This window comes from Melopsittacus undulatus, chromosome 9 (assembly GCF_012275295.1).
Source record: "Melopsittacus undulatus isolate bMelUnd1 chromosome 9, bMelUnd1.mat.Z, whole genome shotgun sequence".
NCBI lineage: Eukaryota > Metazoa > Chordata > Aves > Psittaciformes > Psittaculidae > Melopsittacus > Melopsittacus undulatus.
Window position 1 is genome coordinate 16,700,393 of NC_047535.1, and position 144,179 is coordinate 16,844,571.

At 40.4% G+C, this 144,179-nt stretch overlaps 2 protein-coding genes across 2 annotated transcripts; one reads left to right on the top strand and one right to left on the bottom strand.

The window, feature by feature from the left end:
• The first annotated feature begins 21,213 nt into the window (after nucleotides 1-21,213).
• Nucleotides 21,214-65,965, top strand: OTUD7A (OTU deubiquitinase 7A). The gene is given in 11 exon segments (XM_013128194.2): nucleotides 21,214-21,361; nucleotides 36,369-36,551; nucleotides 37,313-37,531; nucleotides 45,266-45,367; nucleotides 46,880-47,007; nucleotides 48,085-48,197; nucleotides 55,075-55,202; nucleotides 57,019-57,168; nucleotides 62,158-62,272; nucleotides 62,519-62,603; nucleotides 64,532-65,965. Coding segments are annotated over 11 exon segments (2,805 nt in total).
• An 18,915-nt stretch (nucleotides 65,966-84,880) lies between these two features.
• On the bottom strand, nucleotides 84,881-113,704 carry KLF13 (KLF transcription factor 13). The gene is made up of 3 exons (XM_005145677.3): nucleotides 112,758-113,704; nucleotides 88,908-90,410; nucleotides 84,881-86,640 (listed from the first exon to the last, which is right to left on the bottom strand). Exons 1-2 carry the CDS (start codon nucleotides 113,296-113,298, stop codon nucleotides 90,118-90,120), a joined length of 834 nt encoding a protein of 277 aa, XP_005145734.2. The 5' UTR covers nucleotides 113,299-113,704; the 3' UTR covers nucleotides 84,881-86,640; nucleotides 88,908-90,117.
• Nucleotides 113,705-144,179: the final 30,475 nt, after the last annotated feature.

Sequence of the window (144,179 nt, forward strand, 5' to 3'; positions counted from 1 at the left end):
TATAAATTATGGTTTTCACCACTGAAAGAATCCATGTCTGTAAGACAGTAACTTTACATGGCTTTTCATGCCAGTGTATCCAAGGAAAAATTTAATGTCTTGATCATTTCTGTCGAAGGTAAGTTAGGGAATTCCAGGAAGTTTTTGCTTGTCTTGAAGATTCCTTGAAGCTTTCTCAGTAAAGCTTTGTTTTCCCAAGGCAGGTACTTCTGCACCTGCATGAAAAGAATTCTATGAATACTTCAAAAAAAAAGCTGTGTTCTCACTGGACAGTCCAGTCATGAGGATGTGTTTTTAAGAAAAAAATAATGGTTTCGTTTAAAGCAACAGCCTGTCATTCTAAGGAAATACATCTGAATCTAAGGAGGTCTTAATACAGTGTGACATGAAAATAATCAATATAGAGCAGTAGAAGGATACAGCTTAAACATTTCATGCAGTAGAAAGAGTTTTATAGTACTGAAACACTCCTTTTATCATTATTTAGCATAAAACCCATGAGAATTTTGACTCTGTTGTTTTTACTATTAATTGTATGGTGTTCATATTAGCCTAGTGTCTGCAAACTAAGCTAGCTGACAATGCCTACATGAGGAAAATATGAGCTCTGTCTCTCTCGAAGTATTACTATTTTAGATACTTTTCTAATGTACTAGACCTTTAAAATCAGGTAAAATCAAAATAAATGTTATCTGTTCTGCATGCTCCTTGGGCTCTGTAATAAATTCTTACTTTGCAGAACCAAGCTATAGACTAATCTAAGTCCGTTCAGAGTCACAATTAATGTTGTTTTGAGTTACCCCTCTTGTGAAGAAAAAAAGAATTTCAGTAAAATTGGACAAAAACTATCCATGCCTGATCTCTGTTTTATTAATGCATCAAAGGGCAGAGAGCATATGGATGGAGAAGCTGGTACTGTTTGTTTAGCTAAAAGGAGACAGTTGATAAATTGATAGAGAAGACAGGGAATAACTCCTTTTCAGGTAAATTATCCCCTCTCAGTTCCTCTTGAGCTACCTTCATCACTTATTTCCTGGTCACATTTTGATAAATTTTGATAAATTTGGAACTGAGTCAAAGCCTTTGTGTACTTCATGTAATTATGAATGTGGTCAAGGCCAGTCTGGATGGGGCTTTGGGCAGCCTGGTCTAGTGGAAGGTGTCCCTGTCCATGGCAGGGCATTGGAACTACATGGTCTTTAAGGCTCCTTCCAGCCTAAGCAGTCTGTAATTATATGTTGCCTGTATTGTTTCACTGAAGACTTTGAGATTTGGTGGTTTCATTTGTGTTCTTAAGTTAATTATTGATGCTGTATCATAAAAATATACTGTGCACTGGTATGTAGTAAACTAACAAATGCCCTATTTGTCTTACTAAACAAGCAGGGATTCAAAGGATTTCTTGATAAAATATCTTAGTTGAGCAGTTGCACAAGTAATTGGATAAATTTTTCTGGTGAGACATTTTATTTTGTGAGGGAATGATCTTTATGCAGAAATTAGGAAAGACTTGCAGTCTTTTAAGTGATTGTTAACAGAGATTTTAATCCATACAAAAATCATTGCAATACATTTTTTCATTGATTCTGAGAGCATTCTTGTAGTGGTGTGAAGGACCGATTGGACAGGAAGACTCCCAAGGTCATCTTTCTGTGATGATATTCTATAAAGGGTCTGACTTTCAGGAGGTAAAATATTATGGGGAAGTTTACTGCTTATCTGTAAGTAGCAATGTTAGTTCTAATGTAGATGTTCTGAATGTCTTTCTGTTGGGGGCATGTTACCTGGAGCTTTTAATTCTGTCATTTGAATTATAAGGAAATACAGAGCCAGAGTATCAACCTCCTGCTGGAGGTTGTTTACATAATTTTGGGCCTTTTGGCTATGGCTTTTCTTTAGGAGACTGACAGGCTAATTTAATCAAGCAGATGTGGATTTGTATATGCAGTCGCATAAACTCTGTAAAAAATCACAGGTCAGATTCAGGACTGTTTGAAGTTGCCCAAGAAGTTCTTTGCAGCTGAATCTCTTTTGGATTAAATCTGTTTGTGAAATTGGTGGCTTTTCGTTTTGTTTTTTTTTTTTTTGTTTCCCTTTTTAGTTCAAGCCTCTAGTCTTTAGAGATCATCATAATAAAAACATTAATGTTATATGTAAGAAAATAGTAGGTGCTGTGTAGTTTCTGAGTTACATATATTATGTTGCACATAACCAGGTCAATTTCTGTATTAATCTAAACACAAATACTCATGCCACAGTATTAGTTCAGGTCTACTTATGGTAGTAAGCTTCTTGTCCTGGCACCCCCACATTTACTTTAAGGCTAGTGCTTAAAAAAGCAAATTATTATCAATGAGATAAAGTTCAGCTTGTACCTTTTTACATTTTAAAGTATTATGAACTCCCCAGAAATGGTTTGATTTTCAGCACCTACTGGCTGCAGCTTCAAGAAATGAGCTCATGCCGTCTGTCATGAAATGGAGAACACTGCTGGTTAATTGAGTGGTTCAACAAACTGAAAAGCAAAATGTTTCTCCAAAACATTTGTAAGGAAGAGAAAGCTGACTCAGACAAGCGAATGTTGCACGTATTCACTGTCTGGCAAACTGACTGATTTAGTGGAAAGTGACTGATACAAAATAAAATCATAATTTTTCAAATAGGTTTCTGCAAAGCTCAACAGGGAAATGAGAAAACCTTGTTTTTCTGCTTCTTCACTATGGTTGATCACTCATAAGCCACTGTTTTGATCAGCTCATTGTGTTGGTTTCTTGCAGGCGATGGAAGAACATGAAAGGGGTTGGTTGGTTGGTGCTTTTTTTTTCCTTTTTTGTGGTGTAAAACTTGCCTATCTGTTGAATATCTGTGTTAACACTGCTCATCGGTTGTCTGGGGACCAGCTCCCCATGGAAATATATTTTTCTCTCTTTCCCTCCTCCCAGCCATTTGTGTTTCAGATAACACCTAACTGAAATTGCAGATCACCACTGGAATAATTTCTGCTCCATCTCCACATCCTTTTATTTTGTACCAACAGTAACAGGATTGATTCTTTCTTCTTTGCTATCTGGCTAGCAAGCAGGCCTGCCTGTCAGGCAGAGCCCTTTTCTGCTATGCTGCTTGGAAAAACTTCTGACAAATTGGCAGTGTGTATTGTTCAGAGTGATGATATTTTGTTTCTAAAAATAATCCCCAGCAAAATCTTCCAATCAGCTCTGTGCTGCCTAGATCTGTGCTCTGCATAGATCAGCTGGGAAGCTGGAGTTTGCTCAATGTGTCTTTAAAATAGACAGAAAAATTAAATGCGTGAAAGAGGATGTCACTTTGGATAGCTTCAAGGAAATTTTGTTTTATAAATCTGTCTACTTCCCAAGGCTTTTTTGTTATAAAAAGCAGAGAACAGTGCAGGTATTTCTGAACTCCCTCTGTCAGAGATGTTTAGAAATCTGTATAAATAATTCCTCCTGCAGTCGATGAAACTGAAAGATACTTGTGTGCTGAAGCTTGCAGTAAGCTCCGCAAAACATGTTCTAATTCTGTAGAGTGATGTTGTCATCACGTTTGTCAACTGATGCTCAAGGAGAATACAAATTCTGCTGTATTTCCCCCTCTTTTTTCTGTCTATTAGTCTGTGATGAGCAGTTTGCTTCAGAAGAGATTGTTCTTCATTTAGTTCACAGGTGCTGTTTCCATGTGTGAATTTGGTACAGAAGTTAAAAAAACCCAGGCACTGTCATTATTTTCTTTAGCTGTTGTCTGTAGACATTAATATTCAGTGTGGTGCAGGTTTTTGTTCCCCACAGGCTTATATTGCAGTCAGTGGTAATTTAATTTATTTTTCTTTTCCCTGACTTTTAAATGGTCTGTTCCACACTGATATTTAACTCCATGTCCTGCTTTTCATACAATGTAGTAATAGATTACAATGACAGTGGCAATTAGAACTAATGGTCTGCTTCTTATACTGTTGAATATACATGAATCCTGCTGAAGTTGGTCAGAACTGATCAGAAGCTCTCAATAATCAGTGTGTGCCATTTTAACACCAAACTTTGAATATCTGTTTGTTAATGCCTTTTTTTGTGTACAATTCTGCGTGTTTCTTGTGACACTTTCGTTGATTCATCAGCTTCCTGTTTTCCTTATTGAACCTCAGTATTTCCTCTTGCTATTATTTTGTTAATATTACCTGAATTACAGGGAAAACCGATAAATGCACAGAGATTGTCCATTTTTGTAACCACAGAGGTAGCTATACTTATTTGTGGGGAGAACAAACTTGCAGAATGTTACTAAATTGATCTGACAAAATGAAAGAGTGGTTTTCTTGCTGCTTAGGGCATCTTCTATTTTTTTTTCTGTTTTGATGAACAGCCATTCTTAATACTACAGAAGTTCACACTAGGCACTAGATGTTTTGATGAAAATGAAGTGAGGTTTGTAGCTTGCCAATATGTATAAGCACAAGTCTGAAGAGGAGTTGCAACAGAAAAGGAACTGATTCCAAGAAAACTGCAGAGAATTATAATAGCACAGTACTAGTTTAGCCATTATCTTTTAAAAAAAGATCTGTATGGTGTATGCTGTCGTTTGGCAAAAAAAAACCCAAACCGCCCCAAAGAACCAAACCAAAGCTTTAATAAACCAGGACAGAGGCCCAGATGACCAGCCCTGCTGTTTTGTTAGTCCACAGAAAACAAACTTTTAATCTCTTCCTACTGGCCCCCAGGAAATCTCTAACTGGGGTGCAAGAGGTTTTGAAAACTATTTAGCATAAATCTTGTCTTTAATACTTTTTGTCCTGATACTTCACAGACACATAGAAATTAATGCGTGCTCCTCATATGAACTGGGCAGATTCTTCCGATATTCTCAGAGGCTACCAAACACCACTTGGGTCAGTTTCAGTCAGGTTTAGAACAGCAGTCTTCAGTGTACTTAAAGCAGATTAGTAGACAGTATAAATGATTATAGTCATGTTTCAGTTCTTTCTGGTTAGAAAATGTGATGCATGACCTTCACTGCACAGCTTTCCTACAGCCTGACACCCTGAGCTGAGGAAGGGTTCAGGACTGAGGTTTTCATCAGCTACGTGACAGTCTGTGACCGCTCAGTCACTAGTGTAGTTACTGAGTTATTTAATGGCCTTTAATACTGCATCTGTGCTGTATTGTTCTGCACTATTCAAATGGGAGCAGGATTGCTTTCCCTGGATTTGTCTGATGCATGGTTTTCAGTTTTCCTGATGGGTTCTTCACAGACTGTCAATTATTTATATAGTTTGAGTGAAACACGCAGTTGCTGTACTTAAGTTATGCACCTTCAAAATGTTGTGATATGAATCATTCCTGATTCCATGTCTCATATCTTTATTTTCTCCTTTATATCTGTACTGGTTCTAAAAATCTTGGAGATGGTATTAAAGCATAGCTCTTAGTAGGATCTTAATTTAGTTTTCCGAACAAAATGCAATAACTGAGGAACTAGATGTTACACAAAATTGAGGATGGGAGTCATAGAATCATAGAATAGTTAGGGTTGGAAAAGACCTTAAGATCATCAAGTTCCAACCCCCCTGCCATGGGCAGGGACACCTCACACTAAACCATATCGCCCAAGGCTTCATCCAACCTGGTCTTCAACACTGCCAGGGATGGCGCATTCACAACCTCCCTGGGCAACCCATTCCAGTACCTCACCACACTCACAGTAAAGAATTTCTTCCTTATAGCCAGTCTAAACTTCCCCTGATTAAGTTTTAACCCATTACCCCTTGTCCTGTCACTACAGTCCCTAAAGAATAGTCCCACCCCAGCATCCCTTTACGCCCCCTTCAGACACTGGAAGGCTGCTATGAGGTCTCCACGCAGCCTTCTCTTCTCCAGGCTGAACAGCCCCAATGTTCTCAGCCTGTCTTCATATGGGAGGTGCTTCAGTCCCCTGATCATCCTCGTGGCCCTCCTCTGGACTTGTTCTAACAGTACCATGTCCTTTTTATGTTGAGGACACCAGAACTGAACACAGTACTGCAAGTGAGGTCTCACGAGAGCAGAGCAGAGGGGCAGGATCACCTCCTTCAACCTGCTGGTCACGCTCCTTTTGATGCAGCCCAGGATAGGGTTGGCTTTCTGGGCTGTAAGCGCACACTGCTGGCTCATGTTCTTTTTCTCATCAACCAATACCCCCAAGTCCTTCTCCTCAGGGCTGCACTGAATTTCCTTTTTGCCCAGCCTGTAGCTGTGCCTGGGATTGCTCCCACCCAGGTGTAGGACCTTGCACTTGTCATGGTTAAACTTCATAAGGCAGTTACCGATTCTGGTTTGCTGCATAATGTGTCTGTGTGAGCTCTTTCTTGCTATGGCGTGTTTGGTCACTGTGTGCACTGAGCTGATGTGCTTAGTGTTGAATTTCAGCGCATTGTGTGAAACCATGACACCTGGCAAGCTAGCAGCTTGCTATTCTTTCTACATTATATGCACCTAAGGACTTACAAGGACTTGCTCTCTGTATGTAATGTAAATCTCAGAAGTTCAATTCTGTGTTGTTTTTAGGGTTTTTGTAAGAGAGGAAACTTTCCCATCAGTCTGTTACTGAACCTGTGGGATGAACCACTTGGTGGGATCTGTATTTTTATGGGTGTTGTGGTTTAAGGCCAGCTGATAAGCCAGAACCTTGCAGCTGCTCGCTCACTCACCTCTCTTCCCCCCCCCGCTCCTGGAGGGATGGGGGGAGAATCGAAATAATGTAACTCCCATGGGTTGAGATAAGAGCAGTCCAGTAACTAAGGTATAACACAAACCACTACTGCTACCACCAATAATAATAATGATAAGGGAAATAACAAGGGGAGGGAACAGGAAACTAAAAGGGGAAAAGGAAAAGAAACCAACAAACACAAGTGATGCACAATACAATTGCTCACCACTCACCAGCTGCTACCCAGCCCTACCCAAGCAGTGATCAGGGTCTTCTGGGTAACTCCCCCCAGTTTATATACTCAGCATGATGTGCTGTGGTATGGAATACCTCTTTGGCTAGTTTGGGTCAGGTGTCCTGTCTCTGCTTCCTTCTGGCTTCCCGTGCCCCTCCTCAGTGGCAGAGCATGAAGCAGAAAAGTCATTGACCCAGAGATTACTTAGCAGCAACTAAAAACATCAGTGTTATCAGCACTGTTCTCAGGCTAAATTTGAAAGCACAGCACTGCACCATCTACTGAGAAGGAGAAAAATAACTGTTACAACTGAACCCAGGATAATGGGGAATGTGGAAAAATCAACATTATGTTTTGTCTTGATGTGAGGAACAATGCAAAGTGAAGAGTAGCAGTCAAGCCTTGTGTTTAAAATAGCAGCTGAATTGTCTACATCAAGGCATGAGTATGCTGAAGACTCCATTTTAAAAGACTATACTGAACTCTTCATGTGTTGACTGTGCATTTGACATACAATTAAACACCTGAGCCTTTCTCTAATCTCTGTGTACAAGGAGATAAAGGATGCTTGGAGAGTTGCATCAATAAGACTCATTCTACAGAGCTCATAATGCAAACACTTTGGATGTCCTTTAAGCTTCTTGCCTTCATATCCCTGTCAGCTCAATCCACTGCACGCATTTCAGAGTCAAACTAGTATAAGCTAAGGAGGGAAGAAATGTATTCCATTTCTCACGCGGAAGGACCACTTGTCAGAGTAAAGAAGAAATTTTGCTTTTCCTTTTTTTCTTTTTCCTCTTTTTCTTTATTTTTTTTCCCCCTAGCTAGAGGAGAAATCATCAGTAACTTGTGACAGGTTGTACTGACTTGGGACATAGATAAAGTGGTAGATGTTTCTTGTGCAGTGGTTACAAAGAGATGTCAAGTGATGAAGGTTCAGTACAGAAAGAAAATCTGTTTGTGCTAGTGTGAAGTGCCAGTCAGATTATCGAAAGTGCTTTACTCTGGGGAGTAACATAACTGTCAGAGGTCTCTGCAAGAACATGAAGTATTAGCCAGCCATAGATGTTTTGTAGATGAGCTGTAGACATGCTGTGTGTTGAATTTTGTACTTTGCCATCACAGTTTTCAACATGGACACTTGCAGGACATGGAATAGTAATTTCTTTGGTGCTTGTCATTTCTCTATAAGAGGGCCTATGTATTAACAGTTGCCATTTTTTAACATAAATCCTCTTCCTTCAGGTGTTCTTGTTACTAGCAAAACAGACCTGACTTGGGGAAATGAGTGTAATTTTACTACCAATGAAATCAGAGTAGGGTAATGAGAAATAAAAACAAATCTTAAAACATCTTCCTCCACCCGTCCTTCTGCCCAGGTTTAGATGTTGTGATTGGCTAAAAAACCCCAACATTAAGTCCTCTTTTGACTGAAAGCAGTAGGTCATGTCTTGGATGGAAAGGGTTTATTTTTTCTGTGCAGCTCATGTATTGAACAAAACTGTGAAGATGTTTTAATCATTGTTTGCTAATACATAGCTGAACTATGGAATATACTTGACTGCTTGATTTTCTCCGGGACAGTGTCAGAAGCTAACACCTCCTTAGCAAAAACATCACTACATACAGTTTTTAGTTATTTCCCCGCAGCTAATAGGAGTTTCACAGTATAGCTGTTTCAGTTTGCTAATGTGGTATTCACACTTGATGGTTATTTCTGTCTTTTGCAGTCAAAGTATCTATAAAGGTGTCACAGCTATGAAAAGTTACCTCTGTAACTTGGTGAGGGTTTTCCAGTTGTTGGGATTTTGTTAGGTTCCATGAGGGTTATAAAGATGAGGGTCATAGGCACATTTGGTTTGTCTGATACTTACATTTCCTCTGCAGTGTACAAGATGGTTATTTTTATGATATACTGAACTTTAAACTGATTTATTTCTGAATGAGTGCATCTGTAATGTATAATATTAATGAAGAAGTTCCAACAAAGAATTAAAAATAATTCTTTGGTAAGAAGAATTCACGATTTTGTCATGAAAATATATCACAGTAAAGCAAAAACCAGCTAAGAATCTTAGTAAGTGCTATGTGTTAGCTTGCAAACGCTTCATGTTTGAGTTGCTAAACAGGCAACTGGGATTTTTTGCATCAGGACTATTATCTACTGAGATTTGGTTATTTTCATGTGTATCCTAGGAAACAATGAGGAAAAATGCAATGTTCTGTTTTCATATTCTAATTATCACATTATCAATGAATTATCAATTCATATCTAATTATCTTATTCAGAAAAGTTGTGGACTTCGTTATATTTCTGCCTGTTTTAAAAGCATTTTTAGAAGGAATATTTTCCATTAGGAAAGGGTTTGGACAAACACCTATTGAATCCTGAGTTTGGTACAGCTGGGCTCAGTTACAAGAGTGTGAGTTCTGTGACTGGATTAAAATCCAGGAATAGTGAAACTGACTGGAGGTGTCTTTTAAAATGGAGAGATGAATCTTACAGTGATTGGATTAGGTATTTGCAAGGAGCAAGATTTATGCTTAACAGATAGGAGTAGATGCTATGCAAAGGGGAAATGTTCTTTCTTTTTAAAATATACAGAAATAGTGTTCTTCCTTTCTTCATGTGTTTGTCCCTTTTTTTCCATGAAAGACAATGGCTGTCCTGATTGAATCTTCTGGATAACTCTTCACTAGTTAATTACCTTGGATTTTGATAGCTTATGAGAAGAAAAACCTTGAAAGCTCTGTTTGAATCTTGAGAAAGAACTGTTAGAAGAGTTTTAAAGTGTGAATTACCATTCTCATGTAGAATAGCCATAAGGATATTTTTGCACATTCATAATTATAGTTTTTTTCCCTTAATTTATCTGGGCTGTGCCCAAGTAATCTTGTAAATGCAAATTATTGTGCATGTTAATTTATCTGTGTTGAGAATATCTGTTAGACTCCTAAGGTCAAAGGGAAAGTTGGTTTTTGCTCGTTGGTGTTATTGGGACAGTATGGAGGAAGTCCAGTGATTAATAAACTACTTCTTTTTTTTTTTTTTTTTTTCAGATTTCTCAGGGGACAAAATTTTGCTTATTCATACCTTCTACTGTGGCAAAACCAGATTATTTTTCTCACCAAAAACCAGCAGCTTAATGTCCATCTGACACATGCCTCCAGGAACTCTTCTTTAAAGTCTTGTAAGTAAGTCGAATTAAAAACCTGCTTAAATATACCTTTGATCAGCTGTGTGTCTATCTACAACTCAAGAACAAGCAGCATTAACAGCAGAACTGGTCTTAGCAGTCTGGCTTGTCAGCAGCTGCTTGTTCTTGAATAAAAACACAGGAGGAAGTAACTTGCTGTAAAGCATGGGCTGAGCTTGAAGTGCTTCCTGACCACTGCATGCCAGTGTGTCATACCTGTGTGTTCTGTTCCTCTCCTGCATTCCCTGATAAAAGGTGACTGTGGCACATTGCGAATCAGAGGCTATGGAGTTATGCATGAATAACATGAACAAAAAGATTATCTGCATTGCAAATGAAGACTCAGACTCCTGTTGCTATGACAATTAATTTTACAGTTCACAATGTAAAAATAGTGGGCTAAATAACTCAAAATATTAGAAACAACAAGTGGTTAAGCTTGTCTTCACTGTGTTGATTGTTGAGCTGCATGCATTTCCTGGTGCCTGTGTGCCCAAGTGTTTCATTTTTAATGCAATACAGACTTGAAAAAAATAATGAAACTCCACATTATATACATCTAATAATGGTTACTGAGACATCTTGCTTTTTAGGGACTGAATTTTATGTGTGCAATATATATGGTATGTATTTTTGTGAGGGAAAACTGTGTTAAGATTAGAGTTTTGGTCAGCATACCTTCTTTTTTTGAAAGAAGGTTGCCACTTGGATGAATATGTTCAGTGTCTGGAAATGTTATCTTCTTGTAGTGTCAGGAAGAGTTTACAAATGAGGGGGAAAATAAGGAAAAAATTCTGAATGAGGCAAAAATTGAGCTTGTTGATATTGCTTGTGTTATATTCTAGTGGAAGAGATGTGTGTTACTTAATGAAACTATGCATTTAGGAGGCCTTATAAGATTCAAAAGCCTTATTGTTATATTCCCAGTATAGTACAATACTGCCTACTTTATCACTCTTCCAGATAAAAGAATAATTGATACTTGAATTTGATTTAAAATTGAGGTCTTTGTTTTAGGGAAACTTCAATTTTATCAGTGTGTTACATTTAGCTCTTGCATTGCTTTCTGTCACACTACAAGGGCCCTTGTGAGTTAAATAAGGGAAACACTGTAGTTGCCTTATCTGTTGTCCTGTATGAAATCAAAAACCTTATAGCAATGGTGGGGTTTTATCCTGAGAAACATATACAGATAAAGGGATATAGAGGATCCTTACTTGGAAAGGCTTTTTCATGCTTGTTATTTATTGCATTTCTCAGCCCTATTTCTGTGGAGTTCTCATTTATCTGTGACATTTTCGTTCTCTGAGAATGTAGCCATTCCTGAGTAGGAACAATAGTGTAATGAAAACCCTCTGAAGCTCCATAAAAACACAGTTGTAAACAGGACATCTGAGCAGTGAATGAATTCTCCTGGATGTGCACCTGCTGTAGGACTGGTGCTGTGCCTTTTGCCAGGCTGCCCTCAGTGGTGGAGTGTAAGTAAAGGACTTAGTTCATAGCAGTGACTGTAGGTGTTTTGGAACATATTCTGGATATTTTCATGTACTGAATAGAGTCTATAGCTTTCCATAATGTTCCTTCAGTGGGTGTGTGCCATAGCTCTGAAAGACAGCATGATTTTTTCAATTTCTCTTTTCCACTTTCTTTCATCTTAGCCTCAAGTAATAGGTTATAACCTCTAAATGTTAAATAAATTGCTTCAAAAGATGATGTAGTGGTGTACTTTATTGATAGTTCTAGCTTCAAATAATCCAAATGGTATACATTTTAAATAGCATTTCTGGAAACTGAACTGTAGATGGGTTTTTAAAATACTTCCCAGTGGGTCTCTGCACCTGGGCAGTATTCTTCCTAGAATTGACCTTAAAATAGTTGAACAATTATCTTTTCTTGGGTAATGGCTCTTCAATGGTTCCCACAGGGATTTAGCGTGTTGACTGAGGGTTCTTCAGCATAGCTTTTTCACTTCTGAGTCAAATGCATAAGTTCAGGACTTGTCTACACAAGATATTGAGGAAATTGGGGCAGATCAACTAAATGGAGGAATTTAGAGGGCAGCTTAAATGCCACTAAGTCTCTGTGGGCGCTTTCTTATTCATAATTAAAGTGGCCTCCAGTGAATTTGGTTTAATTTGCTCTGAAGGCAAGATGAGCCAGGCCAAGACCACATTTTATTGCCAGATGAAAGTGTTTGCAAATAAATCTAATGGACATGGACAAATCCAGTTAAATTAATTTGGGTTAATTTTCCTGAATTCCACTGTGCAGGCAAAACCTTAGTAATAATGCCTGATAGGAGCTTTTATTTGTCTTCTTTCTTGGTCTTCACCTTTCCTTTAGCTCTGATGTTTTATACTTGAGAAGATAGATGGCCCATAATTGTACAAGTGACTGCATATTGTCTTTTTATCTTACATGTTATGAAAGTCCACGTTTTATGATTAACATATAAATGCCCCACTTTGCCATTAAGGTCCTTTTCAACCCGAACTATTCTATGATTCTCTGTTACCTGGCGTTTAGGTAGTTATGATCACTTTGGCTGCTTCAACTAATGCCTTCTAATCCATCACTTAACTACATCTGCTCTCAAGATCTTATCCACCCAGCAGCTTAAAGCATTTTGTAGAGGTTTTGCAGAACAGGGTGATGATTATTGCATACATTTTGTGACCCCATATCCCTTCACTAATGCAATTATAGGTGCCTCTTAATGGAGTGGTTTGCCATTCTGATGGGAGAACTCAGTCAAGTGCAGCTAATTTGAATGCAGTGAGATTAAAGGTGCTTGTGCTACTTCCTAGCTCAGTGCAGAGGCTGGTGAAGTGTACAATAGCTTAAATGGTACAGTTTGTACAGATATATTTCCTGAATAATATTTTATTTCTTTCATGGGAGTTCTGTGAGCAGCATGGGCTTAGTCATACAAACCAGATTGCAAAACTTAAGGCCACTTAATCTGTAGTTAAAGTGTATAATACATATTTAGTTCTATGTGAGACATTCTTCTGACTGCGAGGTTAAAAACTGGTTTTCATCTTTATATTTTTGGCACCTATATCTGCAAGCTATCTGAAGATAGTGTGTTTAGAACAAAAGTGGTGTGAAGCTGGCAAAGTAATGTCTGATTTGCATGGGATGAATACAGAGTATTAAAGTAAAATACTTAAAAGAGATGCTCTCTTTTAAGTGGCCTTTAAAATACTGTGATATATGAGTCTGAGCATAAGTATCTACTGTTAACTCCACTATGATCTGAGAGATCTCCTCTGAGAGTGTTTGGCTTAAGCAGCCTTAGGCATTGTGTGAAAAAGCTGCCTTGTATCCAGTGATTTACAGTCAAATTTTAATTTCTGGTGGACTGTTCTGCTAATGGGCAGCATCAATGCCATGCAAGGTAGGACAAAACTGGAAAGGTTTTGTACAAGTTGAAGGTCTGGAATCTCTAGGAAAAGTGAGATCAGTGCAGAGGAAGCTATGATGTCCTGAGTGTAGGAAAGGTGTGGAATATTTCTTTGTACCCAGTTTTTTATTTGTCACTCAGTCACCTGAAAGCTATTTTTATTAGGAAACAGAGTAAGCTTCTATTTGAATGGGTTTATTGAGACACTGTTTGTCTTTCCAACTGAAATCATTGTGTCTAGGAAAAAAGTATTTTGAGAACTTTAAAAACGTTCTGGAAAAACTGAATGTCAGCATTCCTGTGCACAGTTGTATGTATTTAGTTATGTCTTCTGCATCCCCAGGTGTATTTCAAGTAATCAGTATTTCAGGTGTGATTCAGGTGTCTAAGTAAGTATTACACATGGAAATAGGTAATTTGGGCACCTTCCTCACACAGAGGTGTGTATTGTTGCTTTGAAAGCTCTGTGTGCTCTGGGATAGCCTCATGGGACTTGTAGACCTATACACTTCTGAAGCAGTGGCTGAAACCCAGCAGGTGCTGTGTGCTATCTAGTGCAGCACTAGCTACGTAGCTTTATGTGCCTGAATTGATTTCTGTGTTGTTTATTAGACTGTGCAGTTGTGCTTTATCTCTGCTTTCTCTTCTGTGACACAAGTTTTCTCTGAATCCCATGTGTTTCTTTTCCTCCCTCTGATTACTGGATCATGGTAAATAAATACAACTGAATTGCAAGTTCTCTACACCTTCCTTCTCCAGCAGCAGAGCAGGAGCAGAGATGCTGCTGAGGAATTTGTCAGAAAAGCTCTCCTTTTAAATTCTGAGAGTTGCACCATGCCATACAGTCTGGAATTTTAGGCTTCTGTAGTTTCTGCTTTGGAACATCCTTGTGCAGTTTATCGAGGCACTCGTTTAAGACTGTGGACTGGTTTTTGATTTGTGTTTGGCTTTGGCTTTTTCTGGGTGTTTGGAGTATTTTTATTTGCATTTCTATATGGGGCATTGGTATTACGAGTAGACTGGCCTTCTGCCACCTTACTAATCAAAATAAAATATCCTTCTTAGCTTCAACTGTCATTCTCTGAGCATAATCTAAGAGGAAAAAGAATTGATGTAAGCTTTTCCTTGTGAATCTGAGATAATTTCAGACAAGTGAGCAAATTTTACAGTTAGGTAATCTTGTATCTTTGTGGATACACTAGGTTATATCCTCAGTATTTCCACACAAAGATGAACATTTACAGTATAGTCTGTTTTTTTTTCTGCTACCCATATTTATTTACTAGAAAATCAGAAACTAGGGAGGAAGAAGTGGTCTTATTGAAGGCATTGGTTGAATTTCATATTATTGTCAAGATGATAGAATAATGACATTCTCCATCAAATATGATATGTCAGAGTTACTTTCAAAGCCCGGAGCTGTGCACAAACAGGATCTTTCTGCCTTTATAACCAAGAATGCAAGCAGCTGGAATATTGAACAGAAGAGTGGTCTGCATTTAGTCTGTGTATTGCCAAACCATCTGAGATGTTTGTAGTGCCAGTGGCATCAGAGATGCCGGTAATGTTAGTGGGCAGTTAGCCTTGTCACAATGCAGGGAAATTAAAAACAGCACATGGAGAAACCAGTTGAATCCAGCCAGTGAGTGTTTGTCTAACCCTAATGGCTTCCCAGAGCTCAGAGCCTTGGCACATTACTGATAGTGCTTATTTCATCCTCTTTGCGAAAGTGATGAAAGATCCTAGTTGCACTTCAGTCATTACATCTTCCTGAGGCTTTGCCCACTGCACCTTTTGTGTGCTGGTTTCTTTCTGTTCCTCACTTCTGCTTTGTTTGCTATTTGTATTTCTGGACATATAGGATTTGTTTTAATATATTTGCATTTGCTTCATTAGTTGCCCCTGGGCATCTCTTCCCATTTGGAAAAAAAAGTATCTTCATATTGTTTAACTGGGAGAAGCTATTTGATTTTGAAGAAGTCAAATTTAGATTCAGATGAAGACAGTTTACTTCTACGCATGGCTCAGTTTTGAGAGGGTTACTTAAAGAAGAAAAGATCAAATATAATGGAGATTGTGTTAAATTGATTTCAACTCCTATGAACGCACCTTTACATTTAGAAGCTATCAGTATCTCTTCTTTAAATACTTTTAAAATGCTTTTTCTTGGAATATACAACAAATCCTTCTGCCTCTTGTATTTGCATTATATAAATAAATTATTTAGGGAAGAAATCTAGCTAGAAAGTGAGTGAAAACCAAGGTCTTTGTGTTTGAGGGTCAAGATGTTTCCATTTACATTCAGTTCAAAGTGCCTTTTGTGTGTTATGTGTGACACATTTAAAAGGAGAGCTGCAAGTATAAATGTGTGCCTGTGCTGCTAACCACAGGAGGAGTGATGCTTACTGGCAGGTTAGGATAATATGGGTGACTGTGTTTGATCTCCTCAACTTTGTGTATTTCAGGTGTGAGTTGTGTTAATGCTTTGACCAGTCACGTGGAGCAAAGGTAGTGGGGATGGTTTTGTAGGTGAAGAGAGGCTGTGTTCATGTGGTGAGAGCAGTATGTCTGGGAACCATGAGGCTTCTGAGTCACTACCTTCTTCTTTACAATTTATTTTCTCCTTTTGCTCAGTAGTTCTCACTATTCCATCTGGGTGGGTTTTCATGGCTAACAGTCATTTTCTGGCAAAGAGGATATTTTTTTATAGGCTTTTTCTGTAGCTGAGTTTAGGTTTGTTGGGTTTTTTCCTCTTCTAAGTTCCAGAGAGCTGTGAAAACAATTCTGTCTGGGGGGAAAAAATAGTGCTAGTTCAGCTGTGCACAGGGAGGATCCTACCAACCCTGCTCCTCGCTTTCAGAGTGTAGAGCATGAGTAGTTCTGGAATAAGTTTTTCTCCAGGGGGAGATAGTACAATTAACAGCCAGACGCCCTGTCCTCTATGATAATCATGACTTCAAAATGGGGTAGAGGGGAGCTGTTTGCTGTATGAAAAAAGATAGTTAATACATGGTTACTAGTTAGTACTAACAGTAAAATACTGTTACAGTAGGAAACCCAGTGTTTGAGTTTGGGAGAGGCATTGGAGGGGCAGGGGGTGCTGGATTGGGAGTGTGTGTGGTTTTTTTGCTGTAGCTGTTAATTGTGTGTTTGGTAGCACCACATTAGTTTATAATGTTTCAGGGATTTTGTGAGGTCTTACCGGTGTAAGAGGAATGAGCTTCCACAGCAAACTGCTACACAACTGCTTGTATAGTATAGCAGGCATTTTAGTTGAAATTTGGAGTTTGCATGGAGGCTGGGCAGGAGTCCAGCTCCAGTCAGCACAGTCCTGTAGATCTGATTTCATTTCTAAGTAAACCAGCACAGATGAACGAGTGTTCCTTTAGGTAATCAGTGATGGGCTTGTTCTGTTTTCTTTCATTCTTAACATTCATTAACATGTTTCATCATTGGTTCTTCCAACTGTCTGAATAAATACTATTATGCTATGTTGTGCTGTTAATTCAGGTCTGATGAGTAACAGGAAGAATTAAATATAGGTATTATATACAGGAAGAATATAGGTATTACTACAGGAAGAATTAAACATAAGTATTTTTGTGCAGGTGTTCTAAGCACAGTTGCAGGACTCAGAGCCTGGAGAATTGCACAGCAAAGTGCACAGATACAGAGGTAGCATTTGTCTAGAAAACGTTATGTCCCTGTCGTGCATTTGGAAAGTCTGGATGGAGCTTCCTTGGCACCTGGCACAAGAAAGGTGTTTCTACCTGTACAGCTACTTATTACTAGATAATGGAACCCAGAGAGTATTTAACTTTAAATTACTGTTTTTCAGTAAAAGCATGGCTGGCCTCATCTCTGGCTCTGCTGCAAGCAGGCTGTGTTTTCAACAGCTGCTAATGCACAGATACTACCGGCTCTCTCTATATAGACAGAGAACTTTCCTCATTACCAGAGAAATAGCACTTTAGTTTTTCAAATTGCTTAGCAGTCCAGCCCCGCACCCAGTGACTGGAATTAAGCGCCCAGCTAGTCCACTCAAAATTAGCAGTCACTTTGGACTGTTAGGTAAGGTTCACTGATGCTTTGTGTCGTTCACCTGCAACAGACTCTTTTAGCTGGTTGTTTCATTCTTAGTCATTAAAGTAATTAATTGTATTCAGTTTCTTGTGACTCTATATGGATGTTTAGTACAGTAGATCTATGAGCTGTTTTTTGAGGGGAGGGGGTGTTTGGGTTTTGATTTTTTTTTGTTTATCTTCTAACAAAAGTAGTAATTGAATTAGATGCCAAGTCTGGTCATAATTCACTAAGGTAGTTATCTTCCTGAAGTGTCTTCATTCCTTTATAACTAGCCTCTTCCTCAGTATTTCCATCTTTCCCTCTGTTACTCCATCTTCATTTCAGAAGTGTTTCCCTCATCCAGTGGTGATCCAGATGTGCAGTCTGCAGTCCTTAATTGGGTTTGCTCCAGTATGTCCATGTCCTACTTGTACTTGAGAGACAGAAATGAATATAATTCAAATGAGTGTCCTCAGGGCTGAATAGAAGAGAAAGGTTCACCTTCTCTGCTTTCCTGATTTGTCCCAAACATAATGATACAGTTGTATAAGTAGTATAAAAGCATAAATGTAGAGGCAGATATAAAACAGTGGAAGGGCCAGAAGACTGTGAAGTGGGTAGAATCATAGAATAGTTAGGATCGGAAAGGACCTCAAGATCACCTAGTTCCAACCCCCCTGCCATGGGCAGGGACACCTCACACTAAACCATATCACCCAAGGCTCTGTCCAACCTGGCCTTCAACACTGCCAGGGATGGAGCATTCACAACCTCCCTGGGCAACCCATTCCAGTACCTCACCACCCTCACAGTAAAGAATTTCTTCCTTACATCCAGTCTAAACCTCTGCTGTTTAAGTTTCAACCCATTACTCCTTGTCCTATCACTACAGTCCCTAATGAATAGTCCCTCGCCAGCATCCCTGTAGGCCCCCTTCACATACTGGAAGGCTGCTGTGAGGTCTCCACGCAGCCTTCTCTTCTCCAGGCTGAACAGCCCCAACTTTCTCAGCCTGTCTTCATAGGGGAGGTGCTCCAGTCCCCTAATCATCCTCGTGGCCCTCCTCTGGACTTGTTCTAACAGTACAATGTCCTTTTTATGCTGAGGACACCAGAACTGCACACAATACTGCAAGTGAGGTCTCACAAGAGCAGAGCAGAGGGGCAGGATCACCTCCTTCAACCTGCTGGTCACGCTCCTTTTGATGCAGCCCAGAATACGATTGGCTTTCTGGGCTGTGAGTGCACACTGCTGGCTCATGTTCATTTTCTCATTGACTAACACCCCCAAGTCCTTTTCCTCAGGGCTGCACTGAATTTCCTTTTTGCCCAACCTGTAGTTGTGCCTGGGATTGCTCCGACCCAGGTGTAGGACCTTGCACTTGTCATGGTTAAACTTCATGAGGTTGGCATCAGCCCACCTCACAAGTGTGTCAAGGTCCCTCTGAATGGCATTCCTTCCCTCTAGCATATCAACAGAACCACACAGCTTGGTGTCATCGACAAACTTGCTGAGGGCACACTCAATTCCATTGTCCATGTCAGCGACAAAGATATTAAACAAGATCGGTCCCAACACCGATCCCTGAGGGACACCACTCGTTACTGATCTCCAGCCAGACATCGAACCGTTGACCACAACTCTTTGAGTGTGACCATCCAGCCAGTTCTTTATCCACCAAGTGGTCCACCTATCAAATTGATGTCTCTCCAATTTAGAGACAAGGATGTCATGTGGGACAGTGTCTAATGCTTTGCACATGTCCAGGTAGATGACGTCAGCTGCTCCACCCCTGTCCATCACTTCTGTAGCCCCGTCATAGAAGGCCACCAAATTGGTCAGGCAGGCTTTCCCCCTAGTGAAGCCATGCTGGCTGTCACCAAGCACATTTCTCTTTTCCATGTGCCCTAGCATGCCTTCCAAGAGAATCTGCTCCCAGATTTTGACAGGCACAGAGGTGAGACTGACTGGTCTGTAAATCCCCGGGTCATCCATTTTCCCCTTCTTGAAAATGGGGGTTATATTTCCCTTTTTCCAGTCATCAGGAACTTCACCTGACTGCCGTGATTTTTCAAATATGATGGCCAGTGGCTTTGCAACTTCATTTGCCAGCTCCTTCAGGACCCGCGGATGGGTTTCATCAGGTCCCATGGACTTGTGTACATTCAGGTTCTTAAGATGGTCTCGAACCAGATCCTCTCATACAGTGGACCCAAGGTCTAGGTTTTCACAGTCCCTGCGTCCGCCTTCCAAGACTCGGGTGCTGTGGTCAGAGCCTTTGCCAGTGAAGACCGTGACAAAGAAGCCATTCAGAACCTCAGCCTTCTTCAAGTCCTGTGTAGCCAGTTCTCCTGAAAGTTTCTGGAGGGGGCCTACATTGTCCTTAGTCTGTTTTTTAGCCACTACATACCTATAAAATCCCTTCCTATTATCTTTAACATCCCTTGCCAAGTTTAGCTCCAATTGGGCCTTAGCTTTTCTAACTTGGTCTCTAACTAGGGCTGGCATGCTTTGGTACCAAAAAGTGCGTCATTGTGTAACCATATCCCATATAAATTCAAATAGTTGGAAGGTACATTTTGCAGGCAGTCCTCATGGATGAGGTCAAAAATGCCCCCGTGGTGGGGCAGAAGGTAAATGATATTTGTATCCTACCTGGGATATGTATTGCAGAAAAAGGCAATTTCTAAGAAAGCAAAGGCACTCCATTTTTAAGGTTAAATATGACCAGGTAATTGCATATGGAGTGGGAAATGACTGTGTTTCATTTGGGGAACAGTAAAATCAGCTGCTTTCCAATTTCTTTCACAGTATATTTCTCTCTAGCTGTGGTAGAAGCAAGAGCCAACTAGTATCATCTGCTGCCAGTAGGAAATCTTCAAACTAGTACTTACCCTTGGCACACGGTAAAGCTTCAGCTGAGCCTGGGAAGAGGAATTAACAGAAAAAATTAATCCATGTTCAAAGGTAAAGGTTATTGAATGATGAATAACAGGCATAAAAGCAAAACACATTCTTTTGCTTATGTTTCATTTCATCCTGTTTACTTTGCTTTGCACTATTTCTGCAGTGGTGCAGGCAGGGTAGAAGTATAGATACCTTGACAGAACAGTTAGGGTTGGAAGGGACCTCTGGAGATCATCTACACCAACCTTTAGCATAACTGTGTTTTGAGTGACAGCTTTCTTCATAGCTTATCCAGCACAAGCTACTTGGGAAGTGCCTGCTGTAATTTTATTTGATATTTGTGGAGAACGTTACTTTCTAGGGGACAAAAAAGTAGGTGCAGAATACAAAAGGGCAGAAGTATTTTTGTTGGCTGCGGCACAGTGCCTGTGTTTAGCTGGATTGGAGTCTTCAAGTTACAGAATTATTTACAGGCTGCACATAAGAAAAAACAATAAAAATATGAAATGGTTAGGAAAAGGAAAACTTTCCACTGTGAGTGTTCATCAGCATTTAGGCAAAGGCAGGGGTGGAAGACAATCACTGGTTGTTTTAACTTGAATGGTTTAAACATTTTAATAGCGCTGTTTGGGGAAGGGATGAAAGCTGTGATTTACATCACTTGGAGTATACCCTAAAATGATGTTTCTTTTTCTGTTGGCAGATGGATGCCTTCTAGCTGACCAGTGAGTCCTGCTGCTGCATGCCCAGCAGCACCTCTGAATGATCACATGACTCTTGATATGGATGCAGTCCTGTCAGACTTTGTTCGGTCCACAGGGGCAGAACCAGGTCTGGCGAGAGACTTACTGGAGGGTAAGCTTGCTGGACACAAGTGTTTCCTGTGCTCACCACTTTCTTAGAGAAAGAGCCAGTCATAGAAAGAGAGACACTGGTATTTTGACTGGTAAATCAACTCTTGTGATAAGCTGATCATAGAGTGTATTAAGGTAGGTGTTTTCAGCAAAAAAATAAAGAAGTTCTTGGTGTTAGATGGCTGTGTTTTAGGTTATTAACAGTCATGCCTTAAAAGCGTCTGTGCTAGGCAGAGAAGGGAGGGGACTTTACCTGAATTTTGTCACTTTCAGCTGCCTCAAAGCACTTGTAAATGTTTTGGGTCACTGTACAAAGCAGCTAAGTTTAGTCTGAAATGGACTTCCCCTAAAGTGATAGAGAAACCAGCCAGTGATTAATATGTGTACCCGAACTTCATGGTATGGGAGTAAAGTGGCTCAGTTAGAAAGCATCTGAGAACCTATATCAGAAAAATAACTGGGTCTTTATATTCATTTTATTGTAGTTGTGTAAAATTCATTAGCTTAAAAGTGAAAAGACATCTTGGATATTTGAAGGCATTTTGTCATAGTTGGTTTTGTTAATTTCTTCTGATGTGGGCTAACAACAGTTGTGAAGAGGGGAAGTTAGAAATGAGTACGTGTTATCTATGTGGTATACATATTGCAAAGTGGTTTTGTGGGCTTGATACTGCACACTGGGCCTTTTCCTGAAAGTTGTCTTTTGGTTTTAATCTTAATATACTTTAAGAAATTGTGTGTTAAATCAAAGTAACTACTGATCAGCTACAGCAGACTTAAAAAGTATACATCGGCAAGTGGGTGGGTTAAATACACAGTGGCTGTTATACAGATAGCTAAAAATTCTATACATTGCATATGGATTGCATATAGATTTTCTAAATTGCCAGAAGCTGTCCTAAATATTTGCTCTGTTGGTGTTTCTGTACTCTGCCTGTCTGCTAGTAAAATCCCTGCAGTCTTGTTTCTGTTGAACTTTTTATTTAGCACAGCTACTTGTCTCACTGAGGTGTTGTGCATATCTTCCAGAAAGAAAACATCTTTGGTTTGATTGAAGATGTAAAGAGGTTTTTTAAAAATACGTATGCACACACATGTATTGGTTGTATTTTATTTGTGTCTGATTCTTCATGCCAGCTATTAGTGTCCTAAAATAAATAATGCCATAAACCTATAGCTTTTATATCTAACTTTGATAAGCTAAGCATGTTGAGCTCCAGCCCTCTGTATTTCTTCCATCATTCAAAAGAATGTATACAGAAATGTTTGGGCTATTTTGGTAAATATCTTTCTAGCACAAAGATTGCCTTTCTGCAATTACATTGCGTGTGATGCTATTTGTATCTCTAGCCAAGTTCACTGTAGCATTTCACAGGGAGTTTGTGGTCAAGTCTGTGCTCAGTTTGAGGTTTCAAATTTACCAGTTCTAGACTTTTATGCAGCTGCTTAACTGTCAAGGAGGTCAGATTTCATTGACTTAAAAGCATTATTTCAATGGTATGAGTACTTTGTACATCTGAAAATGGACATAAATGCAGACTTTTAAAGCTGCATCAAAATTAAAAATGGGTTGTTTTTATTTTAGTTCTGCCTAAGAAACTGATTTTATTCTCATGGCGTTGCTATTTCTGTGTTGAGAAAAGTGTTCCATCTGTCTGATCAGCTATTCACTGCTGGATAAAGTTGCTTAGTTTGTGTTTGTCCAAAGCACAGTTTGTGTTTTATGCCTATTGCTAATTAAGTCTGAAGGGCCAATTGCAGATTACTTGCTGGTTCCTCCTTATGTGGTACAGCTATGGGAACTTGCATGTACAGACTTGGACAAAGTGCAAAGGAAAGTATATGAAGGCAGAAGGGGCTTAACAACACATAGACGTGTATTTCAGTAAGTCATCTGTTTGACTGAGTTTTCTTCAGGTTTTCTTGAGTTTTCTTGAGTATTGTAAAGAAACTTGAGATTCCAAGCTGAGACGTCATAGACCTATGTGTTAGGACTGAGTCAGTGATTTGTTATTTTTTTTACTATTAAGCCACATAGAAATATTTTAAAACTAAGACCTTTTCCCAACTGTTTAATATAACAGTGATGATATTTATGATTGGATGTATTTTGTCAATGCTGACCATTTGTGTTAAATACTAATGAAGCACAGCGAGCAATGTTAGATTTATAGTCATGTAGAGTTGTGTAACTGGCATATTGCAAAGGATGGATTATGTGTTGTTTTTAGCAGAGGTTTTAATAGCACAGAATCATTTACCTTATTACTCATATGTGTCTATTAAAGATATACAATCGCATGAGTAATCAATGTTTATTCCACTCTCTGATGTGCTATGGATGCTTAGTAATTCAGGTTAATCAGAGCTTAGCATAACTTTATAGCTTTGAACATCCCAGTAGCTGCATGCCTGCTTCTAGGATGAGAACCCAAGGAAGCCAAGATCATGAGAATATTCCTCTCATCTGGTTGATGTACAGCTAACCCAAGCAGCGTCTTATCCCTCTCAGTTCAGGAGGCTTTCCTCTACCCTTCTTGGTATTCATATAGGTTTTTCTTTGAGCCCAGTGTCTCTGCCTGCCTGAGCAATAGCCGAGTGAACCATTTCTGGGCTGAATTCTCCAGATGATCTGTCTCCATACCACAATGTGTATTCCGTCAGAAGCTGCAGTGCTCTTTGTTCTGTTAGTTCCTGGCAGTGTCTTGTGCATAGAACACATCATGCTTGGTTTGGGTTGTGTGTTCTGCTTGGTGCCTTTCTGTACTTTTTTTATACTGAAGGGCTTTTTCTTCCTCTGCTTGGCACTCCTCACATTCTCTCTCTGCATGCTGTCCTGGGCCACCTAGACTACTTCTGTCATTCTTTTCAGTTGAAAGAACAGCTTTCTAACAGCCCTGCCACACTTCTTAGTTACTATTACAGCTAATTATTAAAATGGGAAGCACAGTTCTTTCAGCTTGGTTACAATCACAAGACTGCAGTGTTCATCCTTGTTTAGGACTTCTGAGAGGACACTTGGTTGATAGCTGTTTACAGCATCATCTCTAATCTTGCAGTCTTTCAAGTAAACACCCAGCAGGAATTACCTTTTGAGAGCTGGTGCATCTACACATAAGTGTCCTCAAACTCAAAATCCTGATGTTTTTATGTTCATAATTAAATATCAACCAAAGAACAAGGAGTATGTCCCTATGCAGATAAAAGGACACCAAATGCTATTTGCTGACTATACCAGATGATAAATAAAATAATGGATTGGGGAGAATATATGAGCACCACATATGTCAGCAAATTATAGAGTGGAGAGTGACTGTGACAGTTGCTTGGCTTTCAGAGCAGCATTTGACACAGGGGATGTGGAAATTGTGTCTAACATTACACAGTGTGATGGTTCAGGAATCAGTTATACTTGAAGCAGATCACTTTGTATCAAAAACATCTGCTGCAGAGCTGAGATCTTGTCTCTGTGTGCTTTCATTCAAGGGGAAGGAAGACTAGAAGTTTGTCTCTTCTCAAAAAAAACCCACAACAGATTTATTCAGGCAACCTTCCTGAGAACATGAGCATTCTCATAATTGTAAACCTCGCTCCAGCAACTTTACACATAATTCCTTGAGACAAAGGCTTCATTTTGAATTAGCAGTATCTAAGAGTACAATGTGAACTTCTGTTATATTTTCCTAAGTTGAAAAATACAAGATATTGTCATGTGTTTCATGAGGAACTTAGTAGCTATAGGAAAAAGATGGTTGAAAGACAATCTGATACTTGTAAAAAAGGACACAATTTGGGATGTAGCAGGGCACAATTCATTCTATATTACTGTAAAGGAATTTTACCATTACGTAGAAGCATTCTGTGTTTTTATTGGGTTATCCTCATCTTTGAAAATAGGAACTCTGGAAAAGCAGAACATTATGTTAGAGTCCACTTGTATGCTTAAGATTGTAGCAAAACTCCAGATCAGAATGAGGCTGTCTGTTCTATTCAGTCTTCATTGCCTGGGAGATCTGCTTCTGATGCTGTTTTATAGCACAGGTCACCAATAGCACTGTTTCAGGTCTCTCTGATACTCATTTTCTTTTGCCATTTTACTTTTCAGTGGTTAATCGTTTAGCTTCTGAATGCTGAAAATACATACTGAGCCTTTAATCTCACAGCAGTGTGTGAAGAACATATCTATAAATATATCAGTGTCAAATTCACACACGCCATCCTTGTCTCTAAATTGGAGAGACATCAATTTGATAGGTGGACCACTCGGTGGATAAAGAACTGGCTGGATGGCCGCATGCAAAGAGTTGTGGTCAACGGCTCAATGTCCAGCTGGAGATCAGTAACGAGTGGTGTCCCTCAGGGATCGGTGTTGGGACCAGTATTGTTTAATATCTTTGTCACTGACATGGACAATGGAATTGAGTGTGCCCTCAGCAAATTTGCCGATGACACCAAGCTGTGTGGTTCTGTTGATACGCTAGAGGGAAGGAATGCCATTCAGAGGGACCTTGACACACTTGTGAGGTGGGCTGATGCCAACCTCATGAAGTTTAACCATGACAAGTGCAAGGTCCTACACCTGGGTCGGAGCAATCCCAGGCACAGCTACAGGTTGGGCAAAAAGGAAATTCATGGTAGTCCTGCGGAGAAGGACTTGGGGGTGCTGGTCGATGAGAAAATGAACATGAGCCAGCAGTGTGCACTCACAGCCCAGAAAGCCAACTGTATCCTGGGCTGCATCAAAAGGAGTGTGACCAGCAGGTTGAAGGAGGTGATCCTGCCCCTCTACTCTGCTCTTGTGAGACCTCACTTGGAGTATTGTGTGCAGTTCTGGTGCCCTCAATATAAAAAGGACATGGAACTGTTAGAACAAGTCCAGAGGAGGCCACGAGGATGATCAGGGGACTGGAGCACCTCCCAGGCTGAGAAAGTTGGGGCTGTTCAGCCTGGAGAAGAGAAGGCTGCGTGGAGACCTCACAGCAGCCTTCCAGTATCTGAAGGATACAGGGATGCTGGTGAGGGACTATTCATTAGTGACTGTAGTGATAGGACAGGGGGTAATGGGTTGAAACTTAAACAGCAGAGGTTTAGACTGGCTATAAGGAAGAAATTCTTTACTGTGAGGGTGGTGAGGTACTGGAATGGGTTGCCCAGGGAGGTTGTGAATGCTCCATCCCTGGCAGTGTTGAAGGCCAGGTTGGACAGAGCCTTGGGTGATATGGTTTAGTGTGAGGTGTCCCTGCCCATGGCAGGGGGTTGGAACTAGATGATCTTAAGGTCCTTTCCAACCCTAACTATTATATGATTCTAATAATTCTTCTTAATTGCTAGAAAAATAATCGTGTTCAACATTGATTTTAACAGCCAGCATTTTTTCTTGATGTTTTTGGTGCAGCACAGAAATCATTTATGGGGCAGTTTGATGTGGATATATGAATGGACTCAAAAAATTAAGTAAGAATGAAAAAATTCCATCATACTTCCCATTTTCCCCCATGATCCCAGTTAAAAAGAATAGAAATCAGTGATCTGGAATCTTCCAGTAAAGGCCAAGATCATGCCCTTGCCTGGTGTGGGTACCCTTATGAAAACAAAAGCAATCTACAATGTTTTCATGGCTATCTGGTATAAAACTCTAATATTGGACTTCCATACTTAAGATGCTTACAACTATGTAAGATTAATTATGAGTTAATATTCATAAATTTCAGCTGTGTAGCATTAGCTCTGCCAGTTATGTGTTAGTGGATTGTGCATGTTTGCTAAACCATTTGTTTCTTTAAAATGTTATTTCCAGCTTCACTTTCATTTTTGGATGACTTGTCCCAACTCTTCCATCTGTTCCATTTCATATCTCTTGAGATATTGTTCAGCATTTCTGTGATTTTTACCTTGCTTGTGTGCTCCCAAGAACTGAAAGCATAATTCTGCGTGTGGGATTATAGAGAGCAAGTATTACATTTTATGAAACTTCACTGAGCTTATAAATAATTTAAAAAGGAATAATAATTTTAAAATCAAAACCGAATCAAACTCAATATATTTAACTGAAAACCTGCCCTTGTGTAAATGGTTTAATTTATTTCTATAAATGATGTGCATTTCACCCTTACATAAAAGCAATTGCTGTCTATTTCCAGCTTTATATAGCACTTAATTGTAAGGTAGTTCCTCATGACTTCAGAAATCAGGAGATTGGCTTTCCAGTCATGAAATGTATGCAGTAAAAGAGACTGACCATATGGAACATGACAGATACGCAGTAGGTAGAGACATCTCCTCAAATAACAGGGTATCCAAGTGGAATTCAAAGAGAAGCATGTAATTAATGGAGAGAAGGAGAGAAATTGACAGTGCTGTCACGTTACTGAGTGTACAAAGCTAACTCCTCAAAATAGTCTCTTATTCTGCCCTCCCTCAGACAGTTCCTTTTTTAGTTCTCTTGTGGAAGCCCTGGCGAAGGCAAGAGGAAGCTGATCTGCTACCAATGTCTCGTTACACAGAGATCAAAATTGTCATTTCCAGCTGTCTGTTCAGCTTTGTGTGACTCTGCATTCTAGCAGAAAATGAGGCACATGTCAACACCATGTCCTTGCTACATCATTTTCCTTTGAGAACGAGGACCAGAATCTTGATTTACAATCTGTGATCTAATTTTAGCCTGGATTTGCATGTAAGGTTTTCGGAAGAAATAAAGCTGGTCTCGAATTCCTATTCTTATTTTGTGTCTGTTGGAAGGAAGATGTCATGATGTGGAGATTCACATTGTTTTGCTTTGTAACATGCATTTAAGCTGATAGATGTCACAGAAGAGCATGGATGGAATAAGAGCCCTCTATGTTATACAGGCTGCCAAATACTGGATTTGTGTTTAGGCATTTGTAAATGTCTCAGATTGTACATTCTTACAGGTAGTTTTCACCCTCATAAGAGGAAGGACTACATAGATCAAGCATTCCTGCTGAAAATTCCTGTGCCTGTTTATTTGATTTGTAACTTCTCCACAGTATAGTGTTATGTAAAATGCTGGTTCTGTTAAATGGGCTGAAGGGGAGATGATGTGCCTCCCACTTAACAACTAATGTTTTGTGTCTGTGGGACAGCTGATATGTCAAGGACACCTTTCTGTATGCTGCATGGAGTATTTGAGTCACAGAGGCATGTTCTCTGCAGTAGACTGGAAGGAGTTCTACTGACTTGGATGATATTGAAAACAAAAGTTCTGTTTGGCAGCAAGACTTTTCCTGTTCTGTGGGCAGGGACACTATGGCATTTATCTATTTTAATAGGGAGAGTTTTTTTCTAAACTGCTTGGCATTAGTTTTAGTACTAGTGGGATTGTCATTGTTTTCCAATTTTATAGTAAAAATATGGACAATGATAATAAAATATTTAAGAAATAGTGGCAAACCCCTTGAAAGTTACATTGCTGGTACTTGTTCTTTGTTAGTCTCTCACTTGTTAACAAAAATGTTTTCTAAATAACATTGCATTCAAGTTGCATTAACAATAAAAATGGCATCAAATGTAAAGTAGATGGACAGACATTGTCCCTGATTAAAGTGGTTAAAAATTCCAGAAGGTGTGTCCATTTTGGTTTTCCTGCCATCTCACCAAAATACCTTAATTACTTGCTTACTCCTGTCACACTGAAAAATGATGCTGTCTTCCTTTCAACTTAGTTTCTTGCTCAGTTGCACCATCCTTTTGTGCTTCAATAGACCTCATTTTTGTTCACTGAAACACATCATTCTGTAACCTTGTCCAAGTTGCTTGCTCTGTGTGGCGTTTTGCCCTTTCCTATTTTGTGAAAGTTTTCACGTGAATTCTTACTGGATATTTTTATTGCTTTTGCTTCTTAGATATACGTGCCAGCAGTTCTTGAGCTGTAAATGCAGGCTGCATCACAAGTGGTTTAATTCTGTCTAACCTTCCCCTTCTGCATCCTTTTTTGTATGTGGCCTTAGTTGTGTTTAGTTTTAGACAGCATTTCCTGCCCCTTGTAAAATTTCCTTTTCTGAAGTCCTGTGTGCATGTTGCTGCAAGCTGCCCTTCATTGTGGTCCATTCTATTTAGAACTTTCCTAGTTCCCTATCTGAAATTGCATCCTTTCTAGCATTTTGTTAAGCATTAAATCAAGAATTGCTGGTGACCTTTCAAATGTTCCTTTTACCATACTGGAGTAGGTGGATATTTGAAAGCTTGGCGGGGTGGAGTGCATTATCGTTGCATGCTTGCTATTCCTGCTAATTAATGATAAATGTCCTCTGGTTTTATTACGTCTGTTTTAAGATGTGAAAGGCAATCGATTTATTAACTGTTACAACCCCACTAAGCTGTGCTGGTTTAGCCAAAACAGTAAAAAGCAAAAACCCAAAGAATAAGTAGCACATCATTCAGGTCTTGCTGCCCAGGTATTATCTGCCTGAAAAATGTAGACTCCAGAACCAATACAGCTGAAGTAGCATAGGTTGCTTCATGGGGGGGTCTGTTTTTTGTTATCAGAGGGTACAAGCTGTGGTCTGACAAAGTAGGTGCTTAACATTGAGCAAGCAAGGCGTGCTCATGTGCTACAGAACATCAAGAAGCCACTTCCTCACACAGCACAATCAAGTTGAAGACTGGACTAGAGACTGTATTGAAAACCAAGATGGTCCCTTATTCTCCAGAAAACCAAGGGTGAATGCAACTAAGTACTATGGAAACTGTTGTAATACCTGAGTGGTGCTGATTGTGCTACCTTTATGATGGCGAAGTGTATTCCTTTTCTAAAAAATTACATTATGTGATAGTCTTGAGGCAAAGGATTTAAGGCAAAAGTCCAAAGTTTCTTGTACTCTTTTGCTTTCAGACTTCAGCCTTCAAACTGATCAGCTTATTAAAAGTGGGATGAATTAGAAACACATCTGTTGAAAGAAATCAGGGCTTTGTCAGAATGTAACTCTGGAGCTGTTCCAAGAGAGCTTCAATAGAGAGCTCTATCTAGTTGTATTGTTTGGATCCACTGTGGTGGATGATGCGGTGGATGATGCAGTGTACATGCAACTTGGGGCTGACAAAAAACCTGGAGAGGGACTCTTTACAAGGGCCTGTAGTGACAGGACAAGGGGAATGGTTTTAACCTGCCAGAGGGGAGATTGAGATCAGACATTAGGAAGAAATCCTTCACTATGTAGGTGGTGAGACACTGGCACAGGTTGGCCAGAGAAGCTGTGGCTGCCTCTTGCGTGGATGTGTTAAAGGCCTGGTTGGATAGGGCTTGAAGCCTGAGAAAGGTGTCCCTGCCCATGACGGGGGCTTGGAACTAGATGAGGTTTAAGGTCCCTTCCAACACCAACCAGTCTGGGATTCTGTGAATGCTTCAGAGGTGAGTCCTGTGCTTCGTGTTAGCATCCTTTTTTTTTTTTCTTAACCCTTTACTAGTCCAGGCCAAAATGAGTAAGTGGCTTCTTAAATTATGTATTATCTGTGTGTCGTGGTTTAAAACCCAACCACAGTCTCCCTCTCACCACCACCACCCCCCCCACCCCCCCCATCCCCACTCCCCGAGGGTTGGGGAGGAGAGCCGAAGGAGTGCAACTCCCATGGGTTGCAACAAGAGCAGTCCAGTAACTAAGGTATAACACAAATCACTACTGCTACCACCCATAAAAACAATGATAGAGGAAGTAAACAAGGGGAGAGAATACGATACCATGCGCCGAAACGAGCCCGACCTGGAAGAGCAAGCCCGAGCCCTTCCAGCCAACTCCCAGTTACCTCCCCGGGCATGACGTGCTGTGATATGGAATACCTCTTTGGCTGGTTTGGATCGGGTGTCCTGTCTCTGCTTCCTCTCGGCCTCCCCTCCTCCCTGGCAGAGCATGAGGCTCAGAAAGTCCTTAATCAGAGTAAACTTTTGAGCAGTAACTACAAACATAAGTGCTATCAACACCATTCCCAGACTGAAAGTCAAAACACAGTGCCGCACCAGCTACCAAGAAGGAGAAAAAGTGACTGCTACTGTTGAACCCAGGACACTATGTCTTTGCTTTTTCTTCATGCTGACTTTCTTCAGGCTGACAGTGCAACCTGTTGTTATTCAAGAAACTAATTTTTAGGACAGAAAACTGACACTGTAGTGATACTTATTTTTTGATTTACCTTTCATGTGGATGCCTGCTGTCTGTGCCACTAAACATCAGTTCCAGTTCCCCAGAGTGCATCTTCCAGTCCTTATTCAGCTGCACTCTTTGTTTTGTGGCTTTTCTTCTGCACTGGAAACAGTTTCAAAGCAGAGACCTCTCAGTCCTGTTGGATTTTACACCTGCTGACTTGCATAGCACATGTACCTGTTCTGGAAATAGTTGTTCAGTAAGAGAATTGTTTGTGTTGAGTTGTGAATTGATGTGATTCACTACCTGTGTTTTCTAGCCAGACTTGTGCTGCTCCAGCTTTTTCTGATTGATATCCTAGGACCAATAGAAACTCAAAGCCTTTCATGTAAACCCGCTGTGTCAGTACTGCTTTGGAGCAGTTCAGTTGCTCCTAACTGATACAGTGCTACCAGTGACTTGTCATCTAATGGGATTGTACTGAATGTACTGAAATAACATTTCTATGCTTGTAAAATACTTTTTAAAGACAATAGTGTATTATACAAAGAAGTCAGCAGTTAGTGAGCAGTAGGGTGTATCAGATAAGTAACAGTAAAAAAATGGCCGATGCTGTGAAAAATAGTCTTGTACTGTTTTTGTCCTTCAGATTGCAACAAAAAACCCTAGTTGATTTAATTTTAGTTGATGAAACTACATAAAGTAGATGAATTAGCTGTTGCTTCTCCTTCAGCCTTGCAATGCAGGGCATGTCAGTGCCTGTGGCAGGTGGAACCTCTGTGGGGTAGGAAAGATTGCTCCTTTCTGTTGAGGGTCTGTGCAGGAGATGACAAAGAAAATAAAGATGTGCAGATTAGGGACTTGTGTGAGGAGCAGGGAATGGGAGGTTTCAGAGAAGAGCAGGGAACAGACACACAGACAGAACTTAAAAACAGAAAATAGTCCTTTTCCTGGGGCCCCAGAGGAGTCCAGAATGAGAGGGCTGCTGAAACTTGTTGGGCAAATAGTGAGACTGGAAGGAGACACGTGCTCTGTGAGGCACTGGGGGAATCGGTTTGATTTGCATGTTACACAAACTCATTTTTGTTGTTTCTATCCCATTGTACCTCTGGGGTTTCGGTTGGGGTTTTTTTCCTCGTTTTTTCAAAACTTAGTTTTGGAAAATGGTCAGAAACAGAGCTAAAATCTCAGAAGCTTTTGGTATGCAAAGTTTAAAGGAGAGCTAGACAGGGCTGGCTCTAGTCATCTCCATAGGCATAAACCCCACTCATTTCTCCAGTAAATTCCAGCTGAAACTCTCCCACCTGCCGTGTCACACTGCCAGATATCCTGGTTCATATCATCTGCTCTGGGCATCCCTGAATTTAATAAACTTTCTGATTTGTGCCTAGCTTATCCGTTGCTTCTGCAGCCTGTTTCTGTGGTACAGATCACATTGCACTTCTCATTAGGTCTGTTTGCTTTTACTTTATTTTACACTGCATTACATTTTTGTACTTATTTTTTTTCTTCACAGTGTCTTTTATAAATGCCTCTGGCTTTTTCCTTTTGTCCTTTCCCTCAATTCTCTTTGCTGCCTCCCATTTCCTCAACTTTGTCTGAAGAATTTTCTTCTTTAATCCTCCAAAGCTGATGAATTCTGGTTCTTATGGACAATGGGAAAAAACAGAAGGTTTGTGGTTTGTATTTACTGGTGAAAATACAAAACAAAACGATAGGAAGCCTTGGCAGAGGGGGCAAGCTTACGTATTTCTAGTACAGAGGGTAGCTGAAAAGACATCTACTAGTCAGTAAAGGTGGCTAATATTCAACAGAAATATCCCATAGAGATGGAAAGGTGCTTAATGTGTTCTCTCATTTGGTTGGATTTTTTTCTTGCGTTCTGAGACTTGGAGGTTCCAGCAAATATTGGAAAAGTGAGTCTGATAATCATTTCCTGTGTTGGTTGTCTAAAGTTTAATGCTTTGAAGCTGAACTGGTGCTTTTGCTCAGGAGATGGGGACAACTCCATGGAGATGAGAGATTCAAAAATAAAGTATTTCTCTATAAGGTACTTTTACATATAGAAATTTTATGAATAGTGTCAAGTCCGTATGAGAAGTTCAGTTACAAAGTTGAACCGTGGAGCATAATGTGAGAGTCACAATGCAATTCAGTTCTAAATCTGACAGGCAGGTTTCTGAAGGCTGACTGTAATTTTTGTGATAGAGCTTTTATATAGGATTATTATATTTGGCCTAAGACTAACTGAAATCCCACTGTCCTTAGTCTACTGATTTTTGGCTTTTCTATTACACACATCAAAGCCCTGTCTCACAGCAGTCACTCACAGTGCACCCATAGTGCTTTTTGTTAGATTTTAGAACACAAAACATGAAAACATCTCAAGCAGATGACCAGTAAGGAATGCCCTGACACTAGAGGAAATGCTGTCTAGGTTCCATTAATAGGGGCATGTTACTCAAGGATCTGTACTGAATAAACACAGGCTGCTGCTGGCAATCAGGTAGCACTGGACTTGCAGCATTGCCATTACTTGGAGAACACTATTTTGTTTAATACAATACTTGGAGAATACTATTTTGTTTACATTTTGAGGGATTGTATCTTTTACCGCTTTTGCTATGTTTAAAAATGATTTATTTTACTGCCCTCACGGTTGAGGAGATTATTTTAAAAACATAATGTAAGAGCACCCAAAAAACAGGACCAAAGAAAAGCACTCCCCACTCCAAACATTGCTGTGTGATCACATCAATCGTGGGAACACACTTATGATTCTTTGATGTTTGGGTTGGGCAACTTGATTCTGATGGAATATGTAGTTAGAGCAGAACCCTGACTGGATTGTAGCCATTGAATCTGAAGGAGATTTTTAGGAAAGAAGTGCTGGCAATAACTCAAGTGCTTGTTCTGGGATCTCTTGACAATTTTCACTGGGTTTACATTTGTCCTACAGGCTTTCTAATAGAAGATTACAGCATAACATATAATGGTTCTGTACCACTGACATGGTGATTTGTATCATGGACTGCTCAGGGTGATATATATAACATTCTTACTTGGTGATATTAATTCTCCTTTCACAATTGTGTTTAGTACTTCAAACCCAGAGGTAGTGTAGTTCAACCCTGCAGGTAACAGCTCTTTGTGCTGGCTTTTCTCTACCTCAGTTAGGTTTTTGTTCTTCACAGAGGTGACTGTAATGGTGAAAGACCTTTCAATCTGTATAAAAATGTTTGTACTATTTTTGGCTTATTCTCCTTTGTGTAAGCAAATAAGTTATATTTAACTGCTACTCAGATAATGTAGCTTCTCAAAGTACATAAAGTGACAAGCTTTTATGGTGTAATAAATCTTGAATTAGTCAGAATCAGGTTACTGTTGAATCTGGAAAAGTATTCATGAAATGCTGTGAAAGTCTCGTATAATTAGTGAAATCTTTTCGCTTGCTATTTAATATTTGCAGTTTTCCAACTAAAAACAAGTACTTGGAGAGTGCTAGGACACGTGTGCACTTCAACGCAGCCAGATTGTTTTGAATATAACATACAAACTTCTCAATGTTTTTTCATTATTATTTTTTGGGGAGTGAAGAGTACCACTTCACCACCTGGGCTAAGCAGACCTCTCCATCTCTGGATACTAGCCTGCATTCTCTTACCCCTGGTCATAGCAATGTGGTGAAGTGGGACCTTGGAAGCAAATCTATAAGAGGATTCTGTGTTGGCAGGTTCCATGAGCAGCTCATGCAGATGTGGAATCTTCTCACTGCATCTTTTCACTGTCTTGTGTTATGTGCTTTCTGGAAGACTTTTAAAATCTCTGAAGGAGCGAGTTCTCTCTGATGTGTAAGATAAAGACACCTAAAGTGGTTTGCATTTGCATTCTAGCTGCTCTGCAAACTGAAAGATAAGGAAGCTTCTTACTCCTCTGTGCCATAACACTAGCAGTCATGTCTTCCCATCATTGCCGCTGATCATTATTTACTATGAATGCAGCTGTATAGGTGTGAATTATTTCTGCCTGTCATTACTTTAGGTTAAATTCTGTGGGATTTAGTGTTGATCTTCCATTGCCAGTTTATGGAGCCATTTGATTGGAATCTGAGCAAGGCATGTCCTTGTATGATAAAATATGTGGGTTTCTGGATGAGGGGAGAGTAATGGACACCTTTTACCTGAGTGTTAGCAAGCTTTTGGCACTGTTTCCCACAGTACTGATATATTTCAGTTAGAATGTTTCTGAAAGGTTGGGCAAGTGGGTGGATAAATAACTGTTGGGATGGTCAAGCTCAGAGGGCAGTGGTTAAGGGATAGCAGGTAACTAATGCTGTACCTCCAGGGCTCTACGCTTGTCTAAAGTCTTTATCAGTGAGGTAACATCAAGTTTGCAGATGGGGGACCAGCTGACATTTTTAAGGGCAGAGCTGCCATTTAGGGGAACCTAAACAGAGAACTGAGCAACAGGAGCCTCATTAAATTCAACAGGGATGAACACTGGAGCTCTGCAATGGTACAGGCTGAGAGGGCAGCTTGACAGAAAAAGACTTGGAGATCTTGGTAGTCAGCGGACCCTGCTTTGAGCAGGATGTTAGACAAGAGCTTCCCTGAGGTCTTCTCCAGTCATGCTATAAAGAAACCTAAACTATGAATTAAGAAAGAAAGTAAGTGGATTTCTGTCTCTGTCCATTTGCTGTGTGCTTACAAGGTGTTTGTCAAGTCTGCGTTTCTGTTGGGGGATGAGTGGTTGTAAAATCTTTTACCTAAAGAACCTCTGTTTCCTTGCTGATGATTTAATTAAGATTGATTTCTCTATTTAGGTTTATATGTTAAGTGCATATGAAGATGGTTTCCAGGTTATCAGTGTGGTCACATACAGATGTGAGCAGAATGTCCTTTTGCTATTTGGCAGGCAAAAACTGGGACTTGACAGCAGCGTTGAATGACTATGAGCAGCTCCGGCAGGTACACACAGCCAACCTACCACAGGCGTTCAACGAGGGCAGATACCACAAGCAGCAGGAGCCAGAGCAGCCTCCCCAGGTGACAAAGGCAGAGCGGCCCTGCCTGCAAAGGCAGGATGACATTGCTCAAGGTAAGAGCAGTTCTCTAGGACTTCTATGGGCAAGCAGCTTTGTAGCTTGTCTGCTTGCGAATTGTGGTTGTCTGCAGGGAGTTGAAAGTCATTTGCCAGCAGCCTATAAATGATGTCACTGTGATGGCATTCACAAAGCTGCTGCTAGAGCCTGCATTTCACATGTTTGACTTGACATGAGCTTTGCATCAGGACTGCAAGTTATTTTTTAATGTGTGATGAAAGTACAAAAATACTTTGTTCCTAAGCAGGCCTGTGGTACATGTAAAAGGAACTAATTAGGGGCTGTCATAGAGCACTGCTGTATGTGGTTTTCTGTGCTTATTGAGACCAAAAAAAGGTTAAAAAAGAAATGAAACTAATTTTTCAGTCTTTGCGTTCCTTCAGTGTGTGATTAGGGTGAATCTATGAATAGCATTCAGCTTTAAAACTCTGTTCTTACTTGGTTCCACACAAGAAAGGACAGCTTCCGTCCTCTGCCAAACAGAAATTGAAACCTTAAGAAAAATGAGTCATTACCTTTAGCAGTTGATTTCTAGTACAGGATGGTAAACATTACCATTTGCTTTTTTGTTTGCAGACCTTTAGGAGGTTTTATTTTGGATCTCCATCTCAGATTGTTGGAATGCATTATTTTTAATATACTCATTTATCAAGGAAATGTAGTTCACACCCAAATGAGCAGCCATTCACCAACCTTGGTGTTGACTGGTCTTTTATGTAGTCTTACAGGCCAGAATATCTCTTTGCTTTCTCTACAGAAAAGCGTCTTTCCAGAGGTATTTCTCATGCCAGCTCAGCCATAGTCTCCCTTGCTCGATCACATGTAGCAAATGAGTGCAGCAACGAACAGTTTCCTTTGGAGATGCCCATCTACACATTCCAACTGCCAGACCTTAGCGTGTACAGTGAAGACTTCAGAAGCTTCATTGAGCGTGACTTAATTGAGCAGGCAACGATGGTTGCTTTGGAGCAAGCAGGTGGGTAAATACTTCAGGTGTCAGCAGCTGGGCAATCTGACATTTTGGTTGACATTTCTAATCATGCTTTGTTTCTGGAGCTTGCACATTCTGCATGGGAAATAAATGCCAGAGAGTAAAAGCAAATACTGTGCTCTTTGCACAGTGACACATACCCTGATCCTCTATTTCTTTAGAACCGTATTAGAGAAAACTGTCACATTTACTTAATGAAGCAAAGAAATTGAGGGAGGAAGGAAGACTGATGGGGAAGTCCCGCACTAGAGAAGGGCATGAGTCTAGGTGGTTGGGAGGGGTTGATACTTCCAGTTCTCCTGAGGAAATTACATTGCAATGACTAACAAAGAAACTTCTTCAAGTTCTGTTGCAGCTTGAGAAAATAGGTTTAAGATATGTGTGTTATGTATTAATTATTTTTGTAATAAGAAACTAAATAATTTAAAAGTAATACTTGATTATTGCCATAGGGAAAAAGTGAAGACATTTGAAATGAATTTTAATTCAGATTTATTAGTAGTTTGAGGTTTTAAGTCAGTTTGGAAGGATATGGAGAAGTGTTTTTAAAAATAGTATCTGTGCCTTATGAAACAGCAAGTGTATTAATGAATTGTGAAATGTATTAATGAATTGTGAAATGAACACATCTATATAGTGAAATGCCCAACTCTGAAGATACAAAGGAGTTACAAAATCAGACTTCATGGTTGGCTGTGGGATGTCAAACAGCCAGTTGCCTTTTCGTGTTGATTGCTCTACTGGCTCGTGTAACGCTGTGTGCTCATCTGAGAGCTCATCCTTGAAAATTGGTATATAATCATGCTCTGTGTGTTCAAACTGGTGCTTGCTCTTGATCAAGGCACTGCATCATAGGGTTTAGGCAGAACCTCTGCTAATCTGGGGTCACACTGACTACTTAACATGTATTGTCATGTGCTCATTTTTTTACTTTGATATTTGAAAAGCAAGACAGATATAATAGCATTAACCAGTAAATATTTGAGGGGAAAATAACAACACATAACCAAACAAGAAACACAAACAGTATCCTGAAGGCCTCTTCTGGAAAAAGGAGGAAGCTCATACTTACATAAAGATGAAGTATTTATACTCCATCTATCAAGAAAATATATCTAGTTTCTCCAGGAACCAGCTAATACAAAAAGGACAGGGAGAAACCAGGATGGCTCTTCCTCTGGCAGCTCTGCCAAACTCTCCTAGTTCCCATGGGCTATCAGAAAATACCTTGGTACAGTACCATTGGTGGTCTACCCATTTCTGTGGATTACAGCCTTTACAGTCAGTTAATGCATGAGTGCAAACTAGAGAATCACGGTGGTTTTCTGACCTTAAAACCAGGGAGTATTTGAATTAGAGCTGACATCTTCTAATTCATACAGATCTGGATGGCTTTGAACTTGAATTAGGGCTGCAGAAGCTACTTAATTTGCTGCCTCTCAGCATTCCTCCCTCAAATCTCTCTGAAAATTGGAACACATCAGGTAGTCTTTTCTTCACATTATTTCAATTAGGGCAATAATTAGACTCAGGCTAGAGAAGTCCCTTCCTCCCCAGAGCTTCTTGCATCCTGGGAAAAGGAGTGTGTTTGACCATTTGAAGTGCTCAGGGGTTTTATTGTAGGTATTGTAGCCTGCAAAGGCCTAGTTTACTCATGTGAGCATCTCACTGAAATAAGCTGGAACTTCCTGGTAAAGAGTTCTTCAGTTCAAGTAAGCTGAACAGATCAAACAGTGAATGTTTAAGGAAATAATGTAAGATTTGGTGTAAACTGACCTTTTGTCTCTATTTTAGGTACAAAGATGTTCCGTTCCTTTCATTTCCTGACTCTTTCAGTCATATTGTTGTGTGAAATGAAGAGAGTGAAATAATAGGAAAGTCACTTAGCATTAGACATTTTATTGTCTCCTATAACAGGGCCAGTTTGAATACAGCATAAAAAATTAACAGATGTAGTGCATTCCAAGCAAAGGGCCTAAAATCTACCTCAAAGCAAACGAAACCAAACCCATGAAGGACAGTAGCTGCTTTAGCTGAGGTTCTTGATATCATTAAAGGAAAAGAGAGAGGTGTGTGCTTTGGTTTATGGGCATGAATATCAAAAGGGGAAAAAAAAACCCAACTGATTAGGCAAAAGGATGAGGAACTTTGTTAGGAAGATAGAGCAGTTTGCTACTCCCAGAGTGTAGTCATCATTAACAGAATGCCATGTGTGTTGTCTGAAGTGGCTGTATGAGCTGGATGCCTAAAAAAGCCTGTAAGGTTTTGATATATATTCTCTTTTTATATGCTTAGGCACTTTCTACCATTACATCTCTACGTGAAAGAATGTTCAGGTTACATCTTATCTATAGAGAAAGTCAGGGCAGATTTCCTGATTTACTCAGATAGAGGAGGTAGAATTTACTGCTGCTCCAGTGTATACTCCACTCTCTGTGACTGCTTTCTGAGTATGTCTCTTAGGGGATGGAATTCACCACATTCATAAAGATGTTTGGGGGTTTTGTGCATCAGGTGTTCATTATTGCCTGAACTGGAGCGGGGTCAGCGTGCAAGTAATGTGCAGACAGATCTGTGAGTGCTTTTGCAGTCACCGGTGTGGTGCTTCAGTGGAGAATGGCTCAGATACTGATCATATCAAATGAAGTCATGTGTGAAAGGGATTTTATAATTCTAAGTGTTTTGCTGCATTTTCATTATATGCACATTGATTTTTAGGCTGACAAAGGGATAATAAAAAAACTTCTGTTGTACTGATGAGTTAAAAAAAACCCAGCAGAAGAATTGCTGGTCTAGTACAGTGTTTATAATGAGAAGAATAAAGTTTCTATTGCAGTGCTGGAATGCAATTCAATACAAAAATTAAAAGGAACCTCTATGAACCTTCAAGAATATTGCTTTCCTTCACTCTTCTTTCAGTGCTCAGGTGTGTTTTCTATGAAGCACTTTACACAGATAGAGGCAAAATAAAAACTAATACATTGTTAAGCCTGGGTTTTGCATCCCCAACACCAAATCCACCAGAATTCTGGAAATGTTTGATTTTAAATGGTGGAAAATTAAGATTTGCTAAAGAAAAACTGATGTCTTTTTAGGCTGTAGAAACATTTTCTTATCCCAGGATTTTTAGCAGGTTTTCACATAGTATATGCTGGGTACTGGGGTAGCAACTGTTGTAATTACAAGAGAACTGTATTAATTTCCTGATATGCTCTGAAATGCACATTTGTGTAATTCAGTTCTAATGTGAATGACAAATATTGTACCTCAGAGTAGGATGAAATGCAATAATGCCATAGAAAACCGTCTGCCTCAGGTTAGGAAAGACACAAAGAAAACCGGTAATGCTGGATCTGCTGTGACCCGCAGATCACTGGATTCAGTGTCAGTCATCTGCAGCCAGTTGGGCTTAGTCATGTATTTCTGTGTCATCTTATTTTATGATCTTTGATTTGCTTCTGTGACAGAGTCTGTGTTGCCTATGCATCAGGCTAAAAGAGAAGCATGTACTTGATTGCTCAGCTTCACTTATTTCTACATGCACAGCTCAACATTACATTTCAAGGACACCAGTAAATATGAATAGCTTTGCAGATGCTACTGCAAAGCTGATTCCATCATCTAGAATAAAAGAGAGAGCTCCTACAAGAAGGTACTGTCTTTGAAGTACAGAAAATGTATTGGTAAATGCTTTATTTCTTCCCTTATTTAAAAAGTCACGGAAAGACTAATATAAGCCCAATGTAGAAAATCCGTTCTTGTAATTTTCTTCATGTCAATACTTGCAAGTACCTGTTTAGTGTATGGAAGGACTAAAACTAAAAGTAAACAAATCCTTTCAGCTATAGTCATCTCAGAAACACGTAAGTGAAGAAGTAGCTCTGCTGAAATGTGGATTTGAGATTCCTGCCCCTATTGCTGATTGTCTGACTATTCCAAGTGGGCTCAGTAATCCCTTAGTTGCCTTCACCAGCTGGTCCTCTGTACACCCAGAGCAGCTATTGCTGTAGGATTCCAGGGGGGAAGGGGGAGTTACTGAGTGTTCGGGGTGAATCACTGCTTCAGAGAAGATGTGGGGTGTCCAGAATTAGACTTACTGTGGAAGCTGAAAATGTTATTTGGTGAGTTGCTCATCTTGGGGGTGGATGAGAATGGATATCTGGTAACACAGTGTACTGGGGGAATGAAAGGAAGGCAGGTTTCAGCTGAGTTTCTTAAGGAAGCTGAGTTTGTGTCAGCAAGCTGTCTCTTAAGATTGTACTACTGATTATCTTTTCAATTTACCTCTGCCACTGTCAAACCTATTTGTGAGCAAGCATTTACAGGTTTCATGGAAATGAGCAGTCATCTCATTTGTAGTATTTCCATAGAAGAAAACCTTGCAATGTGAATATTGTTAATTAAATGCTACAGACTCCACATGGGAAACTGCCTGTTTGCCTTGGAGGCCATGGTGTCCCATCTGGCTTTGCAGTGAAAATTCAGCCACACTCAGAGGGAGTTTGGGGGGGGGGGGGCCCTCAACCTTTGTAGCATCTCCTTTTCCCCTGTCAAGACAGAGTTATATAAAATTGCTGCTTGCTTAAGTGTAACCTTTTAGTGGTTAATTCTACCAGAAGAAATTGTAAGTCTGTAAAGCCACTTAGTTTATTAGAAGCTGAAACCAGAGAAAAGAAAATATAGACAGGAGAAAATTAAGAGGGAGCAAAGGATGTATGCAGAGTTTTCACAAAGATGCTGTGTTCTTTAGCATCACATAACCTCCTGTTTGTTTTGAATTTGGTTGGTTTGTCTGTGTACCACCAACCTTGTGCATGCTTGGGCAATGAATACTTCATAGTGGACCTTAGTAAACACAGAGGGCATGGTGCTAAATGCTTTCTTACCTTCACTAGTACCAGTGCAGGAGGCATCAGGAGCTGATACCAGAAGCCAGACTTGGCTCTTGTTAATATTTGAATGCATTCTCTGTTCTCTGCAGCCTTCTTTTTGAGCCATTCAGGTCAAATAGCCATCTAGAATCCTCCCTGGAAATTTACTCCCATAAATCTTGCATCAAGAAACAATACACTCGCGGCTTGTAATACAATATGGAAACTTATGAAAATAAAAACCTTCCTAGTGTCTATTAATTATACTTGAACATTAACTCTCTGAGATTCAGCTTACCTTCCCTGCATGGAATACCAGATACATACCTGTTTCTGTATCAGAATGATTGACTCTTGTTTGGCCCTGCAAATCAGGGAGGAGGGGGAGCCAGTACTCGCTTTGTAGTATGTGAAGTCTGATGCACACTGTGCAGTGCACAACTATGGTAGTAGCAGAATACAGCAATAGTTGATAGTCTTTAGCCATGGAGTATGCTAGATTCTGTTAACATTGAGTTCTCACCTCAAATCTTCAGTATCATGCAGAGAAAGGGCAATATTGTGTGTGCTTGTGTCTGCCTCCGATTGTATGTTGTTCAGTCATAGACAGGACTTTCAATCTTGATCTAAAATTAAGGTCAAATTTTAATGTACTGGAATGTGGCTATGTTAATTCTCAGAGGATTGGGGTTTTTTTTCTGTAAAAACAACAGATTGATTTATTGAAATTTTCATTATTTTTTTTTAAGATTGAGTAGATTTATAAGCAAGTAAGAATCAAGATCAAGCAGGAGTCCAGCAAAGAGTGAGAAATGGGTCTAGTTTGTCCATAAATATCATCTGACCAAAGCAGACAGAAATCATCCTGAGGAAGAACTGTTTCTGGTTTTCATTCAAGCTCCACTTCCCTGTTGTTTCCCTAAAGTGATCCACTATAACCACTAGATCTGAAAAAACGAAAATGCACTGTGTTTTTTGTTATAATCCAGTGCAATTCTGCTAAATTTTTAGTCAGCCATAAGCTTTGTGATGTTAACCAAGCCCACAAACATATTTTTGCATAAACTGTTTGAAAGCAGATCACTTTTATAGAGAACTCCTGTTATTCCAAAGGTTCCTAAACACGAGACTTTGACATTTATTACCAATAACTGCTTGTTCATCAGCAAAGCAATACCACTCATTCCCTTAAACCCTAAGGTCTTTCTGCTTTAGGTCTTATAACTCTGCTTTAAGCAGCACCTTGGTATAACTTATTAGTAAATCTGATACCACCAAAGCATTCTGCAAAAAGCAGGTGGCGAGTTGTTATTTCACAGCCCACGGATACAAGAGTTGCTAAAAATGTTAACTTGCTATTTCGGATTTATCTTTCCCAAAGGCTATCCAATAGTGCTTTAAATGAAGCTTCTTTAATGCATATTTAATTTAGAACTCATTAAGCCTAGTATGAGATGTTGGGCATTTACAAGCTGGCTGCTAAAAATCATATGAGGATTACCAAATGTGTTTAGTTATTATCTGTTATGCATCTTTACAGCATGGTAACCTCTCAACCCATATTCACCAATGGAATACAATTACATATTTCTCTGTACCCAGAACAAGGAGTTGGGGTCAGACATTAAGGTATCACTATACTGGTTTTTTTGGCACAATATGTATTACCTGTCATTACAAGTAAACCAGTATAACTTTGTAATTGAAACTTATTAATGGAGAACTTTTTTTCCATGCACGAACTTGTTTCTGTTTTGGCGATTTAACCTTTAACACAAAACTGCCTGCACTATTTCAGCTTGCAAGTAAAGGAACGGAGGGGAGAGAAGTCTGTAGAAGAGGACAAAAAAAAAGAATGGAGTCACTACAAGCTACCTATTGCATTATTCATTCAATTATTCAACTGTGCATTACCCAGAGACTGTCCAAAAGTCTTGGGAAATACACAAGCTCTACTCCTTATTGTTAATCATCTACTTGTCCTTATCCCCCAAGATCATACACAATTAGTCACATTAGATTAGAAATGTTACATGACCTTAGTGCTTCAGTAAGTGCCACATGGCAACCTATGAGCCAGGAATTCTGTATTTCCAATGTTGGCTTTGGCACTGATATTCTTCATGGCTTCATTTGTTTCATCTAGGTACAAAAAGTATCGGTCCTCTTGTCAGTCCATCTCTGGCTCATGATCTGTAAAACATGCCTCACATATCAGTGATAGATAAGTGGTTCTATAAGTGTTCTCGGAGAGAAAAGCCACATGCTATCCTACACCAGAGCTATGCCTTTGGTCTCATTTAAATTCCCTGGTAGCATAACTGTTGATTTTAGTAGGTCTAATAATGATTTACACTATGGTAAATGAGAAGATCAGCTATTGAAACAATCCACCTGATTGTAACAATAGTACTTTACTTAATGGTAACATTCATTATCTTGATTAACACATACATATGTTGTCTCTTGAGACTTTATTGCTGTAACATAAACTGTCATCTGTCTGCGGGAGGCCAATGTCAGTTATGTTTGGGAACTGATACCAAGACTCATAATGGTATTTAGGTAATGAACACCTTGGAAATCCACCCCTGGATGCAGCAGATGAGAATGGAAGATGCCAGTTAATGAAAGGGGTTCTCAGTTTAATCCAGATTAATATAGAGAATAGTTTATCTGCTCTTCTTTCCAACTTTTCAGTTTTCATTTCTGATGTTACATTTAAGTTTACTTGGCAGAAAGGATGTTCATGATTAACCTTCAACATCAGCATCACTGTATGCGTGTACACAGTACACATCCTGTTTTAGTATCCACTCCACCAGTTTAATAGAGGTTTTCTTTTCAGGACGATTGAATTGGTGGTCCACGGTGTGTACAAGCTGCAAACGTCTTCTTCCCTTAGCTACAACTGGTGATGGAAACTGCCTCTTGCATGCTGCGTCTTTAGGTAAGGGTGAGTCTGTACATGAAACCTTCTAGCAAAAAATATTTACCACTTTTCTCTATCCCCAGAAAAAGCTCAGAAACACTTGAGATGCAAAGAGTTACATTGAAAACCTTGTTCTGGAACAGTATAATCTTCAAATTTCATTTAATTGTTGTCTGCTTTAGGCATGCTTGAGAGAGAAACGTAAAAAAGTTTTATCAGGTTGTAAAAGAGTGTAATTGGAACAGTATCAAAAACCATGTATCATAACCACCAGTGATATGCATTGTCCTTACAAAGCCCAACCTAATAGCTCTGGAGCAGGCAAATACTCAGTGCTTCTGCAGGATTGTCCATGTCAAGGAATTGCATTTTTTTCTCTGGCTTGTGTTAAACAGTTCTCTTGCTGTCTTCAAGCATGCGATATCTAGCTATTACCTCTGTTTGTTCCTTGTAGAGCTGAAGCATATGGGAAACAGAGTTTGGGGTGAGTTAAAATAATTCCCAATGAATTAATCATAAATACAAGATCTTTGAAGCCCTTCTTCAAATCAAACAAACCTGTGAAGCTGAAAGTCTTTGATACTCCTTCTCTATCCTAACCTGCTATGAGGAAACTTATTGGTTTTGTTGTTGTTCCCAAAATCTTCCATTAACAGGACTCCGAAAGGTGGCTTTCTAAAAAACACTGGGATTTTTAGTATTTTGAAGAGACTCTTCATTTTGAAAGAAGTAATAAGAAAAGAGCTTTTGCTATTTCCAAGGATCCTTCTGTCTTTGTCCACTTCATTTTGAACTGGGGGAATGGTGTATTATCTACAGCAAGTGCTTGGAATATTTTGTTGTTCGAAGTCTTAAACGTGTTTAATATCAACAGCTGGCCAGAAGGGAACTGAACCGTGACTGGCTGCAGGTGCATGTCTTGTGGAGAGCTCTGCTCACTTTTGTTATAGGTTACTCTTTGTAACCACATGAAGATGTTTCCTTATTTTTAAAATGAGCTTAAAGCCTCTGGCTTGTTGTATTTTTACTTTCAATCATTTTGAATGCTTGTTTCTTTATTTGGATGTTGAAGCCAAAGAAAATGCACCATCATGCTGTTATAAGAGTTAGAGGCCTTTGGGTGTTGGCATCATCTGCGAGTCACAGAAGTGCCTGCAGTTGTCATTAGCATTCTTGTGTCTGCAAGATCTGTTGGCAGCTACAGCTGAAACCAGCCTGTGCACTGAATACTCCATTGCTTGCAGCAAAGTTGAAGCTGCCTGCAAGCAAACACTGAAACAACTCAAATCCTTAGTCATTCCTCAATGTTTAAACGTTGATAGCATTCCCTCTTGTCACTCATTAGCTTATCTATATTGACTATTTAGGAAGCCACAAAAACAGTGAGTGAATTATTTGCCAAGGAGAATCTTAAATAATGTATAAGCTCTGCTTCTTTTGCTAATAGAGCAGTATTAATTGTATTAGTACTTCATATTTCTATTTCACTGTAGCTTCTTGAAAGCTGAATGTCATCTTGTGCTTCTTTAGGGATGTGGGGATTTCATGACCGGGACCTTGTTCTACGTAAAGCACTCTATACGATGATGAGAAGTGGAGCTGAAAGGGAAGCACTGAAAAGAAGATGGAGATGGCAACAGACACAGCAGAATAAGGAGGTCTGTATGGCCTGGAGACAATCCTGTTAATATCATTTAGGGCCAGAAACATTCCTCTGAATTTTGGTGTGAATTCTAATTGCAATTAAATTTCTTGTGCTTCTATTTTGCATGAGAAAGAGATACTTGTATTTGGAATTTTTGTATCTGAATGCAAAGGTATCTGTAGCTTTGTGAACATAAATACATACAGTTCTGTCTACAGAGGTCTAAGATGAGTTTGGAACCTGTAGACAATTTTAGGCTACAAAACTAAATGTATATATAGCTATCACAGACATTACAAAATGAATGGATGAAATCCACAAAAGCAAGAAAATAGAAAAAATTCCCCAGAATGGAGAATTAGGATTCTTAGAGCTGTGACCAAATATTGAGAGGGTGTTTCTTAACTTAAATCATCTGTAGATTTGGTTTGATTGTCAACTGAAAGCTGTACTTCAGCACATATTATTTTCTGAATATGTCTGTGCCTACACAGTGGCTAGAAAAAGCCAGTTCCAGGGGTAACCCTGAAAGCAGTTAAGCAAATATGCTTAAAGATTTGTGACTCCTTTGTAACCAGCAGTCAGTGAGAATACAGCTGAGCTGTGACTGACTTGGCTACTTCAGGCAAGCTGAAAACACAGGGGCACAGAAGTGTTACATACCCTTGCTGCTCTTGAACAGAGGAAGAAAGCATCACGCATCACTTGCCTGCCAAGGAGGGCATTTGTAGTAGTTCAGGATAGTGGGGAAGAAAGCAAGCATCCAGACATGGGCACTGAAGCATGCTAACTGTGCTTGCAAAGAATTCTCATGGGTATAAATAACTGGATCTGCAATAGTGGAGTGCTGTGCTGGCAGCAGCAGGCCCACATCTAGAAATGAAATCCAGTGTGCAGTCAGTGGGCTAGAACTTTTTCAGAAGTTAATAGGCTTTCACCTGAATAGAAATGTTGAACCATCAATGGTCCAAGATATTGAACTGCATCATGTATGAAGCTCAAAATAAGTTAGTCATAAACACTACTGCATAACTCTGCTTACATTTTGTACCAGCATAATGGTAAAGCTCTATGTCATTCTCTCCCATAGTCAGGTTTGGTGTATACAGAAGAAGAATGGGAACGGGAGTGGAATGAGCTGCTTAAGCTGGCATCGAGTGAGCCTCGTACACATTTCAGCAAAAATGGAGGCACTGGTGGTGGGTAAGTTTAGAGTATGACAAAGTCCTTTAGTTTTTGTTCTCCATAGGAAGGCAATACAGCACAAATGAAGGAAGATGTTTCTAGGACCGTCAAACTGTCTTTTCAGAATTCTTTTTTTTATGGTAGAATATAGCAATTGAACATCCCATTATATTATCTAGTGTTTAGATTAAGTTTCCTTGTACAGCTACCACACTAACTTGAGGTTACTTTGCATCCAAGACTCTGGATTTCATTAATCCTAATTTGTGGGTCTCTGGAATCAGCACGTCAGCAGTAGCATTTCAAGGAGATGAAGCACCCTGTTCCACTGAAGATACAAAGCTCTTTGAGGAAGGTTTAGCAGGAAGACAGCCACTGCTCAGATGTTTTCACTAAAATATGGGATGACAGAGTAACATCACCTCTTCTAACGGCATTCTGGAAGAAAGTAGTTTGTGCTCGGATCCTTCTCATATTCATACATATTTAGCTTTATAATTCAAAGAGAAAATATTCTGACAGATGTTTTTTGAGGCAAGTCACCAAGTAGCTCTTCATGTTTTCTGCTTTTAAAATGCTGCTAATACCAAAGATAGAAAGGCAAAAAAGTAATATGTTTGTTATTAAAGCTAAAGATTAAATATTTGGATGTAGTGCCTTTTTAAACAGGAAGTGGACTATTGTATTATATTTTGTGGTCTCTTGAAGCCCTTCTGAAAAATCAGTTTGCTACTTCAATCTTTGAACAGTTATAAAGAAATTCACCTAAAAATCACAGTAATTAATATTGCACTGAAAGGAACAGTTGCCCTTTTTTTTGAGTATTCAAGTATTTATTAAACCCCTGTAACAAAAACAGTTCTCTCAAATGCAAAAATTATTTAAGGATTGCAGGGAGGTTTATATCTAATTAATCTGATTCACTGTCCTCCTGATAACTGTCAGTGTTGCTGGAAGGCTCTGCATAGGGTATGTCTGTGTTTCTAGAAAACCACATCGGATACTTTTCTTGCCTAATTTCACATCTGTTGATCTCAGTTGATTCCATGGGAGTGTGGCTGATAGCAGGGACTTTGATTATGCTCTGTGAAGTTGCAATGTTTGCTAGTTAGTGCCCAGTGCTAACAGGGCAAGCAAGGAAAGAGGGCGTTTTCTTGAAGACCAGCTTAGTATGTGTGCTTTGTATCATACTCAATAGCATTCTAATCAATTAGCTTATTATAATCTGATAGTCACAGGAAAAATGCAGTAGTGTCTGCTACCAACATGTGTTTAGTTTGGATGTGTAGAAAGTGTTGGAAAAAATGGATAGAAATACATTTGTGGGGGAGAGAGGGTGGAAACTTAGGATGCAATAATACCTACAACATTGAAATACCCCAGTCCACATCTAGAATCTGCTTTAAACATCTGGTATGTTAAACCCATCACTTCAAGTGCAGTTGATTCCAAAGTTTAGATTATTGACTGACTTTGAGAAGGCAGAAACTTTAGGGTTTGTGTCCAGTGTTTATCACTAAAAATATTCAGTGATGGTTTATTCAGTGCATACTTTTCTCTATCTACTGTTCTCCCTTGGAGAAAATGGCCTGTGGTGGTAATTGACAAAATAAGGCATATGGCACAATGAGAATGATAACATCTTTAAAAAACATTCTCTGGGCTTTGAAAAGAATATTATACTTTCCTATTAATCCTGTCAAGGATGGGTACATCTACTCATGCAGGAGGACATCATTTAGAAAATTCTCAGCCATAATGTGTCTCATTTTCTTTGATTTTGAGGCAAAAGAAACCCCCCAACAGATTGGTTTCATTTTACTCTCTAGTTGGTTTCCTGTGTTTGTTGATACTTTCCTGTTGATATACTCTTGTCTTCTAATGCAGTTCAATTCACATTTCTATTCACCACTGATATTTTCTGACCTTACTCTGTTTCCTTCTATAAGTTTTACATACTATGTAGTTTTGGTATCTGCCAGCCAGAGATTCCTCAAATGGTACATTTGCCAGTAAATCGACAGACACTTAAACAGGGAGTAGTATCACTATTGCATAAAGAATTGATTTAATTTGGTTTTAAATGTTCTCATCAGGGTTTGCATTTATCTTTTTGCCAGCCAAAATAAAGTACGGGTAAATAGACAATAGTTAATGTTTCTTTTAAAATAGTGATACAGAAATCAGGCAAGAAAGCTAGCCTATCAAAAGGGTAAATATGGATTTCTCTTTACAGTTATTTCAAAGACAGAATGAATGTGACAGAATGAATTATTTTTCTGAGTTTAATGTACCCATGAGGTGGAAAAGGAATATCAAGATCCTGTTTCTGAGATGGGGTATACTATGTTCTCTAGTTAAGCGCCATGTTAAGAAAGCTTGCCATTTAGTCTTTGAATTGTAGATGAAACGTTCTCCTTTGGTGTCAGAATTAGCTACAGTATCAGAAGTTGTATCAGCTTCAAAAGAATTCAGTGACAAGGCTATGCCTGGGATTCTGCTGCCTCATCCAGCCACAAGTTCCTCTCAGTTATTTTTGAGTGAACTACACACAAAGGAGATCAGCAGTTGTTGCCGTGTCTCTAAAGAGTCATTCTTTGAGAGCACTCTCGCTCTGAGGCTTGGAAGCTGGGGAAAAAGGGAACACAGAAAAACCTGGTTCTTCAGTTCTTGTTTTCAACATATAAAATCCTTCAAGCACTAAAGCAGGGCCAGCTCAGTAACTAAAGCAGATTCTTGTTTTGAAACAGATTCGTACATCTTCCTGTAAATGTAAAAAAAATTCAGATTAACACACTTGTTTCATTTATCTCCATTTCCAAGCAAACCCAGGAGTGTTGGATTGGAGGAACTGCTCTGGAAAAAGGAAAGTGTCTTGTACTGTCTGGTTTTGTTAAGCACCTAACTGCTTCAGTCCTGCTGAAGAGACAATTCCAATCCATTCCTTCATTTTGGAGACTGTTGTCAGAGATTTTCAAAGCCTGTTCTAGTGTGACATGGAATATCACAGAGACCTCATAGCAGCCTTCCAGTATGTGAAGGGGGCCTACAGGGATGCTGGCGAGGGACTATTCATTAGGGACTGTAGTGATAGGACAAGGGTAACAGGTTGAAACTTAAACAGCAGGGGTTTAGACTGGGTATAAGGAAGAAATTCTTTCCTGTGAGGGTGGTGAGGTACTGGAATGGGTTGCCCAGGGAGGCAGTGAATGCTCCATCCCTAGCAGTGTTCAATACCAGGTTGGATGAAGCCTTGGGTGATATGGTTTAGTGTGAGGTGTCCCTGCCCATGGCAGGGGGGTTGGAACTAGGTGATCTTGAGGTCCTTTCCAATCCTAACTATTGTATGGTTCTATGATTCACTTCCTGAAAACCTAGCAGAGCTGAAACCTAGATGTCATGGTGTTAGCTAATACTGATTTTGAAAGTGGATGGTATACTTATTTAGTATTATCTGTCACCTTCTAGCTAGCTGCCTCATATGCCCTTGGCACTATCCTATTCATAAAGTCAGGTGATTGTAACATGGGGAAGAATGGAGGGAATATTGCTGTAATCTTTCTGTAAATCATTAGAGATTTATTTAAGGCAGAAACCCAGACCATTTAAACAGGAGGTGCCTCTCAAATGCATGTAATCTCTGAGCTTTAGGACTCTGTTAGGTATTCAGAGTATTTCAACATACAATTCTTCATACAAAACTACTGTGGCCATCAGAGACCCTCATCTTGTAGAGAATTTAGTTTAGCTCATTGAACAAAAACATTGCTTTAGAACTATTTTTGTTTGATCTGGTTGTCTGTTGTAGGAGTGTTGTCCCATTGTAACGGTATATGCAGCAATTACAGGGTGCCTAAAAAGAAAGGTTCATTATAACAGTACATCCTCTGATTACCAGATGAAGTTTCTGCTGGCCAGTAAGTCTGTTCATCTTGCCTCTTTTCAGTTGATGTAAATCAAACTAAGCCAAAAGCAGCCTGGAAATAATCCAGTTGCTGTGGAGATTCAGATTTGAGAGTTCACACAGCCCTTCAGATCTGAAAACAGTGGATACCCCACAGCCTCCAGAAGAGAGAAAATTCAAGGCAAAGAAGGAAACAGAATCATATTGTGTTAAAATTGCTAATACCTACATAGTGATTGGGTTTTTCCTTATTTAACAAGTCTTGAATTCAGGATACTTCCTAGTTGAGGCATATGGTTGCACCTCACATGCCACAGAACATGTTTTACGCAAAAACTTGCATTCCCACACAATTAAATACAAACTAACAGTAATGTGTGGAAAAGCTGATTTAGGTTTTCTTTTATTACATGCCTTCAAAACTCTTTCCTATATGTCATTTCTGCCTGAGAAACAAGAATTGGAACTTGAAGCTTCTCATTTCCTCAGTCAGTGCAATGTATCATTTATTCCCCACTCAAAGAAAAGGAGGGCAGTGTCCCACTACAGAGCTCCTGGCTGTAGGTGGCCCTGCTGGAACAGGGGTGTTGCCAATGTCACCTCCAGAGCTCCCTGTGTGTCCATGAAAATGAACAATGGAAAAGAGATGTTGTCGTGGTTTAAACCAAGTCCCCCAACTCCCGGAGAGTTAGGAAGGAAAATCCAAAGAATGTAGCCCCCACGGATTGAGATAAGAACGGTTTAATTGCTAAGGCATAACACAAAACCCCTACTGCCATTTACTACTACAAATAATAATGATAAAGCCAATAACAAGTGAAAAGAATACAACACCCCACCAGCCACCGACCCATAACTCACTCCACCCTGCCCGGCCGAGCACCACGTGCTCCCTCCTCCATTTCCCTCCAGAGCTCCACCCTTCCAGCTCTCTCTCTCCCAGTATGCATCCTGGGCATCACGTGCTATGGTATGGAATACCTCATTGGCTAGCCTGGGTCAGGTGTCCTGTCTCTCCTTCCTTCCGGCCTCCCCTCCTCCCCGGCAGAGCACATGCTCAGAAAAAGCCTTGAACAAAAACACCCCCAGAACATGCTCGCTATCAGCAACTGTTCCTAGCCCAGAAGTCAAAACACAGCACTGCACCAGCTACAAGAAGGAGAAAAATGACTGCCACGGCTGAACCCATGACAGATGTGTAACAGAAGAGAATGATTTTTACATGTGTATGATCATAAATAGTGATTTAAGTGACTTGGTGATGTGATACTGAAGAGTGAAGAAAGCCCAGTAGAAATTTGGACTTCATGTGCAGTCAGGCTTGACATGAGCTGACCAAAGGGATAAAGGTCCTTCTGATACAGCCGCATCTGGAACATGCCTTTCACTTCTAGAAACCTCGTTAACTGGGAGATGAAATATAATTTGAGGAGTTGAAGAAAACTTTAGGATTGGTAGTCTGGAAATACTAATGTGATAGAAGGATACAGGGAAGGAGAGGTGTCTCATGGCTTGACCCAAGAATTCACGTCCTGCATCGGCTTATTGTTAGTGATCCACCCTGCTGCGCTCCTAAGTTGAGGTGAAAGATTTTAATATGAAGTCCCAGGGAAAGGCTGGATACCATCAGACCTGTGAGGATGTTATTGTGTTGGTCCCACGTGCTCTAGAGCAGTGCCCACACAGTTGTTTTCAGTAAACTATTCACATGCAATGAAAATGAATGACAGTGAATTATGGAAGTTCTCTGCACACCTAACACTAGGAGGACAATCACTGCCTTCATTTAAGAGTGTCTGGGTTATGCTGCCCACCTTCATTTGTCATGTCTCAGAAGCTGTGTTCTCTGTGTATCATCTTTAAAAGTGGCACTCAGCTGTGTCTTTGATGTGCTCTGCTTCCCGCAACCCTGCCGTTTTTCAGTCTCCCTCCATCTAGGGTGTTTATTTCTGTCTTTGAGGAAGAGGCAAAGCTTTAAAATGTGATAGTGACATTAATGATGTTAAACTAGAAAAACAGGGAAGGAGAACACAAACCAAAACATCTATAAAATGCTTACGAAGCCATGCAAGGGCCTGGGAGTGTTCAGCCAGAGAAGTGAGGAACAGGTTTGTTCTTGCAGTCTGGAGAAAAGAATGGTCTGTTTTGTAAAGGATAGACTTTATAAGTTAGCTTTTAACAGTGCTGGGAATTTCTGTTTCCTGGAAGGTTGCAGGTCTGATCCGAAGCACACTGATGCTAGGTTTCATTTTTACCCTTTTTGGGTGGAAAAGCACTCCATTGCACTTAGTGATCAGCAGCACATCCCCTGAAGTTAGTAGCACGTCTTCTTTAACATAAAGCTTCTCTCTTGCTGTCAAATGTTTTGAGCCATGAATTGTGTAACTGCACATTTGTGTGCTCTTCAGTAAAAGGCAGCATTTAAAACCTACCAATTGTGTTTGTCCATTCATACATGAAAAAAGGGTTTCTGGATTTGGTATAGGTAGTCCTCAATGAAATATTTATTTGAATCTAAAAATTAAGCATTATCTGTACAATTCTTGAAGTGCTCTGTATCTGCTGCAGCTAGATGAATTAAACAGACGGGTTTTCATTCACTCCTGTGGTTTCATAAACTGTTTGGATCATACATGTAGAAGGCCACTATAAAGAAAAGACTTGGCTTTCACCGTAGTGCTCTCCATAGGGCTTTATGTTCTGCTTTCCTACCATGTAAGGTACTCATGTTCATACAGTAATGAATTTTGATAGATACTAAACTAGTGTGAAGTCTGCAAGTGAAAACATTTCCTCTGTTGCTATTATTGCCAAAAAATATATTTTTCCTTTTCAATTTCTAATATTACCTATTTCAATAACTGGAGTATATGTTTCAGAAGCATGGGAATATGAGTGACAAGGAAGAAATAGCTTCTCTGATGTACTGATTCACTTAAGTTTCTGGTTGGTTCCAGCTGGTTCAAAAAGTTTCAATGCTGTGTCTTCCAGAGTGGACAATTCAGAAGATCCAGTCTATGAGAGCTTAGAAGAGTTCCATGTTTTTGTCTTAGCCCATATTTTGAGAAGACCTATTGTTGTAGTAGCAGACACCATGTTACGAGACTCAGGGGGAGAAGGTAAGAGCTTGTCTTTATAAATGTACACACCTGTGTCAACTGAATTACAAACAGAAGACCCAGCTGTAACACATCTGAGTGTTTATGGGATAGCTGCTGCCTTGTTCTGGAGGGAAAGAAAAGAACAGAATGATAAACCATTTCTATTGGATGAAAGTAAAAAATACAGATAACTTGATACAGATAACTCACTGAATATCTGTTTATTCTGGATATCCTTACTCTTAACGAAATAACCACCATGTTACAGAACATACTAAATTTTACTGGTGTAGGTTAACAGGGTTCTAATTTTCTGTGTTATTTTGGTGCTCCTTAAATCTCTGCATAGATCAATCTAATCTGACTTTGAATAGTTGAATTTTGAATGTGTATATCTTAGCTTTTTGGTCTTAGTAATGCCTTTATAGCCTGTCATTCTGAAGTTTCCGGAGTGTTTTATTCAGTTTGCACATGTGACTACACAAATGTTAGATCCTGATGTGGAGAGCACAGCTGCCTGAGCAGGACTTGGATGATTGAATTCATCTCTCTCACTTTTTGTCAAGAACTGCCAGAATGCTAATGAATGGTAGTATGTTGCTTAACTAAAGGGGGATTTTTGATTGGGTGAAGTGGGATGTTTAACTAGTGATGGAGTTCATAGAAATTTACTTTCCCAAGGCAATGCAGGGTAATTTTAGTTTCCCTTCCAGTTGTGAACTACAGCTGCTGGTTGCATGATTGCTGTCTATCTACTCTGTAAGGCTTGATCACTATCACTTCATTTCCTGTAACTTCCTATCCCAAGTTGCACACAACTCCCTTACCCTCAATACACTTTCTTCTCCTTGGCCAGTCTGACTCTGTCACAGTAACACCCATGTTTTCTCACTGCTGGCCTCATAGACCACCAGCATCAAGTTCCCTTGGTTTTACTGTTGCGTGTACAAAGCACAGGTTTCCACAAAGCATAATAACTCTTTCAAATTTGGAAGGACTCACCAAGATGTAGATGTATGCCTCAAAACCAATACTGCTCTCTGTCCCAGAGTCTGGACACAGCAGACCTCTTCAGAGAAAAAGTCTCTAGTAAAAACAGGGCATTGTTTGTGCCTATTTTTTCCTTAAGCTCATGTTGGGAGTATTTAATCAGTAAGGATTCATATTTTGAGAGCAAAAGCAAAAATAATTGGTCAGAAGCAAACACGTTGAGAGAATTTTCCTGCCCAAACTTGCTGCTTTCTGTAATTGTATATAAACAAGCATAGGATCTTTCAAAGAAAGGAGCTTTGCCTCTGCAGATACAGCATCCCATTCAAATTCTACTTGTAGAATCTTTTAATCTTACCATTAACATGTAATATACACATTCATACATATATGATGTGTGGTGATGTGTGTGGACTGTAAACACATTTGTGATGTTTCTTATGGAAATCTGTTAATGCAGGGCAGAGCAGAGTATGTTTCCAAAAGGTGACTGTTAGAAAAAGTCCTTCTACCTACAAGTGTTGTGGGAAGGTGCAAATCTGCAGACATGTGTGAGTCATCAGGATTTTGTTGTAAGACCTTAATATCTTTACTAATAAACAATTAGAACATGGAGGATATATGTCAGCAGAATGTTTCTGCAATTCTTCTCAGTATATTTCCTGATGTTTTCATACTGAAATTTTACCTGCTGTTATGACTGTTTTCTGCATCAATTACTCCACTTCAGGCTGCTTCCCTGGAGCTCTGAAAATGCTGTGGCGCAATTGTTACATACATTAGAACCAACACTATTGTCTGTTCTTTGACAGTTTAAACCCCAAACCCTAATTTTTCTTTGCAGCATTTGCACCTATACCATTTGGAGGAATTTATTTGCCACTTGAAGTTCTACCTAACAGATGCCATTGCTCACCTCTTGTACTAGCCTATGATCAGGCCCATTTCTCTGCTCTTGTTTCCATGGAACAAAAAGATCAACAGAGAGAACAAGGTATGCTAAAAACACAGCAACCCAAGGGTATACATTGAACACAATGCACAAAGCACTGTCTTTTACCTTAGATGTATTTACCTGTCAGAAAGGAAAAAAATATCGTCTAAATTTTGTTGCTGCATTCACAGGAGTTTGAGCAGTCTGATCACAAGAACTCTTCAGTTCTAATCCTTGTGCTATCACTGTCTGTCTTTGGCATTTGAACCTTTCCTCTCAGTTCCATATATGTAAATAGGTATGATCATAGTTACCTGCTGTGCTTCTGGATTCTCAAAGGCCTTTGTTAATTTGGGATAGTAAAGTGTTTAGAAGACTGTTAGTCACGTCAGATAACTGTTGAAAATTATGTAAGTGAAAAATCCTTCTTCTAGTGTGCTAAAGGCACTTTTCTCAATTTAAAATGTTTAGTTGAAGTGGTTTTTATCTTATTGCCTTGCTGTCTTCTGTTTTACTTTGGAACAGTGACAAAATCTGACCAGATATTTCTGTGTCAAATTTAAGCTTCCTGGATCTGGGACTGGGAGTAACCAGAGCTTCAGGACTGGATTTGTTTCTCCATCAGTAGCCTAAGGGCTAGCTATAACTGCCCTTACTTAGAAGACCTGTTTGCTTAATAACAGCAAGCTGTGGGGTTACCTCCTAGCTGTCTTTGCTCCTTTTGTGGGGAAGGGAAAAGAGTTTTGCCAAAAAGCATTGTGAGGCTTTAGAAACATTGGGTGGAGTTTTGCTTTTAGGTACAAATCCTCTCATTAAGCCAGCCTTGGAAGGAGCAGAGAGTTTATTATGTGAGGCTGTGTGAGCTGGGAAACACTGTACAAAACATTGCATGTGATAATGGCAAACGGTGTGTTTTTGAAGGGGAGACTGAATCACAAGACAGAAATGAAGACAAAGGTTGATCTAGATGACAGATATTCAACAGGAAGATCAGTCCAACCCTTCAGTGGCACATAGCTATTTCAGGGATTTGTGGTAGGTGTTTGGCAATAGGTTTGGCCTTTGCAGTATACACTGGGACATTGCAGTTGTCTTCCAGCCCTCAATCTGTAGAAAAGCAGCCCTGAGGAAAATGCTTGTCACATAGGAACCATTTCCAAAGCAGTATTCTGAGGTATGATACAGAACACCTCACAAGAAATGAAAGTCTGCAAAGCAAATTCATGCCATTTTAATGCAATAACGTTGTAGGAGTGAAGATTGAGTTTAGGAGAGCCATTTTAAGGATATGATTTCACTGGTGATGGTTGTTGATGACACACTGCAGCCAGGACTGTAACATCAACCTTCTATTAACAACTTCTGTATATATGAGTATGTTACAAATTGTGGAGTTATCTTCTTGTTGAAGATGCCTCCATGTCTTTGGTCTTGATAATTTTTAGGTCTGAGTTCTGTTGGTCATCAAACAAGACATTTTCTGTAGTAGGCAGAGTCCATTTCTTCCTTTCTAATAGTTGGGATCAGAATAGCATCAGTAGACTGACAGTGAACTCATTTATTTCAGGCACGTTAATCTGCCTTCATACAATAGTGCATTATCAGAGCCCTGGCAAGAGCCTGGTGTAAATAATTTCATTGAATATACAGAATGGAACTATCTCTTCAATAACTTTGCAGATAGGGTAACTGCCACCCACCGAGCCGTTTGCTATTGTGGCATCCTCCAAGTGACAGGATTGACATGAGGCAGTGAGGGGAACCAGTGCTCAGCCGCTCTCAGCATGTGTTGAAGTATTCGGTGATACACCTTGGTGCCACCTACTGAAACGTTCCCAGTATTACAGGCCAAATATTACTGTTAATTTCACACTGCAAGAGCTTGGGCTTGATAACAACGTCACGTATTTGATTTCTACCACAAGTGCAAGCAATAATGTTAAATATGCTTCTTGTGGTTAGCAGCTGTCTTTCTGTAGGATTTTCCTACACCAGTAACTGCACAAGAATGATGCTGGGGAGAAAAAGTTGCTGCCAAAAGTCCAGCACAGCATCAGGAACATTAAATACTGGCTTTCTTTGTGTATAAATTAATCCAGGTTAATTACAAGAGTTGTTGCATCCAAATAACATTTTTTTTATGTGATCCAGTTTTACATGTTTTACTGCAAGGCCTTGAATATCCAGGCTTCAATTTTGTGGAACAGCAGAGAGCACTTGGCATTAAGTCTGGGATGAAGGGAATGCTTTAGGTTTCAGCTGCTGAGCTAGCTGCTATTAAGAGACTGCAGCAGTCTGACAGCAACCACAGCATTGCTGTTGTTCTTCAAATGCTATGACAGGAAATAGGTTGGCACAAGGATGCTCTAATAATGCTTATTTTTGTACCTTGCCAGCACAGAGATGTTGGCAGCTTGAGCACAGAGGAAGGGAGAGCAGCAATTGTTGAGAGTGAAAGCGGTGCACAGGTGCCACATGGCCAGGTTGTGAACTGTCTGAATGCAGCTGAATGCTTAGAGCTGCAGTGACTGAAAAGAAGCATCTCTGATATCCAGGCCATTCATATCTTGGAGTATTTATACCCTAGCCATGTAACTGGCTGTCAGGAGCAGCAGCTGAAGCTATCTGAATGTACATACCGCATGCACATACATACGTGTTGAAGGGGCTGAGAAGCTCTCCTGCAGAAGAGACAGTATGTCCTATATTCTTGAAATGTTTGTGGTTAATTAAATGCTGATGTGAACACCTGAAGTTCTGCTCTGGCATATCAGGAGAGAAAACATACTAACATTCTCTTGTCTAGGGAGGATTTCAATCACATTTTGCCATGTCGTCTTTTTACCAGCACAAGCTGGCACTCTGGTGATCACTGAAGGCCCTTTTGTTTTGAAATCCACAACATCTGATTAAAAATCTGTAAATACTTCTGTATTCCTGTGGGCTGTATTTATGCAGGTGTTTTGTATTTTTTTAAATGGGAAATAAAGACCAGCTCTCAACTGCCCTAAGCATGCTGCATTGAAGGTGGAGCTTCCCACACCTCCCTGCATTGTCAGGCAGTCAGCAGTGAAATTGCTGCCCACACCAGTGTGCAGTACCAGTGAGAGCTGTGGCAATGGTTTTTAGCAGCACTGTCAGGATCTGTGTCAGCACTTTGTTTTACTGGTGCTTTCAGAAATAGTTAAAATGTTCTTCTGTACAGAAGATTAATAATGACTCATGAGGCAGGAAGCTGAGTGCTGGGACCTGCTGGGACTTCACAGCACAGAAGGCGATGAACCCAGCTGAGGAACAGCATCGAAGTCCTCAGCATCTGTCTTAAAACTGCCATGGACAAAATTGCTGCTGTTACTTTTGATGTGTCCCATCTGAGGGCATTAAGACTTGCAGACTGTTTCAAGTACTGTGGTTTCAACTGGAGAGTAGGTTAAGCCCTCAAATTAACCAGTGAGTGTTAAAAAGTGTGTTCAGCTGTCACCTCTGCTACACATTTTTTGTGTTCTTATGTTTCAGGAGCTTGCTTTACAGTGTATTTTGAACTGTAGAGTTAGATTCTCTGCTACTTATTCACACTGAGTTTCTTTAAGGAGCTAAATTCTCTTACAATTTGAATTTCTGTGCTTGCATCTTACAGCAGTATCAGCAACTAAAGCTGACTGATCTCCAGCTGTTCTATACTACATTTGCAGTTAATATGAGAATTACTTCAAGAATTACCCACTATAAGCACTAGGGTGCAATGTTTTGTAGAGGTTTGACCTTTTGTTTTCCATCTGCAAAGACAACTAAATACACTGACTTTCTGCAGTTGTTGCCAGACTCTGTGAACCGAATACTGAATTAATCTAAAATACAGATTAAATCTCCTGTGTTCTGCTAGGTGATGAACAATATTTAACCAAAAATGCTGTGCCTTTGTTTTAACAATGCTGCCTGAACTGCAGAGAAGATTATAAAGAGCATATAGCCAATATTTTATGTATTTCAGTGCCATGATGTTTGTGTGACTCCCACGGGTTTCTTTGCCCCTTGGTTTTGCTGCAGTGAATATCCAGGCTGAGTCCCTAGGGGTTCTAATATAGAAAATGAAATTGCTTGATGGATGTCAGAGGAGCCGCAGCGACCTGCACCATGAACCATGCTCAGGATCTCACCCAGTCCCTCAACAAAACCAAAAAGGTTTTGGGTTTTTTTCCCCCTAATGAAATGGAAGCAAATTGTTGGCTTTAGTTAAAGCTGACAGTGGTTTCCTCTTCATTTCTTGCTGGTAGTGAATGAAAGACATTAAAATCAGAGTGCAGCCCCTGCCTGCTGAGTATAAAGCAGAGTCATTAAGAGCTGTGTCAGAAGGCCGAGCCCCAGCAGACAGAGGAAAGGACAGAAGAGCCAGAGCAGCTAGACAGTAATGCTGGGGTGTAGCAGCAGTAATGGTCTTTCACTACGCTATACTTCACAGCCAGGCCTCTGACTGACTTCTTAACCCATCTGCATGTTGATCTATGCTCCTCACTTATGGTACTTCACAGTTTGAGTCCAAAATCACTGTTACTGTGTTTTCCTTTGTTTTCTTAATGCTGTTACCAATATATTTTTGTTTCTTTGCCAGTGGAAAACAGAAACTGGAAACAAAAACTAAACTGAAAAAACAGAATAATTAACAAGTATATGCATCCAGGCAGGAGGGTATTTCAGGTTTTTATTGCTTTCTGTAACTCTAATGGCTTTGTCTCCAGGAAGTGTTACTTGTGCATTATAAAATGGAGATGTTGTTCTTTCGGAGGTCTCCCCTCCTCCACAGGTGACCGTCCTTCACTCCAGGAGCAATTAGTGCATTAACCTACCCCTTGCCTCTTCTATTGCACAAGCATCAAACCAGGGAAATGGAACCTGGTATATATCTCTTGTGATGCTCTGGATGAGACAGTTCTGCAGCACATTCAGATTCTGCCCTTCTTCAACCCATTATGCTGCTTTTCACAGCTGAATCTCTTTTGGTTTGGTTTGGTCATTCCCCTTGCCCAAATCCTTGTTTCTTCTCTACTTCAGCGGTGATCCCCCTGACTGACTCTGAACACAAGTTGCTGCCTTTGCACTTTGCGGTCGATCCTGGGAACGACTGGGAGTGGGGAAAAGATGACAATGATAACACCAGACTGGCCAAGTAAGACCTTTCTGTAACATTAGTATTAAGCAGTAGAATGTCTTGAGCTGCACCTGATTGAAGTACTGGGAGAACTGCCACCAGAGAGGACTTTATTCATGTGCTCTGGTGACATGGGAGAAGACATGGGTGGGTCTTCAGCTGATGGTCACAGTTCAAGCTGCTGTTGCATCTCCCCCTGTTAAAAACTGTTGCTTTTTCTTTCAGGCTTTTTGACTGACTGTTTCCTTCTTTTTTCATCCTTAGTTTGATTCTGTCTCTTGAGGCAAAGCTTAATCTTCTGCACAGCTATATGAATGTAACATGGATACGCATACCATCTGAGACACGGGTAAGGTGAACCCGCCTCGGTCTAAACCGATGAGGGATACAAGGCAGGGCAGGGTGTTGTGTAGGGTCAACTGCAGGAAGCATGTGAGTGTCCCAGCAGCAGCGACAGGTCACTCAGAGCTCACTGTCAGTGCAGTCAGATTTATAGATTTTTCTGGTTATTTGTTTTAATACCAGAATCGCTTGTGTATTTTGTTGCAACTGGTACTCTGTTCTGAAATGTATTTTTTTGCTTAATCTTTCTGTTACTTATTTCAGTCATCTATGTAGTTCAGAAAAGCCTTAAAATAGACCTTTTCTCACCATTGTTTTCTCAGGACTTTGGCTTGCTCTCCTAGTGCCACTGTCAGGTCACCAATCCAGGTCCTTTCTCCTTCTGAGAAAACATTGCACCCCGAGGCAGCTCCCGGTTTAGAGTGGCTGACAAAAGGCTGCAGACTGGCACTGAACTGGAGCCTGGTACTCTAAGAAAGATATTTTAGAACCATGCCCAGCTGGCACCTAGTCAGCTGCAAATATCTCTGCAAATTACATTGAATTGATTGAGGGGTTAGTCTGGAGGCAAAAGGTTGCTAGGAGAGGATGGAGGTGATTTAGACAGCCCACTCAGATGGAATTTGAAAGAAGAAACAGAAGACAAAAGTCAAAAGGATTTAACACGCTGCAAGAAAGGAAAAATCCATTTTTTTTACAGTTTCTGTGGTGGTAGCTACCACATCAGAAAAAGGAAAGCCAAAATGGTCCTGTAGTTGTAAACTGTGAGCCTGAACCTTGTGTTACCTCTCCCTGCTTTGCACTTGCCACATGAGCATCGTCAGGTCACTTTAGCACTCATTTTCTCCTCTCCCAAGTGGGGATAACAGCTCTCCTCCCAGGGATTTTGTGGGGTGGTCAGGGACTCCATAGAGACAGAGAACAAACACTTAAGTACCCAAGGACAAGAAGCAGACATTCATTTCTGCACATCTCCAAAGTCTTTTTTTCCCTTTTTTGTTTTCCTCATTGTGGTTAGTTACATGCTTCATATTTCTCTCTAGCAGATTTTAGCATCATAGTGTTTGAAAGCAAGACTAGATTTTGCAGGAGAACATGAACACAGACCCATTCTAAATTATCCTAGGATCCTCGTTATTGTGTTTTCCAGAAATATGGGGTTTTTACCTAAAACACACAGTGGAACTCAGACTTCTGACACGAGCTTTATCTGCATTATCTTTGCAGTAAGGATGAAGGTACCTCACAGCATTCCTCAGTCTACTTGTTGAGGTTTCATATTCTAGGCAAGATGTTCAGCTCTGGTGCATCCTACTTGTGATTCCCACGCACCAGGGCCCCGAACAATGAATAAAGTAATTTAAATAGGTTGTTTTGAACATGATGAATTATGAAATGTCGCTATGTACAGGTTTGTGTGCTGCATTGCCCTTACAGCTTTCAGCAGAACCTCTCTTCCCTTCCATGACAATATTGTCAGTTTCTTTCCATGCTTGTTGAGGCAGCCTGTACTGTAAATGCTGCCCATGGAGTGGCCAATCCCTGTGTGCTGTCCAGCCACTCAGTTGGTCAGTACAAACAGGGAGGTTGTGCTGCAGCCTCCCCCTCGGCAAGAGCACTAACTTACATCTCTCCATCACCCAGATACTGATTTTCACGGAACCCCTCTGCATGACTGACCTCTGTTGTACAAATGTGCTTGAAATGAGCCAAAAGCTACTGTACGAACAAGCAAGATACGTAGCACAGGCAAATAAGCTTTATTTGGTGAAGACAGGAGGCTAAAAATGTCAGTGCATAAATTAAAAAGTACATTTTAAATTAATGTCAAAAACCATACTGGATTTGGGGGGAGGGGGGCGTTAGGGTTTTTTTGCACCAGGTCCCTCTATGAAACTGATCTTGCTGTATCTAATTATAATTACTTTTCCATAGCAGGCCCCTTTGGCTCAACCAGAATCCCCTACAGCTTCAGCTGGGGAAGATGTTCAGTCTCTGGCTGACTCAATGGACTCGGACCGAGATTCCATCTGTAGTAATTCCAATGGCAATAATGGCAAAAACAGTAAAGAAAAAGAAAAGGACAAGCAGAGGAAAGATAAAGACAAAACCAGGACAGATTCAGTTGCCAATAAAATAGGAAGCCTCAGTAAAACCCTGGGAATTAAATTGAAAAAGAATATGGGTGGTCTTGGAGGCTTGGTGCATGGCAAAATGAGCAGAGCCAATTCAGGGAATGGAAAAAATGGCGATGCAGTAGAGAAAGTCAAAGAGAAGAAATCCAAGTCTCGAAAAGGGAGCAAAGAGGAGTCTGGACAGTCTGCAAGCACTTCTCCGTCTGAAAAGACCACTCCATCCCCGACCGACAGAGCAAGCAACTCACCCATCGAAAAGATGAACACTAAATCCTTCCCTGACAAGCAGTCGGACCCGTGGAAGTACAGCACTGATGTGAAACTCAGCCTCAATATTCTGAGAGCTGCCATGCAGGGGGAACGAAAGTTCATTTTTGCTGGCCTTCTTTTGACCAGTCACAGGCATCAGTTCCATGAGGAGATGATAGGCTACTACCTGACCAGTGCACAGGAGCGTTTCAATGCAGAACAGGAACAGAAAAGAAAGGATGCTGAGAAAAAAGCTGCACTGAATGGATCATCTAGTAGGAAACTGGAGGCAGAAGCATATTCAAAAGAAAAATCAGAAACATCTCCTCAGGATAGGGCATCACCCGTCTTGCCTCAAAGCCATACAACTCAGCTGGTTTTAAAATTTAAAGACCGCACTAGCCCCACTCCTGGGTCATTTTCTTCACCAAGTAACGGTGCTAAGAAAAGTGGACCCATTCCGGTATCTGCCCACTATAGCCATACGCCACCTGTCCAAAGGCAAAGTGTCATCCATTTGCATGATGTCAACTCCAAGCCATCGAGCTTCCAAGATGATACGTACAAGCCAGTAGTTGGCACCTTAAAGACCTGTGCCACCTATCCCCAACAGAACAGATCACTGTCTTCTCAGAGCTATAGCCCAGCCCGGATATCTGGTATCCGCACAGTGAACACGGTGGAATCACTGAGCTATGCTATGCCTACTGAACACAAGTCTCAGACATACACAAATGGGTTCAATACTGGTGATATTAGAGACTGCTTAGAATATGCTGATGAGGATGCTCCACAGACCTGGTTGAACAATGATAAAAATCAAGGCAGAAGCACAGTTTGCCCAATATATTCCATCCAGCAGAACCGCTGTAAGAAGGAGAACTGTTCCTTCTATGGTCGTCCTGAGACTGAAAATTACTGTTCATACTGCTACAAAGAGGAGTTAAAGCGCAGGGAGAGGGAAAACAAGGGACACAGGCATTGAGGATGCTCCCATGACTACTTAGTTTTACCATTTTCTTACTTACAAAGTAACAGTGTGGAATGGCAGCAGAAGGAATCCTTACAAAAAGAATAAAGGATTGATAAGTAAATAGCGTCTAGCTTTTCGCTTTTCCAGGGCAATGAGGAAATTATAGGATTAATTTCTCATAAAACAAAAATATTATTTTCCATTTTGTCAGTGTCTTTTTTACATGTACTGGTAAGCTGAAGGGTTGTTTACTCCTTTGTCAGTGCTGTGTATATGTTTGGTCAAAAATTTACTAATGGTGCCTGAATTTACACTGATATCACTCAGGTAGTAGAATGATCGGGGAAAGTCCTAATACCGGAGATGTGGTGTTGTAGTAGGGTAGTGTCTGCCTGGCAGCCAGATGAAGTTCTATAGCTATTATGAGAGTATTTCTTTCCTCTGCAAAACCTAAATTTTTCATAGCCTTTTTTTTTTTTTGGAGGGTAGTGATTTGCATACTGCACATTTTTAACACGGCAGCATATTGCATTACTACTAACGTTTGTAGTCGCTTCAGTCTGGAATGGAATGATGCTGGGAAAATGGGAGTGAAAGGTCTGAATTCAGGAGGGCTGTAGCTCTTCCTAATTTGAAGTTTTTACCACTTACTTCTATATTTCTAATTTAAAAAAAAAGTAGATTTGAGCCACTTTTATTTGTACTGAATTTTTAAACAGGCTTTATATTATGATTTGCAAAACTTCACACAACCAAACCCCCTCACATAGTGGAGTTTTGGGTGCCTGAATTTCAGCAGTATTTTCATTGCTGTTAAAATGGAGAGAAATGTAAAAGTAAAATTCAAATATTATTATATTAGACTTGGAAAATATGATAACTAGCTGGGAAACTGAGGATCATTTTAGAGCTGAATGAACTGCTTGTCAAATCAAATGTATTGCATCAATTGATCCCCCTAGCCATTGCATGAATTTAATTGTTTGTTCATTCCTTTCTCAACATAACTGTGACAGTTATTGTGAACCTGACTACTCCTGAGGCTTTCTGTTGGCTCCACCTCTTTTTGAGCCTTCTCCTGGAGTGAGTTGCATACTCCCCAGGAGGTGGCAAGATGTCTGTAGAATACCTCCAGTGTGACTGGCAGCTCCTAGCACAGGTTTGCACAGGTCTAATATCCAGATATTTCCATAAGTATTTGCAATACTATTGAAAATAGAAACAGCTCTTTGAAATAGACACCATGAATACTGTTAAAGTAGATGTGTGACCCTGAGGAGTTCTCTTGCATATAGTACTACCCATTTTTGCAGCCCTCCACCATCAGCCAACATAATGTAGTAAGAAGAGCTCTGTAGTCATTACAGCTGTAAGCTGTGGCTCTTTTACTCTACACAGAGAGCTCATTTTCTACAAGTGGTTCACGTGTTGCCTTTCAGACTGCCTATTCTGCTTGCTGAAGGTGCAGAACATGAGTTCTCCCTTACTCATGATGGAATAGCACTTCTCTGGCTTGGAAAGAAAGGTTCTTTGCCAAAGAGTCTTTGTTTCTGATTCTTTTCTGCTGTACCCCATTTTTTACTCTTGCCAAAGGTGGTACTATTTCACTTGTGTGCAGTTAATCCCAGTTAGCCTTGAAGCCAAGCCTGAAGTAGTCTGTGGAATGAAATACAAAACTTAGGCTGACATGCGCTGGCCTTCAGGGAGCATGTAAGCTTGTGTTGATGTCCCACTGAAATCTGTAGAGCTGAGCATATACTGAAAATTTACCATATCTTTAGTTATTTTGCTGAATGGGAGGTTTAAAGAATGGTTGCAAAATAAGTCTATTAAATAGCCGCTCCTAGAAAGTCCCAGTCTGTGCCATGTTAGCTCTTCCATGAACTACCTGTACTTCATATTTCTTGTTGTATACTGAGCATACCTTGAATGTGACTGAATTTGCATTTTTTCACAAAAGGGAAATACTCATGTGAGTAATGAGAGGTTAAAACTCCATGAGACTTCTGTCCTTAAGGTAAGCACATTCTATCCCCTTGTCTTGGGTAACTGTTGTGATTACATGGAAATTCTGTGATTGCAGGTTATGCTGAAACAAGATGGATTATGTTAAACCACATCAAGTATACTTGATTGTATTTCTCACTAAGAAAACTGATAGGATAAAGAAAAAACATATTTATTTAAGCTGTGCTTAAGAAATAGCAGATTAGCAACAAAACACACCAGCCCAGGTATTTATATCAGTTGTGTCCTTTCTGAATTAGGAAAAGAGTAACAGCACAAATGTAAAAATAATCAATTCCCATGAGAATTTGTGTTTTCTCTCTTCTCAGAGTTGTTTCTATAGAATATCGACTGCTCACCAAAGAAAGAGGAGTGCAGCTGGTCAGGATTTAGATAAATTCCTCTGCTCTAAATTAGTGACTAGATTGTACCTGTTTGTTAGATTATTTTGAACAGTTGCTCTTCTGAATAACAGGCTTGTCTGAATAGGACACTGAGCTTGTGTTCACTGTTAGCCTCAAGTCCCTTAGATCCTGTGATATTTACCACTACTGGATGGCTCATTTTAGATTATCTATGAAATACTGACAGAACACTTTTTAGTTGTGCCTGTTTCCTCAGAATCCTTTTCTTGGTATATCTTCAGTTAATTTGCTTAATATTGCTGGTTTATTTTCTAATACCCCGCTATTCTCTTGTCCCTTAAAGTCTGCTACTGAAGAGAAGGTGCAGGCCTACACCACGCTTTGCCAGTTAAAATCTACCCACCATTTCCCAGTGGTTGTCCTTTTTTCTGGATAAGTCATACTCTGAGTTTGGGGGGTTTTTCTTTCTTTTTTTCTTCCTGAGGGGTTTGTGGCAGCTGTCTGAAGGAGATTCTATAGCTGGTACTAAACAGTCCAGATGTGCAGAAACAGTGCACCCTCCTGAAGAAGCCCATTAAAATCCCAGTAAATCAGGGTCTGGCTGTAAGAGGAAAATTTCTGTCCCTTTTTTTTTTTTCTCCAGAGGGAATTCCCCACTGCTTGTGAGTTGCATTCACCAGCCTGTTGTGTTATTCCTGGGTGTGAGGGGGAATAATCTTCAGACCTCTCAGAGCTTGTCAGTGTTACCACGTAGTCCAGAACCCTGCTTTGGTTCTGGAGGACCTTGTTCATCTCAGCTGTTGGCTCAAGTGACCACAATACACATGCATGCTTTTGCATTTGTGTGTGCTTCCCCCCCAGCCTCCTTGATAGCAAGTCAACAATTACAACTGTTGTCAGGATTTCAGCAGTACAGACTAACTCCTGGGAAGGCTCCACCTTCCCAGAACAGATCCAAAATCACCAGGAGATGTTTAAGTTGGAGGAGGCTGGAATTTTTTAATGTGTGAATGTGTAATTTTTCTAATTTAAGATGGACCTATTATGCAATTTTTTTTTTACTTTGTTCATAAACTGTGATACAGAGGTCTGTTGGTAACAGAGGATGCTGTATACAGAATGGGTCTCAGTCACACTTTATATTAAGTTTCCATTAAAGTGCTGGACTTTACAAGTACTTTGTCAGATGCGGGTGTCAGTTGTAGCACATGGCTAACAAGCAGCTCATTCAGAAGGTGGTGTAGGTTATCCAAAGCAACTTCAGGTATTTAGGATTTTGGAACAGTTAATTAACCTTTTGTTATTATTGTTCATTAAGCCTTATAAATGCAATGGAAATACAGTGTGTGACCTTGCTCTCGTTAGCAATTAATTCTATATCCCTAAGTCAAAGGTTACATTAATGGAATGAGTGAAGGGAGGAGCCTGCACTTAGAAAGTTTTGTGTTGTTTCTTTGTTGTCAAGTCTAACCATGCCAACTGAACTGTTCAGAGCAGTTGTTTCTGCAATTGCAGAGCCCGTGGTGTGAGCAGTGTTCCCTGACACACACAGAGCATTGAGGGGATGTGCTCAGCGCGGGTTTGCGCACCGCTGGACTGCAGGTGGAGTCAGTCTGCCGAGGCAACACCAGTCCTTGCATATAGGGGCGTATTCAGGGTCATCTACTTCTCATGTGATGGATGTGTAGATATCAGAAAATGAACAGCACAGATCTGACAAAATACTGCCCTCTGGTTCTGCAAACAGCTCCACTGGTGCTCAACTTCCCCAATGTGAAAGTCTCCCTGACATCCCGGAGACTGCTCATTTTCTAAAACTTAACTCTTAAGAAGCAGCATTCATGTTTGTAGGATCAAGGCGTTAGCCTTCAGCCAGTGCTGGTTTCCCTCAGGCTGCCTGAACTTACTCTTCCAGTGGGAGGATGGATGAGAACTTTGCCTGAGGAGCAGAGGGAAGCCTGAAGCCTCTTTGGGCTCCATGTGTTGTCCTGAAATCTGTGGGCAGGATCCTATTAGCAGTGGGGGCCTTAAATCAGGTGCTTCATGGACACGAAGTATTACAAGCTGAATGTGAAAGTAAAGTACAACCTTGTAAGGAAGTAAGGTCTGATAACACTGGGAATATTTTGCACAGGCAAAAACCTAAATGTTAATAGAAATCACAGTGACCCAAAATAAAGATAGGTTCAGAGAAGCAAATCAACAGATGCTGACTGTAGATGGCTTTTCAGCTTAGTGTATTTTATGTGCCTGTCAGTGTGTTTGAAGAGCATTTGTTTTACGGTATGGCAGCTTGTTCAGAGGATCACCAAACAGTATCTAGCATAGAATTTAAATTATTTCAGTAACAGACACTAGCATCTATTTTAATTTGCACATTAACTTCCAGTGTATATGACTGAAATATTGTATTGTTAAAAATGAGAGAAAACCAACACAAAGGTGTTTGTAAAGTATGTTCTGTTTGTAGACTTAAGGCTGTATTATGTTGGGATTCTACAAGCCAAGTTTAAATTGTAATATAGAAATTATTTTTATATAATTTTCCAAATATGCTACAGAGCAATAGTTTGCGCCTTTATTATAAACAGGGTCATCATTTCAGTAGGTTGCCTTCAGAAATGCTGGTGGAAATTACCCATGAAAAGAAAGCTTTGTAAATGTACTTGTTGTTTCTAACTGTCTGTCATGCACATCTATAGCAGATACGAGCTGAATATACACTTTTCTTTTAATTGAAAAGCTTTAAATTTTTCTTTATATATTTTGATACAACACTATTCCTCCCTATTTACTACCATGCTTTCTTCCAGTGCCTGCCAATAGCCACTTTTGTAAGCAGCTTCTGAATAAAGACTCATCTGGAAAGTTTCCTTACCGAATGAAACATTTCTGCACAGACATTGATTGACTTGGGATGTTCAGTATACACCCTCAATCCATTGGAGTAGAATTGCTTTGCCTTTTTTGAAAACAGAATCAGAGATTTGTTATTCCTTCCAAATGAACATCAAGAAGGAATAGCCAGTGCAATCATTTAGCACCTGTGGGAAGAAAATCACTCTAGATCAAAGAAATGTCATCCTCTAATTGGCAGGTACACTGTGTCTTAATATAGGTATCAACTATGCGTTAGCTTCTTGCAGATTAAGGTGTTCAGATTTAATTTCTTCATAGTTCTTTGTACTGTATATAGCAGTAACTTGTGAACTGTGCAAAAAAGATTTGCAAACTAATGCATTTGTTAAGTTAGGCTTTAAAATTCCATATTTTTTGTGGTTTAGTTTGTTGGGGTTGGTTTGTTAAGGTGTGTACTGCAACCAAAATGGTCAAATCTAGGTGCCCAACGTGAAGGTTCTGCATCTAGGTTTCTCCTAGCAGAGAGGCTGGTTTTAAGATATACTGAGCATCAGTTTCTTTGGGAGCAAAAGCTCTTTCTTGGTTTTGGAAAACCAAGTGTGTATTTCTCCAGTGTGTGTTTGGGGCTTTTCTTTATTGGTCTACACTTCTTTTCAGTCCATGGAATTTACATTTTCTCTTTAACAATTTTCCATGTGTGAACAAGTAATTGGACTTACTCATAAAGTGATTGCTTGAGTGTAGAGAGACTTGCCTTGTACCAAAACACCATGTAATTGTCCATTTAACTGTTGCATTCTTAACAGAGCTAGTGTATTCCACTGATTTTGTAGGGATGTAAGACCTTTTTTTCTTGGCTATAATGATCACTCTGGTTTGTTTGGTTGGGTTTCTTGCCTCTCAAGTGAATATGCTGTTCTGATTGCTGTTTTATCTCCCATTACCTGAATGCAGGCACTGTACCAAGAGAATTGAAATGGCTGATGCACATTTGCACTGTGGAACACGCGATATGGGTAAAAGCCACCATGTTCCAAACAGCCTTAAAATGATGACTCTCTGGGGATTGAGAGTCACTTAACTGGATGCAGCCTCTGTCCCACTTCCTCATTTAACCATGACTGTAAAACACCCTAGCCTGCTGTGTGGTCTGCAGAACTGTATGCACAGTCATCTGAGTAACGTCTGATCTTAAAAGAAAGGTTTCTTTAAGAAATTGTAATTACTTGATGAGTATCAGGAAACCTCCATTAAAAGAGAGGATAAGGGTAAAAATAGTGAGATTATTATGGCAACCAACACAAGTAACCATGTCACTGAAATACTAAAAAGAGGGAAAATAGTTAAAGTGTATCAAAAACTATTTCCTATCACAACTGGAAATTCTGTAGCTCTTCCTGTATTCTGGGAACACGGAAATGCTGTTTTGCCATTCATCTCTGCATTGAATGTAGTCTCTGACTGTGTTGCAGAGGTTTGCTCTTGGGGAAGGAGGGAGAAAAAAACCATCAAATTTTCTTTCCTTCTTAAACTAAGTAAATTATACTCTAGTGGCAGAATCCTCTGAGCCTGCACAAATACGATCCCATGTTAGAACTAAAGAGTACCTAACTCCTATGAGTTGTGTATTTAATTTCCATTTTGTCCCTTTCAAATGCTGGGGTTTTTTATAAAAAGGGAGGGGGGGAGTTTAAAGAATAAGCTTGTGTGGTAGTGACCCAGTTCTTCCTCTGTTCACATGCAAAATCAATATAAACATGAAAATGGAATGATCCTGGGGTTGCACTTTCCCTCTCAGGCAACTGGAGTGGTAAAAGCTGCCTGTTTAAATCCCATGTGGCTGCTTTGCCACATAATCAGAACCCCTTGGCACAGGAGCTTTGATGAAGCCTGACAGTGTATCAGGAGCCTGCAAGCCATGGCCAAACTAGCCAGAACAGAGTAAGTCTGGTCATTCTTGCCTTTAAAACACATATAGTTCATGCTGGCCTGTGGTGTCAGAGCAACATCTTTTCAGTAAAGATGAAGTGGAACACTGCCTTGTTGTCATTTGCCTCCAGTTTTAAGTAACAAAGCCTCTTCCCCATGCTTTTGGTTAAAATATGCAGGACCTGTAGCAGCAAAACATGGCACCTCAGGCTCAGAGAATGCCCTGCATCTCCTTTTAATGGGCGTGCAATCAGGTATTAACTGAAACACAGCCATGCGAGCGTGACAGAAGCGCTCTTGTCTCTAAACTTTGCAAAGTGTGTGCACTTACATTTTAATACTAACAGAAATTAACCAGTGATTGTATTGTTTGTTTGCTCAAGATTGAGTACTGTAAATACAGTCTTTGTATGATGCACATAGTGTGTGTACAGTACAAAAAATGCTTTTCCCTCGGAGTTGCTCAGAGCTTTGCATGCACATGATCCATAAACCAAGGAGAACAAACAGGATTTAAGCCTAGATTAAATAATGAATGTAATGAGCTACACAGACCTCACCAGCTAGGAGTTCCTAACCATAGTATTCCAGGCCAGCTTTGACAGTTTGGTACAAAGCTGTATCCCAGTGATTTAGATCAGGTTTGTGCTCTGTCCTGGGAAGGAGTGATTCCTTCTGTATCTTTCCGAGCTCCTACCCTGCTAGTGAACCACGTTTCAGATCTGTGTGAAACTCTAATTTTCTCATTGGAATCTGTCTAGAGCTTTATTTCACACTCAATTTTAGGACAAAAAATACTGTTACAAACTTTCCATAATCCTTGAAGTTGACTGTTATGTGGCTGAAAGACTTTGTTCTCCTTGGAAGGCTTCGTTCTTCCTCATGGATTCTTGTGACTAACATTTTTGTATGGAAAAGTGGAATGAACCATTGAAAATATTAATGCTGTTTACATGTATTTCTGCCAGTCAGTGTGCTTTATCTTTTTGGTTACACAATTCTGTGGTGTTAAAACCTAATGCCTCTCAGATACGGGCAAATTCTGAAGGACGGCTTGAATTATTATACCCAAAAGGTACATGTAGCTAATTCATCATAACTTTATGATTACTGTTGTATAATATGCCCTCCTCAAGTCACTTGTATATCTTTTTTATTTCTATGGCTAACATTTTTCCTTTCATCTTCTACTTGCTTAGACAAATTCTGAAGCTCTTTGCCCTTAAAACTTGGGGTAGATTTTCCAGTACAGAAGATGTGGCTTTCTCAGTTCAGATTGCATGCAGAGTGGTTTGTCTCTCCAAACATAAATTAAAATAACAGAGATGTCACACCCTTAGTTTATAGAAGTTCATTTGCTCATTAACTGAGGGTCTCTGCTCAGTTCTAACCAAAGCTTATAATATGAAGTTTAAGAAACCAGGATAGGTGATGTGTCTCTTTCTAGTAACCCAGCAAGCTCAGCATTCTTAAGAGTGCAGAAATGTACCATAGATGGATTCTTACTTGAAGTCTGAATTTCAAGGAGAGGGAGTGCTTGGCTCTCACTGGGGCTTAAATAAATGTTAATAAGGAATAAAGTAAGTGTGGGTGATTTCTGCTGGCTAAAAATTCAGGTTCTTGGGAGTCTTACCACCTTCATTTTTCAGAGTCAGGATTTGAGTTTCTTGTTGTCTTCTATAAATTTATACAAACTTAGCAGAGATTGATTTAGGAATTCAGTAAACAATAGAAATATCGTAAATTTATTTACAGCTGGAGTGACTTCAGGTTTCTCTGTTTGACCATTTTCATGCAAAACTTTTATCCTATATGAAAGAAGTGGATTTCTCTTTTCCCATGTCCTTCCCTATTCATAATTTAAAGACACGATTGGTTGGAGTCCCTTCCATCTGCAAACAAACCAGTTGATCATTGTTAAGATGACTGCCATATTGTGTTTAAATCCATTGTTCAAAAGAAACAGGAGCATTAATTAATGTTGAAGGATAATGATTTTTTTTTGCTGTGAAGTGTGAATTCTTGAGAACCTTTTCTACATGCAGGTTTCATTCAAATTAAATTTAAATGTCATTTTTAATCTGATCCATACTTTGACAAAGATGATGTGCAAGAGCTGTTTTTAGCGGTTGGATTGTTACTTTGTAAAGTATTAAAGCACTAAACCAATTTTTGCAATAGGTAGTAAAATTTGCTTTTGTTTTGAAAAACTTCCAGTTACAACTGTTGCACTTTTTATAGCAGAACTGTATTTAATTTCTTTCTTTTATGAAAGATTACTCAAAGTAACTGATAGCTCTGTAATCTGTGTGAATTGGCTTCTCCATTATTTGAAAGAGAGAGAAGTTATAATGCCTATTCAATAAAATTAACTTATTTCTAAAGTATCTGTATGCTTGAATTCTTGTTTGTGGTCTCTGTGTGCTCTTCTCAGTGTGTGCTGGAGAAACACTAAAGCCTAGAAAAGAAACTGGGCCCCAGGAGCATGCTGCGCACCCAGGGAGGTTAATTGGTTCATCACAAGCTTTCATTCTGCTGCCAGAGTTCACTCCATTTGATTTCAAGGTTAATTTGGATCAATTGGGTAACGCTGACAATCTGAGGCAAAGGCCAACAGTCAGGCACTGCCAGGCCTGCTCAGCTTTCATTTTCACGGAGTATTCCTAGTTCCCAGGTTCCAAAGGCACAAGGCTCCCCCGTGCAGAGGTACAGTGCTGCCAAGCCACTGTGCTGCTGTACAGCCTGGGCTGTGATTGTCACTGTGAACGTCATCAGGGCACCTGTGAAGAGGCAGCGGGCAGGATATCTGCAAACAACTATGTTTGAACTGCAGTGGTTTTTGAGAGAGCTCCCGGTGCTGCAGAAGTCATCTTACATGTGGTAGGTAACTCCGGTTTCTGCCTTTAGATCTCATTTCATTCTTGTCTGAGTTCTCTGTATTTCTCTTTGAATTGTTTGTACCCACTGATGGGGCCATCCCTTGACCTCTGTGTTAGGGTAAGCAGATTGTGCTTCCCAAGGCTGTTGTGAAGGTTTATTTGCAGCTTCTGGAATGCAGTCTTTCTCATGCCTGTGCTTCAAATCTCCTCTGGCCTTTTAACAGCTTCCTTGATCTGGAGATATCTGAATGAGACTGAAAGCTTTTTGTGAAAAACACTTCAGCTCCAAAGAGAATTAACTCACTCAGACACTGCTGACAGCCAATAATTAGACAGCCTCTCTTCTGAACTAGATTGATTCTATATAAGAACTGACAGTGTCTGTGTGTCAGCACAGGTTTATTTCCTAACTGAAATTATTGGATATTTATTCATCTTTAGTCTTTCTGGCCATAAGATGTACAAGGAACTCTAATTCCTTGTTCTTCCACCTAGTATTTTTCAGAGTCATTGCTTCATGAGCTGGAGTCCTCCATCTGGTGAGTATAGCCAAGTTGTTTTCCTAAATACCTGAGTTAATTCTGATTGTAACAAGCAAGCTTGGTTTGTTTGTACCTAGTTTACTAAGCAATCCACATTACTCTGTACTAGCATCCAATCATTTAATCTTCTAATGTTAGTAATGATTCTTTCAATCACTTTCTCCTGCTGACTGATAAAACTCTTAGCATGGGGCTAGGCCTCTTGAGACATTGGATTGGTAATGAATTACTTATCAGATAAACTTCAAGTAGTCTAAAGATGTTTGAAGAGGCCTATTTCTACAACATAAACTTTTTTTTTTATTTTACCTTTATTTCTTTCTTGATGCAAGTTCCATATTAACCATTTTCTTACTGTGCCTATGTTCAAAATGTGTGTAAACAGTTGTTTGACATCATTTTGAATTTGAACTGGGGATAAATCAGTAAAATATCTGGAGAAGGGAGAGGTAAATCTTTGAATATGTTTACCTGTTCTGCAGATCTCCAAGGTATCCACCTACTAATATGGCAACCCACCCTTAGGACTTCTTTCTTCCTTCTTCCTTTCTTCATGATGCTGTACCTAGAGACAGAAAAAAAGCTAAGAGTCACCATACCTAACTCTGGAGGTTATGGGCTTGCTCAAATCTGCATTTGCTAGCGTTTTCTTAAGTGGTAAGATCAGTTTCTAGGAATATGGTTCTTAAACAGAAGGACATTGTAGTATTAAACTTATCTGCCTGGCTGATGGATACTGGAATTATTTTACCTTCATTGCAGTGGCACATGAAATAATCCTTGAGCACTCTGTTTTGATTTAAAGACCACAATCATACAATTGGTTTAATATGATCAGACTCCTGAATCCTTCTAGAGCTTTAACAACTCAAGAGCTTCAGGAAAACGTAGGGCAGACTTGCTTGAAGAACTGAAATTTACACTTAAGAAAACATGTAAAGACTTCCCTGGGGGAAGGACATTAAAGCAACATAAGGCTTTACTTGCTGAAATCAAACATTGGCTGGCCTCCCCAGCGGGCATCCTGGCCAAGATCTGAATATTTGGATTCCCTCAACTTGCTTCAGAGGTTTGTTTCCCTTTCATGGTGTGCTCAGAACTGTCATGGATGAGTGTGCAGTCAATCCACAGGTTTGGAAAACAGCATTTCAATTTATGCTGCTTGTTGCTAATCTCTCTTATTAAAAGCATCAAAGAGGGAAATTGGTGTTAGTAAGTAATGACTCCTTTGGGTCACCCTGTCAAATGGCTCTGTTTTGAGTGACCCTCCTCCTCTGAGGGCTTGCTCACTGCATTAACCCACACTACAGTTGCCCCTGGACAACCAGTATCAGTTAACAACCATCTACTCATCTCCAGCTGTGGAGATGCAAGAAGCAGTGTTGGGATCACATACCACAGCATAGAAACCTGGTGATAGATGCTAATTTGTAATAGCATATTGTGCTGAGCTCCTGCGGCTGGAGAGATGTCTAGAGAATTCCTAGTCTCATTCTGTTGTGCCCCATGTTACACTTGCAATGTGAAAATACTGTTTTTCTGCACAGCTAAATGTCCCATCCCCCTGTTCCCTCAAGAAGGTCATAAAACCATCTGAGTAAAAAAGCCATGGTTCTCAGAGCTGTGCACAATGATACTGAATTTACTTTCTTCATTCTACAGCAAATTATCTGCAGGGTGCTCACAGAAGTTGAAAATTGTTGGAGGGACTGGAACGAAAGCAAGGCAGACCTGAGCATCCATACCTCTTGTGCAAGATTCAACTGCATGTAAGTCATGGTATTGTAATTCAAGGAATGTTTGGGTTTTTTAAGTAAAATTAATTAGACTTCATCTGCCAATTTTAATAATGAACTAATGATTAATTAATTAACTTAATGATTGTTCAATTCAAGTGAGTAGGAAGGAAGCGGAGCAAATGGCAGTGGCTAGTTTAGGACTCAGTTAATGCATTTTAATGATTACATATGTGAGTATATTTACTACTTAGGTGCTTATGGGTAACGTTCAAATGCCATAATTTATGTGAACAGAGAAGAATCATGAGTTTAATTTGATATCAGCATCAGTTGTAAAATCTGTTACTGACTTATCATCTACACAATATTCCAGGTAACTCCCCCCAGTTTATATCCTGGGCATGATGTGCTGTGGTATGGAATACCCCTTTGGCTAGTCTGGGTCAGGTGTCCTGTCTCTGCTTCCTCCCAGCTTCTTGCGCCCCTCCTCACTGGCAGAGTATGAGAGACTGAAAAGTCCTTGATCAGGGCAAGTGCTACTGAGAAACAACTAAAACGTCAGTGTATTATCAGCATTGTTCTCAGACTAAAGCCAAAACACAGCACTGCACCAGCTACTAGGAAGGAGAAAAATAATTGCTACAGGTGAACCCAGGACACTGGGATTTAATACAGTAAACAATGCTTTGCAGAATTAATTAGGTTAATACATTACCAAGCATGTTACAAATTTGCCACCTGAACTAAAGAATTAGTAGGGTCAAGAGAGGATATGTGGAGAGCACATTCTGAAGCTCTAAGGCAGGACTATGCTGACAAGCAGGCAGGGCTAATTCTGCTTCAGTGAATCAGGGGATCATTCCTCTGGAGCAGGCTCTGAGTAAGGAGGAAAGTGCTCGTCCTGTGCTCACGTCAGCAACCTGTGCGTGTCTATGAGGTACCCACACATGTTGATGGCAATGGCTGTTGTTAGGTACATATCCCCTAGGAGCTGGATGTACTCACAAGCAGAAGATGACTACGGAAAGGTTTAATTCTTCTATACGCAATGGTAACACGAATGTTGATAGATGACTGTCATAAGGCTGAGGGATGCAAATCTAAACAACTGTTGTTAGTAAAATAATAGCTGAATTTTGAAAGCATTTCACACACTGTTCCATCACGTTTTGGCTCTCATATCCAGGAGGGTGTGGTTTTTTTTCTAAGAACCTCCCTTCTTCATAAAAGAGATTTTCTGACCTTACAATAGCCTTGTTCTTCAGGCAGTCTATTTTAAGGGCCTGGCGAGGATACTCAGTAACTTGGCTGTGATTTTTCTCTCACTGCCTGATGCCATGCACAGGACTGGGCAGAGCCTATGCCAGTTGTTCTGGAGGTCCCATCGAGCTCCTCCCAAAGCAGAGAAGCTGGGAGCCTCAGCACAGCTCAGGACTACACAAAAGCAGCCAGACTATAGCTGTGATTTAAAGCTGGGCATTCAGCTGTGCTTCATTCCTGTTTAGCAACAGTTAAGTGGTGAAGTGCTGTCTTCTTGAAATGCCTCTCCTCTCTTAGCCAATACCGTGTAATATACAATTTTTACAGTAATCTGTAGCATATTTTTATTCCTGAAATATGACCCCTCCTTTTCAGTCGTCTTTAAATCACAGCAATTTTGTGGAGTCCAAATTTTCCATTCTTGGGTTTAAAGCTTGATTTTATTTTTTTTTTCCTTATTTCCTTCAGTATTAATTATCCCTCCTAAAAATAGACAGGCAGAGTCCAAAAATACCCAGTGGAGCCTTAATGGAGGGTTTCTTACAGCTAAGCCAACAGCCAGGCATGATTTATTCACCCAGCCCCGTTGTTTGTGCAGCCCCACCCTCCACAGGGTTCCTGTTTCCTGGGCTTGCTTCTGTTCACTCAGCCGGGTTACTCAGTATTACTGCATGCAAGTGCATGGTAAGGGGAAGCCATTTGATGGCTGGTGGTCAGGAAAGCTGGAAAAGCTGGGGAGCCCTGTGGCTGCTTCCAAACCCTCAGTCTCTGGGAGCGACTCCTCTCCCATGGGGCGAGAGGTGGATGTAGGTCTTTTCTTCTGAGGCATCTGCAGGCAGCCCTGCCTGCTGCCCAGGAGCACGGGCATCTCCCTTGGCCCTGGTCCCATGAGCAGGGCTCACTGCAGCAGCCGGGAGGGATACACAGTCCTGCACAAAGCTTTCTTCTTCCCGTCAAGTCATCCCGTTCCTCCCAGCAGGCTGCAAATGACCTCCCGAAAGAGGGAAAGCTGGGGATTGGCTTTATGAATTCCAAGTTAACAAAAAGGCTGCGTGTTAAACCAACCCTGCCAGGATGTGACAACCTCATGGGGCCTTGTTGTCTGTGATAGCAAAGGGTTTGAGAGTTCTCAATACACAACCGAGAAAATGGACTCGTCTCAGGTCTGACGTGGTGAATCCTGTGTTTTGGTGCAGGAAGTTATGATACAGCCTGGAGTGGGGCCAGCCCCGTGCGGGGGTGCCCATCTCATTACTCCGTTCTGGGAACATAGTTGTGATGTTGATTTTAGCTGTATGTGAGCTTCCAAGTGTGGCATTTTGAGAGCCCCAGACTGACATCTTCTTGCAGAGGGTGGGCCATAAGGCTTGAGAGAAAATTTACAGGGTCTTTGAAGTGCAAAGCTTTGAAGTTTATGAAAGGTAGCAAACGCCTGTTGCAGTTCATGGTCTGTGGAGAATCTGGAGGGTAAGACTTTAAACCAAAGAGAACGAGTAACGCATCTACAAGTAACAGACTGGGGAAGTGTGGCTTTCATTTTTTACCTGTTCATGTAGTGGAAGGTGAGCTCGATTCAGATGTGTGTATCAAACAACACTGCTGGGCTGTTCCCAGCTTTTCTTCCACTGGGAAGCTCTGAGTGTGCTCAGACTGCTGACATGAAACGTGTGTGGTGGAAGGGGGAGGGAGGAATTTCTCTCTTCCCGTTGCTATTGTGTTTTATTATGTTTTGTGTCTGTTCAGTTTGTCTCCAGGATCAGAGAAATGACTCAGAAAGTTATTTCCACAATAGGAGAGCATGGGAAAACGCAAACATTGATCTCTTAAAGACACACAGTCCTGTTTATTACATACTGACATGCCTTACCTTCTAGTCTGTTGGAAATACTACCTGAGCAACCTTACTCCTTCCTCTAGACCCCCATTTGGATTTTGCACCTTACACCTTTCTTTTTGTATTAGAAAATTACACAAAATTGCCCTGTCCTGTACTTCTTTCTCATTTTTCTATACTTGCCTTCCCTCTCTTTACCATACCTTGCCTATTTATAGCACCTTTCATCTGTTTGCCACAGCTGTAAATCTCATTCCTCTTACTGTGTTGCCATACACCTGAACCTCTCTAACCAGCACCATCTCTCTGGTTGTCAACTGGCCCCTTTTTCTCAATGGTGCTCTCTCATCCACCCATTGGAACTTTTCCCCTGGGAGATTCCCCACTTGTACCTGGTAGGCCTTGGGAAGGGCCCTTGGGCTGACTCTCAACAAATCAGCTTGGGCAGTGTAAACCTGTGCGACCCTTTGGCATGTACCTAACAAGCTCTAATGCAGCAGGCTCAGACCTGCTGCCATGTGCTCAGGCAGGCACATTAGCCACTGATGCAGAGAAGAAACATCAGCTCAGCAGAAACCTGCCAGCAACAGCACCTTACAGCCCTTCTTAGCCCAGTCTCTGATGCCACCCCCTCTTTTCCTGTTGAACATTTGCTCCAGCCAGTGGAAACCAAAGATTAAATCAAGCTCTGCCAGTACCAACCAGGTAGGACAGGTCGATCCTTTATTTACAGGTATGATGCAGCAGCAATTACGCTCCAGAGCTGTTTTCTCCTGGTGAGGCAGTCTCATTGCTAAGCTCAGTGTTCAGGTTTCGTTAGCAGACCTTTGGGGACTGATCTTGCCTAAAACCCCTCTCAGGTTTTTCAGATCTCTCTTGTTCACTCATCTAGTATTTGATTTTCTCCAGACTTGTATAATGCAAACTTGTTCTCTGAGTTGCCCAAAGCACAACTCTGGCTCCCAGTGCTTCCCTCTTCCTCTCTTGCTGCTCAGATGTCTGGGCATCCGAACTCCCCTCCCTTGTCTGGAGCATGGACTGAGAAATCTATTAAAATAATCCCTCACTCTTTATACTGTTTGCTTGCCAGCAATGCATTGTAGCTAGACAGACATGTGGGCTTGCCTGCTTGAATCACTGTTTGACTTAGCTTCCTCCTCTACTGCTCTTGGAAAAGATGATGCAGTTTCTGGTCATCTTTAGAGGTGCTGCCTGGCAGCTCCACATGTATTTTGGTGCAGTATGAGGCTTTCTGGTCAGCTGCTGGAAGCACTCGACATGTCTTTTTGTCCTCATCTCTTTTCTGTTTCAACCTCCATCTTCTCCCACTTTTTTCTCCGTTTCTATGACTGTGTATTTATATTTATGGCACTTTAATCTCTTGCAGTCAAACAGCAAAGCATGCTATGGGTGTGGTTCCTTGAACAGCTGCGGCAATGAGCCTGAAGAGGACTGCTTTGAAGACAGAAATCATATGCAGGTCAGTGTAAATAGGAAAATCCCATCCTAATTCCATCAGTGATATTGCTTCTCTTCTGAACTGATGGACTAGTGCCAAGTCCGTGACCATTTCATGGCAAGTGCTGAGTCACAGGCAAAACAGAAACCCATACATTTAGCAACCCGAGAGGAGAAGTTTCTTTTGAAGGTGAGAATGTGTGAACCTACATGTTTCAGAGAGTGTGGGTGTCTGGGTGGGGAGGCACATAACATTACAGTACCAAGGCAACAACTCCATAATTAAACTGAAAAGGAAGTGTAACCTTTTGGAAGGATTTGTTTCTCTTTTCTTCTGGAAAGGCTAGAAAACAGTCTTTGACTGCTCTTTGGTTATCAGACGTAAGATGGATCCTTCATGTAGGAAGACTTCATAAACGCTACTCTTCAGGGCCTATTTTCATGAACAAACCAGTGTTCAGAAGTGATGTGTAACCTGTACTTTCAGGATACTTCAGACTCACTCCTTCACACATAGGAGGAGCAAGAGTCTGTATCAGCTTTCTCCAGCATCAGTGAAAAAAGACTCCTCACCATCTTCCCCCCAGTACAAACACTGAATTCAGACAGAACAACTGGCTGGAAGACCAGGTAGTGGCAGAAGCCAGACATGTCACACTAACCTTTCCAATAGGAACCAACTAGCAAAAAGCAACCAGACTTCTACAGCAGCTAGAACAGAAAACCTAACCAGTCTGTTCAAGTGTGAAAATTGAATGGGGTGACAAGGATACCTGGGGAAGCATTAGGGCAAAGACTGCCAGGGGCAGGGGTGATGTTAGTTACTTCAGTGGATCTGAAATGTAAGAATTCAACAAACAGACTGATACACAAGGTCTGCAAGGGAACTTCTGCTCACTCAGGTATTAGATGGTTTACCAGGATTTTTGCTTGAGGACTTTCACAATCCAAATGCTTCAGAGAATCCCCTGCCTGAGATTTCCCAGTTCTAACATGGACATTGAGAATAAGCAGGAAGAGGCCATGTCATGCTGGTGTTAACAGCAGAGAATGAAACTCTCTTCACCTGTGGCTTTCTGCTGGACAAGAGCACTTTGTCTTGTATTACAATGAGAGCTCACCAATAGTTATGGCAATCCACTGCACATGCACAGAGACTGTTACACTCAGATAACAAGCCCTTAGATACTGCACTAGCACAGTTAAGTGTTCTGTTACTTAGTGAGCTATAAAATAGCAGTTGACCACAGACACATACAGATATACAAGCGAATGGTGCATGGGCAGATAATGAACAGTGCTGGCAGTTCAACACTGCAACAGGGAAGCCTGTGATTAAAGATAATGGCTCTCTAAGTTATGTGCTCTGAAAAGTTTTCATGATCCCTGCAAAAGAAAATATACTCATTTTAAAGTAATTCCCACAATTGGATGTTTTAGCTTTCCTCTTTCAATAGTAGTCCACCATTTAAAATTATTTTGCAGACAGTTAGAATGTTCTATAGACATACATTCATTCTAGGGTACAGAATTGTTTTCCTGGAAGTGTGGTAGTGCTTTCAAAGGAGGATAATCTGCCATTGCCTCGTGCCTCTGAGAAAGTCACTCAAATCTCTTATGTTTCAATTTCCTCATCTTTAAAATTAGGCAAAAGCATTTCAGGGTGCTGTGAGATTAAATTACTGCTGTTTGGATGTGACACTGCTACTTGCAGAGATGGTATCAGAAATTTGCAAACAACTGAACTTTGAAAGAAAGTATGGTTGGCTCTCTGATGCTGAACTCATGCATATTAATCCCATGACCATCCTGTAAAGAAAAACAGTCTATGCCTGCTTTGAGAAAATAATTTCACTGTGCAACTTTAAAATACCGCTTAAAGCAGAGGAGAATACAAAACAGAAACTTTCAGTGATTAAAAACCAGATCCCATTTTAAACAAAAGCACAGGGTAAAACTTAAACATATCAAACAAGGTATCAAGCCTCAAACAAACAGCAGAAATATTAACAATTGATGCTTTTTAACTGACACATAGAGAAGGAAATTAGGTATTTCATAGTTATGTTTTATTTTGGGAAATGTAAACGTCACTAACCATGCATACAAGTTAAGACAATATTTTACAGCTGTTAATTTTCTTCCTTTTTCCTTTTTTTTCCCTTCTTTGCTGTTGTTGCATAGGACATTATCACAATATATAATCTATGCGGTACAAAATACATAAAAAGTTACAGCAGAGCAAGAATAGATGAACATATAACTGTACAACTGTAATACTTCAATGTAGTGATTTAGAGTTGCAAAGTGACCCAAGGAAGCATTCATGTGCTGCTGACAAAACTGTACAGGTGAAGATGACATGGCAACATCATAGTTCACCAAAGCAGGAAGTATATATGTAAACCCATGCACACTTACTGGCACATATATTCCTGTCACCCACACAGGCATGTGCTTGTGAATAAGCACACACATGCACACACACACAGAAACCCAGAATGTATATATAGACACATAACTGCAGCTGTGACCAGAGATGGAACCCAACCACAAATCTCAAAACACAGGTTCACACTTTCCAAATGCAGTGGCATTTGTATCTAGGATTTTGGTTCAGCCCCATCACTAGTTCTAATGAAATGGATACCTATTTTTGCTCTGTAGACATCCGTTAATTATTTGGTGTGTAGTGTATACACATTGCTGTGTATTTATGTATACACACATGCACTATGCAATATACACATACATACATATTTTTATATATGTGCATATGCTTATAAATCCATAGATATAGATATTTATATATAAAAACCCCTATACCACCAAATAGGCTTTTGCATTTTATATTCTCGCTTATGGGGTAAACAAGTATAATTCTGTTATTTTTTTCTGCCTAAGGAGATATAGCTTTATCCCAAAAGAGTTAAAAATACAGACGTTCATCATACCACTCACTAACATAGACTATATGTTAGAACCTAATGCACAAACATGTGGTGTGATGGAGTAAAAGAGCACCTGAAAGTCGGTCTGTTGGCATTACCTTATGAAATTAGTAAATTAAATGGCAATGAAAAGGTAAGCTTAAAGTATGCAGAGTTCATTTTCCTTACTCTTTCTTCACAGACCATGTTCCCCAAAACAAAAAAGCACTTCACACAGTACAGATTCTGCTGGAGAAAAGCAGTTGTGATCATGAATAGTGAGAAATAGGTAAGGTCCTTACACAGCTTCATACTGCCTGGCTGCATGAACCATGGAAATCACTTAACAGCTGCACAGAAGGTAATGAGGTTTTAAAGGTGTACAGAGGCTCCCACAGCTGAAAGGTATTGCAAGGGTTAGTGCAGTGAGGAGGGTAGGACATGTACATGAGTTAGGTGTTACCATCAGAGACTTCTGATGACTTGCTATAAATACATACTTTTGCAGTTATGTAAACAGATAATATGAGTATATTATAAAAGCAAGGAACAACTAGTCTGCAGGTATAAACAATTCGCACAATAAAATCTAGCTGCCACAAGTTTACCAGGACTGTTTTCTAAGAATCAGGATAAAAACTGAATTTATGTGGCCATTAATGCACTTTAGGTCTTTGCAGATGAGGTTAGTGGCAGGGGTGAATGAGCTTCTAAGAGTGTCTTTAGTTTCATTTGCATTCTGGTAGTGAAGTGATGATTTTGACTTGCACCCATTTCATAGAGCAAGGCAGATAAGCTCAACTTTTAGAGAGGAAGGTGGAATTATGGGTGGAGTAACACAAACCTTCAGGTCTTTCTTAGTAACAATAAGCTTGGCTTTATATTCTGAAATAAAAAGGAAAATAAAATTAGGGTGATCTTGTAGTTTCTGGGGATTCACCGTAACAGATTGCATAGGGAACGGAGGAGGCAGGAGGAGAGATGCACTCCTCCAAATGGAGAGGACTGGGAAGAAATTTGCACCTTGCCAGAACAGCATTTCCTGAGTGTGCAGTGTTTTGTTGCTATGCCAGGAGACTGAGCTCACAGTGCTGGGTGAAACAACAGAAAAGGTAAAAATCTGAGGTTAGTATGGATAAGCACGCAGATTTCAAAATACCATTTGAGCTGTTCAAACTTCTTGTATCTGTGAAGCACAGAATGGAGTCTCACCACCTTGCTTGTACTTCTGCTTCTTTCCTAGCATCCAGCAGATGTAGAAAACCCTAAACACTCTCTTTCTATATGGAAATATTAAGAGAAATTTTGTTCACATTCAGTCTTGGAAACTACTAATAGTTTGGAATTCATCATTTTATCCTTAAGCTATCATGTATCAAACATGTAATGAAACTCTAATTTGAAACTCTAGCTAGGATTTTAAAACACAGTAGTGTGACTGTCAGCCTTAACACACTCTGAGGTACTTAAAGCTAAGGTGTAAATAAAAGTTTAACTGACAAAGTTTAGCAAATTCCCTGAAAGTGCAGCAATGCTGCTATGCACAGGCTCAGCCTTCTCACTGGATGGAACTAGCTGAACTGAAAATTTGACTTTGAACCCTTTTTTTTTGGTTCAAACTTGGAGAATTATTAGTAGTTTCTATGAGGAATACACATAAAATGCTTAGTCTACTGTCTGAGCTGAAGATTACATAATTCTGATGTCACTCAGGATAGGCTGTCCCATAATCTCAGTACTAATAAAACCTGGTGCAAATATTCTTTCTCCAGGCTATTAAACCAAGTTGTCTGTAATGCACCTACTGACTCATGCAGTTATTATGCCCTCAGTAAATGGACTAAAGTGGTTCCTCCTTTGCTAAAGATTAAATGATGCTCTTGTTGGAAAAGATGTTTTTACAAAAAACTGAACTTAGAACATGAAGCCCATGATTTTTGCTGAAGTTCACCTTTTTATTTTGGTTGTGTTATTCCCATTCCTCTGTTAAGGTATAATGATAAATATGTTTACGACCTCTTTCAAAGTATGTGCACAAGACACAGCTGACCTGTAGAATTCCTTTAGCTAGATAGCTGAAATGCCTCTTTACTAGCTACAGCACAAGAGCACTTTTAGCAGTCACAGAAATGATTGGAATGTGAATTCCTGTTACCTGAATTGTATCAAGTTGTTGAAATTCTATTATCTCAGTAGGTGATATTTTTTGAAAAGGAAAACAAGAAAAGAAGGAAATCTATGGAGACAAGCAGATCTGGCTTTCCCCTAACTCACAGTGGTCAGGCAACTCATCACACGAACTCAACAATATTTGTTGTCTTGCAGTAAAACCCTTACGATGTGCTTTCATTTTCTGTGAAATGAAACAGTAGAATTATGCCCTACATGACTTCCAATTCAAAAGGAAAAACTGTGGGTTTACGGAGGTGAAATCTGAAGCAAATTAACATGAAAAAAAAAGCTAATATATCTGCACTTTGAGCTGTCTTTAAGTATTTATCCATACAACTAATAGAATGAGTAGTATTAGGAATAATGTAAATATTATGGAAGTACCTATGAAACTACTTGGAAATCTATATTAGCTTCTCACAGTTAATATACAGTACAATAAAAACTTGCAAAATTGGATCAATGCAAAGCAGCAAGTAAGATACAGGTTCATTTGGAATCTGGAGGCATTCACTTGATATCAAATGGCAGGTGTGGCATAGAGACTTTCTTTTCACCATGCTACACTTAACTGCATTTATACCCTACAGTAAAAACAAGGAAATGCAAAAAAATCCAGTATCGAAAGGGTCTGAATTTATAATATACACCATCAGACACAGTGAAACCAAGGAAAGTGTATTTGCTGCCAGTGGAGTCTCCAGGACTTCACAATGCTCCTGGTCTTTTATTGTATTTTCTACCATAAAGAACATTAAAATCTACCTCCTAGTGCTCTATCGAGTGTCAAATGTTTGGAAGTTACTGAAAACTAGCCAAAATTCCCTTCTTATTATCAAGCACTTTCTGGGAAATGACAGCACCTTACTTTATGCTGGTATGTGTATTTCTGAGAAACTTGTAGTAGTGCTGAGCTAAAATGTTGTAATTTTCTTTTAAGACTTTAAAATGCATATTTTATTTTTCCAGTCACAAGATACCTTATGATTTTCACTTCCTTTTATCAGTGACAATGGTGGTGATGAAACAGGATACAGAAACTATGTCTTAACCAGTCTGTCTTCCTAAGATACAGCTGTACGGTAGGTAAGTACCTTGATGAAAGTTTTGGTGGGCATAGGTTCAGTTATGCTATTTCCACAGTTCATAAAAAAAAAAGAATCAAGAAGTCAGTATGGTTTCATTTCTGTCTGCTTTGAATATTCTGTTGGTCCCATACTGAACAGGCAGTGCAGAGAGCTTACAACTTGGAGAGAGTGACAACAGAATGCCTCTGAGATTCCATGCCACCTTGCAATCGAATGTTGTCCAGTGTAAAATGCTTCCTCGTGATTTAGGTTATTTACTTAAGGCATCTAATTTAGATTTTGTTTCCTCAGAATTTTATCTAGCATAAAACAAACAAGTTCATCAACCTCACAGAGATTTTTGCAATAGGAAGTTGGGTTTGGAGCATCTTCCGCATGAAGTGAAAAGATGACTTGCTATCAAAAGCATAGGCCAGCCTGAAGAAAGACAGGACTCCAGTTTGGACCCTCCCCAATGTATGTAATCAGGAAAACAAGCAATGGAAGAGTCTGGTACTACATTCCAGTACTGGTTTGGGTTTTGTATTGTTTGTTTGTTATTTTTCCCCAGTGTGTGAAAGAACCTAACAAAAAGCTTCCAAGTGCAAATATATTTACAAAGTAAGGCTGCGGTTAGGGTGTGTCTTCATTGTAATTATTGTGTAATATAAATATCCATCCCTGAGAAAGGAGAAGGGGGACACAATCCAACACAGTTGATTTGTAAGTGTATGTATGCTCATGTTGTGCAATCAGGTCTTAAAAAACTACTTTGACACCTGAGGTGAATTAAGTGGGGATATTTTTTTTTTTTTAGATTTTCTCATTTTCTTATAAAGAATAATCAAGAGGATCCGTAAATGGTTGCAAAATGTATGAAATACTGAGACAGCAGGAGTCATTAAGTGTAACATGTAAGTCTGTCCATGAGGTTAGAACAGCCACTTGTGTGGTTGGATAAAGAAAATTTGACTGGAAATTGCAGTGGGAGGCAGCTATTAAAACCAAAGGTGGGTGGGGAGCTGAGGAGGGGAAGCAACAGAGTTTTTTAAATGTGTGCAACACAAACAAAACTCCACGTTAGGTATTAGAGGCAAAGTGCTGACATCCAGTGCAGGCAGGTTTATGGGGAGCTGGCAGGGCTAATTGTTGGACTTGAGGCATCAGAACGGCTGTAGTCACTAACAGACCCTGTTCTTGAACTGCTTCCACATCGCCTCTTGAGCATGCTTGGATGGAAGTTAGCATGGCGGCGGGCGTGCTTCGTGAGGTGGTCGCTGCGCATGAAGCGCTTCTCGCAGAGTGGACAGCTGAACTTCTTCTCTCCAGTGTGGGTGCGGTAGTGGCGGGCCAGCTCATCGGAACGAGCAAACTTCTTGTTACACCCTTGCCAGTTGCATTCAAAAGGCCGTTCACCTGCAGGAAGCAAACATGGCATGATTAGCAGGGATAGCAGTGTCATCCATGGGTAAGTTTTGTATGCAAAATTGGGAGCAAGGGAGATGTCACTTGGCACTTAATGGATGGAGAAGGTGGTACTATCTGCCAGAGAGGTGAACTCTGGTATTCTAACCTGTTACAAAGTACTGTAAATCAAATTAGTGATACCTTATTTGATAAATGAATCTTCAGGGATGCTGGGTTTCTGATCCTTTCACAGATAGTCACATTTCTTCTCTCTCATAGTCTGTTGGGACTTCTAGACTTTAAGAACGTCTGTACTGAGCTCTCTGGAATATTTGCTTATTCCTGAGCTACAGCACTGTTTCTTGGTAAGGCAATGACCTTCAGATGTTTCTATTGCCCAAATTAATTTTCTCTGTGTATGTTTTCATTACAAATGGGGTCAGCAATGTCCTTCATTGGAAGGACTGCCCCATGAAATGATTGCTTTCAGACAAGGAAGTCAAGAGTTAACATGCAGTGTTTTGCTTCTGCTGTTGACAACACCATGAGGCACACCTTTTCTTCTGACTAGCTAGCATGGCATCAACTACCTTTTTTTATATCCTCCCTTTGGCAGCCTGCAGTAGGCATGACAGTCTGGTTCCTAAGGAGAGAAGAGGTTCTGGAGCAGGATTGTGTAAGATCTGTAGTATTCAGTGTTAACAGTAAGGTGATGAAGGTATTGCACAACTTATCTCCCCCTCTCCTTACCACACATCAGATCTGGATGAGAATAGTCAGGTTCCTACTCACCTGCCTGATTTGATGGGTTGATGATGGGGTGATGATTTGTATGCTGGGCCAAAGAAACTGTGGACTTTCTTCCACTAGTTCTCTATTGTTCCCTTTTCTCCTCCTTCCTGGGAACTACTTTTTTCTCCTCAGTTGTCTCTAGTTTTGAGTTGATACCTTCTTAGCAGTTGTCTTTAAGCAGCTTGGACAAATGCTTTCCCCCTCCATGCACTATCTGAAAGCTGGCATCACTCTGGTAGTTGGTAATAAGTTCTCTAGAGTGCTTCCCAGTTTTGTTTAGGTTTGGCAATACCTCCTCAAAGAAAAGCTCTATTGTGAGGAAATGTGGGATGCCTTGTGTAAAGATAGGAGAATCATTATTATTCATAAAAAATAAGGACACAGTCTGGAACAAAGTTGCTGTAGGGTATTAATTAAGACAAGACCTAGCTGCTGATCCAAAACCACATGTGGAAATTCAGCCTGTCATCAGCCTCATCTCTCAAACAGAAGTAATGTGGTTTTCTGTGCAGGTAGGTTATATAAATGTTCTTTTACGGGCAGTAAAGCAATCAACAGAATGAGAGATTATATGAAGTGATTGCCTAATCTCATTAGGGAATATGCGGCCACAGTTTGCATAAGCAGTAACCCATGGACATGTACTCAACAAAGAGCTCTTGTGATTGATATGGCTGTACATAACACAGTAAAGATTTTGAGCTCCATTTTAGGCAATGCCAAAGTCAGGATTTACCTTTACACAATAAGGGCAGAATTTGATGCTGAAAATTAATGTGGAAATGTAATCAAACATCTTAAATATGACAGGAAATGCATCAAGCATGCGAATGTGTACATCCAGAGTCAGTGCTGCTCCTCAGCAGTGAGAGTTTGTGCATCATGAACATTCCTAGCAGGTCTCAAAGAGAGGTAAGTCTCCAAAAGATAAAGATGCTTGAAAATAACTGAATCAAAAAGCAGCTCAGGCTTCTTTCCTCTTCAGAGAGGCAGGCAGGAGATGTTCTTAAGAGATAAGGAATATTGCAAATTGTTACTATTTTACAGTTTTAAATATTCCACCGAACTGTGACCTTTCTAGCTCCTCTGCCAAAGCACGTGGCATCACACAACTTGTGTTAATTGTTACATAAGCTGATGGAAAGACATCACATTTGAGAATGAAATTAAACTGATCTTAACTGAAAATTACAGAAGCAAGAACATTTCTGGCTTCTTCCTGAGCCACACCCAGTCCAAACAAAAAAATGTGTGGAAAGCTGCATTGAGAAACTTTCAGTGCTCACTGAGTAAAAGTGCATGAGATCTACAGGTGCGCTGACTTCCAAATTCATATCCGTAGCACAGACCTAGCTGCTTATGCTGCTTACATTGTCTGCCAGAGCAGACCACCAAAGGAACTACATAGTTGCCTGGGCTATAGAAGCAGCATTAAAAAATGCACCTCTCTACTCGGAAAGGATTCAGAAGCAAGCAGAGCCAGTCAGTTCTTATGATATTATATAAAGGTCCTTCGTATTATATATATTCAGACAACTATTTGTAGTTATGGGAAGCAAAACCTACAAAAATGGTGGAAACAGATGTAATGTCTACTGAGCTTCATTTGTACCATATTTTTGGTGCACTCTAGACTTTACCCGAATCCACACATAGTTTTAAGGACTCCTTTTCTGTATAAGTGATACTCCTGTGCAGACCCTGGAGTAATTTGCTTTCTGTTTCACCACTTCATCTGTATGATATCCATCATTTGAATAGCCACAAAAAAGGATACTAAGTACTGTGTAGGCCTAAGCATGCTTAAAAAATAGCCTAATAATGACTGCAATGCTAAATGAGGTTGAGACACCTGTGATGCCAACCATTTTCAGGATTGCAAAACAAAGATTTGCAAGCAATTGTATCTGAACAATTTGAAATGTGATATCTACTGCCCTACATATTAAGAGTATTATTAAGTCAAGCCATGTATTGGGATCTGCTTTTTCTATTTAACTCATGTAATAGCTCTGCATATTATGTTAGCATCTTCAAGCATATGCCAAGTAACGAAGAAATATCTGTACTGGGAATTCCACAAGTGCGTACAAAACCAGAAACAGTAAGCCAGAGACAATTTTCTGTGATCTTAAATCTGTTCTGCTGCTTTGCAGAATAGCATTTTACATTGTTATGAAAACAGACTAGAAACCTGAACATGCCACTGTGTGCTATTCTTATGTTTCTCCATTTTCAGATACATAATTAAGGGTATATTTGGAAACACAGATCAGCAGACTGGGTGGGGAGGATGAGGGGCAGACAGTTAAACAGAGATGTGACTGAGGCAGCTTCCCTCCAAGAGAGGAAATGCTGTCCTGGGAAAAAAACATTCAGCCAAGCAGACTGGGTTTCTTGAGACTGGCTGTTATTTAAAAGAAAAAAAAAAAGAAAAAGAGAAAAGCTCATCCTTCAGTAGCACTGATACGTACGTACACATATTTTCACTTCCGTTATTCTCTTGTTTATAAACAAGCCCTTCTGCATACCCAAAAAACTAAGTCCCTAACCTGATGAGAGAAAATAGTGCATAGCTGATGTTAGATGAATAATTGTTTCTTTATCAAGTATTTAAAAAGGGATCAAAAAATTCCAAAGCCTCATAATTCCAAATTCCCGTAAGTGGAAACCAGTTAGTTTTAAATTAATGGTTTGGGGGGTGACATTTCATAATCAACAAAGCCAAATACAATCATGTTTTTTGCAACAGCTCTTGAGTACCTCAGCAACCATCACCCATATCTAACAGAGGTAGCAAATTCAGCAATATTAAGCTTGACTAGTTCCAGGAAAATGAGGAAGTTTTAGTAATGTTCTCAGTTAAGCTATAGGGTATACTGGACTGTAACTAGGCATCAGAAACCCAATAATGGGAACATGGTATGAATATCCAAATCCAAGAAAAGCTTCAGTTAATGTTTGAATGTTACTAGATGCTGGGACATAACACTCCCTGAGCCCCTTGGACAGGCAGCAGACAAGAATGAGGTTGCATTAGTACCTGCTAATACAGAAGCATGTGTGTTCCTGCTATTTTCATTATCTGTGATCAGACTTTTTTTTAGGAACTGGGAGTTCTCAGTTTCCAACAGGCACAGACTCAGGCATCAAGTACAAACTCACTTTAAACTGTGGGTATCTTTATTTTAATCTAACAACTCCAGTCACTGAATTGATAAATGACTGGATCTTATGCTTTCTGTGGGCACAGGAAACTACTGAGTAGGAGCTGCAACAGTGACCATAATATCCATTATTTAAATCCTGGGTTTATTTTCTGTACCTAAATATTTTCACTGAGTTATTTAGACATATAGGAATATTTCTTGAAAGGGAAATTTCAAGTGGCAAGTTTACATTTTAATATGTGTTACTGTTTGCTTTGTAAGTGCTTGTGTTGCTCCATCTGGGACCACAGATTACACCATGTGACCTCTCTGTACAACCACAGCTAACTAGAACACCTCAAGGTACCAGAATGGTAACGGCTCCAATACCAAAGCCATGTAAGTTGTGCAAAATTCATCCCCTAGCCTTACCTACAGCCAGGTCCACTCAAGCACCAAAATAACTGATGTGGTTCGTCCCATGCAGCTATCTGATCCTTTCAAAAAATATCACCACTCACTTCCACCATAATGGAAACAATCTTTTGGGGGGGTGTTTGTACTGAATAAATTACATTCTATCAGTTCTGTTCTAGGCCTTTATTTCAAACTTACTCAATAACATTGTCTTCAATGTAGGTTTGTAACAATTTTAGCTACTTTACTGTATTTTTATCAGTCACATTTTTATTTTATTTGCCTGTTGTCAAGGCTGAATCATTCTAGCTTTTTACACTTTTTTGTTTCTATCGTCTAAAATATGCATTCCACAGCTTTACTGAATCCCCCTTTCAAAACTGGGATACCCAAGCTGAACTGCTTTATCTGTGTGAGTTTCTATAGCTTAGCACTTTAAAAATTCCCATGTGTTTTATCCTACATTTTTGCACAGTGAATTAAGAATCTTAAATTTGAACTGCAGAAGAATTCAGCAAACCAAGAAGCCCATAGTAACTTAATTTTTAGTAGAATAAAATGTTCTACTTCATTTGGGATGTTTTTTTATAACACTATTTTAATTCCTTTAGCTCTGGGGACAACTTCAACACAATGACATATAGTTGCTCGCTAATAAAGAAATGCAAAGTTTTCAATATTCTTCATTAACATTCCTTGGCAGCCTTCCCTCCATGAAGACTGGATGCCTGACATCTTTATTAGGTGACTTCCACTGGACTCTCCACGTTTATAAGCACAAGAGATTTTCAAAGACAGCCAACAGGGGTAGGTTAACCAGGCATGTGTAAGAGCTCCCAAAGCCTAACCTCTCCTTCACACAGAAATCTTGGAATAGATTTTAGATCTATGCTGAGCACATGACTGAGAATTTGCTCTCTAGCATTGCAGTGTGGCCCAAGGAGTCTTTGGTGATTCCCTACAGCATCTTAAGTGCAAGAAAAGTATTTTCCAGTGTTATGCTTTGGTTTCCTTGTAATCTGTCCTCCTAAGTAATTTTGCAAACTGCTGGTAACTGATGCCTTCAAAAAGTACAAAAATGCACTGCTGGCAATGCAAAGAAGCAACCAACCCAAAGTCCATGACAGAAAGGCCAAGTACATTATGTTTACTATGATCTTCTCTGGAGTGTTACAGCTCATAGTGTACAGATACATACTGAGTTGTATTTGGTTTTCTTCTAGCTATGTTTATGTTGTAAACTCTCTCTTTCTTTCTCTCTGCTGTAGAGTACTCCAAAAATTAGATAATCCTGCTGAACAATTGAGATATTAAATTCTTTCCCATCATCAATTGAAGACCATAAAGTCATTAAAAAATCCTTCAGGAATTCCATGGTTTGAAATTCACATCTGTTTTTGTAGACCTGAGCACTGAGAGTCTGATGCTACTTGTTTTACTGTACCCTTGTACTAAGATACATAAAACTTGTCATCACTAATATTAGGCTTTCTCCTATGTAATTTGTTACTTCCTGGTTTCTGAAGAGTTCATCCTTTATCTCTTCTCCCTTCCTTACATAACCCCTCCCTGTCTTATATGTTCCTTCCTCTTTTGCAACAAAAAAATGCACTGCACTATGCTAGGCTTGTGAAGCTCTGAATTCAGTTATAGAGACTACATCAAAACTGAGACTGTGTAAGCATAGTTACCTTTGTGTATATTAAATACGTTGAAGAGCTTTTCTCTTGAAGTACAATTGGATACAAAATCACTAAGGTGAGTTTAGCCATCAAGATTCCTTCCTTTCATGATGTGGTCTAGATACATAGCCATAAATCTTTGAAATACATACTCTCTATTAAAAGTAAGAGAAGTATTTAAAACTACTTGAGCAAAGAGGCTGAATTAGTTGAAAAAAAACACTGAACCAAAGGCAATTTTATAACTTTCTGTATAGTTAATTAACCTTAATCCTATGCTTACCACTTAGGTAAGAATGACTCCATTTGATGTATCAGTAGAGTCCAGTGGAATAGAAGAGCCAGCAGAAAGCCAACTCTGAAATTACAGGCTAAGAAAATGAAAGTGAGAGAACAGAAATGTGTGTAATTTGAAAAAACACTCCTATGGTTTAGAGATTCCTCATCATCAATGTGAGAAAGGAGGCTGGCCATTAAAAGCTCTATTGTGAATAGAAATTAAACTAAAAAAACTCTGTAAATAGAGCCTCTAAATACATCGGGGGGGGGGGAATTTTTTTCCTTTTCCATTGGTCAATCACACTTTTTAATAAATATACTTCAGAATAATACTGGGATTGCAAAATCAAAAAATCTAAATGTTAATCAGCACATCTGACCTATTGCATCAGCCCAGTAAAGGAATTCCAGCCTAGAATTCTTGCTTTGAGCCAAAAACTTGTTGTTTAAGGGGCTTTCTTGATTTTTACATATAAAGCTGTGTCTTCAGCATAGATCAGAGAAGTCTGGCTTCTTAAAACATAACAGAGACTAACATCAATGAAGCTATATGGGACTTTGTTCTTTTTCTGTCATGTTGATAAGCCAATTCAAACCTTTTAAAATGTCAAGGGGCTAGAGAAGGGCTCTCCAAATGTATGTAATAATGAACAAATTTTTTTTATCAAGTAAGGCCAGTTAAAACTTGAAATGGAAAGTACTAATATGGACCTTGATGAACATATATGCTGGACTGAGATCATGTTTAGTCATTTGCTGTTACTTTTGTTCTAGCATGCTGATTTGTTGTTTGTTGCAAGCTCTGATTTCAGCTGCACCATTCATCCTCTGTTAAATAAGGTGATTAATGAAAATGTTATGCAGACAGCAACTGGAGCCAAGAAAGAAAACTCCCCAGACCTGATTCTCCCTTCTCCAGCAAGGAAAAAAAAATCTTACCCATAGCTGAGATAACTGAACCAAATGCATCTACAGTGAATGTGTAGTTAAGGTACCAACAGAAACATAATGCTTCCACCACAAACTGCTGTCTAGATCCTTCCTATGCTACCTCAGAATTGCTCACACTGTTAACCAGCCTATTCTGCAAACTCTAACCAGCTCCAGATCAGACATCTGACTCTTACTAGATGCATGGTAGCTGTAAAGAGTATTATACTCCTTGGCATCCTGTCTTTCTCCAGCCCTCTCTTACAATGGGGGAAAAGAGATTACATGCTCGCTATAGGACACTACCCCCTCTTCTTCCAATCTGTGGTACCTCTTAAAAGCCTAGGATTATGTCCCCACAGAACTTGTTAACTGTTCAGCCAGTCATTCTCAACTATGTGGTTCTTAGCAGAATTAATTAGTAGGTACTCATGGGTCAAATGGCAGGAACCACAAATGAAGCATACTGATGTCTACATGTTGTAACTGCTGCTTTGGAGATTCTCTTGTGAGTGTATCTCCATAGATAACTGTGCTCCTTTTTGATCAAGGTGATGACCCATTTTCCCCAGCCTTCAGTGTGGGACACAGGTTATTCCTTGCTCTTCTAACAACCCAAGGGTGTCCTTTCTCTACCTCAAAATGCTGTTATTTAGTCCTCACTGGAAAATTCTGGTTAGCTTTCTTAGATGGTCTTAAATTTGAATTTATCTGAGTTCCATCGCTGCGGCAGGGAGGAACTTACTAGTTAAATCAAATCTAAAAACTTGAATGCTTGTTGTATTGCAAGAATGTTTGAAATCAAGCTGAAACATCACAAACCATCCCTGTCTGTACAGTGAACACAGAAATGACCTATGTATTGGTTTAGACTGCTTTCAATGAAAGTCTACCTCATAAATAATTTTTTTTTGTGGCTTTCATTAAAAAATCACATGGTGAAGTTCCTGATCTCTGAAATCTTTTAAGTGGGAAAGTGATTAAATAGGTAATGATGAAACATATTCATCTGGTGTGAACTGTGGGTAAATTTATGCTGAAGTCCTGAAACTTTGGCTCCCCAAGCTTTACCCAGCACTTGCGTGGATAACTGCAGAGAAGTAATCATATGACCTCAAGAATCAGTCTTTTCTCTGTTGACACATCAATGATCTTTTTATTATTCTATTCTACTAAAAACAGAAAAGTGCCTGTAAAAGCAGAGCTTATCATATTAATGAAAGGTTGTTCTGCTATGTGAAATAACACACTAAAGGATTATTCATCTAAACTGAAACCTGTACTTTATTTATCTGAATTCTGGAACATGTTGAATGTCATTTGCCGCCAACTGAAATCCACATCCCTTGGCATGAACAGACATTGTGAGTAGGTTATGACATTTTATGTGCACAGCATCTCTGAGGAGCTAGGGACAGAATGAAATTTTGTTTTGCCAGAAGCCAAGCAAACAGAAGTCAGTGAGGTTGCCTTTGGCTGCAACTGTGAAATGTCTCTTTCTGAACTTTTGAACTGTTTAATCAACAACCTCACAGTACCACAGCATGCATGAAACCTGGGACTTCAGCTTTTATAAGCACAATTAAAGCTGTAAAGCTGAGTGGCAAATCTGATCTGAGAGCTTAGTGCAACTGTATGGAGGAGAGAAAGGAGCGGGAATTTGCTTTTATTTTTAAAACTGAATTAGCAGATTGATTAATGAATTGTTGTGCCAGAGCAAAGTGGTGCTGAAGTAGTTTATGAGCAGCATCAGCCAATGACCATATGGAGCATCCAGCTTCAGGGAAACAGCTCTGGAAAGTAGTTTTATGGGCTGATAAAGTGTTGTTTGACACCAGGCAGCTACCATCTGAGGTATGCATAAACCTCTTGTGTATGCTTCAGAAAATCTGCATTCATTGTAAAGCCAATCTTCCTGTTTAAACCAGGATTCGGGTTTGGGGTTTGGTTTGTTGGGGTATTTTAATGAAGGAATCAGATCCTGTGGTAACAGTTGTTTTCATATTGTAGTGTGCTCACTGTTAAGACAGGTCAACTTCTTAGAAAAGACAGTATTTGGTGTTTGCAGTTCAACATTCAACTCTTGCAAGTCTCATTTATATGTTCTATTCTGACAACACCTTTCCTATTTATTTTGTATCTCCCCATCTAGCAGTCTCCTTCAAGCACAGCTGTACAAAAAGAAAAAAAGGGAAGCAGCTCCTGTATAGTTTCAGCTTGTTTTTCAGTCTTTTCTATGTATTAATTCTTTAAAACTACACTGGGTGTAAGCACACACACATCTTGGCCTCATTCTCATATATAAGCATAAAATAAGTAAAAGAAGGTTTTGAACAATTAGCACTGATAACAGTGTCTTTTAATTTTTGCTGTCTTAATGTTCTAATCACTGGAGTGAATATGTAGAAATGTACATCCAGTTCTCTGAAAGATGCAGTTCCTGTCCAATGTCTCAAGCTGTTTCTGAAAGCATGTGTTACCACCTTGTCCATATTCTATCCAAAATATAAATAAACGGTTACTAACAAGATGTTGCAATGAGATTCCCTTAGCATTCCTCCTTAGACAGACTTGCCAAGCAACTTCTCCCTAAGCATGCAAGACTTCAGGCATTTAACAAGTGCCACGAAGGGGGTACACCATGTGATAGCAGAGAGATTGTTTTGTTAGGCTGCAGTGGAGGAGATCACTGCTATAGCTCAGTTTCTCTGAGCATCAACACCCCCAATGAAACACACCCTAAGCACAGCTCAGCTCCTGCCATCTCTCATGTTTTATGATTGTGTTGCAGGGTCACCAGGGAGAAAAGCCTCACCAGCTGTGTCTGACATGTAGGGTCATGGCGTAGGAGAGAGGCCATGGTGAGTGCTGGAAATGAATGGATGAAGTATGTGGTTATGGGGGAGTACAAGTCCAGAGCTAATTGTCCAAGTGTGACTCTGGGTGGGAAACATAACTGAAAAGCTAAGATCTGAAATAGAGCTCAGACATATTTCAAATACAGCTTTGTCAAGGGCATCTTGGTGTATATAATTTGACAATATAGCTCTCTACTTTTGAAGCTAGTAATTCATCGTGTACTGAGATAGAGCAATCAACTGGAGGCCATTTTTCAGAATGAAATACTACTCTCAATACTTCCCTTTTTCAAAGTAGTATTGAAAGGAACATCTTTACTATTTTGAAATTTACAAAATTATACATACATCCAAGCATGGCATTTCTATTAGCTATAGCTCTGTTTTACCTTGCGTGCCACACCCATGCTTTCATTGCTTGCCTTTACAGAGCAGTCTAGCATTAAAATCAGTTATGTGTCATTACAGAATGTGGTTTATACATACAAATCATCTTAGGAGGGATGCCCAGCAGCCACCATTTTCTCTATAAGTACTTTAAAAACTTCTTGACATGTAAACCATTTTACTGTGTGAGTGATTCCACAGTAGACAGTCTAAATTCTACAGGTCATAGGTATCATGTAAAGCATTCAGTTGCTATACAGATAGACAAGTTATAGTTGAAAGATCCCTGTTACTTGCCAAAATATAAATTACCAGTGCCTCAGGCACATTTGTTCATGTCCTGTTACACTTCATTTAAGAAGTGAGCAGGTTTACTCTCTAATAGGCCTGCTTGTTTGGGTGGAGAGATAAAACCTGCTGGCCCCTCTGTTTTTTTGAGATGGTGAACCTGTTCTCTGTATGTGCAGAAAATTAGGTGACCACACACTGCATGCCCAAAGCAGAGGGGCTAATTAAATACTCTGCAAATTACAGGATTTTACTGTGGCCAAAGATTTTTCAGAAGAAGCTTCTTTCTCATGGAAAACTTCTGTGAAGTATAACAGGAAATGCACATTATTTTAAACTATTACTGCGAAATGCTAAAAGGTAGGCCTGCCATCTAGGTCTGCAGGCTCTCTCCAAAACCCTATGGAAAGAACATAACTTTTCCTTGAAAAATATCATAGAAGTTCCCAGCTGTTCCTATTTCCACTTGGGCTTTTGGTTAATCTAGTCCTAAATCTGGGAACAACTAAATTATTTGAACCTGACTTCCTGTCCATATTCCTAGCTCCTGCTGAGCACAACTCTGGCAGCCATGAGGGGTCACTGTCTGGGATTCAGGAATTGCAGTATGAAGAGCTGCAAGGTTCATAAACTTAAGTAATCAGAAGGTTCCGTTACAACACACCAACTGTAAATAAAACCAAAGAAAAAAGGAATTGCAACTTCATGAGTTGGGTTGCATCCTGACTTAGTTTCAGGGGACTGAGATGATCTGACTACTGCTGTTGCAGCTTGAAAGTACAGTTTATTATTCCTACAAAAGACATGATGCACAAAGTACTTTCACCTTGAATTTCAGCCAAATCTTAAACAATTATTTCTACTTTCTCTTGAAAAGTTATTATTACAGCTCAACACTAGGATTGATACTATTCTTTGTGAATGACAAGTAAGAGAAAATGTTAGCCTTAAGAAAAATGATACACCATAACACTGCATACAAACAGCTTGCTTTTACCTTCTTTTTCAGAAGATACATAACCTCAATGTGTAAAGTTGTATACACAGTGCTGTCTTGCATACTCATAAATGCACGTTTGTAAATCCCCTTTTCAGTGTAACCCCTTTGTTCTATTACTCAAGGCTGTTACTGCTGTTAAGACAATAAATTCACCACTCTTCGGTGACCAGCTACAGCCTGTTCCCATGCTTTAATATATGGGAGAAGGAACTGGACACAAGGAATGTCCACAGAGAAAGTAACACAGAAGCTGGAAGGATTATAGTTAATTATTCATTGACTGCTGTTGTGTCAGTGCAGCTCTCTACAGATGGTAAGGAGCTGCAACTGTTTTACAATCAGAAAAGTCAAACACAAGCTGGACTTAGGACCGTCCATATATTAAAAAAAATTAAAAACCCAGAGGTGGTCTGATTTCCAAGTGAAAACCAGCTGTGCACTGAAGTTAGTGTTGTTCTAACTGTGTCCTTGAAACTGCAACAAATGTACTCAAACGAAAAGTGTGCTAGCACAATCACTTCGTTATAAAGGGAATACCACAGAATTTACAGAGCACCCATGAGACTGTTAGAGCCTCTACAACTATTTAGTTGAGAAACAGTTACGTGGTAACTTGGATTTCTTGCAAGTAAGAGCAAAGCGTTCAGAGAAGAAAAACCACCAAGAATATAAATCACAACGGTTCCTTGCCTTTCTGCAAGAATTTCAGCTAAATGTCTAAGAAAGCAATTTTCACCCAAACACCAGAAAAACTTAGCTTATTTCAAATGAGTCTGTCTCTTGCAAACAATACTGGTTCTGGTTACAATGTGTATATCTAATACAGAACTGTAAAGCGTAAGGTAGAAGTGTCCAAAGGATTTACTATGCATAAGATCAGAGTTGGTTCATGGAAAAGAAGCTTTAACCAAACATGCGCACATAAGTTTAGCACAGGTGTCATATGCTTTTCCAAAGTAACTGGTGTGTAACACCCCCAAGTGCTAACCTTAGCAGCACAGAGAAGGTTATTGATGATACATTCTCATAACATATGGGTGCTTTTCCAAGAATTCATTACAAAAGCAAAGCAGTAGCCAGATAGCATTCTCTCAGACCTTTTCAGTAACCTATTAGATTCTTAATAATAAAATATAAATTACACTAATTTTTGCCTTAGTGACAAAAATTAATCTAGTGATTTGTACATTCAAAAAGGGAGTAATCAATTGCATAAAAAAATCAGTTATGTTCCTGTAAACAAGCTATAACACCAGTCAGAGAAGGACAAAAGAAGAGTTCTTTCACTGAGAAGGTTGGTGTTAGACTGAGAGCAGGGAAAGCATTCAAATCCTCATTATCCTATCAAACATGGCGAAAGAACTGAACTATGACCTTTTATATTATAGAGCCCTAAAACTCCAAGGTATTAACAACAACCTATTAAAATTAAATGATGGGGAAGAGAAGATGAAGTAGATTATTACAGAGATTATTTTGGTTTTGTAAAATCAGTGATACTGTTTTCTCCAGGGGCAACACTGCTTGAAAAAAAAAAATCACATGCAGAAATGCAGAGAAAACAAGTGAGTCTCAATTCATAACAGTGATTTTTAACATCTAGAGAAGCTGTAGCTGCCCTATCCCTGGCAGTGTTCAAGGCCAGGCTGGATGGGGCTTGGAGCAACCTGCTTTAGTGGAAGGTGTCCTTGCTCATGACAGGGGGGTTGGAACTAGATATTCTTCGGGTATCCCTTCCAACCCAAACTGTTCTAGGATTCTATGAAACCCATGACATAGAATTACTTTGTCCCATTACCAGTTTCTACATCTTTTCAACCATTTGTTGAAAGAAATTAAAAAAAAAAAGGGAGGGGGGGAAAGCTTTTTTAATCCATTTCTTATTGGTGTATTTAGGCTAATAATACTATGTAAGGGCATCTACAAATTCCAAGCATTTGTTTTTGGAATGAGAATCCTGGCAGAGATGTAGTCCTTTGGGGTATTTAAGAAATTCAGTTTTGTTTTGGCCATGTTCTGAGAATTTAAAAAACATACTTTGCAAATACACCCTGAATTTGTTATACAGTAAGACTAGCTGTCTGCCAGCATTCTATTGACACTGCTTGTATGGACATATATACACCAAATGGAAATTTCCACTGACTTAGAGGGGCTTTCAGTGTTCTATTAAAGAGTTTCACATGCATGTGTAAAAAAGCTGCATACAATTCACATTGGTCTTGGAAAAGACCAATCAAAACCTGCCAAGGCAATTGTGTGTTAGTGCTGGTCTGCTTTCTGCTGGCATTTAAAAGAAATCACAAACTTAAATTCAGTAAGTCCTTACAATACATAACAAGAATTAGTCTGTGGTTCAGTGAGATTTTAGCAGCATCCCTGTTCATACTTGCTATAGCAGGATCCTCTGCTACCAGGTTAAAAACTCAGAAAAGCCTCATCTGCACTGTGAGGTTTTGCAAGAATCTATAAAGCCCCAGTCTAGTGTGTAAATTTCTATCATTGTCATTTCATTTAATTCCAAATTCCAAAAAAAGTATTTCTCATCTATTAACAAACAGCTCACCATTTCAGCAAAACTTTGCAGGTAACATCTGAAGATGGACTAAGCTGTGATGTTCTAACCCTTCTCAGCTGGCTTTGTGGTAAGTTCCCTAGTGGAAATACTGACAGCAGTTCAATTTAAAAAGCTCTCTGCATTTTTTTTTTAGCTGCTGTACCTAAGCTGGTCTTACTCTGGAACTTAGTATTTCTGCATCTCTCCTTGACCAGTCTGAAAAGCTACTGAAGCTACTGCTGAAGGCAGTAAAGGCTACCTGACCAGCACAGCCATTCTGCTGTTCAGGGATGCTATAGCTGGCTGCAGGACCAAAGCAGACATATAGCTGCAAAATGCACAGCAGCAAATTCATGTTCTGTCATGGGAATTTTTCAGGTGCCTCTGTTCCAAAACCTCATATAACTTATAACCAAATAATAGAGAGCAGCCTGGTAGAAATATGGTGTATAATAAATCTAAGATAGCTTATGGATCCATTGACTGCATTGTCAACAGATAGCCTGTCAGAAATATTATGTCCATAATTCCTAACAGCACTACAGAAGTGCTGTAACTGATTACAGAAAATCTTTTCCTTGCACTAGAGGTCATTTCAGGATATGCTCACTTTAATACCATTTGACTTGTGCCAAGTTCCTGGTTAGTAAATGCTTTTTATGTTAGAGCTGCAAAAAAGCGTTGGAGGTAATTTTTCTACCAGTTACTACAGCAGTGGCACTCTGAACTTTAAAAAATTTTTCTTTTATGTTAAGTGGAGGCTCTGTAAAGATCTGCTGAATCTGCAAGACTGGAAAAATACAGGGTATGTATGCCTGACTTCAGTGCCTGCACTTAGTAACCCATATTGTCTAGCTATTGTTAAACTGAACACAGCAAGATAATGATCTCGCTGCCCATGCGAATCTACCTAATAAAAGCCAAGTGGGTAACAAAGGGAAAAAAGTGTACTACAGATATTCTACAGAAAGAACCCTTCAGAGGTTGTCCTGCATTTGAACAGCAGAGTATTTTTGGCTCTATCAGCACTGACTTCCAAACAGCTGACCCAAGATTGGAAGGAGGAAGGGGGGAAGCTGGAACATGCTTAGCTTATAAAACAGAACTAGAAACCACATGTCCAATATAAACAAGTTCCAGGTTTCTGCTTTTGGATGTGCCATAACTATGTTCAGCCAGATAATAACACAATGCAACAGTTGTATTTTAAATGGTTAAAGGTGCCTTCTTTTTGGATGCAATCCAATTGAGTTTGTTTCATAAAGAACTCCAGTTTAGCAGATTTGTTTATGCACAACTCATGCCAAAAATACATTGAAGCGTCCTGCAGAGAATTATATGCTACTGAAAACTGTCTACAGATCATTCAGACCACTTTTTTCATAAGGCAGTGATTAATTTCTAACACAAACACAGCTATCAGTTGCAATCATCCATCCATTGTTTGCTGGTTCACTCCAGCAAAGAGTAAGACTTGGGTCTTGCTACTGGTGTCTAGGATGAGGAAAACAACTGGAAGATGATCCATCCTCCCCACTTCCAATAGGGCTCATTACACTGGACCTGAGTACCACCTCCATTCTAAAAGGAAGATGGTTTGTGGAATTCTGTGAAATTTCTGATTTTCTACTAGATACCCAAACTTTTCACCCTGTAGAAAAAGCAGTCCCTGAACACTGTATTCTGTGAATGATGTTGACTGGAACAGTTACACCATAGGTGGGTTATTTTTTGTTCATTACCCTCTGCTTGACTACAGTAAGATCACAGACTGCAGAGGCTGGTGACTCGATGCCTGAGCTGAACTTGTCTCAGTAAGTGTTTTGGTCTCAGCAAAATGTAACTTCCAAAGAACTGTAGGAGTCACAAATAGAGTAATTTTCTTCATGTACATTTTTGTAAAAACAATGGCGAGAGACTATTTAGCTATGATGGTTACACATTTTTAAAGGCAGTAGCAAAAAGGCAAAAAAAAGTATTTTCCATAGCAGACCCTCTCTCCATCACAGTTCTGGCAATGGTAAGTACAGCTTTGCTTTAGAGGCTTCTTAGCTACAATTCCTGAACTCTGTTGTTATCAGATGCTTTATTTCTGTGACATATACATGACTAATATCTCCTTAAAAACTGGAGAGTAAAAGGAGGCAAGAGATAAAGACAAGCCCTTCCCAGAGAAACCTGTGTAACAAGCAGGAGATTTAGTTCTCACTAGTAGTTAATACTACTCAAGTGTGTGGTAAATACCATCAGCCAATTGGATTCTCCATGCACCCAATTTAACGCTCTTTGCAGCTGACTTAACTGAATCCTGTTATTCAATCCTAAACCAGTCAGGTAAAAGGAGTGGGAAGAAGTAGCTTTGACCTTCTCCCTGGCTTCAGCTCCTTTTAGAAACTGTAAGTTTTAGCGTTTGTTTATTCTTTTAAAACATGTATACTTTGTATTTATTTCAGAAATTTTAAGATACTTAAAAGTATGTATGCTGCTTCTTGTTTTCAGTGAACAGAAGATTGTTTGATCCAGGCTTAGGATGAAAACTTAACTAAGAACTTCATTCTTTGGAATTGCATGTTGTGGTGAGGCCTTCAGCAGGGCTGTAAATGAAGCTGGTCTATGGTTTCAACTGACTTCTTTTAATGTGTTGAAGTTTTAGAGGAAGAAAGAAGGCAGTTGGAGAGCTCTTTCAAAATGAATATAAACAATGTTCTGCAGTTTTGTGTTGGTTTTAGAAATACAGGCTTATTAAAAGACACTCAAGACTATCAGTTTTCAGGAAAATGCAAGAGCAGGCTGCTGAACTAAACACTGAGAAAGAATGCTTACGACTCTGGCTGGAAAGATAACTATCTTATGAATACGGCATTTAAAGCTGTCCTAAAGTTACCATTTGAGTCTGTCTTGGAGAGAAACCTTAGAGAAAGGGGTTTGATGCACTAAGCAAAGAGTAGAGGTGGAAGGCAGTAAAACAGTATTTTGAGACACAGCAGCCTAGAGGCTCTCTGAAGCTTTTTGATAATCTGGGTGTATGCTAATGATAGCGAGTTAGGCATGCAGAGCAAGGTAGCTGTTTCTGAATTTTAACACAAGAAGTCAAAAACTTCAGAAGCCCAGACACTAACAGTAAAATTGCTGATCTACATGCAAAGGGACAGACTTAATTAATCTATTCTCTTGTCTGTAAGAAATTGGCATTGGGAAAAGGCCTTTCCCATTTCCTCTGGCATCTCGTTCATAGGGAGTGCAGCTTCCTAGTAAGCTCTGGCACCCAGAGCAGCCCAGCTGGCAGCTCAGAGGATGGACTGAACCACTGGTACCCAGTCATTTCATTCATCCTGCTCTTCACAAGAGCAATCTGCAGCCCTTATTCTCTGCTCTCAAGGGGCACAGGAGGTATTAGATTAAGTTTCTTTTGTAAAATTCTCCTGCAAAGGCTTGGGTCTTTACAAACACCGCATGCTTGCCACCCACGAGCATGTAGTGACTTCTAGAGTCACTGTGTGCACATAGGCAAGCTAAAGGAAAGCTCAGCCAAGTCTAGTCCATGTCTTTCAGCTTGCTAGCTAAGTTTCTGGTAATCACCAGGTGCTGAAATGGAAGATAAACTTAATTTCACTGACAGATGAACTTGCTTCTCCATACATTGGTTAACCACTTTCTTCACACACACATTGCATCTTGATTCAGGCTAACTTCAGAGAAGCTGTGCTTTACTGCTGCATCTTGAATTAATGTAGTTGGAGCAAATCAGATATACTAGAACTGCAAATGAAAACCAACCTCTTGTTTAAAACATATTACCCATACCTTACATAAAGGCTTCTTTATTCACCTAAACTCAGGTCAATATATCAAAGCAACTTGGGACAAGCACAGTGCTGCCTCTGTGGATCACAGAGCACAGCTTCTGAGGTCCACAGGAACCTCAGTGAAAAAGAATTTGGACTTGACCTCTACCCACTGACACTAAATATAACCTTCTGGTAAACATTAAAACTTCAAGAGATTTGTGGCTGATGATCATGTTGAACTTCAGGACATCCAGTGAGAGAATAGGATAGAAAATATAAACATGAAATGTAGGGGGAGGGGAAGGGTTTGAAATCTGGTGAAGAGAAATGCAAAGACACTGATGACTAATGTTTTCTGCCTGGTTCAAGGGTTTGTTGATTTAATAAAGTATTCTTAAGGCTGATAGCTACTGTACCAAACACAAGAAACTATGGTTTGCTCTAGGACATTATGTTCTAATAGAGAACTTCCTTCTAAAAGGCCATACTCTGAGTGCATAAAGACAAAAGGCAAATGCTGCTTCCTTGGCTGTTCCATCTTGTTGCTTCCACTTTAAATAGGAAAATTGGCAGCCTCTGCACTATATTTTTTATGAGCCTGAAATCTAGCTATGCTTATCAGAAGGATTTCACACAAGGGACCAAACACCTGCAAAATAGTACCAGCTTTCAGTCCCTAACAGTGTGGGCTGGATTTGGTCCAATAGTAGTTGGAAGTCTCTGTATCCCTTTGCCATAGCATAAGCTCAGCAATCTAGTCTATCCTTCCTTTAAGCATGAAGAGCAAAGCCTTTAGTTTTTGGGCACAGTATCAGAGAAGGACAAGCTAGTTTATAAAGCAGGTCATATGCTACACTATTCAAATATCTCTAGCACTATTATCAGTATCTTCTAGCCTGCAATACTGTTCTTAGCCCTCAGTTCACCCCTAAATATACCAACTTGTAATACAGCACATGAAAGAAGTTCCACTCCATAGCAGAAGGGGGAGGGGGTGTTTATTGTTTCTTAGTAAACAGTCATTGGAGTTACTGGGGTAGCTGTTTAAAGCACCTTGCATGTGTCCTTGGAGTACTTTTACCACTGCTTGGTAATGTGGATAGTTAATCACTCTATCCATCTGACAGATGGGGAGGCTGATGTGTACATAGAATCATAGAACAGTTTCCTTAAGGAAAGGACCTTAAGATCATCAAGTTCCAAACCCCCTGCCATGGGCAGGGACACCTCACACTAAACCATATCACCCAAGGCTTCCTCCAACCTGGCCTTGAACACTGCCAGGGATGGAGCATTCACCACCTCCCTGGGCAACCCATTCCAGTACTTCACCACCCTCACAGTAAGAATTTTTTCCTTATATCCAGTCTAAACCTCTGCTGTTTAAGTTTCAACCCATTATCCCTTGTCCTATCACTACAGTCCCTAATGAATAGTCCCTCCCCAGCATCCCTATAGGCCCCCTTCAGATACTGGAAGGCTGCTGTGAGGTCTCCACGCAGCCTTCTCTTCTCCAGGCTGAACAGCCCCAACTTTCTCAGCCTGTCTTCATATGGGCAGTGCTCCAGTCCCCTGATCATCCTCGTGGCCCTCCTCTGGACTTGTTCCAACAGTACATGTCCTTTTTATGTTGAGGACACCAGAACTGCACACAATACTCCAAGTGAGGTCTCACAAGAGCAGAGTAGAGGGGCAGGATCACCCCTTTTGACCCTGCTGGTCATGCTCCTTTTGATGCAGCCCAGGATACGGTTGGCTTTCTGAGCCACAGGCACACACTGCAGCCGGCTCATGTTCATTTTCTCATCGACCAACACCCCCAAGTCCTTCTCCACAGGGCTGCTCTGAATCTCTTCTCTGCCCAACCTGTAGCTGTGCCTGGGATTGCCCCAACCCAGGTGTAGGACCTTGCACTTGTCATGGTTAAACTTCATGAGGTTGGCATCAGCCCACCTCACAAGCATGTCAAGGTCCCTCTGGATAGAATGTTACTTAACTAGTTCAGGGCTGCTGGAAAGCAGAGGAGACCCAAACCTCTTGCTCTAAATCAATAAAATCCATTACATGTTTTGTAAAAACAAATACTCGCCAGTCCTGGAAGTCATAATTCGTTCTGTTAGCTTAACTCTTAGTGTGATACAGACTTTTTTCAAACCTGTCACAATTTAAAGAGAGAAAAAAATCAAACACCTTAAAAATGTTTTGTAAGCGGAATTTAAGCCTGTTTAAAGCTCAGTCCAAACAGACAGACCTGTTGCCAATGGGGAGGGAAACTTGGCAGCTTGGCTTAAAGCTTCCACACAGACATTGGAGACTCAAGAAAACAAAGAAGCTGTAGTCCCCGATGGTCCTGCCACTCCCAGGGCAAAGACAGTCCTTTTGGAGCTTATCCTTTAGCTCTCAGATGCGCACATAATCTATTCCCTCAATGCCATTAGCTACAGCAATAACCACTTAAGCCCTACAGACATGGGGGGGGGGGGGGGGGGGGGGGGGGAAGCACGGTAAATTAAGAGTTAAAAAAACAGGAGGGAAAAGCCAACAAAACAACCCACCAAAAAAAGGCAGAGAACTTGGAGGCAAGCCAGTGTCCCCGAATGACTCGGCTCAGCCCAGCCCCGAGCGACACTCCCCGCCGGCCCTGCCCTCTCTCTTCTCCCGCAGGGCGGGTATGCCCGGCCCTCCTCTTGATCAGGAGCAGGAGTTCCTCTCCTCGGTCTCTAGTTGATTTGGAAACCCAGAAATACTGCTAAATTTATCTTTCACTTTTAGAACAATGGCAAATGTCAGCAATAAGCTAAGAGAACTGAAAATTAATGGAGACAATTCCCTGCAAGCCGAGTGGAAGCACCTTTTCTTGCACAACTCCCAGGGAGGGGAAAAGCAGTTACCCAAAGCAGGCTGCCTGAGGTGCCAGGAACATGCTGTTCTTTCAGCTGTGCAGCACAGGGAATTGTCCATCCAGATGCTCAAACTTGATGGGGCTTTCTTCTCACTCAGAGAGATAAGAACATGCCCTCAATTTAGAAGGGCTCTTTATCTCAGGAAGGCAACAGGAAAAGCTGAAGGTACACTGAAGGTATGACCAGTGTGGGTGACACTGCCACCTCAGAGCTACAACTGTTCAAGGGTCACTAAATCATGCTTCGTTCTGATTACCTTTTTCTTAATGCTCTTTTTAAGTGAACTGACCACAGATCTTAAATTTGTTGTCTGAAATCACTCAGTGGAACAGCTTGCCTGTGCCTGCTCTCATCAGTGTGGTGCCTCATCATACATGCTATGATCGGGGCCTTCGGCACAGACTAGTCTCAGTTTTTCATGCTCCCTGTCTGACTGGCAGCCAGTCTGTTCCCCAGCACCAGGCAGAGGCACGAGGTCTGGCAAGGCGTGGGGCTAGTTTCAAAATGGCCTACCCTAACACTTTCAGTGCGTAACTTTCATGGTGCTTGCAAGCCTTCCACTTTTTTTATGTGTATCTCATTAATTGTAGTAACAACAAAAAAGTGGCCAAGTCTTCAGCAAAAAGTAAACACTGGACACTGATCAGAACAAGACAGTGTTTGTATTAAAATGTCACTTTTTTTGTTTGGAAATTAGTTTTATCCAACTGCCAAAAGCTTTTTTGAGACTGTGCATATCCCCCTCTCGCTACACTTATGATAAATATCTCCTTGTGACTTGCATTCAGCTTCTCATCTGCCTTCCTGCCTACTCTAGCTTTAACACAAGTGTCTGCTAATGAAAGAAACAGACACACAGTGTTTCAGGTGCCTCTGGAACATTTAATTTTAAAATATCAAGAGTACTGATGCTTGCACGGGAAGTGATAAGCTGGTATAATGGTAGTGACAGGAATACGGGGTAGGAAAATGTAGATGGGGAGGGTAAGAAGCACTGGAAGGGGAAGTGTAAGACACACTGAACAAGAAAACTAGCAGCTAACAATTACAGCTTGGTACAATCTACAGAGATGACCCACATGCCATTCGCTGTGATATTAAAAGTGGTATTATAAAAAAGTGGCAACATTAGCTCTGAATCTATGCTCAGAGAGGTTTTGTTCCCAGAGAGGGTTTTGTTGTTGTTGTTTGGTTTTCCCAAGCTTGAGTTCTGACAGGTAAAACCATAATGGTGGCCAAATACAAGTTTGGATTTGGTCTTTTTTTTCACATTCATTTTAATTACCAAGCTATAACAAATAAATCTCTGGCTGGATTGTAACTAACCTGTGTGGGTCCTTAGATGAGCTTTAAGATGGGAAGATTTGCCATAAACTTTTTCACACCCCACATAGTGGCATTTGTGCTTTTTCTGGGGTGATTCAGGGTCAGTCCAGCTTCTTGTGCGTTTGTTCTTTTGTCTGGGGCTTGGCTCAGTTAGTGCAGCCAGGCTAGTAGGTGTGGCAGCTCTTCCTTCTCCACGCTTACCAGCCGAAGACACACTTTCTTCCCCAAACTCCTTAGGAACCATAGAAATGTGTATTTGTTCTGTGACATCAAAGGTCTCAGGTTCTTCCATCCCCAGAGCGGGTGAGTTTGTGACATGCTGGTTCAGGTCTGCTAAAATGCTAGCTACCACCAATAATGTTGATCCATTGTCTTTCCCGGTTTCTCTGATTTCCCGCTTATCTTCTCCACTTAATGAAGGAGGTATTGCTGCATCAGGTTGGTGATCAGGCTCCCCTTTGGGACTATGGATAACGGCACGACTGGACATAGAAACAAGGCACTCTGCTGCAAAATGATCCACATATGCTGCTGTTGCCATTTTTTGTAAGTTTAAAAAGAAATCCAAACAGACGAGGAAAAATTAAAACAACAACAAAAACAAAACAAAAAAAAACCACCACCAACCACAACGCTGCTCTTTCCCTTTTTAAAAAGGCTATGCAAGCAGACCTTTCCCTCTTATTTCTCGGGATCTCTTGGTAGAAATAAAGGCTGATTTAGCAGCCACCAGAAACACACTTTGTTCGTGACGATCACACCCAACGTGTCCCTAAATGAAGAAAAAGCAGCCTTGGAAGTCCAACGGAAGAGAAAGAGAAGCGCAGGTCGATCCCGGCACTGGCAGCTTGTTGCTTGGCGCATGAGTTAGTGCTGTCTTCCCGAGCGCGCGGCAGGACACGGCGCCGGAGCGCGCAGAGCTGCCATCGCGCTGTGTGACAGCAGGACGCGCTCTGCCCGCTGCCGCGCCGCGGAGCCGCCGGGCCCTGCGCGGGCGGGCCCGGGACAACATCTGGGCCTGACGTCACCGCCCAGCCACCGCCTGCGCCGAGCGAATACAACGACGCGGCCCATTGGCTGGCGGGGGGGGCCGCGCACACCCCGGAGCCGCCCCGTGTCACAGGGCCGCAGCGCGCAGGGCGGCGGGCGCGGAACCCTCCGCCGGCGGGAAACGGGCGAGAGGAATGCGGGTGTGCTGCGATAGAGCGGGTGCTGCGAAGGGGCGACGTAACAGGCACCCAGCGGCTAGGAAGAGGAGGTTAAAACCGATACCGGTGATGGGAAAGAGCGGGACGACGCTGTTTGGTGCGCAGCTGTACTGATGGAGTTGGTGTGTGATTTTTAGCAGGTTGTGAGAGGTTTCACTGTCACGGAATACACTTGAAATCGCGTGCGTGTCAAAACTGTAGCACTCCACTGTCTCTGCACTATTTGAAAGTGTGAATAAAAATGCTTTTCATTATTCTCAACGTGCAAAAGATAAGAGCTCAGACAGTTTTATAGAGATTAATGCCTGAGAGTTGTGTGTGTGAGAAAGGCATCTGAACTCAGATCTGACAGCAGTCAGTCTGTGGTGCCTTTGACCGCCTGTGAGAATGTTTCTCCACACTAACTCCTGTCTTTAGTACATAAGGACCTTTTCTCTGAGACAGATGTGGTCAGAAAGCAGGAAGGCTTCTTTGGAAACATCTCTTTCTGGATGGAAAGTGTTGGAGGGGGTGTGAGCGGAAGTGCACATCTGTTGCAGAAACTCAAATAGTTCTGGTGGTAGGCCGAGTAGAAAGTTCATTTCATACACATGAAAATCTTACTCGGGAGCTCGTGCTACCAGTAATCTTCATGACAAAACATGCTTTAGGTTCTCAGTTCCCCTCGGGTTTGGGCACATTGGTAACCTGTGTCCACCACAGCTCTTCAAAGAGTGCAGCCACAGTGCTATGTGTAACTCGAGTCACTGCAGCAAAAAGGGAGTTAAGTCACACACCAGTGCAGGAGGATGTGGTTTAATGCTGAATAGAGCCAGATCATTTTGAGGCAGGCATGTCATTTTTTCTACTGAGCGTATCTACAGGAAATGTTTGCATGTTTCCAAGCAAAAAGGTAGAGTTTGGAACTTGTCTGTTTGTTCCTAGTTGAAAAAGGAATTCTGGAGAAAACATTTTTATAAGAAATTTTAGTTAAGTTCGAGTCTAAGCTCAGCCTCCTCCTTGGGGGAGGAGAATTGTTTAAACAGACCTGCCTGGAAATTCTTTAGAATTAGTAGTAGATTCAGAGCAGAAACCCTGTATCTCCCCCACTTTAAGAAGCATGGGCTGTTTTCAGAATGAGGAAGGGACAAAGCTTAGGTATAAGTTCTAAATCCTTACCACAGCACCAAGGACCATATTAGCAAGTGCACAGGGAGACCTGGACTGTTCCAGAGGCACCCTCATGTCTCTCAGCCCCACCCCACACTGTTGTGCCCCTCTCTTACTGCTTCTTGAAGCTGTCTTGCCTTATGATGTATCTCCATAGCCTGTCCTTGCCATGCTGTGTAGCAGCAGCTTCTCCAGAGCTTCCTGTGGCTCGCATAGACTGGTGTGGCCAGAGGAGTGGTAATGACAAGGGCCAGCAATGGGCTCACCAAGCCCAAAGCATGTCTCCTCAGCATGAGGGGAGGCCCTGGACAGAGCCAAGAGCTGTGATTGGCTGCTCTGCCCCCTTCCAGAACTTTTTGGAGAAGGCCAGCCAATTAGGAAAGACCTTGCTTGCTGTGTGGTGTTTACCTCAGGGGAAGATGGTGTGGGTACTGAGTAGCTGTGGGGGTGTTTGCGTCTCTAGGTGTTATTGCAGTGATAGATGCTGCTTGTGTTTTGCTCTCATCATATGAATAGTCAGGACACAACTCACCACATCCCTGATGTCTTTGGCTGGAGGAGAGAGGTGCTGCACTGTGTACACAGCCAGGCCCAATGGCAGCAGGCAGACTGTGGAGGTAATGGTGTGCTATAGCTAATGGCAGGTAGCTATAATAAAGGCCTTACCTTTATTTTTTGATAGAGCTGTTATGTTAAAGCTTTGTCCTGGTAGCAGCTTTTGCTATATAGAAGTGCCTTTCATGTGAAATTAATGGCCATAACCAAGTCTTCAGTAAACCTCATGAACTGTCTAGTGCTTCTGCAGTTTCATGGTTCAGTGCTTGTTCTGGTGTCAGCCTGGGAATGTGGTGCACTGAGTTTGGTGAAGGGCAGGCTCCTGAGGTGTGGAGGCTCAGAGGAGGAGAGTTCTTTCCATGAGAACTTACTCCTTTTTTTTTTGTTGTTAGATGAACCCTTTGGATATGACTTCTTCATTTGGGAAGGAGCAGTGTTGTGTGTTGTGAAGGTTACTTGTAGCAAAAAGTTTTTTTAGTGCCAAAGAAAAGTTAGTCATATTTACCAGATGTGTGTGTAACCCAGTGACTATAGATTAAAATATGCCTCTGACTTTGTAACAGCTGAGTAGAAATGAAAAATAGTCCTATCTTGCTAACTGTCAGTATGAGAGTCACTCTCTCTTCACATGTACAAGAGCAGGGTGCAGCATGCGTGTTTGTCATCTGAACGTGAAAATTCCAGTTGCACAGTGGAACCAGCTTCAGCTTTTAGTGCAGGACTGAAAAATATTAAATGCTTCTGTGTGAACTAACTAGCAAATAGCCTCCCTGCAAGCAGCAGGGGTGAAGAGTCTCTTTTGTAAGAGATTTTGGTGATTATATTAAATCAGTAGTACAAAAAAATTTTATGGAAAATAACTAGCTGAAATACTGTGCCCTTCTAATGATATTTATTTGCCTATTTGTTCATTGTTATTATTTTTTGCATATTTATTTTCTCTGAGCAAGGTGAAAAGCAAATTTATGTAAGTACACAGGAAACCTTAAATTTGCCTCTGCTGAATAGCCTGCAACTGTGAGCTTGTCCTCATCAACTGAGCTGAATTTTGAAATAGAGATTACCAGAAACGTTTAATAAAAATAGATCCTACTTCCCTCTTTAATTTTCATAATTTGGTTATGTTGTCAATATGTTCTCACCTGCAGGCTGAAGTGAGAATTTTTCCCTCTGTTGTAGTACTGCTTTTCCATCCACTCAAGTTACAAAGCCTGGGTTTTGGCAGGAGATTTTAATATTTAGTGTTTTCTTTATATATGAGTTAATTTTGTTTAGAAGCAAATGCATAGCAGTAAAATATTTTTAATTGAATCCACCGTGTTCTGCCTCTCCCCAAGTAGCTCACTGTTTTAAATTACATGAATAAGAAGCTTTAAAATACCTTGTGAAATTAAAATACTTATATAAACTATATTAATAAGAACTTTAAACAGAATAGAACAAAGTTGTTATACAAATGCCAAATTTACTTAAAGATCAGCTGATGTTTTGCATAGCCAAAATTATAAAGAAAATAGAACTATAGCAATATTTTTCATCATTGGTGTAAAAAAAACACTATTCCAGTTAAAAGGATGTTGTATCATCTTTCATGTAAGAAAAATAGTTCACTATTCCCAAGAACATGGTAAGATCTAAACATGCAGTTTTATAGTAGCAGACATTTCATCAGCTCTTTCCCTGCATTAGTTTGCTCAATAGTTTCTTCTGTATTTCATACTCTTCTGCTTTAAATCCCGTGAGTCAGACACACAAAAGGTGCAAACCACAGTTCTGTGGACTTCAGTGAAATTTCATTATTTTGCATTGCCTCAGGAAAATGGAAAAAGTAAAAGGCCATGTAGTCCCTCTCCCTGTTTCAGTTCCTACACAGCAGCTTTAAAATTCAAAGATCTAGTTTCATTTGATTTTCTCAATGTAAACAGTTCTTTGTCCAATAAATTGAGGAAACAAGGAAAAAAAATGAAACAGAGAAAATAGCAGGCATCTCTGCCAGTGTTCTTGCAGTACTTGTGTTCACAATCCTTTGTTTTGATAGAATATTAGTCTTTACTAATGCTTTTCTGTGATTGCTGCTTAGTAGTTCCATGGTTTGAGGGAGAGCTCTGGAAAGAGCTGTGCATGAGTGATTGTTTGATTTCATAGCCATGGGAGTAAAAGTGGGTACAATTGTAAAGCCTATGGCCTTTAGCTCTCTCAAAGGTAAGCATGCATAATGAAGTCTCTTGTATTGATATCAGGCTGGTAGAAGGAAGGAATAGAGGGAGAGATGTTTGCATACCACTGTTCTTGCCATTGTTCCTGCTGACTTCATAAAGGAGGTATCAGATGGTTCACCTGCATCTTCAGAATCCTTTTGGATTTTACTTTGGACAATCCAGTGTGTTATAGCAAGTAATCCATATGAATATCACCACTTGTTAAAGATTTGGACTGTAAAAAAAAAAAAAAAAAAGCCTGGGAGTCTGCAGTCAGCAACTCTGACTTTTCACAAACAGTTCAAGCAGCTTTGGAGGGCTGAGAAAGCACTGTAAGCTGCAGTGACAGCAGTGTGCTGTGTCACTGAGGTTCCTGGACTGGCTGTGACAGCAATCAAAAATGTCAGAATAGTGCCAAAACAATGGTCTTGTCATCTTTCTAGCACACATGAGTCCAAACATGTTGGAAATTTCATTGAATTGCTTTTGCAAACTATCTTACTTGATTTTCAGTGTAATTTGATGAACAGAGACTTCTGAATTCCTGAGTATTGTTCTTCCTCCATGTCAAAATTAAAGAAGTGCTTGATTAAAGAAGCAATTAATGATTGCACACAGAATGGCAGAAGAGAGAACTGAATGGTGTGGCAGAGAGAATTGAATAATTAGGAAAATAAACTCTGAAGTAACAAAAAAAAAAAAGATATTTTTGGAAGATGGGGCACAAAAAAGTTTTCGGTATGGTACTATAGCAGTTTGTGCTATTGTGTGCTGTGGAAAAGAAAGTGTAATATACATGTAAAGAATGTTCTTGCATTGCACATAGTGATTTAAATACTTATTTTAATTTCATCTGGTTATTTCTGTAGTAGGAGACTGATGTGACTAGTACGGCAATGTAAGGGATACGGAAATAGAGAGTCTTAACTGAACTCCCTCCTTCTTTACTAGTCTGAGTGAAGTGTTTGTAGTATAATTAATGTTGTATCTTTGTGGGAAGTGATAAAAACTAAGAAACAAAAGGAACCACAGTTGTTGTTCAATACTTAGTCCTTTTCTGTATCAGAACATGAAATAACAGTTTAGATGTTAGAAATGAGCATCAGTGATCTTGTATGCAGATTGTATTCATTTTAATGGATTTATTGGGTACTCTGTCCACAGAATCAGCACTGCCACTGTTATGTGCAAATGATGCCTGTGTGTTTCCAAGCAGTGAGACTTAATGGGAAGAATGGCTTTATTTTGTTTATTTATTTATTTATTTTTACTTGCTTTTAAGATGAGAAAGATGGGGAGGATGGCCTAGTGAAACCATTGCTGCTTGTACAGGGAAATGTTTAATTCCAGTGCTTTTATTTTGGAACCCAGCCCTGATTCTTTTCCTCAGTAATTTTCCAAATTGTATTTCTCATATGCCACTTACCACAGTGTTTAGTAAGCAGACAGTTATGTTTTGAAATGTGAAATCATTTTTCTTAATATCACTTCTTTCCCCCTTCCTCCTCCCTCTCTGCCCCTTTATTACCCTTTCTTGGTGCTCTGTATAGCACTAGCTCTATAGCAAAGCTAGAGTTGGCTCTGATTTTTCTGGACAGACCTGCAGAGATACATGTGGACTATTGCAGCTTTTCTCTTCATAACACAGCTCTTCCCACCTCTGCATGTGGGGGCTGGCATCCTTGCCAGCATCCAGGCACCTCTTAGTTGCCCAAGTTATAAGGTTCTGTGGCTTTTAGGCACTGATCTTTTCATACTGGAAAGCCCAGAGGCAGAAGTAAAGCACTTCTTTGTGAGCAGCAAACAGAATCATGAGAATCAGTTTCTGCTCGCAGTGTCAGACATTGTGTACTGGGCAGATCTGCTCATGGTATTCTTTTTTACACACCATCTCCAAGCTGTGGCTAAAGAAATGTTGTAGCTGAGGCTGCATAGGCATATTTCTCTGGTGTCTCAGCAGGCAGGAAGCCTTTCTTAAGATGGTGGTGCTGTTTCTTGCAGTAATAATCAGCAGGGCATCCTAAAAGGCTTCACAATGATAACATTGCTGAATACACCAAGCAGGCCTGTTCTATAGTGTGCCTGACCTCTGCAGTTGAGGCATGAGAGTGTCTTGGTTTGTTTCCAAGCATAGGCGTGCCCTTCTGCTGTGGTCAGACCTCTGCACTGGTGACACACAAGTAAACATTAGGGAAGTTTGCTCTTAATCTCCTTTTTCATCTTCCTTTTACCTTCCTATCTCCTAATTTTCATAAGGTTGCTGTTCATCATACATTACAGGAAAGCAATTCGCTGACAGCAAATCTGTAGAGCAGTGGTCTGTAACATGCTATGGAAAAGACTTCCAACTCAAGAAGTAATATCTGAAGGCTTGGGTGATATGGTTTAGTGTGAGGTGTCCCTGCCTATGGCAGGGGGGTTGGAGCTAGATGATCTTGAGGTCCTTTCCAATCCTAACTATTCTATGATTCTATGATTCAATCATAACAAGTCAGCAGCTTATAACTGTTGATGTAATACTTAACAATATTGGGAAATACAACTTCACTGACATAAAAATACCATAGAACTTGAAATAATGAAATCCAGTTCTCCAGCTGGTGCATATTTGTGATGAGTGATGTCAAAAAAAAACCCCAGCAAATTACTTTTAAATGCAACAGCAAGTTGAATAATGCTTACAAGAGAAAAGGAGTGTGTTCAGGTTAAGGTACAGCAAATAATGGGAAGGTAAAACAAAATAATGAATTTATCTATTTTCAATCTCTCTAACAGGAGTCTGAGATTTCTGTCAGATAAAAAAAAAAGCTATAAAGCAGAAAGTGAGGAAAACTGAAGCCATACATTGAGAATAATAACTTCTGCTGTATTTGATCCACAGAATCATTATTTTGAGCTCTATTTCAACTGTTTTCAGTGTTGCTTTTGGTCTTATATGATTATTTTGGTTTCGGCTGGGGTGAAGTTAATGATTCAACTGGGGTGAAGTTAATTTTCTTCTTAGTAGCTGGTACAGTGCTGTGTTTTGGCTTTAGTCTGAGAACAACGCTGATAACACACTGATGTTTTAGTTGTTGCTCAGTAGCACGTGCCCTGATGAAGGACTTTTCAGTCTCCTGCTCTGCCAGTGAGAAGGGGCACAAGAAACCAAAAGGGAGCAGACAGGACACCTGACCCGAACTAGCCAAAGGGTTGTTTCATATCACAGCATGTCTTGCTGAGTATAGAAAGTCGGGGCAGTTTTCTAGGGTTTGGCTTTGGTTGAGGAGGGCTGGCTTGGTAGTGGTGTAGCTGGTGTCGAGTGATTGCTTTTGTATCACTTGTTTTTCTTTGATTCGTTTTGTGTTGTCTGTCCTCTTACCTCTTTCTCCCCACCACTGCCCTTATTAAACTGTCTTTATCTCAACCTAGAAGTTTATAACTTCTGCCCTTCCAGTTCCCTCCCTCATCCAACTGGAGGGAGGAGTGCAGGAGTGTCTCTGTGGGACTCTTAATTGTCTGCTGGTGTTAACCAAAAGCAGTCCCTTTTCCTAATGCTCTCTCCCTTGGGCAGTGTCCTGGTGCTCCACTTTGGATGGTCCAGCCCAGGGCTTTCAGTGATTCATGCTCTGTAATAGGTTTCTTTGCAGCAGTGGGAGATTTGCCTGACTTTGAGATTTGTCTCCTACCCATCCTCCCTCTCCTTTGGCACCACTATCAAATCTTCTGCAGCCAAAAAATTTATTGCCACTTCTGCACAGGAGATCTCTCTAGCAGGTAATCCTGTTCCCTGAAACAGGGCCTGAGAAGCTAAGCCAACTTTTTGTTCTCGAATGTAAAAGTACAGTGCTTATATTGCTGTAAACTCAGTGATTCATTGTTTCATATGTATTTAACATGCACTCTCTTAAAACGTAGTGTCTGTATGTTTCCTTATGAACAGAAACCATTTATGAAGCTGTGTTCTGCTTTTCTTTCCTTTTTTAATTGTTTACTGCCTACATTTGCACTATATCCAGACTATCAGTATAAGACCTGCATCTGGTCCATGTCTCCTCCTCTTCAACCACTGTGCTGGCATCTTAGTTTCATGACAGTGTTATGACTTCATCTTTGTAATGACCCTGATATCTACATACTAAAGCCTGAGTACCAGCCCTACAGATATCTAAGCCCCATATTATTTTCACTAGGACAGGATGAGTTATACCATAGGAATACACAGATGCCCAAACTTAATCTTTGTGGGAAACTAATACAAACTAGAAAAAAGTACTCTGAAGCCCAGCCAAGTGATGTTATTGTTCTAGGATGAGAACCAATATACCTTTGTGTATGGGTTGAGAATCCAATCCTTGCATTTTCAGAATACCCAGCCAAAGAGCACTAGGCAGAGGTTTTGCTGACACCTGAAATATAGTTTATGCCATCAAATGGATTAAATGCTAGACATACAATTTAAATATTGTGTGTCATCTGCAGAAAGACATGAAAAAGTTATCTTGTTTTTTCAGGGTATTAGGTGTTAATAACATAATTTAACATGACAGCATTCTCTCCTCTCCTGCATCAGTTCTGATGCAGAAGTCAGCTCATATCTCTAAAGCAAAGAAGAACAGTTGCAGAAATGTCTCAAACTACAAGAAGGCTAAATTTCTAGTGTGACACATGGAAATTATAATTTGGTCTGACTAAGCACTGTGCACAAACTTAGAGATATTTCCAGGAAACCCAAGCAGTGGGGGAAGGATGTGCATTTCATGTGACACAGGAGCATGAGCTACACCAGCTGTCACTAAGGGCCCATGAGTTTTCCCATCTGCCTATATGTTCCTGCATAAGCTTGTGGATGCTGTCCATTTCTGCGAATACTGGATACACCGACATTTTGAAAAGTGGCTTCCTTATTTTAGGTACTTATAATGTAGTTTTGGAGACTTTTGACATCCATTTTGTAAATTCCTGGCTGTGATTTCTTCCTTTTAAACTAACAGTGGTGTAGTTTACTATTTATAAAATTGTTCTGAAGCAGGCATGTGTGCTACATTGAGCAATATGAGAGTAATTCCCTTTGGGAGCCTCATTGGAGGACAGTGTAGTCAAATTTTGTTCAAGGAAAAATGTATGAAAATCCAAGCCAAATTCCTAGAGCCTCTTTTGCATGCTCCTACTTCCATTTAGTTGTGGTTTTTTGTTGTTGTATTCTGTTATGGAAGGCAGGCTTACTCAATGCTATGTGTTTCTTACTCAAAAATTTTCAGCTTATTTTATGAGTTTAAGTGGTAAAACCAAGTAATTTCATAGATTTTCTTTGAAAACAAGTAAGTGGCTGGAGGACAGGTCCCTGTCCATGCTGATGGGAAGCTGCAACAGACTTTTCTCCTTTTTAAGCATCAGTGGCCCCACACAGAAAATTGTCCCTAGAAAATTGTTGTTTTTTTTTTTAATTCATCAGGAATTATTGTTTATTGATTCCTGTGGCTATGTCACAAAATACAGTTTGCTGTTTGACACTATTCACATATTGTAGTAGGGAATTCTCAGTGTGCAGATGGTTTAGAGACAGGTGACTGGGAAAATGTGCAGTGTGGTTTATTTGTTAGTTTCCCAACTCATGCAGTAGTTCCATATCCCAAATGCAACTGCTGTAGGAAAGCAGTTGCAACATGGAGTTCCAGTGAACAATTTACATTGTTGCAGAGTAATTGTGCAGTCCAGGGTTTACTTTGAGCAAATGCTAAATAAACATGGACTTAGCTCTACAGAGGATTTATTGTACATAAGAATTGAATGCATTCGCTCATATTAAAGGAAACCAAACATAAAAGGGTCCAAATGGCACTAACTGGTATGTGCTTAGAATACAGGTACCAATAGTTTTCTTAGTGCATTAGTTGATTTAGTCCAGATTATGTACTCGGGTAATGAAAATGACCTTTGTTTTCTGCATTCATATTTCCACGAATAAAAAATGCAGTGGGAAATGTCATCTGGCTAGATCTGCTAGGTGATCAGCTCTTGTTCTCTGCACTTAGATGGCTGAATATATTTTACAGTGGGAATATTTATTGCCTGCCTGAGAAGCTTGGTTTCCTTTTTGGTGATACTTGTGTATTAAAAAAGAAAAACCTTGGTCAGTAAGGAGATGAGTTCAGTGACATTCAGCAGAGTATGTAACATGCTGATATTCATCTGGACTTAGGACAAAGCCTTAGCTGTAAACTTCAAGTGGGCAATGAACTTAGGATCCTTGCTGGAGCTGGCCTGTATAATAGCAACCACATTAGCTCTAGGGTACAATCTGTGAGTAGTTGTTCTCCAGACCCTCTCTTGTCTCCCCCCATGGTGGAGCCGCATAGTGTCTCTGCAGTTAGTTGTGTTACCTGTGAGGAAAGATAGACTTCCCCTTAGTAACACTTCCACTTATTTTGGGGGGTTTAGTGTGCTTGACTAATAATAACTCAACGCTGCAACAGTTGCTCCAGCATGGTTATTCTGTCTTCAGTAGCCTCCTCATTTATCAAAGGGTAGCTTAATGTTATGAACAAGGGCTGTGCAAGCTTTGCATGGCAGGTGCTGGCCAATTGCATGCATTCATCTCACAGCTACCAGTGTTCTTCTGTCCAGCTGAGCACACCAGGGTTCATCTGAACCACGACTGTGGTCAACAACAGCCCAGAACAAGGGACTGCTTGTCACACTGTGGTGACAGCAGAAGGCCACGGGGCAGTGCTGCCTGTTTTAACGTTTTTTGGTGACTTTTGTGTTACACAAGTACTGAACAAAGCACAGCAAGTGAGTGACATGAATGCATTTTCCAGGAAACCTAGATAAAATCATCATAAATCTGTTCAGTGAGTGGATTCTTTTTGAGGAATTAAGTGGGCTGCACTCTACACTCTCCAGCAGCAACGGTGCTGCCTTTCTGACAGCAATGTGATTACTGCATAGTACAGAACTGCCATGTTGTGTCTCAGAATAAGAGAAATGACATCACTGTATAATCACGTTGTATCACGATGTGTTTCTCTCCTCCCTCAACTGCCTAGTTTTTTTTCACTTGCACTATGAAGGCTGATGCTTGCAACAGAAATCTTTTATGGACAAAAATAAGTATGCAGGCTTAATTAATTGTTGTGCCAATTAGTACACTGCCATGACAGCACTTGTTTGTAAATTGAAAACCTGCATTTAATAACCAAGTTAGGTTATATTTTCCTTCTGTGTGTTTGACTGTTGTAACTTGCAATACCTTTCAAAAATAAGCCTATACAGATGGTTCAGACTAGAATGTGGTGATACTTAATAACAAGTGGAAATGCTTTAGTGATTATATGATAGAATTATTAAATAAGACAATGCCATTGTTTAGGTGAAAGGTGTTAATGTGTGTATGATGAGTCAGAACATACACCTTCTGGCTGGAGTTTGCAGCACCCACAGGAGTGGGAAAGATGCTTTTGTGTTTGAAAGAGAGGGTTGACTCCCTAGCTCATCACTGAACAACATATTTTCTTCAGGCTAAAGAATTTCCAAGAGGAGAAACCCTGCAGATCAAGAAGCAACAGGCATGGTGGGGCAGAGGCAGTCAACAGCAGCTGACCCTTAGTAAAAGGGCGAGTGAGCTCTGGTTTTCTCTGTACAGGAAAGAGTTAAGGTTCAGCATCTGACAGCTTCTGATCAAACAACAGGACATGAATGCCTTCAGAGTAAGGACAGAGCTGAGCTGCATCCCTGATTTCTCTTTCAGTGAGAAACAGCATCTGTTTTATCAAGGATATAAGAAAAAAAATCAAAAAAGCCAAACCTTGCCTGTTAGTGAATTTAGCTGGTAGCTCTGTCAGCGAGGGGGAAATGACCATTTTGCAGGGCAGCGGAAGAGGAAATCATGTTGTGAGTGCTTGTTGCCATGACGCCTCCTACAGAGTATTTCAGGAAACAAACATTAAAATGCTGAAATGAATAAATAGCTGAGTGGTGAGGGGCAAAACCTAACACCCTTAGGTAGAAGCTTGCTGCTTCCCTTTACTAAATCACAGAATCATAGAATGGTTAAGGATGGAAAGGACATTAAGATCATCTAGTTCCAACCTCAATGCTGTAGGCAGGGAATCCTCACATTAGACCATGTCACACCTGGCCTTGAACACTGCCAGGGATGGAGCATTTACCACTTCTTTGGGCAACAGCAGATCTGGGGACTTCCACTGAGATGTAGCTGTTTTAGCACTTTCCACAAACTCAAACCCTCAAGTTGTCAGTTATGTTCAGAAGTGGTTTCTATTCTTACACCAATAGAGGCTTATGAGGGATTATTATTTTCTTTTTGCAGACTATTTTTTCCCTTAGAGCAAAAGGGATACAGCCACAATTGGTGACCTTGAGCCCACACCTAAACTTAAAGGGCAACTTCTGGTAAATGAATTTGTGTACAGCACTGATGGAGGTGCCAGGGCGGTGGTGCTACATTGCAGAATGCCTTTGCTCTTTTTCCCAAGGCACTGTCCTGTCTGTATACTCAAAATACTTGTCTGTTTTGGTCTTCAATGTAAACAGCAAAGGGTCATTTTCTAGTGCTTTAGGTGCAAATAAAGCCATATGAGTGGAGCTTGCCATCTTACTGTTCAGTGGAGGGCTTTCAGGGTGGAGGAAGTTCAAGGAATAAAGTGAAAGTGAATGAAGAACTGAATACACGTAACAGAGCAAAGGCAAGCAATAAGGAACAGGAAATTAAATGCAGAGTGAAGAATTTGGGAGATTATTGTTGGAGTTGTGCAGCATTCACAGAATATATTCTCCTTTCTTTCTCCTTCTGCGGTAGGTGGCAAATATGTCATGGGAGTGTGAAGTAAGCAAAATAGGTTTCAAATCCTTGGTTTCAAGTTTGTAATTGAATCAGATGTTCAGATGCATGGCTCTGTCTGTGTCACACTGAATTAATTCTATCAAGTATTTGCATTCTTCTCCCTCGTCTCCCACTTCCACTCCCAGTACAGTCTAATTTAGGAAATCGTGAAATCTTGTGTGAAATCTGCTTGTGTAACATTGCACAGCAAGACTATAGCAACAGCATCTCAAGTAAGCTCCAGATTATGTATGAGTATTTGTCTAATTTTAAGGACACTTAGCCAGCAGAAAGAAATTGTAGGCTGACCTTAGTAACTGGAAGGTGGAATTAGATCATGCAGTAGATATCCATTATTGCCAGTTGTCTGCTGGTAAAAAGCAGCTTCAGACCAGAGTGTGTTCTTCCAAGGGGTGCTGACATTAGGAGGTGGATAGTACCTACGTAAGCCTTTTCCCATTACATGTATTTTGGCACAGCTAGAAACTGGAGAATTGAAACATAACTTGCAGGTGCTGCAAACCCCAGCTTTAAGGAATGGTATATTCTATAGCATGTGCTGTTGGGTGTGTGAGACTTGGATCTGAGTGTTTGTTTAAGGAGCAGGTAAAAACTTTGGCCAAAGCCCTAGCATTCCGACAAAATGAGTGCTCAGCTGTCAGTGTGGTGACAGGCAGGGCAGCAAGTGCATTCATAGTTATGGCAGTGTGCTCTTGCAGAGGCTGGAGGCATATGATGGGTATTGCTGGAAAGCACACTCTGCTTGAAAAACACAAGCAGTACCTGGAGGAAGGCCAGTGTCTACAGAAATAGGTGAATAAAGTAGCCAGTCACAGTTGCAGTCAAGTCTGGCTGAAGATTGTTCTTGCCAAGGCCTTAAGTATGGAAATCTCCCCCTTCAATTCCCCATCTGTGTAATGTGTTCTTGTGTTTTCTGCACTATGCAGTTTAGTCTAACACTAGCATTGGAGAAAGTGCACTTAGTGTTCAGGGCTGTTTGCATGCTTTGGGAGTAAATGGTATCTGTGGCATAGGGAGGGGGTGCTTTTCAATCTCTGCCAGGTCTCTTTGTTTCTCATGGATCAGAAATGATGGTGCAGCTCATCCTCATGCAAGCATCAGTTCTCCAAGAGTGCTAGTGTATCCATCTCTGCTGCTTCTGACTCAGTGCAGTGAAATTGTACACCAAACCCATTGTCTAATTGTTTATCCACTCCTTGTTTCTAAAGCTCAGATGCTGAATAGAGGCGATTCTTTTAGCTCTGGTTTCATGCCTTATAGCAAGCATATAATTCCTGACATTTGCTTTAGTTTTACTCTTGTCTGAAATCTGAATGTACAGCACAGGGTTTTTTTACATTTCTTTCTCTCCCATGGGTCAGTCTCATTATGCAGGTTCACATTCACCTTTGGACTGGTATCAGGTAGTTTTTTGTTGTGCTGAATTTTGGAAGTATCGTAGTCAGTTGCACTCATGATGCTTACATCTCATGTATTGATGAGCTATACACAGTGGAAAGCACACATTGCCAACTTGGGGCTGTTGCTGTTGTGTGAGGCTTTGTATGAGTGGAGGGGCATATGGAATGTTGTACTTCACAAACTTTATTAGCCACTATAGAAACTTGTGTTCCAGCCACTACAATACAATGGTGGGTTTAGTGAATCTGACCTCTGAGACTTTTGCTTGGCCAGAAGGTGCTTGGGATTTAAACTGTGGGTAGTATTTGGGAAGTGATTCTTCTTCCCAATCTGCAATATAAAGCCACAAATGCAAGAAGAGCTGCTCAACTTGTGATGCGTTTCCGCTTCCTTTTTTATTGCCAAATGCTAGATCTGTGGGTGAATCTCATTCTTGGCATCTCGTTGTATGGCTTGAGGGAAAGAAAATCTTAAACTCTGAAGAGCTTGCATAATACTCAGCTAGAAAGTGTGTTCCTGGGAGGTTCTTTTGTTAGGTTTGCTGCTTATTTTCAGTTGGTAATTTCAAACAGAAATGTTCTGAGGCACTCTCACACATGTTCTATAAGTCCAGTGTTTTTAAGAATCATCACGTGGTTCATGGATGACATTGCAGATTGGATCCTTTCAGGATGTGTCACACTGTGTTCTTCTCCCAAGGAAGGTGATTCTTTCAAGATTATTCACCAAATTCAAAGTGAAAAGATAAACTGAGCCCAACCCTTGAAAAAGAATCAGGGCACAGAGAGACTCTTGATTTCTGGCCTTCCCTACTTCTCTGAGGCAAACACTGTATCCTCCAGTGTATCATCTCAGTGGTAAAGGATGCCAACTAGTAGAAGACTTGGTGATTTTCTCTGAGAAAATATTTCAGAATTCCATGATCTTCATCAGAGTTTCCCAGACTCACTCCAGCTGATGTCCACTTTGTGCCACACACTTATGAAGTCTCACACCAGACTCATGAACCCAAATATTAGAATTAGCAGTTATTTCTGCTTGGCTCTGATGAGATAATACCCATACTTTGAGATTCACTGGGTTAGACTAACTTTCTAATTCAACTGACCAAATACTGGAGTTTCAAATGGGCAGTGACCACTTCGTGTTTGCAAATACAGTCTGCACAAGTATCTCTTTAGTTAGTGTAGAGGTAGCAACTGTAATGGAGAGTAGGGTAAACTGGCTTTGTTCATGAAGGGGGTAGGCACCAGAAGCATAGTAATTCACCCTCTTGCATGTATATGTACTAGTACTTGATGCAAACAGTGGCATGAGGAGGCAGACTGTCTCTTTCAATAGATGTCCTACTCTCCTTCCTTGACCAAATTACCAAAAAGTAACTACTTTGCTTGGAAACAAGTAGGTTGTGCTGTTGCTAATATTCTCATCAGCCAAGACCATGGCTAAACTTGCAGAGCCAAACTTTAAATACACCTAGTAGAAAGTTTCTGAGAGTGTATTTTGTTTTCCCGGTAGCCAAACATTTGGAGAGTGGAGGGTAATAGGGTGGAAGTGTTTGCTAGACTTTTGAACTGCAAGCTTCATATAGGTGTAAGAAAGTTACATAAATACCATGTAGACCCGCAAGTGACTTTTAATATCTTTATTTCAGTTGTCAGAGACTGGTGCTGTGGGAGGAAGACCAGCTACAGTAACACTTATTTTTCTGTTCTTGTGGTTACTCTTCAGGATTAGGCAATGTTTATTTCCCAGCATAACTTCTCAACAGCCTTCTTTCAGAAGTGTCAACACATGCAAATAAGTGTTTGAGGAATTACTGGTAGCATACCTAATGGCTGGTTACTGTCGTGGTTTAAGCCCAGCCAGTAACTCAGAACCATGCACTACTGCTGAACTGCTGCTGCTGAACCCAGAACAGTTACACTTCTGTTTTTCTCTTTTGAGTTCAGTCACTTGTATGTTGAAGGCTAAAAAGCCTGAAAAAATTCACTGGAAGATGTATGCCAACTCAGCGGTGTAGTTAGTCTTGTTGTTCTTTGTCACTAAGCATGTACTGTACTGCCTTAGCCCTTCATTTGTGTTGTGGTTTTGTGTTAAGACTAAAGATTTGTAAATGAATAGCTTTCATAGTTTCAAACCCAGTAAGAGTTCCTCCAGCCTTGATTTTCCTTAAAAACACAAGAGGTAGGAGGTTCATATCCTTGCAGAACAAAAGCATATCTTGTTCTAATACTTTAATTTAAAATCTATCAGTCTTGCTTGCGTAAAGGCAGACATGAAACCAATCTGTCTTTCAGGGGCCACTGCACTCTGTACTCCACATAAACAGTTAAATGTTTGTGACTGTCCCTGTTTCCCACTACACTGGCTTTTCATTCACTTGCTGATCAAATCCAAGTTTGACCTCTCTGGGTGAAGTACTGCCCCAGTAAAAGGGCACTGGTAAAACCCACACTGGCTTAAGTGAGGCAAAGGATTTCAAGTTGCCCTCCACATGCTTGTTGGAGCCTGTCTCAATGACCTCTTCCTGTATCTTTGCCTCCTGGATTCCTCATCTATTTTTAAGTCTCATGCTTTTTCCTGAGTCTATTTTAACTCTGTTGCTGTACCATTTAACCTCTGTGGGATATGGAGTTTGTGGGAAAGAAGCAGCATATTAAAAAAGAAAAATAAAAACTGGTTAATCTGCATACCTCTCTAAAGGTTTCATGGCACAGTACATGCAGAAACCCCAATAAAGGTCATATCTGAGTATTATGTATTTGTCAGCAGCTGTAATATGAACTGATTAAGAAATATTCCATAAGGGTGTCATACTGTGGCTGTCTGATTACCTGTGCTAAAGCCTGGGCAAAATACATAATTTGAGTTAATGCCTATGATTCAGTGTTTTACTCACAGGACATATACTGGTTTGGGCTTGTTAAATGAATTCTCTTCCCTCGGTCTATCACTCTATGCAATGTCTTTGTGCAGTGCAAAAGTAAACAATTTTCAGGCCTTGGATCTCTTCAATATGTTTTATGCTAAGGATCCCCCAGAGATTCATATGAACTGCTTGAACTTGTCATCTTACCTTTTATTTCACCTTGACTCATTTTTATCCAAATCCCACACAAAACCTAGAGAGGTATTTAATAAGAATTAAGTCAGACTTTTGAGGTACAAGACAGAAAACAAAAAGTTGCAAACAAAACAACCCAATTCTACGTTAAATTTAGCAACTAGATAGCTCTCTAGTGGCTTAACCTCTCTTTTATGCAGAATCCTAACTACATATCTCATCTGTGGGAGCTGGGAATTAGCATTCACAGCAAAAATGTCTTCCAAGTACTTTCATTAGCTCCAAGTGACATTTTACTTTTCTTTGGAAGTAAGTTTTGGGGTGCAAGTAGGAATTATATTGATGAGTGACTTCCTGTGTTTCAAACAGTGATTTCTCACTGCATGGTCTGTCACCATTTGCTTGCTGCTTTGGTATAGTTCAGGAAGAACTAGCCAGCCCTCTGGCATGGAGTGAAGGCTGTGACAGTGCTGTCAACAGTAATGACATTGTAATTTTGGGTTTGGGTGATCAATTTGCGTTTTAAATGATCTTACTATTGGAAGATTAACAGACTGCTTTGGGCCAAAATTGCTCAGGTTTAAAGCTGTGAAACTCTTGCATTCAGCACCATGTCTTTATGGTGCCTGATGGATAATGTTTTCAAAATGGTGAAAGCTATTTCTTTCTTAAGAAACATGTTTAAAAGCATGCAGGTTTAAAATATCATTTCCATTCATCTGTTTGCTTATACACATATTTTTTCATTATGTCACTTGAATCTAGTAAATGTGCCATTAAAACAATGAAGTCCCACTGAAGATTGTACCTGCATATGTACATTTGTGAGTAAGGTGGCAGTAAAGCTAGTAGGTGCCCAGTCTCATGTGTGGCCTGTAGTAAGCCATACATCTCAACTATTTAAAACTTTTCTGTTCTTTCTGGACCTTTTTTTGGATGCCCAGTTGGAGGCTGATAAATCCAATACAAAAGTTGCATGGATTCCCACTGGACCTGAGGTGGTCTGTATATCCAGTGTTTAGCATTCCCAAAACTGCAAAATCTAAAGCTAAAGGGCATTGTGGTAAATGTTGGGGTTTCCATTCCTACCTTCCCAGCCTCACCTATAGCAATAGGGTAACATCATTTCTAACCATGCTGCAATGTCATGTCATACCATCTTGCGTACTGATCTTTCTTTGAATTTGCTGGTACTGCAGTACAAACTACTAGTTACAGGTATCAAAAACCTGGAGAACAAAGAATGTTGCACACATTCTTTAATATTGTAAGGAATTGCATTTTCTTGCTAGATTTTAGTTCACTGTTGGCCATTTCTTATCAGTTTGACAGGCTCCAAACAGCTCACATAGCTCACTTATTTTTACATATATATAAACACCCACAGAGACAGATCTCACTAAACTGATTTGGCTTTTTTTAGTTCATTAGTTCTCTGGGGCTTTTTTTTTCTTGTTTTTTTTTCCCTATTGATCTCTCATTCAGAGTTGTCGTCCACTGTTCCTATTACCTTCATTTCTGTGTTGAGGAATGTTCCTGCAGAAATCCTGAATGCTTCTTGCCAATCATAACACCCAGTCTCCTATTTTGGCATTTGGTGGAGTTCATCTTGTAGAATACTGTCTTTTTTTTTTAGCTGCATTTTTTGCATGTGTTACCTTCCTCTTACAGGCATGGAACTTGCTGTGCTCAGTCTGCTTTGTACGTTTTCCTGATAATATAACTATTGCAACTTGTGTGCTCTTTTTTTATGCTCTCACTCAAATCTGTGGAAGTTGTGTACTGAGGAAGATTCAAAGCCCCACCATAAATCATGCTGGATAAATCATGCCAGATAAGAGTCTTTGTTGCTGCTATTTAACCCCTGGCTGTTTGCAGTTAATTGCCGAGTATGGTATTATTTGTTTCATTGAAATTGTCGGAGAACAGTCACACAGCGTGACTGAACTTGGAGTCCTTTAGCACTTAAGCTATGGTTTTGTATGTCCCTTGTCAACTTGTGAGATTTACTTTTGACATTGTGGAAAATGTCACACAATTAAATAGATTGCAGACTGTTACCTTAGAAACCTGTTGATGGTCTTGGTCTTGGAAGAGACCCACTGTGGACAAAGAAAGCATGTTGACTTTCTTGACATGTAAATCTATGAATTTAAGGAGGGAAACCAATTCTTGTAATAGAGAAAGGCATGTCTTTTGCGCATCCCAACAGTCACAAGGACTGGTACAAGATCTGGCTACATCCAGATAGTAGAATCCTTCCTTTCTTAAATACATGAAATTTAGATATGTGGATGTATGTATCATATGGTATCAAAACATCAGCAGTAATAGCAGCTGAAGTTGGGCTAGAGGAAAGGTGATGGAAGATCCTGAAAGTGCAGTGCTTTGTATTTTGCTAGAAAGTCTAGCAAGGGAGGTTCAGTGCTGTAAAGTTCTCCCTCTGTATCTTCAGTATTTGCATGGATGTCAAGCTAAAAAGAAAGAAAACTGCTCTTTTTATTTATTTTTTTTCTTTCTTAGGCATGTGTTCTGGCTTTTGTCTTTTCAATGGCACCATTTTCCACTGTTTAGTTATAATCAGTGAATAGGTTCTCCTTGAAATAAACTGGCACTACAACAGATGGATTGCAGGGTTTTACAGGTAATCAGGTGAATACATGCATGCTCATTGGTTCAGATGGTCAGCATATACAGTTTCCCATAGAAGCCTCCAAGGCCTTCTCTAACAGTCTAGCCAAAATGCTATCTGTGTAGCCAGGGGAAGGGTGTTTAAGGCTTAGTAACCCAGAAGGTGATGTGGGGCTAGGTAGCCAAAGAGGTGCAGAATTGAATCTGCTCCCTTCAGCTTAGTTGAAGCAAGGCATGTTTAGATGTCGGTCTGTGAGAAGCATGGTGATAAGCAGCAGCAAGAAAGTGGAGTAAAAGGCAGCACAATTACTGCAGACAGATTAGGCTATTTGATGTGAGAGGGCAGAAAGTTTTATTGCTGCTGCAATTAAGTTAATTTCTAAAAAAAAAAAATAACAATAACCCTGCTAGGTGTAAGACAGCTAAACACTCCTGAGGCAAGGGCAAGATTTCAGTTAGTGAGCACATTGAGTTAATTTTGTTCTCATTTTGGCTTCTAATTCTGATGGGGCTGGAATAAGTAGGAAGGGTTATAGTCAGCAGCTCATGTCAAAATGCTGTGTCCAGGCCACAAAGTGAGGACTTACAGAAATGCAAATGTTGCTATGTTAAACATTGCTAGATAACTTTATTTATAAGGTTGACTTAATTCAGTTAGGCAAGGTCAAAGCTAGCAAAACCCTGAAGATTAAATGTAGAGTAACAAATCTTGTGGCTTGCTGAGAGTGCGGGATAGGTGGAAATGGACAGTTAATGTAGGATCCTTGTAAAGTAGGTGCATAGCTAACTGCAACTCTGTAGTCCTTTTCTCCTCTGAGTGACATTCTGGAGAAAATCATGTTGAACTCCAAATTCAAAAGTGTACATTAAAGGTGTACTGGATGCTCACTGTTGTGAGGACAGTGGCTGGGAAGATTAAAGCCCTTCTGTCTTGGTAGGGTTTGACATTAGAGCATGTGTTCTGTGTTCGGAAGTACAAGGTAGTACTTCTGAATTATACTGCACATGCTACGGTTTTCTTGGGTGTTAGGGGATTTGCTCGCTTTTGAGGACAAAGAGGGCTTTGAAGGTCTTTATTTGTTTAGGTTATCCCAACTTTCTAAATTACAGTGAGGATCACATGAGAGGGGCAAGGCTCTCCTCTTCCAGACACTTTACTCCTGAGAAAATCAACACCCAGCCAAGTGGAAATTTCCACTGATGATGTATGTATCTGCCTGCAAGTAGTATTCTAACAGGCAGGCCTCACTCTAGGCACTGGTATAGAAGAGATCAAGCTACAGAAACTTTTGCTGCTTGGTCTCTCTTTTTTACATTTCTCACTGCCGGAAATGAGGGAGTATGTGAAATGCGGGTGCTTTTGATACCTATTTCCAGTATATCCGTGTTTACTGTGCTCAGTCTCAGCAGATTGCCTGGAGTATATTTAATATAGCTGCTAAAATACGAGGCCCCCAGGGAGCCCCGCAGAGCCGCCCCACACTCCGGGGCAGAGCAGGGGAAGACCTGCAGAAGCCCCAGCCAGCAGCACAGCCAGGAGGCTCTGGGAGAACCGGAGCCTTCTAATGTGACCGAGCTGGGCGGGGTCCACAGCCGCAGCGAGAGGTGCGCGCAGTGGTGAGGGCCCGAGACGGCCTGGGCGGCGGTAGTGCGGCTGCCGTTGCCCGTTTAAGCGTGCCCCGCCGTTGTCCTCGGGTGCCCCTCGCGAGCCTCGCCCGCAGCCGCCACGGCGCTATTAATAGCGGAACGGGGCGGGGCCTACCGGGACACGCGATGGGCTGTCCTCGCACTGCCCCGTGCCTCCCCCGGGTTCCGCGCTTACCCGCAGCCACCAGGGATCGGGAACGCTCCTCTGCTCCTCTCCCCGCCGCTCCCCGCCCGCCGCGCTCTGTACCGCTCCCCTCCGCTCCCCGCCCGCCGCGCTCTGCGTCGCTCCCTCCCGCCGCTCCCCGCCACGCTCTGCCCCTCTCCCCGCCGCCTGCCTCGCCTGAGGGACTGTGGGCGGAGGAGCAGGAAGAGCTCGTGTGTCAGGGCACAGCCTTGGCCGGGCTTCCCTGAGCCTCAGGCATCTGTGTGGCGGGCGAGCCATTTTCCGTGCGGTGGCGGGAGAAGCGGCCCTGCCTTCCCTGGTGCACCAACACTTGTGCAGCTCCCGCTGGGGAGGGAGGGGAGGAGGAAACAGTGCTGCTGTGCCCTCGGGTGAGGTTTCTGTCTGTCCTCTCTTCTGAGGATCTTCCTCCCACGCGTTTAGGGACAGGCACTGAAATCACCACCTGCTCTGACTGCAAAGGCAAGATTTGTCCGTTCTGGTAAATGGGAACATGCGTGTGAAACGCCGCCGACGTGTGTTCTTTCAGCAGTCCACCCACGCTCTGTTCTGGGGGGAAAGGAATGGAATGCTTCCCTTCTAAAAAGGGTATCGTTTACTACACGCAAACTGAAAACAGCGAGCAGCCTTTGTCTCATTGTAAAGGCAGTGTAACAGCGTATTTGGATAGTCCCTGTAATCAAAGAGGTAAAATAGGCTGTGCTGCATGAGAAGTAGAACTCGCCGTACTGGATTAGAGCCATATACTTCAGTATCCTATGTGAACCTAGCCAGAAAAAGACATTGCAGAGGAAGGGGATGTGTATCTACTCTTTTCTATTGCTTCTGTCAAAAGTACTGCAGTTTGTTGCTACATGTTACAAATACTACTTCAGTAGTTAGCCCACACCTTGGAACCATAATTTCTATATACTTTTTATTTCAATACAATGAGAAATACTACTGTTAGTCATAAAAAATTACCTTATTTCAGTCCAAGTACATGGGAGTGTAAAAAACAATTCCTCCTCCCCCAAGTTATTTACATATCGTCAGTCTTTTTTAACCAACAATGCATTTAGCAAGCAGTGCCCCAGCACTGTCATGAGTAAAGGAGATGGGGAGAGCGGGTGTCCACATCTGATGCCTTCAATCTTATATCTCTCCTACAGACTGTATCTGAAGAGCAGCAGGCTGTTTTCACTGTCTAGAGCAGCTTCCCTTCTCCTTCACCCTGGAGCACAGTTGCATGCATGCCGCCACCCAGCCTCTGTTGGCACTAGTGGTATCTGTTTGATCAGCAACTGCCCGAGTGTGATGTACACTGAAAAGAAGGCCAGTTGTTTTAATGCCTTTGCCAGAAAAGCAGTTTTACAGCAAATGAGCCTGAGTCACTGGGTTGGAGTGGGTTGGGAGTGTCTTTGAGACACTCATTTTACAGATTTCTTGGGTGTTAGGGGATTTGCTTGCTTTTCAGGACAAACGTGTTCATCCCTATACCCTTTGTTACCAGCTCCTTTAATATATAACAAATCAGTCAGTGGCAGAGAGTTTACGCTAGTGGTGTCTGGGGTGAAGAGAGCAAAAGTAATCTTGTGAGAGCACCCTCAGCACTTTAAACCACAGCATTAGAACAGGATCCTCAAGTGTGCATTAGTAATGCTTTTGCCCTTTGCTCTTTTGAGGGGTGATTTGCTCTACAAATACTTTATGAACCTCTTGAGACTGTGACACCATGTTATTCTTCAAGAGTGTCCGCTAGTAAATTCCCACTGCATTACAGCATGGGCTTCTGTCACAACATGTTAAGTAATCACAGATAGATAGTATCTCATGACAGGATTTGTTCTGGTAAACGCGAATTGTTAGACCCATACACACAGAAAGAGTTGCATAGTTCTGACAGTAGATAAAGAGATCAATGTTATTTGAAGGTGGTGAGAGGGTAGAGTGCCTGATGGATGCTTAAATAAACAGACAAAGTGAGGAAGGCATTCAAGGGTAGCCTTGTTTGTATATGCGTGTTCAGGAGTGTCTGTGAATAGTTGACAGGTTGAACACAGCTGAGCCAATAAATTGAGGGGTACACATCCTCAAGCCTTTATTCTGTTATGTTTGTATAAGTCACTGTGCTGAGACTGGTCATCTCAGTACGTTGCCAGAGGTGATTTGTTGTGAAGCATGGAGGATTTTGGTCTGGAGATTATGGGCTGTCTGTTAAAAAGCTGAAAATATGAAATTAAGTTTCTGAGTGTAGAACTTAACTGCACAGCTCATCTTCGTGTAACAATAAGAATGCCTGTGCTATAGGCCTGGTAGGTCTCTCAGGCTTCAGCTCTTCAGCTTTTGCTGTCTTTGCTTTTAGCTGAATAACAGTATGTTTCACTAAGCCTTCCTGAAAATCATACTATTGGAGGCTATTACAGATTACATGTTTTCTCCTACTTACTAATAGTTTTTCTTACTATTTGCAGTATATCCTTTCAGGTTTATGCTAGCTGTCTGTTGGTGTTACACAGTAAGCGAGACCTGTAGTACTTTGTGTTCAGTTAGAATGTTTCAACTGATAGCCAGGAAGCTTGGAGATTTTTGGGCTTAACTGACGGCTCTTGATGGTTTCAGTGCCTGTTGTGGAGACTGGCCTGTCGGTGTAGGCAACCCTGTGAGGTTGCCCACACCAAATAAAGACTTCATGTCATTCTGCCATCACACCAACTTACAGCATAGGACAGAGGAAACACAGTAAACCAAATTGCAATTCTTTAAAGGGCAGCAATTTTGTAGTACTTCCAGAAGCTTCCACCCTGATGTTTTCCTTTTGGACTAATTTTGTATTCTTTGCATTTGGACTGTTCGATAGATTATTATTTTGCATGCTCTAAAAAATCCTTTAGATGCCACTTATCTGAGTTCCGCACCTCATGTAAAAGATGACTTCAAGATATCATTGCTCAAATGATCCTGTGTTGTAGTAGCCCTTACTTAATTCAGACCCACTGAATTTGATAGGAGCACACATGTGAGTTCATTTGTGTTGATCAAACTTTAAGTGCATATTTTACTGCAAATATTTACTTTTCATAATGTATCATCTTTGAAGTTAACAATTTAGAAGTTTTAGAAACTGCAGAAATTCCTCAGAGTATATCTAACAAAAAAAAAAACAACCCCAAACCCAAAAGCATAAAGAGAAGATTATGGATGAGAGAAAACAAAAAAAAGTCAGAATCTCACAGCTGATGGTAAAATGGGCCATATGTCCTTTCAATTCTAATCCTGCTCCAGGCACCCATCTAATCTCACTTTGACCAGAAGCCTGCAATTGCATTTGTGGATTCTCTGTGCTGCTGTAATTAAAGTGTGTGTTGCATTCCTTTAAGTATGAGTGTGAGAGTAACAGAATGTATGAGGTTATCAATTATATTGGCTTTAAAAAAAACAACTAACAAAAACTACAAGAAACAAATGCAAACCCAACCAAACAAAACCCAAACCAAACAGATGTGCCTGTTGATCAGTGTATTGAGCAATGCAGCTTTAAGACATAATGGTAATAGGTATAGCTGTGAGTGTAGTTAAAGTTCCTTTTTGATTGGTGGGATTTCCATTCTTACTTTAGGTCCAGTTTAGTCTCTAACTCTTCCATGGCCTTTCCAAATGTAAGTGTAAACTCAGGTCTTACATTGTTGCAAGTTCCGATCTAAAGTAACTGAAAAGGCTTCTACTGTTTTCAAAGGGTAATGAACAAGTAGTCATGTAATGAGAAAGTGACAAATCAAGCTTACAAGTTGTGACAAAAAGGATTGTCCAAATAAGTGCCTCAATAGCTTAAGGTTCCCATGAAGTCATTGAAGAAATGGCTTTTTAAATGTCAGATTTGTTAAAGAAAAGTATATGAAATTTTGTTGAGACCCTTAAAAAAATAAATAACAGGACTACATAATATCTGCCCACATGCACTTCAAATATGATGCATACCCCACTACCTCTCAAATATGTTCAGTTTTCTGTTCTTGAAGATATACTAATGTTTGGTTTACTCTGGCCACTTGCACGTTTGAAATTCTATAGATAACAAATAAACTTTGAAAAATACATTGCAGGGGAAAATGGTATCTACTGTTGCTTCATTTAACAAGGAAATTATGATGGAGAAGTAAAATGATATTACCCAGGTCTGAAATGATTTAGTAATAATACTGGCTTTGTAAGTGAGGATGTCTTGGACAGCAGACTGTATGTTCTTTTAGACACTTCAAGATTATCATCTTCCTGACTTTTTTTAAGGTCTGAATGGAAACACAGCCAGATTGAGCCTGGGTAAATTTTGTGAACACAAAAGGGTTATCACTCCACTGTGTCCCCCAATGAGGCAAGTTGCTTTTCTGCATGCTGTGTCAAGGAAGCACAAACTGTCCCAGTACCTGAGGTCAGAACTGTTAAATATTAACTTTCCAAATAAAAGGGTAAGCCTGTTTGTATTTGGGAGTGCGGTCTTGGCAACTGCTCTCTGGAAGTGACCCAGACCATGTTCTGTTGAAACTAGGCAGTAATAGATCCGGGGAATCCTATGTTTTCCTAGTCTAACTGAAGTTTGGCCTGCAGGAAAGAGTTTACTCTGATTTCTGGATTCAGAGAGTAAGAGCAGACATGCTCAGAATTTTAAGTATTTTCTCTTCCAGATCTTTCCCAACAGTATAGTTTAACAATAGCTGTGTAGAGGATAGATTATATTTAGCCTAGATTCCAAAACCAGGGAGACCTAATGCAACCTTACTGTTTGTCTGCATATTGCCAATTCCCCTGGCTGATTTTGGGTAGCTTTAACAGCAAAACAGTGACTGAAATTAGGATAAGTAGATTAATAGAATGGAAGAGACCAAATAATTGTATGAGGGAGACTGTATCATGACCTTGTGTTTTATTATGCAGCAGTGAGGCCATAAGGCACAAACTCATAAAAACCTGACTTAGTGTCTGTGCTTATGGAATTCATTGGTGGATTTAGGTGTTATTTGGTGTCAGTCATCTGGAGCACACATGCTCGGTGCTGCAGGAAATAGGAAGCTCTTCGACCATGGGAAATAGATTTTCTTGTATATTTGAAGTGTACTTCAACTACTCTTAGAAAAGCAATATTTTGTATCTACAGGTTTAAATTTTAACTTCACTGTTGCCCCAGTTGCGCTCAGTGAGTCCAACATAAAATGCAGTTAGTGACTAATGACTCACTCTAATTAGTGATAAGGCAAGTGAGCAGGACTCTGGCACCAGCCCTTGATAACTGTACAGTACTTATAGTCTCTGGAAAGTTCCCTTAGAAGGGGAGTCTCCTTCGGCACTGTGGGGCTTCTAGGAACATATTTTTTGCCTGAATCTGTGAGGAACTGATGTTTGTTATGTACAGCCTGCCACTTTACTGTAATCTGTTATATTCCTTTTGCATATGGGAGTTACATTCTAGCATCTGAGTTTTAACAGTACTTTATAACATGGCATTTGCAACCTTCAGGAGTGTGGTGGGCATGAGATTCCCTGCTCATTACATCACAGGTAATACCTTAGCTCCAGATAAAGTTGGTAAAATCCTCTTCTGGCCCCAGTACAGGGTAGATTTCACAATGAATGCATTTCTTCAAACTGTTTAAACTCCTAGAAATTCAGGTAATATTCACTGGGATTCTCAAGAGTTGCAAATCTCACTCATCTTCAGCAAAGCAAAAGAGTAAGGTTTTACAGTGACATTTTTAAAAGTACTGTTTGCATCATAAGGCATCTGTTAAAATGCTACTGGAACAAATCCTGCTTCATTTATACTTGTCTTGGAAGTTTGCCTCTGACTTCAGTGGGAATAGACAGTAAATAGTAATTGGCATCTGACTTTATTATTGCACAATGTTATTTTGTGATTTATTGAATAGTTGCCTACAATAAGTGGCCTGTGTAATTTGTTTGTTTGTTATTAGGAAGAACATTTGTATTTTTCTGTTACAGATTGTGGAACTGGCCCTGTGGTGAAGGGGTATGTCCATTCCTTGTACATGCAGTGTTAGACTGCATTTTCTGGGAAACTACCATAGGAAGAAAAATCACATCACCCTCTCCTCCTTCTCTCCCTGTGAAATGTGAGTGCTTTGGGTAACAGCTCCAATCAACAGTGTGATACATAATGAAAATTAAGCAGTGGTTTAGAGCATAAGCTAAATTTCATCAACTTGAAAGCGAAATTAAATTTCTGCTGACCACTTAAGATTTCCTAAGTAATTTTTGGTAGCATGTTTGAGGAGCTTTTTGTGGAGGCAGGAAACTAAACCCTAGGATGATCCTGTACAACACTTTACTCCTAGTCCCAGCAGGGATCTTCAGGTGTATCTCACTCCTGGGTAAAATGGCTTCAATTTCAGACAAGGCACCAGGGCTGAGGAATGCAGCTTTGAGTGTCACTGTGCTTATGTACCAAGATTACTGAGAAACCAAGTAAGAATGCAGCTGCGAGCCTTTAGCCAGCATGCCGTGGAAAAATAAAACACGAAGTGTGTATGTGGATGAGGGGAATGTGCCCAGTGTTTCTCATTCCAGCAGAGGCCTCAGTAAAGACTGGAATTTTAATTCTCATCTGACAACATTCCACAAAGACAATTTACATTCCCTTCCTGTTCCCGCTTCCCCCTCACAAGGGATTAGTTAATAATTTTGTCCTTATATTCATTCTGCCTTGACTATCAAATACCTGTTGGAGTGCCAGCATTCAGAAGAAATTAGCTGGGCTACTTTTGTTTAGTTCATAATTTGGATTCTCTGTGATTTGTTAGTATGATCTGTTTCTCTTCTTATTGTTATAAGCAATGCAACTTCTTATGTATTGTCATTCCAAATTAAGATTAGAAACATCACCAGCTACATTGGTATCTCTGCAGGGACTCTTCAGGGTTCTTCTTGCTACATCCATGATCCTGTCACACACATGCCTGTTGATATAGTACAAGGCCACTAGAGAGGCAAAAGAGGAGACACAATGACTCATGTAAGCTTCTTAACAGCACAATTAAAGTACAAAGCCTCACCCACCTACCCCTGTAGGAACAAAGATTTTGATCTGCACAACACCTGCTGTACAGTATCGCTGCATTTATTTCAGTGTTCTAGTTCTGAATACAAATACGGAAAGTAGGCCAGCTTATATGGAATTTGAGTGAAGGAAATGTTGGGCTGGGAGCTGATACCCATGTGAGATCAAGAGAACCAGACTTTGCACACAGTCATCTCTTCATTTCTGGATTACAGACTATATAAAAGATGGTGCAGAAGTCTGTTTCCTCTATGTAAGTGGGCCTGCCAGCATGTGTAATACCCCATTTAAGCCACGGCTGATGACTAAAGTCATAATAGCTAGTTGTGTAGCTGAGATCATAAGCAATGAGACTGACCACTTCAAATGAGAATGCCTTTTCCCTTCTTGTTCTAATTTAAGTAATTCCAGTAACAGTCACAGTAAAACTTTATTGCAATAGCTTCTGTTTATCACTGTTGAATATGTATGTCAGCTTGTGAATCCAACTGCCAGTATTTGCTTGCTTTCTTGCTTTCTGAATCAGCTTGCCTTTCAATTGAGAGAATGTTGGTTTGGGCCCATAATGTGGGATAGCTGTAAGAAGCAGGGGACAAGCCCTGCAACCTAGCAAGGGGGAAGACAAATTACTTTTCCACTTCTAGGATTCTAGACAGCTTTGGCAGCTAGGAAGATGTATAGTATGTAGACAGTATCTTATCTCTGGCATAGGTCAGCAGCATTGTGCCCTGTGGTCCTGTCCCTGGCAAACTTCTCATACCTGAGGTGTCGCTATGGGCCTCAGAAGCTGCCAGCATATTGTACTCTACCTGACTGCAGGCTTCTCAGGCCCCTTTTCATGTGCTAAGGGATTGGTGAGAATCTTTCCTCAAAACTTTAATTAGTTCCTAACATAGATTAAGACCTCTGGAGATGTCCGAAAAGATGCGCTGCAGATTTGAAAGCTCATTAATGTGTAGGAGGCAGAGCTATTTTTTCCTCTCTGCTTTATACTACTACTATTAAGCTCAGCTGTGAGCTGTCTACTAGAGAGAATGAGCACAAGCATTGCATCATGCATCCCATATGACTTACCTGCATCACTGAGCTGTGCTCTGGCTGGGAGGGAGAGCTGCCCTGCAGCAGTGAGTGCCACACAGGGTAATTGGGAGGGATCTCCTAGGGAGGAAAAGGAGCAAACAGTACATTGACTGTGTCCCTGTTTCTTGTGTCAGCTATTCTAGATGGCCTAGCTGCCTTACTGCAGTGGGGGCCCTATTGGCATTATTAAAATTCAGTGTTACGAAATTACTCTCAGACCTTATGCGAAATGCCTAAGTCATTGCCTAAGCCCCTCAAAATGCTGTAAGACATCTCAGAATCCTCACTCAACCCCATTTCCAGCAAAGGAGTCACATAGTTGTAAATGCCTGTGAGATCAACTTTCCTTTGGTATGTGGTCCTGCTGTACTATGTTGATAGCACAAAAAGATAAGGCAAGTGAAAGTTGGCC

Excerpts from the sequence above, each read along its gene's own strand:
- KLF13 (XM_005145677.3), bottom strand. The coding sequence starts at position 113,298 with ATGGCAACAGCAGCATATGTGGATCATTTTGCAGCAGAGTGCCTTGTT. Across the intron at positions 90,411-112,757 it reads TCATCTAAGGACCCACACAG|GTGAACGGCCTTTTGAATGC; the intron begins GTTAGTTACAAT and ends TGCTTCCTGCAG.